Source organism: Carica papaya, chromosome 2, assembly GCF_054855325.1.
Source record: "Carica papaya isolate Zhongbai chromosome 2, ASM5485532v1, whole genome shotgun sequence".
Lineage (NCBI taxonomy): Eukaryota > Viridiplantae > Streptophyta > Magnoliopsida > Brassicales > Caricaceae > Carica > Carica papaya.
Window position 1 is genome coordinate 15,709,064 of NC_142310.1, and position 144,179 is coordinate 15,853,242.

General features: G+C 34.8%; 2 protein-coding genes and 1 long non-coding RNA gene across 3 annotated transcripts; all 3 read right to left on the minus strand.

Annotated features, from left to right (window-relative positions):
- Positions 1 to 12,666: 12,666 nt before the first annotated feature.
- ABCD2 (ABC transporter family protein) lies at positions 12,667 to 61,310 on the minus strand. Its single transcript, XM_088213402.1, has 10 exons — positions 60,816 to 61,310; positions 60,475 to 60,697; positions 60,304 to 60,371; positions 59,389 to 59,715; positions 59,118 to 59,282; positions 46,991 to 47,219; positions 32,132 to 32,373; positions 31,716 to 32,037; positions 13,686 to 13,936; positions 12,667 to 13,116 (listed from the first exon to the last, which is right to left on the minus strand). Exons 1-10 carry the CDS (start codon positions 61,074 to 61,076, stop codon positions 12,931 to 12,933), a joined length of 2,274 nt encoding a protein of 757 aa, XP_088069528.1. The 5' UTR covers positions 61,077 to 61,310; the 3' UTR covers positions 12,667 to 12,930.
- A 17,837-nt stretch (positions 61,311 to 79,147) lies between these two features.
- On the minus strand, positions 79,148 to 98,518 carry HUA1 (floral homeotic protein (HUA1)). Its single transcript, XM_022035488.2, has 12 exons — positions 98,045 to 98,518; positions 96,472 to 96,719; positions 92,561 to 92,617; positions 92,394 to 92,471; positions 92,235 to 92,291; positions 91,888 to 92,085; positions 91,406 to 91,443; positions 91,245 to 91,291; positions 91,006 to 91,130; positions 88,270 to 88,323; positions 87,946 to 88,083; positions 79,148 to 79,463 (listed from the first exon to the last, which is right to left on the minus strand). Exons 1-12 carry the CDS (start codon positions 98,403 to 98,405, stop codon positions 79,296 to 79,298), a joined length of 1,569 nt encoding a protein of 522 aa, XP_021891180.1. The 5' UTR covers positions 98,406 to 98,518; the 3' UTR covers positions 79,148 to 79,295.
- Positions 98,519 to 129,405: 30,887 nt separating this feature from the next.
- LOC148268807 (uncharacterized) lies at positions 129,406 to 131,182 on the minus strand. Its single transcript, XR_015817033.1, has 2 exons — positions 130,954 to 131,182; positions 129,406 to 129,676 (listed from the first exon to the last, which is right to left on the minus strand). It is a non-coding gene; the product is annotated as an uncharacterized LOC148268807 (long non-coding RNA).
- Positions 131,183 to 144,179: the final 12,997 nt, after the last annotated feature.

Below are 144,179 nucleotides of genomic sequence, written 5' to 3' on the forward strand. Positions count from 1 at the left end.
AGATGATATGTTAGATGAATTACATGGTGCATGTATTTTTACAAAGATTGATATGAAAAGCGAATATCACCAAATTCGCATGAAACCAGGTGATGAATGGAACATTGCATTTAAAAGTAAATATGGTTTGTATGAGTGGTTGGTTATGCCATTTGGTTTAACTAATGCACCTAGTACATTCATGAGGTTATGATTCATGTCTTGCGTGAATTTCTTAGAAAGTTTATTGTGATTTATTTTGATGATATTCTGATTTATAGAGAGTCTTTGGATGATCATTTTGTGCATGCTAGAACTATTCTAGAAGTTTTAATAAAAGAACATTTGTTTGCTAACTTACGGAAGTGTACTTTTTCCCTTGACCAAATTATGTTTTTAGGGTTTATTGTTAGTGCAAAGGAAGTTGAGGTTGATAGTAACAAAGTGAAAGCTATATAATAATGGCCAACACCTAGGAATGTGTCTGATGTAAAGAGTTTTCACGGGTTGGCTAGTTTTTACATAAGATTTATAAAAGATTTCTCAACTATTACTGCTCTTTTAACTGCAGTGGTTAAAAAGGAGTTTGGATTCAAATGGGGAGAGGAGCAAGAGCATGCATTCAAAACTTTAAAAGATAAATTGGGCACAATTGAACTATTCTACCTATGGCAAGGAGTTATGTGCTTTATTTCGTGCACTGAAAGTGTGGCAACATTAGCTACTTCCAAAGGAATTTGTGATTCATACTAATCATGAGTCCCTCAAGAATTTAAAGGGCTAAGGGAAGTTGAATAAAAGGCATGCAAAGTGACTAGAGTTCATTGAGACTTTTCCCCATGTGATTCGTTACAAGCAAGGTAAAGACAATGTGGTGGCAGATGCGTTATCTAGAAGATAGGCTTTAATTTCTACACTTAGTTCTAAGTTGTTAGGATTTGAGCAACTCAAAGATATGTATGCTAGTGATTCTGATTTTTGTAATGTTTATGCTACTTGTGAACATGCTGCATTTAATAAGTTTTACAGGTATGAGGAATTTTTATTCCATGGAAGATAATTATGTGTGCCTACATGTTCATTCTGTGAATTGCTTATTCATGAGTCTTATAGTGGGGGATTAATAGGTCATTTTGTTATGCATAAAACTCTGGACATTCTGACTGAGCATTTTTATTGGCCAAACATGCGTAGGGATGTTGAGAAACTTTGTTCATCTTGTATTGCATGTAGATAGGCTAAATCTAAGTCCAAACTACATGGTTTATACACTCTATTACCAGTTCGTACTCAACCTTGGACTGACATTTCTATGAATTTTGTGTTAGGTTTGTCTAAAACTAGAAAAGGTAAAGATACATTTCAAGGCTTCGTACAAAGATGGATACAACAAGAACTTAGCACATATGAACTATTTGAAGAATCAAAGAAGCCAAAGAAGATCATTACTTTTGTCCAAGTGTGTGGGCAGAATTTAAAATGAATGTTTAGGATCATTTGGGTCATTTCTTAGATAATTAAATTATGTTCATGTTTCCCTAGATCATTAAATGCTATGTTTCCCTTGGTCATTTAATACTACGTTCCCTTATATCATTTAATGCCATGTTTTCCTAGATCATTTAATACTATGTTTCCCTAGGTCATTTAATACTATGTTCCTCTATGCAATTTAATACCATATTTTTCTAGATCATTTAAATTATGTTTATGTTTTCCTAGGTCATTTAATTATGATCATTTTGTAGAATCTAAGTATTTTAGTCGATCAATATCTCCTTTGAAATATAATATGGCGCACTTCGATTATTGAATAAATTTCATTGCATTTGATAGTATTTTAACAAGTAAGAATTCTTATTCTTCTTGTTGCATCAAGAATTGAATTAACTTATCAAGTTATCTTATGGTGTTTATTCATTTTTGCTTCTTTCATCCTAATCACTCAAGTTCTCAATTATATGTTAGTTGTGGGTTTGGTAAGGAATATTTGTTTAGGATTCTAAGTTATCTATGCTAAATATATATGTAGGGTTCTGGATGTAATCTTTGATCCTCGGGTTCCGCATCATTGACTTCCCCCCCTTTTAACAAAATATTATCTATTATTCTTGTTTATATTGCTACCATACTCGTATAAGTTATGTTGTGCCTTGTTCTGGTAGAACTTTACTTTGTTACTCACTAGTGGGCTTTAGAAATCACAATCTGAAAAATTAATTTGTTATATTTGGCATTGTGAATTGTCCTACTTTGATATTCGTCCCTTGTGTAATTAATGAGAGGAAACATACAAGTAAAAGTTCTCTTTTTGTGTATATTAGATAATCAATCTCATGCTTTTGATGCGCAATTCATTGGTGGTTTATTTATAAAAGGTTTCTTTTCAATGAAATTGCTTTGCTCAAGAATGGATTTAAACCTAAAGTATTTTTCTTGTCATAAGCTTTTTTGTAAAATAATGAATGTCCTTTTCATTGTGAGAAATGCAATTAAAGTTCTTCAAGCTTTATTATGTTGAGGGATTCTTTCTTTGGGAGTCTTTACAACATTTTTGTGTTGGGAAAACTGGTTTGAAGAGTGTCACATACAATGTAAATACTAGGGCTATGTTTGGAAGAAAATATATCAGTTGTGGAGTTCATTACAAAATCGCACTTTGATTCATTAAGGAATAGTCAAAATCCTATTTAAATGATATAATTGACATCTACGAGAATTTTCTATGAAGTTGGAACAATGAATTTCGAATTCCATGAAAATTCATAGAATCTAGAATCTACGAGAATTGTATTAATTTCAAAATAAAAGGATCTCACTTGGCAAATGCTACAAATTTACTACTACAAATTTACTATTCCATTGTGCACATTTTTTTAACTAACGCCATAAAAGTTCATCCTTTAGGTTCATTTTGATATGAAAATTGCTTTTCACCATAACATAGGAATAGTTTATCCTACTAATGACAATTTTTTTTTTACATGTCTAAATAATAGAATTTACGGACTTCAGGAGACTTTATTTCTTTTATGCAAGTGTTGGGAGAACAAATGATGCACTCATCTTAGAAGGAAAATGTCGACATAGAATTGAAGATAGACTAGGCAGCTTACCAGAAGATCTTTGCAAGCATATTATGTGTATACTCCCTATACAATCTGCAGTAAGAACTTGCAGTTTGTTAAAAAAGTGGATATACACCTATGAGTCTCTTACTATTCTTGTATTTGATTCTTTTCAATTTGCTGCTGTTGAAATAGACTTGACCGTTTTGTGGAATTCATAGACCAGACGTTATTGCATCATGATGACTCAGATTATCAGCCATCAAATTAAAATTATGTAGAGGAAGAGCACACATCATCTTAAAGACCAAATGGATTGACTTTGCTTTAAAACATAATATTGAAGACCTTGTTGTTGAAGCTCTTTTTTTTCTGAATAAAAGGGTTTGGCTCTTGTGTCTTTTCATCTAGAACATTGAAAAATTTTTCTTTTTTTTGCAGAATGCTATATTATCATATTATGCTCATCCATTTACCTTCCCAATCTTAAAAAGTTGCATCTAGGCGGTGTCATTTTACTGGTGAGGATTTGTCAGGAGAATTATTATCATCATGTCCAGTTCTTGAATCTGTGTAATTGTAGAATTGCAGTCTGTCTTTTCTAAACGCTTTGAATGTTTCTGCTCTCGGACTCAAACTTCTTGAAATAGACTATTGTAAAACTTTAACTACTTTGTAATTATTTCTTTATATACTAGAAAGATATGTAGCTTCGTTCAACATTCTCCATGAATCAAATTATTCTCTTTTTCTGTTGAATTTCCACTCCCAAAAAAAAAGTTCGCCTTTCATTTATTTTGATCTCATCCTAACTATGGAAATGTATGTTCAAGTCATAATTTCTACATTTTGTGTTTTTATATATTTTAAAAATTTTACATTATTATTAATTATCAAAAATAGTCAAATAAACTTAACTAATAAACATAAATTTTTACTGAAACAAAAACTAAAGATTCAAAAGTTTTTATAAAATGATTTTAAAAACATATATATATATATATATATTATTTTTCACATGTTAATTATAAAATTGTAAATTCAATTTTTGAAATTGGACTCTACTTTGACTCTTGAACAATCTGACTATTTATATAAAAGACCATTAATTCAACATATAGGACATGATTGAAAAAGTTCCCAATATGATAAGCCTTCTAATCAGTCATCATTCCAAGTAGTGAATATTTAATTTTAAGCCAAAGTTGCCCATTGGTGAAGTTAGATACTAAGTAGATTGTGTATATAATAGTAAAAATATAAAAAAAAAATAACAATGAATCTGATTTGAAAGGATTCCATACTATCTGTCTCAACCCTGACTCTATTTTTTTTTTTAAAATGTCCCTTTATATTAAAGATATTTTGTTAATTACTGAATTTGTAGCTTATAAATCTTCACACACCAATATTTAAAAAAAAGTCTTTATAATTGTCATTACTTTGTGCTTGTTTTGACTTAGTTTATGTTTCTGTTTATACTGTTAAAACACAAAAGTGTTATAAAAAAACAAAATATTTTAGATAAAAACTAAATAAACTTTTTCTTGTGATAAATTTAAAATTAGAAATTTAAGATAGATACGTTCAGAAAATAGCTCGTTCCGTAGAAGTTAAATAATATTTTAAATAAGTATTTCTTTAATTTTGTGTTTGATTAATTAATGAATTTAATAATTTAATATAAAAGTATAATAGCAATACATTATCAATAAATTTATATCTATTATTTAAAAGTTAAATAATAATTTAGTTATATTAAATAAAATAAATCAAATTAAATATTTCTAAAAGTATTTTATTTATTAAAATAATTTTAAAAAATGATATTATTTAAATAACTAAAATTATTATTTTTGATTGTGATGCATTGTATTAGTCCAATATTTATTACTAATTGTATAACATAGTAACTAACATAGTCTCATATTTTACTTTCAAAAAATTTTTACAATATATTTGGTATATTTTACCAAATATTATTTTTTTTTATCTTAAATTGTTAATTTTCCATTTATTATAATTTAGTTTTTTGACAATAAAAAAGTGAACTTGCAGAAAAAGAAAATCAGTAACCATGTAAGAGGAAGAGAGTTTCTTACTCTTTAAATAAATTTTCATTTTGAGATTAATTTATCATCACAAATACCTTTTTTTTTTTTAGAAAATTAGTTGATTCATTCAATTTGTTAGACTTCCTTTAAAATCATCATAAATTTAAAAAAAAAAAGAAAAAGAAAAAGAAAAAGAAAGCTTTTACTTTGATCAAACTCAATAAACTCATCCACGTTCTTAAACCAAGCTATTAGAGTAGCTACAATATCATCTAGATGGCTCCGAAACACAGAAGAGTGGCAATAGACTTAGCCCAACAGATCTCTATGAGATCTTAAGAAATATTTTGGGTTGGGATTGAGGGTTTACCAATTAGACTAGATCAAGATCTAAATAAATTCATTTTTTAAAAGCTTGGATGGTCATACCTCGACTTCAACCTCCTTAGAGATAGTAATAATTACTAGATTACTGGCTTTATAGTTAATGTGGGCATTAATAACCTGATCTAAATATAGATTAGGAGAGCAATGGAAAGACTCTAGTTTACATAAGATTACAGTTTCTGCAGTGTTATTATTGAGCTTATCTCTTTATAACTTAATCACATTTGGAGGGTCATGTTAACAGCAGGCATAATGGCACGAGGGATGAGTCGAGGTTCTTTAGTCTAATGAGAAGATATTTGAATGCCATAGTCTCGCACATCCATTCAGACGATAATACCTGAACACTTTACATACTTGGCCAATCTAACCCCCATTGGTCTTAGTAGACTGCCTCACACACTGGGTGATGTAGCATACTTATTTCGCCTAGATAACTGTGATACTGCTTCGGCCCATCTAATGAGTGTTGTATTTAAATAAATATTTTGAACATAAAATTACTCTCCATGTCAATTCAATGAGACAAAAGAAAAAAATTAACAGAAACATACCTTGATTCATTGTGAAATTGATTGTTCTTGATTGTTAGGGTTTAATTTTTCTAATTTAAAATAATCTTTGAGTCTGTAGATTTTTCTGTTGAAAAGAGGAAAAAAAAACCTCTCGATTATTTAAATTGGAGACCATAACCCTTTAAAAAGACATATTTTTATTATTTCTAATTTGGCTTCTCATCAAATTAGAAATAATAATTTGATCTTAATACATTAAATCCATGATAATTTCATACTTTAAAGTTAATTATCAACTTTATTAGACCACCAATTAAATTAACTATATTTTAGAATAGTAATACATATAAAATCATATATGTATGCCCATATTGCATTTCTTGTTTCAAATTTTTTTTTGTGGGATCATAAAACGTGTAGTCCCTAGATCGCTCTAAGTAACCAATGAAGTAGCTGCTTATTGCTTAAGAGTCCAATTTCTTTTTATTTAGCCTATAAGGTCTAGTCTCATATGAAAATTCCCAATTATGAAGGTGCTTCAGACTAGCCTTTCGGCCTATTCAAAGCTCATAAGGTGTTTTGACACCTACTTTAGTCGACACTCTATTAAGGATATAAGCTACTATCTTTAGTGCTTCTCCCAAAAGTGACTCTAGTAAGATAGAATGAGTAATCATGGTACTTACTATATCCTTAAAAGTCATGTTTCGTCATTCAGCCACACCATTCATGTTGGGCGAACCTGGTATAGTGGACTATGGAATGATTCCACATTCCTTTAGGAAGTTAGCAAATGGCCCTGAACGTTTTTATCCTAGACCATCATATCTATCATAGTATTTATTACCACAGTCAGATCTAACACACTTTATTTTCTTATTAAGTCAATTTTTAACTTCAAATTTGAAAATGTTGAACACGTTGAGTGACTCTAACTTTTCATAAATAATATATAGATACCCATAACGTGAGTAATCATCTATGAATGATATAAAATATCATTGACCATTCTAAGAAGCCGAAAGAAATGGGCCATATATATCCATATGTATCAATTCTTAGACGCCTGAGGATATATTGACACCTAATCTATTTTGTTTAGTCTACTTTCCTTTGATACACTCAACACAAACATCTAAGTCTGTAACATCAAATGAATCTAAGATACCTTTTTATACAAGTCATTCAATTCTAGATTTGGATATGCAACCAAAACGCTTATGCCATAACTTTGTTAAATCATCATTATTTTAACTTACGTTTAGTACCACGTGAATCCACATGCAAGATTTTATTTAATGATGCAATAGTATCATGTATTTAATGAACCAGTTCTAATTGTTCTAGAATTGAATGAAAGAGAAAAATGATTATTTCCTAAGGAATAATGGTAACCAGATTTGTCTAAAAGGAAAACACAAATCAAATTCTGCCTAAACGATGCTACAACAAAAGTAGCTTTTAAATATAGATAACAACCAATTCCTAATAACAAACTAAAATGCCCTCTTGCTTCAGTTTTCACTAATTGTCATTACCCTTATAGATGTATCTTTCAATATCAATTGGCTTTTGGCAGCTCAGAAAACCCTTCATAGAAACACTTATGGGAGTAGTAGTACCAGAATCTAACCCCAAGTGTTTTTAGGTACAAAAGCTAAATTAACATAAGAACATACTAAAGTATGAAATGTACATTTCTTTGGACACTAAGTGTGATATTTGGCACAATTCTTCTTTACATGTCTAGGCTTTCCATAAAAGAAATATGTTTTTTTCTATTTTACATTTGTTTTGTCCATGACTATTAGCAGCATCACAATCTTTTTTTCTTTTTTTGCCCTTATTTTTAAAGGCGTTAGCTAGATGAGCACTTTGAGTTTTCTCTTGCTTCAATCTATTTTCCTCTTGCACATAATATGAAATGAGCTCACTGAGAGTCAAATTTTCATTTTGACAGTTATATCTGACTTTGAATTGACTGTATTGTGCATGAAGTGATATTAATATTAAATGCACGAGTAAGTCTTCGAACAACTCGAGCTTTAGTGCCTTAAATTTTGAAGCAATATGACATGTCTCCATGATGTACTCCGTAATAATTTCTTTTGCTTGTATACTTTATTAAAATCAAGCTAGTTAAACGCGTACTTGTTCAGCATTATCGTTTTTTGCAAAATGTTTCTCAATTTCAGTAAGGAACTCCCTGACATTAGTAATCTTGTCAGATACTGCCCCTCTAAAGGGTTTTAGATTAACACGTTTAATGATCATTACACTCAAATGATTAGACCGTTCCCACTTCTCACAGTATCTTCTCAAATCAAAAGCACTTTCAACAATAAGAGGAGGAGGTTACTCAGTTCTTAATACAAGGTCTAGAGCATGTAGCCTCGAATGATTAACACGTTCTCTTTCCAATCCTTAAAATTTGACACATTAAATATGAGAATATTATTTGCATTAACATACACAGTAGTAGCAGATATGATTGAATCAAATAAGCACATATGTTCACATAACAAGCCAAATAATTAATATTTAAATTTTAAATAATTAATGAATACATCTCAAGTTATCTAGCACAACATTAATATCAAGTCTTTGTACAGTAATATCAACTTGTAAGTGGTACTCTTAGTGTAGTGATCAAATGTTAATAATAAATCCTGCCAAATAATAAGTCATCACCACAAAAATTTGCAATTCGGCAAAATTTTACTCTTCTTTTGGGCCGACTAACATCTGCATGAATCAAACATCGTAACATTTTTTATAAGCTAATCTACACAAAAGAGGTTACTTTGGCAACATCTTGTTTCAATTAATTATATTAAATGTTAGACAAACTCAATATATTATAAAGATGCACCAAAAATTATTTATTCAACTTGCTCGTAGTGTTGTTGCACAAAAAATACTATTATAATACCAAAATTTGCTACATGTGTATAAACATGGCATTCCATATACAACATATACATCTGAATTATTCTTAAACGTGCAGCAATACTAAAAGTATCATGGGCATGCAATTATGTTTTAAACCAAATATAAAAAATAGTATATTAATAGGCTATATTACCATATATATATTATATATACGTTAACGGTTATATAGATATAAGTAGACCATGCCTAATTCACAACCTAGTTAATGATAAGATAGTAAAATCTGGTGGAATGACCTTGTATATTTTTCCCCTTGTATATTTTTTCCATAAGGTTTATATGCAAAAACATATTTCTTACATCAAATTGATGTAATAGTTAATCTAAGTTTATAGCAAGAGGTAGAAGTAATTTAATAATATTCAACTTCGCTAAATTGGAAACATCTCTTGGTAGTCTATACTAGATGTTTAAATAAAATTTTCACTACTAGTCTCTTCTCTGTTGACCCATATGCATTGTGTTTAATGAAAAGCATCTATCTACGTCCCACTATTTTTTTCTCTTTGGGTAGTGTTGCCATATATCGTTCTTCTATAATGTTGTTATACGTTTAATTGTACTTTGGTCCATTTAAGATCATTCAAGGCTTCCTATATTATATTTGGAATATGATTATATGATAACTTTTACTTTGGGAGATTTTGGATAATCTCTGGATTGAGATATAGTTGGCAGCTAGATACTTCATTCTTTATCTAATGATCTAGATAATATCAATTTAATAGTTCACCATGGTTATGTCTAAAACATAATTTTTAGCAAATAAAGTCATTTGTAGTACTATTAGAAATGAAGTTTAGGGTTTACACCCCAGGAGTATTCTCAAAAGAATGGTTAGTTGGTAATAAAATATGCGGGGTAGGTTGTTCTCACCACTCTTAGTCTCTGTATCATCATTTCCTATAGTTATCATCATCAAATTCATAAGAGTCACTAGTTGAATTCTAATTACATCACCTTGAGCATCATCATACACTAATGGAGTCTGTATACCAGTTATAACAAATAGTAGCAAAGTAAATTCAATCATGTTGTCATTTTATTTTCTTCCATGTTCCTATCTTTAAAGCATGGCCACTTTTTCAACTATCCACAATATTTTTGTTGATTGTTTAATAACTCTCCTATTCAAGAAAAGTGACATCCATTGTTGAATGAGGTCAATAAGTAGTTGAATTATAGCACATGGAGTGTTTCTTATGCACTACATACCTTAAGAAAACACAAGAAGCAACACATGGATAAAGTTTCATTCGTTGATTTTTGTGAAGGTGAACATGAACTACAGAATCAAATATTCATAATAGAAGCATCTAGATAGAAGATAACGATACATGATAAGAAAGAGATAGTATTCATAATTCAAAGTCCAAGACTTAAGATGACATTTAATTCAGCATGTAATCTGTAGTAATAACTTCATATGTCCAATAATGTCCAGGTGCATTTGCCTATATGTCAATTTTTTTTGCTCTACGACACCAATTTCTCATGGTGTTTAAGAACGAATGATTTATGATAAGGACCTTGTGCTTGAAAATATTCTTGTAACTCATTATTATTGTATTCTTTGCCATCAACAATATAATATGAAGTTTAACAAAAAAAATATGTCGTGATCTTATTATGAAACGAATAAACGATTTCGAGCACCTCACTTTCATTTTTCATCAAATAAAGCCAACTAATACGCGTGCAATCATATATAAACTTCATAAACGTCTTAACTTTTGAGAAATTAAAACGAAAGTAGGATACCAATATCTTAATGAACTAATATAAACAAAATCTCACATTTTTTAAACCTTATTGGGTAGGAAACATAACGACTCTTAGCTAGAATCAAGTTTAACATCTAAAATCGGATTCATTTAAACTAAAGAAAAAACTTGGAAGCACTCGCTTTAAAGAAAGGATGGATATTCTAGTTGACAATGCCATAACCAAACTAGTTGCTCTTTGTCACTAGTCCAATGCACGGTATTTGCCTCGCTTAAACTGAAATCATTCATGTCATACAACACCTTCCTTTTTTAATACCACGACAAATAATCTTCTAATGAGAATATCTTAGAATAAATAAGAACTTGGGTAAATTAGTGCGAAACAGTTTAGGTTTTTAGTAGCTTGGTTCACAGTTTATAATATACTCCAAAAGTATAGTACAAATAAAGTATTTGGTAATGAAAAATAGAGTGCAAGAGTCACTCTACCAATAATTCTAATAGGATGATCCAAAAATTTAAATATATATGATATTTTTTATATATAGATTATCAGGTCGAGTTTAGATAAATTTATCACGATCAAACCCAAAATCCGACAAGTACTGATTATGTGAGAAGTCTATCCTGCCACAGTTTAGATTAGATTCGGTTCAAGATTACAACAGACTCAAGGGATCTTAAATAGGTCATAATTTTTTTTTTCTTTTCCATCTCTAGAGTCAATAATCCAAACATGGAAAATCTCTTGTTTATAGAGAAGCTAAATACAATCATCATTACCTAAACCAGTAAGAACCACAAATTCTGTGCTTAAGAATATTATAATTATATATGATATTTTAAATACAAAATTGTATACACATTGAGGTTCAGTGCTTGAGAATATTACAATTTAATAATGTTATACACGATTCTGTGCTAGAATTATTAATATTCTATAAATAATGGAAATAAAAAACTAAAGAAAAATCCCAATAAACTATTCACAAGATCCTCTATCAATAGCTTTGATCAACATATAATATATGTATATAGTTCATACATTATATGTAGTTATATGCAATATATATAGATTTATAATCAATATATGTTATATGCATTGTATACATGCCTTGTTAGTGTTCGGTGAACAAAGTGGTACAATAAGAAATAGGATATAAGAGAGCTAAAAAGGATTAAGGAAAAAAAAGTTATTTGTTTGGTGTGCATGGAACAAAATAAGAAAAAAATATACTATACTTCATGTTTAGTAACACTACTGTATAAATATATTTGACGTTTAGTCAGGAGATGTATGTTCTTACCTTTTTTCAAGATGTTAAATGTTCTTAGTGTGTCTTCCATAGAGTAAACAGATCATAAAATTAAAAAGAAGTCATTGCATAAAACAAAATGTGGCGTAGAATTACTTTTAACATTCTTTTTGTGCTGATAAAATTTAAATATGCAAATTTCCAAATATTGTTACTCCTTAAATAAATTATAGTAATAAAAAGACTTTAGTTTAAAACTTCTTTAGATTAATTTATTTGAATAAAATAAAAGCAGTTTCAGATCATTCATTGAATTTATTGTCATTAGCTTTCGTTGGCCTCATGAATTAATGCATTGTTTATCTCTATATTTTTTTTCTTGGTGAGGTGCATATCTCTATGATTTTATAATAAATCAATTTTTATCTTCTAACAAAATTTACATCATTTCTTAATTGAATTAAATATATTTTTTTAATTTTAACATTAACTATGTCTTCATTCAAGCTCATTTAATCAAGATAAAAAATATACTTCGTTGAAATATAGTGCTAATTTATAGAGAAAATTTACAAACTATTTAATTTATTCCAAATATAGTGCTAATTTAACTACAAAATGATAAAAAAAAAATAATCACCTAAAATATTTTAACTTAAAATTAAAACCAAGTGTTCTAAATTTTATCAAAATTAATAAAATTTAAAATGTATTATATCAAGTCAATCTTTATCGTTTTAAATAAAATTTTTATTTTCTAAAAAAGCTAAACTAAATATATACTGTAAAATAAATTGTAATAATATTGTTTGATTTTTGTATTAATACATAATCCTAGAAAATAAAAGGCATTTCTTTTTTCCTTAGCTAATGCTCACGCATAGGCTGACAGTCCCTGCCTATTGTTTGATTTTTCTTTCCTGGCGATTCTAAAGGCTGGGATACTAAGCTTGGAACTGTCTGTGCAAAGAGAGGATATATAACCAGTTCCACTAATGTTGCCTTGGTAAACTATGAATATCGCGTTCAATGGCCTCAAGGCACCAATTACGTTTAGTAGTTTCAGGTTCTGCTGTAGATATACGTAGGATCTTGTTATGATAATCATATAGGGTTTCTCGGTGGCCAATGCTGATATATGTGATGCCTGCGGCTTCAATTTTCCTGTATAAATGGACCTGCAGAAAGAGAAATGACACTGATAGAAGCATGTGTAGCAGATGAAATATCAGGACGGTTGGAGAAGAGCAGATTTTGCCTTGTGCAGGAAAAATAGCAGGAAACTACATATTAACAGTTAAGATCTAAATAAATATATCATGAGAATTTTTAGATAATAAATTGAACTAATTATTTTAAAAATTTAAGTTAATGAATTCAAAAAACCATTAAGCTCGTGATATATTTCTATTTCTTTTAATTCATATTTAGAACAGCAATTACGACTTGAACTCTAGATTTTTGCTTCTACTACCATCTTAAATAACAAATTAAACTGATTATCCAAAAAACTTAAGACCAATATAAAGTGACTAGAACTTTCAAAACAAAAATCAGCAGAAAGTAGCCCTCATGACCAAAGTTTGTAAGGCCGATGTAAATAACTAGAACCTGCAGGACCAAGAAAAATATAGAACACCTAAAGAAAACCATTAGACCAAAAGAAATTTCTTGTTTGGCTCTAAATATTACAGAACTTTGCATGATAAAAAACGAGAACGACACTTTTACAGAATCCAAAAGTTACCTCATTGGCTTTGTCTAAAGCACTGGTAGATTCATCTAGTAGAGCCAGCTTGGGTCTTGCAAGCAATAAACGTGCAAAAGCAAGACGTTGTTGCTCACCAAGGGAGAGAACACTGGACCATTCACATGTCGAATCCAGACCTCCAAATCGAGGCAGTATGTAGCCAAGCCGGACATCTTCTAAAATACGTATAAGATCATCTGTTCTGGGTTTATTAGAGTTTGATGTCCTCATCAAGAAAGGCAAGGAACCTATGAAATAATTTAGTGAGACTAGTTACGTTATATCTTCATATCATACAATCGGGATTCGGATGCGCAGGAAACTAAATGTAGAGGATGTTGACAGAAATTGATTGAATGCTTTTGCTTATATTATATTTTAATACTGTAAAATTGGGAGGGAAATGCAGACAACTATTGATAAAGGATGTGGATAGACAGTAGAAGCCAGCTAATGATTCTAAGATGATCAATGTATGTAACGTCCACTGTATGTCCATAAACATACGTGAAGATAACTTCTACACACAAAATATGGTTGAAAAAAAGCAATCAATCAGGCTCAAGAATAAACACATATGTGGACAAAGATAACGTAAGAAAGTATAAGTACCATTGACATCCGACCCCTCTGGTTCAATTCCTACCAAATCTCTATCTTATTTCTTTTAGTTAGATATTGAAAACATTTTTGGGCCAAAAGCTAAATGCGTCTGTACTTTCTCAAATTATTCAATTAAACCCTTAAAGGAATTTTTGCATTCAATTGATTAAATTAACTGGCTGAACCTCATGTACCTTCCATTATCCAAACCTCCTCCAGAGAATCCTTCCTAGGGTTATCCCAGACCACTCTCCAATTTAGTTGGAGTTGCAGGGTGTTCCTTGGATCCATACCTTTTTTGCTAAGAGAACAAGTGAATCAATGCGAATGACTTTTGCAACTTATTAGCATTTGGTGGAATGAGGTTAACGTGGATGGATTTGCTAATTATGTGGGGGCTAGGAGCTAATATTAATTATTGGGTTAAAGATTGGAGTAAGGAGGTTTTAGCCAAGACATTGACAAGGGTTTGGTAACTGAATGATCTTCAAGATAGGAAGCAAGCTGACGTGGGCCTATCTGAAGCCAAGAGTGAAAGGAAGCAAGTTATCAAGGTGGATCTTGCTAATCTCTTTCTTATGGAGGTTATCAAGGAGAGCATTGTGCCTCTTTTTGCAGATTTGTTTAACAAAGGTAAACTTTGTGGCCTTACTCAGCTCTACCCTTGTCATCCTGATTCTAAAGATTAAGGAAGCATTTAATGTTAAAAACTGTCTTATTGAGATATATATATTAATTTTGATGAATGAAAACAATTAATTTTTCTAATATTTATTATATTAAGTTCTTAAAATATAAAGTGCAGCAAAGTTCAAGAAAGAACAAAGAGACATGAAGATCTCTAAGAAGAACAGTGCAAAAGAAAAGTAAAAGACTAATATGTAAAATCAATTACTCTTGTAAGTAGAAACTTCAAATTATTAGCTCAAATGGAAAAAAAAAAAAGCAACGCAATGTCATTTATCTTTGAAGTGCTTTTTTAGAAAATACGTTTTTTGTATTTTATGTGAAATTTTATTTTAAAATGATTTTATGTGAAAATAAAAGTTGGACGTAAATTTGTTGGAATTAAATTTATGAAAAAATACACTATATCATCACATAGAGAGGCGTTTAGATGATGGGATGTGATGAAGTGCGCAACCTACTAATAGGATGTGATGAAGTGCACATCCTACTAATATTGTCACATCGAAAGGTGTTCAGATGATTTGATCTGACAAATTGCATCACACACTATATCATCACATCGAGAGATGTCTAGACATTGTAATGTTACAAAGTATGTCACAATACATCATCACACCAGGAAGTGTTCAAACAATATGATGTAATGAAGCGCGTCATGCTGCCTTATCACACCAAGAGGTGTCTAGCCAATAGGATGAAATGAAACACGTCACTCAGATTTCATCATCTTGACACTTTTCCCGTAAATTTCAATATATTGAGAACATGTGATGAAATAATAAAATGCATTTCATCACATCATACCCGAATCTGTAACTTTTTAAGACACGAATTTTCTGAGAATTTAATGCTCAAATTAGGCTCTCTCTTGTGTCTAAGGACTATATTTTCATATGATCTTTAAATATCTTCCTTGTACTTTATTTTAGACAGATTATTTTGAGAAATCAAGCACAAAGCTTTCATCTCTCTTCAACTTGTATAATCACCATTCAAGAGAGAAAAATCTAAAATTTCAACTTCTATTATCAAGCGCATTGTAAAAGAGATGTGAGAAACTACTCTCGAGTGCTTTAGTGCTTATGAAAACACTTGTAAGGTGAAGCTAGGCATCTCAAACTCTAGCATTTATAACAGGCTGTTGAAGAATAGTAAAAAGTTCAAGTTGTTAACTTGAGTACAAGATGTATGCACGAATTGAGTATCCGAACTTCTATAAAATACTGTTCACAATCCTTACCTCATTTACTTTCATATTATAAACTCGTTGTGAGTATTTAAAACTCACACAATTCGTTCGTACTTATATTAGTTAAAAAATTGTTAAGATTTCAAAAATTCTGTTCATCCCTCCCTACTGAGTTGCCTAAGATATTTGGGTCAACAGGCCTATTAGTCTACTGGGCAATGTCTACAAGTTTCTTGCTAAGGTTCTCGTTGTTAGATTAAACAAAGTTATAGGCCATGTGATGGGTGAGAGTACACATGCCTTTGTGCAAGGTCGATAGATCATGCAGGCTGCCAATATATTGCCAATAAAGTTGTTGACTCCATCCATACATCTGGTACCAAGAGTGTTTCAAACTCGGAACTAGAAAAGCCTATGTCCATTTTTCTTGGTCTTTTTTACTCTACGTACTAAAGAAGATGTGTTCTGGCGATAGATGATTGGATTAAGAGTTGTATTTCTTCTGCTCCTTTTGCCATTATGGTCAGCAACAGCTCCTCTGACTTCCTTTCTATCTCCAGAGTTTTAAGACAAGGATATCCTCTTTTTCCATTTCTACTTCATGTTGGTTATCTAGGCCCTCCCCCATATAATCCAGATGGCCAGGACTGCTAACTTGCTCTAGCATTTGGAAGTGGGTAGTGGTGATCTAAGAAGGGAATTACTGATCTCCTGTTTGCTGATGATACTTTCTCTTTTGCAAACTTGAGAAAGATCATATGGTGAACTTTACATGCATCCTTATCTGTTTTGAGGCTTCCTTTGTTTTGATGGTTAATCTTGGCAAGTATGAAATGGTCTCATCAGGAGAAAATGCTTCTGCTTGAGATTTGGTCAGCCTCTTAGAATGGAAAGAGTTTAACTTCCTATCAAATATCTTGTGGTGCCCCTTGGAGCCAAATATAAGGGCGGCAATATTTGGGATCCTCTTGTATCTAAGATGAATAAAAGGCTTTCTACACAAAAGAGCATCTTTTTAACTAAGGGCAGGTAACTCACTTTGGAAAAAGGCACTCTTTTGACCTTGCTAAATCAATCTCTTGTCTTTTCTCCTCAGTCCATCTAAGGTGACCAGAAGACTTGAAGCTACCATAGCCAGTTTCTATGGAATGACTTCAAGGAGCACAAAAGATACCAACTTGTAGCTTCGAACACTGTTTAAAGGCAGATTGATAAGGTTGGGCTTGGTATCAAATCTTTGAGGTTGATGAATAGACCTCATTTGACCAAATGGCTCTAGAAATTCATGTCCTTAGAGGAGGATTTATGGAAGGGAGTCACGATTGCTAAATATGGGTGGAAGAAAGAGGGCGGCAAGCAGAAATAACCAGACAACCCCATGGTACCAGTCTCTAAAAGGGGACTAGAAAGGCTTGGAGTCAGGCAATCGATTTATTATGCTTCCGGGTTTTTCTATTAGAGTAAGCTTTTGGCATGACCATTCCTGTAGGAATGTTCCATTAAAAATTTTATTTCGAAGATTGTATAATCTAGCTAGACCTGGAGAGCCTCAATTTGTGATCATGTGCAATGGCACATTCCCTCCAATCCATCTTGGGACCTTTTCTTTTTCTTGCAATGTTAATGATTGGAAGATCGATGATTTCACCACCTTATTATCTATGCTGAATACTTGTCTCTTACTATTGAGCTGCCTCTCATTGCTGACCACAAAATGCTCCCATGACCAGAGCTCTGCATACCACACTCTTGCCATTGGGGATCTTCACTCCTCATGATGATAAATGTTTTCAATCCATATCTCCTATTTATTTGAGCTGTGAGAGATTGATATAGGGGAACCAGAAGGGTAGTAGAGATTAGAGATGGAGGCATTAGTGTAATGGGCATAATTTGGGTGAAAAGAACTCGGAGATATATTTTGAACTTTTTATAGCAGTACATTTGTTTTATTAAATGATTTCTGATATGTTCATTGGGATGCTGATAAAGTGAAGGAAAAGGGATGAATGGCTGGCTTATGTTGAATTGAATTAGAACAAGAGGGAACTGCAAACCAAAAACAAAAAGGATTACCCAACACCGGATGAAATGAAGGTTAGCAATGCAGATGAATCTGATGTGAGCCCAGACACAACAAGGACTCAAGGCGATGGCCGAGGGAATGATGAAGGAGAAGCCACAAGCAAGCTGCCATTATTTCCCGTTCCGTCTCAGAAGAGAAAGGCCACCAGTGTACGGGTTGGACTTGGGCAAATAGGAAACTAAATTCAACTGCCTCTGGAACCAATTACAAGAAGTCGGGCCAAGAAATTCCAGAACACCTTCAATCTTTTGGTTCAAGAGTGGCTGAGCAACAAGATCGCATGTGAAGCCCAAGAAAAGACCCAAGGGAAGATATACAGCAAGAAGATCCATGGACAGTATATGCCACCCATGTGACCCTCCTTTGGCACATGTGCAGGCAGCCACATGAGGGGGAAGGATCACCCGCACATGCGGGAGCATTGCCCGGATGAAGCAGCATGAGGGGCGTGCAGGACAGCAGCTGGCGCACGCCACAGAAGCGCGCACGTGCGCCCACACGCCCCATTCTGCCACACACGCAGGGGCGCACGCAGAAGAAGCTTCCGAGCCCCTGGGGTACGCAACCAGCAGGCACACCCCATCCGCATGCACGCAGACAGCCTATTCTCCCCTTTTTTGAGTCCAACGTGGACTCCCACTTCTTCTCCTATTTCCAATATGAGTTCCCTTCAGATTTCCACTCAAATTCAAAGATAATTTAGGCATAAAAGGCACTGAAGGGATCAGCTACAAGGAGAAGAATTCTGCTTCAAGAAAAATACGCATTATTTTATTAATTTATTTGAATTTTTAGATTAGGATTCTTTATTTAATTAATTTTCAGCAAGAGTCCTAGTTAAATTAGTGTTAAAATTTCAAGTAGAAATATATAATCCTACTACGAGTCTTATTAGAAAATAAATGTCTACATAAGGATCTTAATCCTTAGATTGTAATCACAATTAATTAAGTTTCAAGTTTTTACTTACTTCTTAAGATTAGCTTTGCTAATTTTGTGAGTGTTTTTAAGTTCTTCAAGTTAGAGAGTTTTCAGAAGTTTTGTTGAGTTAGGGAATCAGAATCGCTTTATCAGGTAAGCTGTAGCGTCCTTTTTTTTCTTAAATTTTTCAATTATCTTGATTATTATATTTCATATTGGTGGGTGTAGTTTCAAGTAGGAAAGGTGAATTAGGTGGTTGAAATCTTTTGATCATATGTTGGCGTGATCCCAGAAACAACGAATACTCAAGAGGACGCAAAAACAAGCCATCTGAAAATGGGAAGAATACAAGTGTTCAAGATGAACAAGGGCTAACAAGAAATCAAATCCAATTGCCCATAGGTCCGAATACAAGAGTCGGGCAAAGAAATTCCACAATATTTTTAATTTTTTGGTCCCAAAGTGGGTGAATAATGCGATCACCATTGAATTCCAAGAGAAGGCCCAAAAGAAGCTATCCGGCCCAGAAGACTGCGGACAGCACGTGCGGTGGATGTGACCTACCTTCAGCACATGAGCGGAGCATGACATGTGTGAGAAGATTCACCTGCACACGCAGGACATTTTCCAGCGTGAAGCAGCACGCGGGCCGTGCGAGCAGCAGCACCCAATAGCGCGTGCTCGCATGTGCACAGACAGCATGACACGTGTGGCCCAGGTGCATGCGCGTGGCAGCCCAGGCACATGCCCAGATCCAAGCACACGCGCGAGATCGACCCACGTGGCCAACTGATCCGACTCATACACCCAGCCTGCACGACTAGCGCAGCAACCGCACACAACTCATGCGTGCACAGCAAGCTACCTGCACGGCAACTTGTTCCTAAGTCCTTTGGTCTCCTTTTCTTACTTTTCCAAGTTCTCCAAGAATTCTAAGACTTCTACAAATTATCCCATGTATTCAAAGTACCATATTGAAAGAGGATTTCAACTCAAATTGGAAGTCCAAGAAAGACCAAGGTACTGGAAGATTTGGATAAGTAGAAAAAAATATTTTATTAATTATTTAATTATTTTAGATTATTTCAATTAAGTTAGAATAACACTTAATTATTTTAATATTTTTGTATTTGTTTTCTACTTAATTATAATTTAAGAGTTTGAATAGCAATTAGTAATTCTATTCAAATTAGAATTAATCAATAAAAGCCTAAAGGTTTAAATCTATAGGTTGTAATCACAACTTTTGAAATAAATAAAATTAAGCTTTTGCCTTCTTCAAAATTAGTTGTGGCTAATTTCTTTAGTGTTCTTCAAGTTCTTCAAATGTATGGAGTGTTCAGAAATCTTGTTGAACCAAAAAGTTGGGATTGACTCATCGAGTAAACTGTGACATCCTTTCTTCTTTTATTTTTCTCTATTATCTTGTTTTTACATGCCATATAAGTGGGTGTAAATTCAAGTAGGGAATGAGACTTAGATGGTTAAGTCTTCTGATTGCATGCGTTGTTTGAGGTTTCGGTAGTCAAAATGATCATCTCCATACCCTCCGGTGTCAGCTGGCTGAGGCTCCTAGTAAATCTACTCTTTACTGTCTTAGCATTCTTGTTTATAAATTAGCATTCAAATTCTTTTGATTGCTAGTTCGTTCTGTATCCTGCTTAAATTTATATTATCCGTTTAATTCCAGTGGCTATGTGTTTCTTTCATTAGTAAAAAAAATTTAAAAAAATAAAAAAAATCCAAAAATATCTCAATTGCACACCGTAAGGCAATTGGCATGTTGTTTGTATTCAAATCATACAAAAGAAGAGTAACCATCTTATTGTGTGACCGAAAACCTTTGAAGTGTCAAAAGAAGAGTAAATCACCTATTAGGTGTACATGAAAACTTTTGTTTTCATTCTGTTGTATATAGCAAAGAAAAATTAACTCACTCTTGTGAGTGAAAACCATTTGCTTCCCTTTTTTTTATTTTGTTTTGCATCTTGAAATTTTGGCATAACGTTGCATAAAGAAATTTGACAAGCTGTAGAGGGTAGCCATCATTGGGGTAGTATAACTAGGATACAACTTTCGGTTATATCCATCAGGATTGATCGGATCCCTTACACTTTAAATTAGTACTTGTTTCTTTGTGATCTACATTTCTATCTTTCAGGGTGCTTTTGTTATATTACATATCTAAATGATTAATTGTTTCTAGTTACTAAGCATAATAAAAACACACAATTCCTTCTTCTGTGTGCTTGTTTTTAACCTTCTATAGAAATCAAATCCCCTTATAACGCGATCGCAGTCGAAGACATACCTAAGCTGGTGGAAGAAAGGAAGAGGACTAGCACTAATGACCTCCCGAGAAATGAAATGAAGCATTTCCGAAGTGAGAGTACTCAAGCCAACTCTATTTCCGACCAAGTATCAAACAATGAGGCAAAATCCACCGGACAGAAATCCTGGCATAGGAAGAAACGACACAAGAAAATATTGAAAACTCAGAAGGTAACAAGGTTCACTGCCAAAGAACGACTCTGCCCAAAAATCCTTACCCAAGAGGATGGCTCAGATGTTGTTTGGGTATGGGTACCCGTGGGGTACACACGTGTAGCAATGCACGTCAGGATATAGGGTCGCCATATCTATTGGTATTACGAGAGCCTATGATGCTCAAACCAAAGCAACCATATTCCCCGCAAGACGACAAGTGGCAAGAAGGCTCCTTAGCATGTGTGCGGAATTTCCAACGCATAAACGAGTCCTCTCGTGCATGTGCCAAGCGTGCGAGCCAACCTGCACGTCCTGTGCGCATGCAAGCGCACACAAACATGGCCCGCAGGCCTATGCGCACAATAGTGCCCACGTGCAAGGCCTATAGGCCCCGCCTGCAGGACAAGCTGCACGAGCGTAGGCCTATCCAGCCAAACGCGCGCCTAGCGCGAAGCTGGGCCAGTCGCGCACACATCAAGCCTGAGCCCAATGCACAGGTCCAATCCGCGGGCCCGTTCCGCGCGACCCACGTGATCCTCTCAGCCCGGCCCGCACAAATCACCCGACCTGCAACCCGGCTAGCTCTTCACTTACTTGAGTGTTTCTCGGACCCCACCTCTACCTTTTCACATGTTTTAATTAATTTCCCCGCGTGTCTTACATGGAAAATACATGGGATAATTTCATCTCTTTTAAATATTTTTTATACTTATTTTAATGTAAATTAATATCCCTAAATTTATTTCATTTAAATTCTATATTATGATAGAATATTATTTTATTAATTTTCAAGTGCTTAAAACCATTTAAAACTATTTTGGGAAAAGTCTATATAAAGTTCTTTGCCTATAGGTTGTAAACACACTTGAGTTGAGAATAAAACTAAAACCTATCCGTTTTCTCAATTAGCAGTTTGCTAATTTTTTTTACCTTTTTCAAGTTCTTCAAGAAGTAGGAGTCTTCAAAAGTTTTATTGAGCCAAAGAGCAAAGATCAACTCATCAGTAAGTCCGTAACTTTTTTCCTTTTCTTATTTTTTTAATTCTCTAGTTCTTATTTATGCATGCTCATTCGGTGTTGTAGATTCAAGTAGAGGGAGGGGTTTTCTAAACGGTTAAGTTTCGATATTGCATACATTGTGTGGGTTATAAAAGTTGATTCGATCATCCCCATACCCTCTGATATAATTGAATTTTATAGATATTTTTATATTTTATTTGAGTTGATTTTGATTTTTGTCACATATGCAATTGGATTGTCTTTGATACTTTTCAGGAATGATTTTGGGACTTGAAAGCAAATTTGAGTGGATTGGAACAAGATTTAGGCGAAAAAGGGTTGATACATAAAGATGTGGGAGACATGGCCATAACACACGGCTATGTGTTACGGAGCCAGTGTTTCTGTTTCTGAGGAGTGAGACATGGACATGTTCCTAAAAGACACAGCCGTGTGCCCTATACTGGGTTAACACACGGTCATGTGTTAAGAAGACAACGTTTCTGTTTCGCTCGATGAAAGAGACACGGCTGTGTGTTGGGAGACACGACCGTGTTGTCTAAAAGCTGAAAATTAACATAATTTCGAGGAAGACACGGTCGCGTGTCAATTCAATATGGCCGTGGGACATGCCAGATCAAAATATTAAGTCTTGAATGATATAAAAAAAGGAAGAGTCCAAAAAGAAAAGGAGACCGGAGGTGGAGAAAAGACAAGACTGCTGCAGACATCAAGAGCTTCTTCCAATCGATTATTCTTAATCGTTTCATGTTTCCTTTAGATTTCATTCTTGCAATTTTCTTTAGGATGCGTAACTAAACTTTTCTGTTTGGATCTTTAATGAACCCTAAAAGGTACTTTGTGATTTCCTTATTCAATCTATGAAATATTTTTTTCCCAATCCCTATGTGTTATCTTGTACCTTAATGTATAAATAGATTAATCACCTATTTATTGATTTATGATGAATGATTGGATTGAGAAATTTATTGTTCATTAAAATATCAAATTAGCACAATAGATTAAATGTGAGTAGAAATACTTGACATGATCTATATATTTGATGATTGAATGTTAATGCACCGATTCATACTAATCTATAGAGATATGTGTGTTATTATGAAGTAGGTAGGGTAATTGATCTTGATAAAGAGATTATTAGATGATTGAATGAAATTGGGGAAAAATTCTAGTTGTAAATTAAATTAAGCAAATTCATAGTTGAGAGTGGATTCTAAGATATTAACCGTCATTATATATTGATTGTTAATTATTCTTAATTCATTGTTTTTTTTTTGTTGTTAAGTTTTAGTTCATACTCATTCTCTTAGTCATTGGCCAAATAATATCAATTAGTTGTGATTCTAATAATTGTTATATTAGTTCTCATGGGACGATATCCGATTTTATCGTTATAGTACGTGTTCGAACTAATGCACTTGTTAGGTGAGTTCACATCACAACAAGTTTTTGGCGCCGCTAATAATACTAGCAATACTAGAATTGGTTGATTATTATTAATTTGGTATTTTTACTTTATTTGTTTTGTTTTGCTAGCTATTTGCAGAGGATTCTAATGCATGACCAGAAGCAGCAAAGAGATATTGATTTTTGACCCAAAAATTGAGAGGACTTGCCATAAACTGAGAACACAACAAAGAAGTAAACGACTCCCATCTCGTGTCAGAAATTCATTTAGAAGAGGAACAACAATGATGGGTGACGAATCAGAAGGGCAAAGAGAGCGCACAATGATGGATTATACTATTCCATCTCTAACTGGAATTGAACCGAGTGTCACAAGGCAAGCTATAGTAGCTAATAACTTCGAGATTAAGCTAGCTATCATCCAGATGATTCAGCAAAGTGTACAATTTTCTGAATTCCCAGCTGAAGATCCTAATGAGCACATTGCCAATTTTTTGAAAATTTGCAACACTTCCAAGCACAATGGAGTGAGCAATGATGCAACTAGATTGAGATTTTTCCTTTTCTCATTGAAGGATAGATCTAAGATTTGGTTGAATTCGTTACTAGTTGGTTCCATGACTACTTGGGAGGATATGGCTCAACATTTTCTAGTCAAGTACTTTCCACCTTCAAAAACAACTAGGTTGATGAATGAAATCACCATTTTCGCACAAATAGATGAAGAATCATTGAATGAGTCCTGGGATTTAAGAATTTAGAATCTTCTACATCCTTTGAGTCGTGAAATTCGTTCTTTTGTCTACTTGAATAATTCTTTACAAAAATAAACATATTTTAGTATAAAATTAGATATATACGTATGCAAAAAAAAAAAAAAAAAAACTACTCCGCTGATCATTCAATTCTATACCACCAAGAGGCGTAGTTTAGCAGTTCGGCACTATGCTAGCTTAACTAGAGGTCTCACTTTTGAGCCTTGGGAACGATGTAAATCGAAAAATAAGATATTAATTATGAGTAGAGCTAGTGGCTATTCGAAAGTGTGACCAACTGAGTAACTGGGCGCTGGCATCACCAACGTCTACACTCATGTATAATGGTTGATTGACATTTCGAACAACTAATAAGGTGTTTTTTTAAAAATAAAAAATAAAAATAAAGTTGCATGTATGCTTACTTTTTTGCCAACTGAGCTTGATTATGTTTTGGATTATAAAATTTGGATATTACGAATGATTGAATAACTCATAAAATATTTTGGATACTTAATTTCTGAGAATAAGATCGGACTGGATGGGGTCTATATTCTGAAGTTATTGAATTGTCTTCTATAGATGATTTTGTCTTTGTACATATTATTTTGTGTTATCCTGAGGTAATATAGTCTTGATGAGGAGGCTTTCATTAATGGTTTTGTTGTGAAATGGATTTAAGATTGCTTGAGAACAAGCAAAAACTCAAATGTGGGGGAGTTGATATAATTTAATTTTATAGATATTTTTCTATTTTATTGAGTTGATTTTGATTGATTTTTGCCACATATGCAGTTGGATTGTCTTTGGCACTTTTCAGAAATGATTTTGGAACTTGAAAGAAAATTAGAGTGGATTGTAACAAGATTGGGACGAAAAAGGATTGAAACATGAAGATGTGGGAGACATGGCCATAACATACGACTATTTGTTACGGAGCTAGTGTTTTTGTTTCTGATGAGTGAGACACGGCCATGTTCCTGAAAGACACGGTCGTGTGCCTTGTACTGGGTTAACACACGGCCATGTGTTAAGAAGGCAGCATTTCTGTTTCGCTCGGTGAAAGAGACACGTCCGTGTCATGTCTAAAAGCTGGAAAATGAGAAAGATACGGTTATGTATCAATTCGACACGGCCGTGGGACATAGCAGATCAGAATATTAGGTCTTGAATGATATAAAAAGAAGAAGAGCCCAAAAAGAAAAGGAGACCGGAGGTGGAGAAAAGAGAAGACGACTGCAGACATCAAAAACATCTTCCAGTCGGTTATTCTTAATCGTTTCATATTTTCTTTATATTTCATTTTCTTTAGGATGTGTAACTAAACTTTTCTATTGAGATCTTTAATGAAACTCTAAGGGATATTTTGTTATTTCTTTATTTAATTAATGAAAGGCTTTTTTCCTAATCTTTATGTATTATCTTGTGCCTTAATGCATAAATAGATTGATCACATATTTATTGATTTATGATGAATGATTGAATTGAGAGATTGATTGTTCATTAAAATATCAAATTATCACAATAGATTAATTGTGAGTAGAGATCCTTAGCATGATCTATACATTTGATTATTGAATGTTAATGCACCAATTCATACTAATCCATAGAGATGTGTGTTATTATGAAGTAGGTAGGGTAATTGATCTTGAAAAAGAGATTACTACATGATTGAATAAAATTGGGGGAAAGTTCTAGTTGTAGATTGAATTAAAGAAATTCATAGTTGAACTTAGGGTGGATTCTAAGATCTTAACCGTCATTATATATTGATTGTTAATTATTCCTAATTCATTGTTTCTTTTTGTTGTTTAGTTTTAATTTATACTCATTTTCTTAGTCGTTGACAAAATAATATCAATTAATTGTGATTCTAATAATTGTTATATTAATCTTCGTAGGACGATATCCGAATTTACCGCTATAATATGTGTTCGAACTAGTGCACTTGGTAGGTGAGTTCACATCACAACACCCTCCCGCGTCATCTAGTATCAGAACTCAAGCTCCTAAAATCAAACTATCTTTATTGTTCTTCAGCATTTTTGTTCTTAAATTAACATTCAAATTTATTTTAATTGTTAATTCGTTTGCATATTACTTGAATTCATTTTATCGGTTCATTTCAAGTAATTTTATGTTTGTTCTGTTATTCAAAAAATATATATATATACAAATTACAAAAAAAGTTCTAATTGCACACCATAAGACAATTGGTACGCTGTTTCCATTTTTCATAACAAAAGCAAAATAGCCGCCTAATTGGGTGATTGGAAAAACTTTTGAGGAATTAAAGGCAGAGTACCTAATAGGTGCGAATGAAAACTTTTGTTTTCATTCCGTTTATCATTCACATTTAGTTTTTGAATTGCACTCTATAATTTTGCATCAAGATTGTATAAAAAAACTTGATCGGTCGTAGAGCGTAGATGACAAATTGTGGGCAATATAAATATATACACCTTTTGATTACATCCATCGAGATTGATCGGATCCCTAGGCATCAGTCCGATTGTCATTTTCGTAATCTAGTTTCTATCTTTTATTATATTATTGTTTAATTATTTATCTTTTATTTCAAAAAAAAATTATATTATTATTTCATTATAAAAACATTAAGTGACAAATCAATACTAGTTGCTTAACACACAAGAAGCATACTATTCCTTCTTCTGTATGTTCGTTTCTAAGTTTTAGTATAAATCAGAATCGTTTAAGGTTCTTTATTGTGTCATAACAACTAACGTGCAGACCCGAACCAAGTGAACTTATTAAAACAATATATGAGAAAGCACGACAATATAATCAGAAACAAAATGAATCTTATGTCTGACATGCTAATAAAGGCAGAAAACGGGTTGTGTTTCAACCAGAAGATTGGGTTTGGGTTCATATGAGAAAGGAGAGATTTTCTAAACAACATAAATCTAAACTGGATCTTAGGGGAGACGGATTGTTTCAAGTTTTGGAGCGTATCAATAACAATGCATACAAGATCGACCTACCAGGTGAGTATGGAGTGTCTGCTACTTTTAATGTATCTGATCTTTCTTTTTTTGATATAGGTGAAGATTCGAGAATGAATCTTTTTAAAGAAGGGAGATGATAGGAAACCAAATCCAATTGCCCCTAGGTCCGATTATAAGAAGTCGGGCCAAGAGGTTCTAGAATATTTTTCAATCTTTTGGTCCAAAAGCGGGTGAATAACGAGACCAACATTGAAGCCCAAGAGAAGACCCAAAAGAAGCTATCCAGCCCAGAAGATCTGTGGACAGTACGTGCTGCGCACGTGACCTTCCTTTGGTATATGTGCGGACCACCACATGTGGAGGGAGAATCATCCGCATACGCCATACCGTTTCCTGTGTGAAGCAGCATGCGGGGCGTGCGAACAGCAGCGCCAGCAAGTGCGTGCGAACGCATGTGCGGCCCAGGTGCATGCGCATGATAGCTTAGGCACACGTCCAGATCCCAGCGCACGTGCGAGACTGACCTGTGCGGCAACCACACGCAACCCCTACATGCACAGCAAGCTACCTATGCGGCAGCTTGTTCCTAAGTCCTTTTGGACTCCTTATCTTACTTTTCCAAGTTCTCTAAGGATTCTAAGAGATACAAATTATCCCATGTGTTTAAAGTGCTAAATTGAAGGAGGATTTCGACTCAAATTGGAAGTCCAATAAAAATCAAGCTACTTGAAGATTGGATAAGGAGAAAAGAATATTTTATTAATTATTTTAGATTATTTTAATTAAGTTAGGATAAATTTAATTATTTTAATATTTTCATATTTGTTCTCTACTTACTTATAGTGTAAGAGTTTGAATAGGAATTTGTAATCCTATTTCGATTAGAATTAGTCAATAAAAACCTATATAAATGCTTAACTCCATAGCTTGTAATCATAACTTTTGGGATTAATAAAATTAAGGTCTTGCTTCCTTTAGAAATAGTTGTGGCTAATTTCTTTAATGTTGTTCAAATTTTTCAAAGTTAAAGAGCTTTCATAAGTCTTGTTAAGCCAAGAAGTTCGAATCGATTTATCGTGTAACCCACGCTATCCTTCCTTCTTCTATTTTTTCCTATTATCTTGTTTTTATATGCCATATAGGTGAGTCTAGATTCAAGTAGGGAGGGAGAATCAGGTGGTCAAGTCTTCTGATTGCATGCATTGGTTGAGGTTCTGAGAGTCAAAACAATCATCTCCATACCCTCCCGTGTTATACGTGGTGTGAGATTACAAGAGTATTTCAATCCTTCCAAGTCCCTCCCCTACATCAAGATCAGTTTAATATTAATTAATCTTATCAGTGCTACATCATCAGAATGTGGCATTCATGTGGCTCCCACGTGAGCTTCCACTTGTATGACACGTGGAAGCCGTGTCATTCTTTTTCCCGAATTTGCTCCATATGAGCAAAAATGTGGCCATATCTCCGGCCATGCATATGGAACTAGATGGTTAATGATACCATAATTTTCTCTCATGAAATAAGTTTTGGACAAAATACCAAAGTTTTGGATTAAATTGAAAAAAAAAAATTTAAGGGCCTAATTGATCAATTTGACAAAGTATATGAGTGAATTAAGGCTTGTTATCATTTCTTGTCTATAACCATATTATAATTTTCATGTTTGAGCCAATTTCATTCTTATTTAAATTTCTTAGAGATGGATTTTTAATTTTTATTTTGACAAGCAGGAATAGAAACCTAGTTAAGAAATTTAAAGTAAGAGTATAATTAATTTAAATATAAAAAATTTAGTGATGCAGAACAACTAGATATTATTTTGCAACAAATTTTTAATTAAAGAAGTTTTGTAATAATTATGCTTTATATTTTAAAGTTATTTAAATTATTTAAGTCTATTTAGATAGTAAAATATTTTATCTTCTATCTCGTTAAATTAAGTATTATAGGCACTAGAAATTTTTAACGATTTCCTCTTTTATTAATTTTTCATATTAAATGGTAACTAATGCCTATATCAAAGCCAGTAGCCACCAACAAATAGAGTAGACGATTAGGAATCTCTTCCATGTACTTCTATCTATTTTTGTTCTTTTGATTATTGTTCCATTTAACCTATCTCATCTAGTCTATTTCTTTTTATATTTCTTTACCCTAGTCTCTAATTTCCTCTAGCATACTTATATCCTTCTGTTTCTTACCTAAATTTCCTCCATTCCTAAACTATTCACAGAACAAGTTAGTTTAATTGTCAATCCTTCTACATTAGTTAGTATCAGAGCTCAACTTTTACCCCTACACTAGTTAGTAGCAGCCTGAACCCCAAAGATGAAGAGATTATCGCCTCCTAATTCCTGTGAAGTATGAAAATAGAGATATCTGGAAATTTTATCTATTTTCTGGAAATTTTCTATGTGCCTTTGCTTGCCAGGAGCCCAAGAACACTCTCTTCTCCCACAGGATTCCAATTGGCAAGGGTCTATCTTCAAAAATCCAATGATTTCTCTCAAGCATAGAGATTTAATATTGAGTAGGAAATACACTTATACTCAAAAGTTAAGAAAGCATGGGACCATTTGCAAGATTTAAAGTCTGAGCTTAAGAATGGAATTAATATTTTCCCTATGTTAGAAGATGAAATATTTGAAGCTCTTATCGAACCACCAACTGTAGCTCAAGAGATATTGGTTCCTGTTGCAGTTGTTTCTCTTCGCACTAATAATGTTGCTTAATTTCCTTATTTCAACATTATTGTTCTACCTCTTGCTGCTATTGAAATGGTTCACTCACATGATGACTGCATTAGAGAGATTTCTTGAGACAATTTTATCTTGCCTCGTTTGTTTTATGACTCTAAGAAACTCATAATTTTGGATAATATTCGATTTTTATATGAAGATTATTAGAAGCCTTCATTTTCTGAAATTTTTGAAGAGCATAGTTTGAGCCTTTCCTATCTTGATACTTCGTCACTTCAAACCCGAGGTCAAGTTTTCACCAAGTGGGATACAATGATGCAGACCAAGAAGATATTATTTTGAAACAGATTTTCAATTGAAAAAATTATTTAGGTATTTTATTATTTTAACTTCATATTTAGGTAGTTTTAAGTATTATAGGAACTAGAACTTCTTAGATTTTCTTTTTTATAAACTACTACAATAGTTTATACCTATATAGACTATTAGCTACCGACAAAGAGAAAGGATGATGATGAATTAAGAATTTCTTTGTTAGGGGTTCATTCTTCTGATTGTTGTTCTAACTTATCTCATTTAGTCTATGCTCTGTAGATTTCTTCAGCTTGATCTCTAATTTTTTCTTTAGCTTGATCTCTAATGTTTTGGTTACTTTAGTATTTTATTTCTTATCTAAATTTCTTCTATTCCTGAATATCCACGGGACAAGTTAATTTAACTTTTACTCGTCCCACATTGTATAGTTTTATTGTATTTGTTATTTTAGTAACCAAGTAAATGAATAGAAGAGGAATTTAAAAAGAGAATAGAACCTAAAGGATTGAATTTAGTAGTTATGTTTTAACAACTAGACTTTCTCTGCATTTTTGTCATGTCTAGATATATACCTTCTTGATGATAGAGTCTAAACCAAGTGTAGAGCGCTCCCATCCAAAAACCACCTTACAAGAGGAAGGTTTAGCGCAGTACACCACTGTTGCCGATGACAAAAGGAAACCAGCAAGTCAAGTTTTGTTTATTTTCTTCCCCTTTGATCTTTGTTTTTTTAGCCCTCAGGTCTTAGATAAAGCAGGAAAAGAAAAATGGATAGACAAAATGAAGGAGGGGGGTAAAAAGGAAACCAGATAGAAAAGGTCAATTATTTGGTTTTGAGTTTAAATTATCATGGCATGTAGATACAAAAATATGAAAAAGCAAACCAGGTGGTTTAGCAGCATCTGAGGTCAGCACCACATCTTCAATCCACATAGGATAAAGCAACTGCTGCCGAAGTGTTCCAAGAACCATATATGGTCTTTGAGGAAGGAAGAATGCACTTGTAGATTTTCCATTTACATGCCTGCTAGATTCCTCATCCGTACTATGCACAGATTTTTCTTCAAGAGAAGAAATATCTAAAGTTGATGGTGGATTCTCATTTTCATCCTCAAAATAAAATGTGATTTTTCCTCTTCCAGTACTCCAAAGCCCAGCCATTGCTCTTAACAAAGAAGTTTTACCACTCCCACTGGGTCCCATCACCTGTTAGACAAGCAGATATGATTCAACATCTTCTATGCCTACAGGCTTGCACCTGACTGATAATCTCAGAATTCAAGACAATACATTCACTAACCAATAAATGCTCTTTGCAGTTAATCACCAATGACAAATCCATAAGTAATACAGCTTTGTTTATTGGCGTCTGTAGAGTCAGGTTTTCAATATGCAGTAACTTTTGACAGTGATCTGAAAGCACCGAGCCACTAGACTCCAACAAGGATGAGCTCTTGACATTGCAGTAGATAAGATTAATCTCTTCTGGGGAATCATAGAGTTGTTTAGAGCCGCTGCCATCCAGAACATCATTAAATTCCCCTGCATAAGTTGGGTGTGTCCCAATTACCATTGGTGTAGAAAAAATAAAGGACACTAGAAAGATTTTCATTTTATAATTCAACTAAGTCAAGCACTTGGTAATCGATGATAAAAAGTACAAGATTAAAATTTAAAAATAAATAAATTTTAGGAGGCAAAAGGAGAATTATCAGACCAGAAAAAAGAAACAAAATTTTCAGTTATGGGGACTGTAAAGTACAGGTGTCTCACATTGATAACATATTATCAAAAAACTCCTTTTACTTTTTAAGCTAGAGAAAAAAATATGGAAAAGGAAATAGGAAGTCACTTTGCCAAAGCCAAGATAAAATAGTAACAACATATTGCATAAATGTTTTATGCAATAAGAAAGGCTGAGTGTATAAAATAACGAAGAACTATTCATATGTTTTTAAGGTGTTTACAGAGCCTAACATAACTAGAATCTCTAAATATGAAAACAATAACAAAATAAAGCCCTAACTAAATAAGAAACAAAATTCTTAAACCAATAACAAGCCTATTCTAATGGCTCTTAATAAGCTAAAACGTCCTTAAAAATACATAATGATTATGATAACAAAAATATCTTATAAATAATAAAATGTCTGTTTCAGGATATTTCCATTTTGGTTTCATTCTCTCCCGCTACGAAAAAACTCGACCTTTGAGTTTCGAATTGTCAAAGCAACAAGAAGGTGAAAGTTTGGACATGCCATCCAAACAAGTGAAACCTGCAAAACTTCAGATCATCTGAGTAAATAAGAACATCTGCAAATGCATGTATTTCATAGGATTATTGAACAAATTAGGCATGAAAAAAATCAGAGCCAACGAAGTTTGATTATTGCTATTAGTAACCAAAAACATTGTTGGTTTAGCCTCTACAGGTAGTGCCTTGATATTCTTCATGCAGTTCAAATCATCTAGCATACATCATCACCCTCAACATGAGTGATATCATTGCCTTATTATTAAATTGAGAGATCGATTACTAGGTTATTCAATTTCTTCAGTAGAATTGACATGTATAATAATATCCTCAGTTACCCCATCTATTCACTTGATCTTATTAGTTGGGTGGCCAATGACAAGGACAACATCTTGTGCAAAGAAAGATAGCTTCTAGCTTGTGGTAGCCACTATATCACTGAATCCTGCAGGAAAGTACCTGATGATTTTATTGCTGCATCAGAGATTGCTTACACTTAGTATTCACAACTTCTAAAAACTGTCCCAACCAACACAAGCAATTTGTGACTTTTCCTTTATCTCTTTGGACATTGTATAGGAGTGGAGACAACAACTCTACCAGCAAGCAATCACATTTTCGTAAAAGCTCATAATCGTTTCGACGTGTAAGGGAACATCCTTATATTGAGGTCAAATAGAATTCAAGAATTGCTTGAAATTTTCTACAATAATCCTTCGTAATCAAGATCCACTACTACTAGATATAGTCCAGTACTACTAGATATATCAGATATTCTTTTTCATTTGATTACTTCATCCTGCAAGCAATTATTTTAAATGTTGAAGCAGTTAACTCAAAACGTTCTTCGGCAAGATATCGCTATAAGGAATATCTGGCACAAATATCCTAGTTAGCTCATAAATACAGTAGACAACTTCGATTCTCACATCAAGATCTGAGGGCGTGAGAGGTTGATCAGCTGAACTGCTTTTAATAGTGGAAAAACTGCATTGCTAAATGACATGGATGGTTATTGGTACTCTTCTGATAGACAATATTTAACTTGGTCAAGAATACCAAGAATTTCATCAGTCGAATCTAAAAGATTGTAAGAATAGGACAAATTTCCATTAGTCACTGTTCAATTCCTTTACCAAATGGAGCCATGTTAACAATGTACTTATTCTCTCTTCCACCAAGTTAATTAAAAGGTTTAACACCCAATTTGAATCAGAGAACTCTGTTTAAATGCATGAATAAACATTAACTTGCCCAAAGAGTCATCCTGCTCAAGAAGTGCACAGACATTGTGAATTTATCTACACTGACATCTAAAACTGAAAGAGCAGGCTGAAAGAAAATTTAAGATCCAGTAGCTCAATAACTGCTGGAGTTGACTAAATCCGGGTTGGGCCAACTGTATTTGATCAAGCAAATTTAAACTACCCAACTAATAAGATTTTGACAAAACCCCACTTGTAGATGACACAAGTGAGACCCACACCTTAACTTAGAGTGACCTTCAAATGTTAGCATTTTGGCTAAAGCTTCATCAAGCAACAATGATTTTGAATCAGATGTCAAATATTGTTGAGGTATCTGGGAAAAGGGAGTTTTTGGCAAGGTAGCAACAATTCAAAGGTTTGGTGGCGAGTGCTGCTAATTTTGACAGTATTTGCAGCTGCAGTTTGATGGGATGGCTCACCAGCAGCCTCTGATGCTGATGGTAGTGGCTGTATGTCCACTTCTGGTAGTGGCTGTATGTTCACTCCTGGTAGTAGCTGAATTTTGTGCGAGAAAGAAACTGTTGCAGCTCTGATGTTCAACGTCTATTTGCAATTTGAGTTCTTGGATACTTTTGAATTTCGACTTATTAAGATATTTCAAGGATCTGGAAAATTTATGAGTTCGTGATATGAAAATTTGATACCAAAAACAAGAATCTTAGCTCTATTACTACATTAACATAGAACAATAAAATAGGGTTTGAACAATAGAAAGCTTTAAAGAGAGAATAAATCTAATTCACACTCATAAGAATTGACAACCACAATCATGTTTGTAGGCATTCAATTCAACAAGAGAAAATCAATATATTTTATTCATAAGCAGTTCATGAAATAATGAAGAATCATCCATATAAGTAAGAAAAACATTTATAAGGTGTTTATATAGTCTAATACGACTAGAGTCTCTAAATAAGAAAAACAGTTTCTCTTTTGATAGAATAAATAAGGAAAATAATAAAAAAATGGGACTTCCAGAAAAATAATAAATAACATTCTTAAACCAATAATAGACCTATTTTAATAGTTCCTGTTGGAAAGTGTATAATTTGCGATTATTTGTTTCCTTGTAAAAGGAATATTTTTAAGAATAAACTTATATAACTAATTATTAGTGCTTTTTTTCTTGCTCTTAAACTTGTGTCCATATAGGATCAAATTATTCAATAATAATCATAACATTATATTCTTTTCTCAAACGCTAATCTAGTCTTCATTGGTAGAATAGAAGAAAATATCAAAGACAACCCTAATCTACAACCACCTTCATAGCCGGCCCTCCTCCCAAAACAGGCCTTCATTGCCGAACCAGGTCCCTACCACTGCCCAGTCACATACAGCTCTGTCTCCAGCCGCGCCAGAAGCTCCAGCGGCACCTGCTCTTCTGCACAACCTACCCTGTTGCACAACCTTCCTTGCAGCTCTTTCTGTCTCCAGCAGCATTGCCCCTGCCGCGCACTCTGTCTCCAACAGCTCTTCCTGCATTCTGCCCTGTTTCTAGGACTGCTTCCACTTGCACAAACTGCCTCAAGATGTGCACCAACCACTCTGCCCAGTTTTCAGCACTATTTCCAGCCCACATCTCTTAATCATCTGAAATCCATACACAATGTTCGAAATAACATCATGATACACAGGAGTGAATATTGAAGGGATAACTTCAGACCATCTGCTGGAGAGTTACAACACATTCAAGCAGCTTATTGCCTGAATGAAAAAATTTATTTGAAATGTTACCAATTGGTCTAGATGTTCCTAAAAGAAAAAGGAAAAATCAACCATCTTTTAGGAATAAATCCCAAACTAAGAGATCCGAAATTTGATTGGTAGGACGAAGAAGACTCTATAATCATTGTCTATCTCTGGAATTTAATGTTGCCAGAAATCAGTGACACTTGCATGTTTCCTCCATCTGCCAAAGACATTTGGGATGTAAACAAACATACTTCAAAGTTCCAGATATAGTGGAGATTTATGAACTAAAAGTAAAGACCACCTCTACAGAACAAGAAAGCAAGTCTCTTACAGAATATGTTAATATCCTAAAAAGCTTGAGGTTAGAGGTGGATTACTATAGACATGAAATGCAGTGAGCATGCACGTACATTCAAAACCTTTATTGAGAAAAACAGAGTTTATGATTTCCTATTAGGCCTCAATGTTGGGTTTGACCAATTCAAAGTTCAAATTTTGAGTAAAAAAGATTTGCCCTCTTTGAATAAGATAACCTCCATCATTGTAGAAGAGGAAAATTAAAGAATAACACTAGAACCTTGGCTAACTTAAGGATCAACATACTAACTAATGGGTCTAATCCCATTAGTAGGCAACTAAGGAATATGGGACCCCTAAATTATCAAAAACAATTGAGGATAACCAAGCCAACTTGTGGTGCACTTTCTGCAAGAAACTAAGGCATAATAAAGGTGTTGGAAATTAAATTGAGAGTCTTCTATCTCCAACAAGGAATAAGGATACAAAAAATGACCGCAGATCTCCACAAATATCTGAAAAAACTCAAAGGTATCGATTTATTAGCACATTCAGCTAAGTTGTCTCTTTCACATGATCTAAATTCAGATAAATCATTTGCAAGCTCATAGATTATTGACTCAAGAGCCATTAATCATCTGATATAATCCTCCCACAAATTTAGTATATATAATCCGTCTCCTATTAACAAAGAAACAGCTATTGAAAATGGTTCACAAACCATTGTACTAGGCATTCACAATATGAAGATTAGTTGCCCTTTTACTCTTAAGAATGTACATCATGTTTCAAAGCTTTTCACTAATCTTATGTTAATGAATAAGTTTTCTCATAATATGAATTGCAAGGTGACCTTTACCTCTCACTGTATATTCTATGACCAGGACTCGAAGATTATGATTGGATGTGCTAAGGAAAAGCATGTGTTGTATTTATTGGAGGCACTTGGATTACTACTTTCCCTTTCTCTAAACAACCCAACTCCACTATCGACAAAATTAGGCTCTATCACTTAAAAGCTCGAACACCCTTTTTTTTCAGTTCTTAAGATTATGTTTTCTACTTTGTTCAAAGAACTAGATTCGTGAGAATTTATGATCCAATGTATATGAAATCGCGAAATATAAGCGTATAACCTTTACAATTTGTAATAAAAGAAGCACTTCGTTTTTTCTTTAATCATATTGATGTTTGCGAACCATCAAACATTTCTAATATCTCAGGACTAGATAGTTTATTTTTCATTGATGATTGTACAAGAGTCATATGGATATTTTTGTTTAGATCCAAATCTCATGCGAATCATATCTTTCGATACTTTTATAATATGATTAAAACCCAGTTTGGTGTTCCCATTACAGATCTAGAACTGATAATGCCAACAAATTTTTCAATCAAACTTTTTTATCATATTTCAACCAAGAGATTATTCACGAATCATTAATATGTCTACACTCTACAACAAATAAAGTAGTAGAAAGAAATAGTCATTTACTTGCTAGAACTCGGATAGTTTTGTTTTAGACTTATGTCTTTAAACCCTAATGAGGGAAAGTCGTTCTTATATATGCCTATCTTATTAATCAATTACCATCAAGGGTTTTAGACTTCAAAAGCGCCATGGAAGTTGAAAATTTGTAATCTAATTTTCTGATTATTGAATTTTTATTCATGATACTTAAGTTACAACATTTGTATATATATATATAGGAGAAAATTAAAGAGAGATTTAGTAGAAAATTAAATACAAATCAATCTTAAAAGAAAAAGATCTTCTACTTATGTAAATTTACTATAATTCTTCTTTATAGGAAAATTTTCTTAAAGATACCAATCAGTGCAAGAATTGAACTTCTATAAAAAGTTAGATTTCTAACCTCCCCTAAAGCTGGTTTGAAGATATTGAGCAAAGTAAGCTTGGAACTCAATTTTTGAAAGTCTTACTAGATAATGCTTTTGTTAAAATATCTACGGTTTGATGGCAAGATCAAATGCATTACAAGAATAGTGCTTCTAAACTCACTCAATAACTTTTGTAACCACATCCCACCACATATACCATGTACTAAATCTCTAAACTCAATCTTATCATTACTCCTTGATACCACTGTCTGCTTGATGCGGAATCCAAGATCAACACATACAATTCGAAACTCCACATATAACATTAGTATGCAGAAACTTAAATCTCTCATTAAACCCTCCCTACTTAACCCGCAATCAACAGGGTAAAGGCGAACCAAGATAATTGGGAACTAAGATTTCGGAAAACGTCATGAGCTTACCTCGATAAGTAAATCCAATTCCTACCTCAACAAAATGGTTGAAGAACGACTCACAGAACACTCACAATTAGCAATAGGTAAAAGTAAACAACTAAATTTTATTGATTTTAGAGTTGAGTGAATACAACCAAGGGAGTGTAGCCTTTAAATAGGCTTTCACCGTACATATTCTACTAGAATTCAGAAAATAAAATCTTAATTAAATTCTTAATTTAACTCTATCTAGGAAAACATTAAATTAAGCAAATTTTAATTAAAATATAGCTCCTTCTCTCTTGGACGGTTGGAGGAGTTTGAATCCAACTTGAGTTTCCTTCTTCATATTTGCTTGAACTTGTAATATTTAATTAATTTTGTTTGTAGAGTACCTCTTAAAGTCTTGAAAAGTGTTCTCGTTGGAATAGAAATAACATGATGAATTCGGCTAGAATAGGAAGAACTCCTTGCTCAAATTCTTTTTGGTCTCTTCGATGTTAATTAACTAATGTTGATGAAGATAATTGATATGGAACTCAAGATTAATATTGCAATCAAAAACCTTACATATAACATTAGTATTCTGAATCATAAAACTTCTCAACAAATCCTCCCTACTTAACCTAATAATTCACTTGGAATTATGAACTAAAGTAATTGGGATAAGTTAAATTGATTAAAACACTATAAGAGTTACTTTGATTTAAAATAAATTTGAAAAGGACATTAATAAAACGCCTCAAGGGATTACCTTAATAAGTAGAATCAATCCTTCACTTAACAAAATGGTAGAAGAATCTTTTTAAAGAGTGATCACAATAGTGTAAGCTAAATTAAACTTTAATTTTATTAATTTCAAAAGTGAATTGAATTACAAACTAAGGTGAGTCCTTTATATAGACTTTCACCAGACTAATTTTGATTGAAATCAAACATTAAAAATTCTAATCAAACTCTTAAATTAACTTACTCTAAGAAATATTAAAATAATAATTAAAATAGCTAGACTTTTAATTAAACCTAAATTCTTCTCTCCTGGATCACTTGAAGTTCCCCATTCAGATTTGAGTGTCCTCATACTTCTTGTCATAAAATTCTTCTAATTAAATAATTGTTAATGAAGAGTTGAAGTAGGAAAGAGATGGATGAAATCGGCTAGAATTCTCTTGGCCGAATTCACCTTGAATTCTTCTTACTTTTTTGCTTGATGATTTGTCATCCCTTTTGAAGTAGAGTCCTTATGCATGTAATTCTTCAATTTAGCCGAAACTCTATTCAAAAAGGAATCCCAAATTAACTTTAATTCGTTCACCAAAAGGTGGAGAAGTTGGCATTCTCCCTCGGGTAGGATTCACACGCGGGTGGGAATTCTTTTCCCTCTAAAACTCTTCTCGCGAGTTCTTTTCTTTCTAGGATACGCTCTCGGTCCTCTTGTAGGACTCTTCTTTTTAGCCGCAAGTAGATTTCTCCTTAAAATGGAATTCTTCATGTAATTCACAAGAGGAATCGGTTTTGAATTTGGACTCTCCATGCGGGAGAGAGATCCCGCGGAGGCAGGACTTTTTCTTCCCTCCACCTCTCGGCCAAGTGTGTAGCTCACACATGGCCGCATGTGTGAGGCGTGCCAAGGCCACTTAAGGACGAATGAATCAAGACCCTTGACTCAAGGATGATTATGCTCATGGGCCTTATGCGTAAGCAGGTTTGGATCTAAATCACGGCCCTTCTTCTTGCTGCGGTTTCCATGAAGTTCGTGGGCTTTCATGCATGTCTCGAGCTCATACCCATGGGCCTTCTTGGGCTTTCCTTGATGATATTTAACTTTAGGAAACAAACCAGGATGGAAAACAGTTTCCTACTTAGAACGGGAATCGCAAGAGTCCTGGTGGCAGTGGGAATCCCCCTTCTTGCAAGCAATTCTCCTTTCCCGCAAATCCTGTGCGCACGCAAGGGTGTGCTGGCATGCTATGCGCTTGCCGATGCACTTGCGGGCAGGCCTGCAAGCGCATGCGTTATGTGCGCAGCATCGTCTTCCCGTGCAGCTTCAGGCACGTGAGTACCAATCCCATCGGCTCCTCCTTGCTTGCAGGATTCCTGCACCTTGTGGGAATTTTGCAGCTTGCGGGCTTTTTTACTCCCTCAGATTAGCTCTTGCTTTTAGAATACAGCTTAGATTTTCGGAGCTTCTTTTGGCCTAGCCGTGCTCACATCAACAATCTTTCTTGGATTCTTATCTCTCAATCTGCATGGGACTCCTTTTTCCCTGTGCAATTTGAACACAAAAAGGTGTCTTCTTGGCCGAACCTTGAGAGGAGAGTGGCAGGTAGGCGACTTCTTCACAGGTTAGAAATCCCATGCGGGCGAGATCGCTTTTCTTCTTGCTCGCAACTTCTTCTCCCATTAGGACTCCAAGTCTTTAATCTTTCTTGGACTCTTCTTGCCTTAGCTGCTTGCCTTAACCATGTTGAACTCAAATTCTCCAAGAACCAAGAAGAGAAATACGATGAGGAGGAGATCTCCTCAAGGGATGAGGAATCTCGCGCCGGGAGGACTCTCCTCTCTCTCTTCCTCGGCCACATGTGTGGATAATAAAATTCACACTTGGTTAAGGCCTACCTTCATTTTCTAGGTCTTTTCCTAAACTATCTTGGGCCTCTAAGACTTCCTCTTTATTAATCCAATCTTGAACAAGAAGGTTGAAGGCTTGTTGAATTTTTTGGACCGGACTCTTCTGATTAGGCTTAAAGGTATCATGATTCTTCTTGCAAGGTCCACAAATCCATTTCTTGAAAGTTCTTGGGTTGTTCTTGAACGTAAAGGGATAGGGAAGGAAAAATACTGAATAATTACATGTCTTTTATTGAAACGAGAATAGGGATATATATAGATATAAATAGATTCAGATATGGTAACCAACATAAAACACCATATTAATTATGCTAACATATTTAAAAAGATAATCATACTATCATGTACATAGAATATTCTATAATATTCTAACACTCCCCCTCAAGGTAGAGCATAAATATTAATCATACCCAACTTGTTCCGAAGATACTCAATCCGTATTCCATTCAGAGGCTTTGTGAATATATCACCAAATTGTTATTTTGTCTTCACATAACTAGTACATATAAAGTTTTCTTAAATCTTTTCTAGAATAAAATGACAACCAATCAGAATATGTTTGTTTCTCTCAAGATACACAAGATTCGATGCAATATGAAGGGCAACCTGATTATCATACAAGAGTTTCGCAGGAGATGTGAGCCTCAAACCCACTTCATATAAAAGATGATGTATTCATAAGATTTCGCATGCAGACTAGACCATAATATTCAGACTTTGCGCTCAAATGAGATACAATTGTTTGCTTCTTACTTTTCCATTATACGAGATTCCTACCAATAAAAACACAATAGTACATAGTAGACTTCGTATCAATTTTAAATCCAACCCAATCAACATCTGTAAAATATTCAATGTGAGTATGTCCATGATTTCTAAACACTATACCAAGTCCGAGAGTACTTTTTAAGCAGCACAAAATCTGTTCTAAAACCTCCCAATGTTTGACTGTAGGTGCAAACATAAACTGATTAATAACACTAACAGGGTATGCAATATCTGAACGAGGCACAATGAGATAATTCAATTTTCTAACTAGTCGCCTGTATTTTTCTGGATCATCAAAGGAATCACCATCTTTTGTAAGATATATATTTGGTACCATTAGTGTATTACATGGATTAGCTCCCAGCTTTCCTGTTTTTACCAATAGATCAACTACATATTTTCTCTGAGATAACAGAATCTCTTCCTTATTTCTTGTTATTTCCACCCCAAGAAGTATTTTAGTTGTTCCAAGACTTTCATATCAAACTTGGTATGCAAAAAATGACTTGAGAGAGGATATTCCTACATGGTCATTTCCTGTAATCACAATATCATCAACATAAATAATAAAAAATATAATATCAGCTGTTGATTGTTTATAAAAAACTGAATGATCACACTTGCTCTTCTTCAATCCAAACTCACAGAGTACCTCACTAAACTTATCAAACCACGCACGGGGATCTGTTTCAGACCACACAAAAATTTCTTTAAATGACAGAATTTTCCGTACTCTCCTTGAGCAACAAACACAGGTAGTTGCCCCATATGCACTTCTTATACGAAATCACCATGAAGAAATGCATTTTTAATGTTTAGCTGGTGTAAGGGTCAATCTCGCGAAGTTACAATAAATATGAATAAACGAACAAAGGTAAGTTTGGCCACTGTAGAGAATGTATCAAAAATAGTCCACCCCATAAATCTGACCATAACATTTCGCTATCAGTCGAGCTTTAAGTCATGTCACAGAGCTATATAAATTCGCTTTAACTGCAAATACCCATTTGCATCATACAGCCTTTTTTTCTTTGGGTAAATATATCAGATCCGATGTATGATTATTATCAAGAGTATTTATCTCCTCAAGCATCGCATTACGCCAACCAGGTTGATTCAAACTTTTCTTCTGTATAGATTATAGAAGTTGAATGTATAGAAGCAATTAAAACACTAGACGAAGGAGACAGACGGTCATATGAGATAAAATTAGCAATGGGATAAGTTGACGTAGAAATGGTGCACTAACGTTTACTTTTACGAAAACCAATGGGAAGATCAAGATCTCGTAAGGCAAAATTAGATGACGACGAACTTGGTGTAGGACATGTATCATTAGTCTATTGTTTTCTGCAATAAACATTAACAATTGGTGGTGGTACTTGGGTCAGAAGCACACTAACACTATCATCAACTTGCTCAAGTAGGGATGGAGATACATCATCTAGAGAAGTACCATTATCTATTTGCTCATTAGAGACACCTAGTGTGAAACTATAGCTGAGCCACTCATGTCCGTCTCCTGACTTGTAGATTTAGACAATGAGAACAAGAACAGTGTATTCTCTAAAAAAACCATATCAGTTGATACTAAATATTTATTGAGATCTGAAAAGTAACACCGGTATTCTTTCTGAAAGTGAGAATATCCCAAAAATACATATTTCAAGACCTATGAGTCCAATTTTGTTATAGTAAATCGCACATCTCGAACATAACAAGTGTTACCAAATATTTTAGATTACACCGAAAATAAAGACTTGTTTGGAAAAAGAAAAGTGTAAGGAGCATCTCCATCAAGTACTGTAGATGCCATACAATTAATTAAAAAACATGTCGTGGAAACAGCATCAGCCCATAACTACTTAGGAACTTGCGTTTGGAACAAGAGGACTCGAGTTGTCTAAAGTAAATGCTATTTCTCTCAGCGACTCCATTTTGAAATGGTGTATCCACACACGAGAATTGGTGAAGGATCCCGTGTTGAGTCATATAGTATCACTTCTCGATACATGCACAGAAATATTGAATTGTGTGTTGATTTCAACACAAAAAGTACAAAAGTGATAAAATACTTCAGAATGATTCTTCGTAAAATATATCAAAATCATTCGAGAAAAATCATCAACAAAAGTAACAAAATAGTTAAACCCAATTTTGTGACATGGGCCCCAAACATCATAGTGAACTAAGTCACAAACAAATTTAGCTCGTCTATTGACCCTTAGACCTAAAAAACTTCGGTGATGTTTTGCAAATCAACATGACTCACAATCCAGCGATGGTACATCATGAAACTGAGAACATAACTTTTTTAATATAGGTAGAGAAGGATATCCGAATTGACAATGTGCTTCAAATGGAGAGATAACACTAGAGCAGATAACCGATCGAGGTACCCAAGTATTAAAAATATAGAAACCATCTGATATATTTCTTTTACCAATAATCTATTTCGTCATAAAATCTTGAAGAACACAATGATTAGAAAAAAATGTAATACAACAATTCAAATTTTTAGTAAATTTACTCACAAAAATTAGATTAAAGGCAAGTTAGATAGACTTAGCACAGATGACAGGGTAATAGATGATATTGGTTTTGTGGTCCCCGATCCTACAATGTTCTAAGTCGACGCATCAGTAATAGTTATAGGAAAATGTGCTTTGTGTAGTCAAAAATTAGAAAAAAATTTATAATTACCTATCATGTGATGATCTATAGCACCAAAATCAATCACCTATCTGTTCGATGAGAAGATAAGTCACTTTTTTTCTGATTCAATAAGAATAGAAAATTTATTTAAGGATTCCTAATACTGAATAAATTTAGCATACTCGTCAACTGAAATCATAATAATTCTCTCAGAAGATGAACTAATAATAGCACCAACAATATTAGTGGTCTATGTACTCCAATTAAGATTCTGTAATTTCTTACAATACCGCTTTATATGCCCTTACTCACAGCAATAATAGCAGACAAAATTATCATCAATTTCAATTCGGAAATTATAAAAAAATGTCACTCAAAATACCCAAAACACAATAGTCAAGAATACCCAAAAACCACTGCAAATATACCAAAAAATATGAAAAAACAGAGTACCTCTTCAAGCACAGTTGTCAACAATCCTACCAAGACCTCATTGCCAACCACCGGCGTCCACGCACCGCCACCAGAGTTTACACGCCACCGCTGGAAATCACCAAAATACCTCTTTTCAACCGAAAATCACCACAGAACCCAAATGCACGCTTCAATCCAGAATGGTGTTTATAAAATCTCCTCAAATCGCGTCGGAAAACCGGAAAGAGCTTGTTGTCGCGCAATCTATTCCATTGCTGCTTTCTCCGCTCTGGTCTTCTAGTTTCTTGCTCAGACCAGGCCGGCCAAGCTTCTCTTCAGATTCTGACTTCGGGCTGAACACGACACGCATGCGAAATGGCCGAACACGACTTCACTCGACGTTTACAGACCCAAAACTGAGAGAGAAAGCTTCCTCCTCTTCTGTGTGCACCATCATACCAGTTGTGATCTGAACTAGTCGCAAGATGGTAGTCGACTTCCTCTAGCGCCGGGAATGGGTTGTTCAATGTGTATTTAGTCTGACCCCTAAAACCCTAACCCGAACCCTAACTCTAATACCATGTAAAGGGATAGGGAAAAAAAAATATTGAATATTTATATATCTTTTATTAAAATGAGAATATAGATATATATACATGTAAATGGATTCAAATATGGTAACCAACATAAAACACCCTATTAATTATGTTGACATATTTGGAAGGATAATCATATTTTTATATACGTGGATTATTCTATAATATTCTAACATTGAAGTTAGGCTGGTGTAGAAAGCTTTCTTGGGCCAATCTCCATGTGCAACTTGGAATCTTGTTAGTGGGAATCCTTGCAGGAATAGGATTTTGCCTTCCCGCGGGATAGCACGCTCCCGCGAGCACCGGAGTCTTCTTTTACGGGAACTCCGTGCGTGCGGTGTCCGTGCATACTATCTTCGTGCGCACTGTGTCCATGTGTGCTGTCTTCGTGCACGCGGGCATCACCTTCCGTGCATGCTGGGCAGGTGAACTCACACGCTTGCTCACGAGCGTCCAGGAAATGTCCCTCTTGGCCTTGGTTCACATCACTACTTTTTACTTCTCCAAGTGTGGGTGTTTTCCTGCTAAGGAAGCCTCAGCTATGAAGGTCGCATATTTGTTTAGGGTTCTTTCTTTTTGTTCCATTAATAAAGCCCAGTTTAAGGTTTGTGGAAAAAAGAGAGGATATTTTTCCTATAACTCTATACCCTGTGGAAAAATAGAATGTTAGATTTTATTAAATAATAATGTCTGTCTTTTACAACTTTAGGAACAAAAGAAAAGAAATCCTAATCTAATAATAAATCCTAATTTCAATACACTTTAGGAACTCTAATTTAATTATACCTTTGTTTAGGAGACTAATAGTATACATATAAAAGGAAACAAGTATCTATGCATCATAATACTTTCCAACAAGTGGCTTGATCTGCATACACTACACACAACCAATTCTCAACTTGCAGATGCATTTACTAAGGAAGTGAGCAATCTAGTATTTCAAACAATCATTAACAAGTTAGAAATGAACAATGTCTATTCACCAGCTTGAGGAGAGTGTTGGAAAGTGTAAAATTTGTAATTATTTGTTTTCATAGTGTAAAAATGAATATTCTTAAGAATAGGCTGATGTAATTAGTCACTAGAGTTTCATTTTCTTGCTTCTAAAGCTTTATATATAAAGGCCATATTTTTCAATGATAACCATAATGTTCTATTTTATCACAGTTCCTAAAGAAGCTCAATATCCTTAATAATAATAAAATATTATAATATAATTGCATGAATATCTCATGATAATAAAACATGTCCGCTTTCAGTATGTTTCGATTCCATCAGTTTGATCATAATGGAAAGCATAAACAAGCAACATGAGAAACATACCTAGTCGATCAATGACCGCTGAAAATGCACTGATAGCTTGAAACTGGTAGACAATGAGTGAGATGTCTCCGAGAATATGATTAAAAGCAGATACAGACTGATTAATTACACCAAACTCTATTTTCCCTGAGAAGTACATGGGAGCAACAACAGCAGCTGGAAGAATCTGAATGAGGTAGCGATATCCATTTGTAAAGAACTCTAGATTTCTAGAAGCTATCAGCAATTGCTGCAGGAGAAATAATATGCAACGAACAGACAACAAATAATGTCAGAAAGAGGAGCAGAAAAAATCACAATTACAAGATGAAAATGGCATGTAGCAGGAAAAAATATATTTTTCCAACATAATCATAAACATGTGGGAACATTTCCCAAAACTTGAGCTTTATCTCAATAACAGTTTCAAGTTAATATATTACAGAAAATATCAGATAAGTTAAAAGGTCTAGTGACATTTGTTGAAGCACTAATCAGACCAATTATTGGTTCAGGCTATATAAATAGGCAAATTTTGTCAACGCAAGGTTGAGTTGGAGCCAACCAATCATAGCAGCATTTTCAGCTAAAATAATTGCATGAAGTTTTCAAACTCCTTCAGCAGTTTGGATATGACTAGTAACATTTTGACTCATGGATTGCCTAGTGAAGAAGATACCTTTTCTCCCATTATGATAAGATCATAAATTTAGAAAATTCAAAAACTTATTGATGGAAAACAAGAATATCATAAGTGTGGGATGCCATTGGTGAAACCCACTCTAAAGTCAAGTACGTTGCACAGATTTATAAGTTGACTGTAAAGGCATGATCTACCAAGCAAAAAAATAGGTAAGTCAATGAATATTCTAACATATCAAAAAGTTAATGGCAAGAACCGTACCAGTACAACAGTCTTACCATGAATTGTAGTAGATATGTGGCCTACCTCAAGAAGTTTGTATTAAAAGACCGTGCAGATTAATTTCTGACATGATTAAATCTTGAATATTATCAAATACGAGTCTAAATCTTAGAAATGAGAAAACTTCATCACTCAATGAAGGAACTCCTATAGTATCTGCGAAAGAGAGCAAAAGAAGGGGTCATGCTAGAACCCCTCCCATTGATAGTTCAACCCTGAACTCACAAGATTCCAAACCTCGCTAGTAAACAAAGGAATTGAATTACATTAAGAACTTATCTCCAGCAGTAGATAATACGAAAATTTTTGGCATACCTTTTGCAAGAAACTCATAAACAACAAAAGAAAATTGTTTGAAATAACATGGCAAATAAAATACCTACAGCAAAGAATTGGGATATAAAACTACCCCACAGAAGATTCCCGAACAAGTTCATATGCCAACCAACAGGGAGAAGAAACATCTACTAATCTCACTATCTTAAAGTAGAGATTAAACAAGTGTGAAATCAATTGGAGGACCTTGAAAAACCCATAGGTAGAGGTGTAGTAAAACATTCAAGTACATTTTCATTTTTACATGGTTTGAATGACTCAGATAACCCTTTGAAAATTCCTAAATTGTAGACTCAGGGATCATCGACCATATGACCAATACTTCCATACATATGTTTTCTGTCCAAATAATATAAAAAATTGTCACTGCAGATAGTTTTCTTGCTAGTATTGCAAGCAACGACAATATTAAGCTTAGCCCTCCCTAATCCTAGAAAATGTGTTACATGTTTCCAAATTATGTAATAATTTTGTGTTCGTCAATAAGTTATCATAAGACTTGAATTGGAAAGTGTTAACTAGAATATTATGTTGTCTGAAGATATTTTTTCCTATATAATCTTTTCCATAATTATATAATCAATTAGAATCTCTACTACTATGTCAACTTCCTTATCTGTAGATAAAAATTCTATATATATACCGCAGTTGTAACAACATAAAGCGTATTAGAAATACAGTAAATATTATTTCTCCAAAAATTTTCATGGTATTATACCCAAATAAGGTAATTTAGGATTTTAATTTTAGGATTTTTTGCAAACTCTAAATAGCACAAAAGTTAATACTCGGCTAACAAGATCTACCACCCCAAGCAGAGCTGCTGCCTAACTGCCGGCCTTCCGCCCTGCTCCGGTAACCATATTTCCGAACGCATGACTCGCATGCACCGCCAGCAACGACCCTCTTCCAGTGTGTGAGACACACGTGCTGTCCAGTTTACCGAGTCAGACCACATTCGATCCGTCAAACCACCGCCAGACACCCTGATATGGCCTGTTTCAGCGTGCTGCACGCGTCCCCGGCCGCCATTCCACCGTTTTTTACTCTGTTTTTGAGTGGCTACTGAATGCAGACACGTTCACCGCCACACAAGGCCGTCTCGGGTCGCCATAGTGAGTCGCACAGGTCTGTGGACTCCGTTGTGCGCAGAGCCCTCACATGGACCCGTGTCTTGCACGTCAGAACCGTCCAACCTTCTCTGGTCGCGCAAATCTGTTTTTTGCTGCCGGTTCTGCCACTGCCAGCCTCCTCTTCCGGTCTTCTCTATCACTGCCACCACATTCCACTACCGGCCTCCTTTGCCGGCCTTCTCTGTCACTGGACATCGCACCTGTCACCCTTTTTCAGATATGGCACTGCCGGCTTATGGTTATTGCGGATCTGTCAAAGTAAGACCTTAAAGACGCCACTTTTTCAGCCTAGTTTTGCCTCCATTGGTGCAGGTTAGAAGGTGTCTTCTATCTTTGTGAGATAAGTTATTTGATGCTATTTTTTCTCTGTTTCTGATACTCTAAAAAAAATGACAGAAGTAAAAAAAAATAGTTGTTCCTAATTCAGATAACCCCTCATTACAAATCAGTTTTGTAAAGTTTGATAGAACTAATTACCTTACTTGGTCAAGATCTTGTTTGTTATTTATCAAAACTAGAGAATTGCAGAATTACATAACTGGTGATATGAAGCAACCAAATGTTACTATTTTGCATTGTAACAAATGGAAATCTGAAAACTCCTTAACGATGTCGTGGCTCATCAATTACATTCAAACTCATATTGCTCGAACACATTTATTACTCAATACCGCATCAAAAATATAGAATGCAACATCTCTTACATATTCATAAGTAGGTAATGATGTCCAAATCTTTGAACTCCGAAATAAGATTCATAGCATAAAATAAGAAAATATGACTATTTTTCAATATTTTTCTGAACTAAATGTCCTATGGCAGGAACCTAACTATTATCAAGATTTTCAAACAGATTGCATTGGAGATGCAATCAAATTTTATAAACTGATAAAGATTGAACGGATTTATGATTTCTTGGCAGGTCTGAACACCAAATATGATCAAATACGAATCCGGATGCTTGATAAGGATCTTTTTCCCTCATTACAACAAACTTATATTTAGTAAGAATAAAGTAGAAGAAATGTCATGATTCATGCAACACCAGTTGAAAAAGTTGGATTAGTTGCTCAATTTGACCAATCCAAATACCAACAGAATTATGAATATTGTGGCAAGCTGAGACACACTAAGAAAACTTAATGGAAACTATATGGCCGACTAACTAGAGGTTGTGGGGGAAGAAAAGGTAGACCTGCAAGAGCTAAAGCAAAGTTGGCAAATAAAACACTTGACACACAAATAGCTGCAACATTTTCAAACGAAGAGATTCAAAATCTGAAGCGTATTCTATCTCAACTCAACTCTTCATCTATTGGTGCATCAAATATGGTAAAATCAGGTATTTCTCCTATCCTTGCTAGTTCCAATTTTGATGTTTTGATTATAAACTCTAGAGCCAACTGACATATGACAAACCTTTTTAAAGATTTCCTAACCTATGTTTCTTATATTAAAAGGAAAAATGTTCATATAACTGATGGGTCATATACTCCTGTATCTGGAACAGATTTCATTAATTGTACTACGACTATTACACTATCTCCAGTTCTACATATGGCTAATTTACCTGATAATCTTTTATCTATTAATACCCTCACTAGAAATCTTAACTGTAAAATTGAATTTTTTCTTAATTATTGCATCTTTAAGGATTTTCGAACAGGAAAGAGGATTGGCACTGGTATACTGCAGGATGGTTTATATGTTTTGAACAGAAGTCAGAATATTGGGAGTCAAGCCATTATTAGGAACACAGAAATCAATCTGAAAATACTACAATGCACCGGCAATTGGGACATCCTTCTTTTTTTGTATTAGAGAAATTATATTTCAGTTTGACAATAAGTTCTTTATTTTGTGATGCATGTTAACTTATTAAACATAAACGAAGTTTTTATCCTTTGAGTAATAATATAAGTTCTACTCCTTTTATGACTTATATAAGGAGGAAGATTCTGAACTTCGAGCTTAAACTAGTCTAAGCATCGACTCTTGATCCTGGAATTGAGGTAACTTCTAGAATATTTATATAGTCTGATAATGATATACCTATTGCACTTTATAAAGGTACTAGGGAATGCACTAAATATTCTTTTTATCCTATTGCACAGTTTGTATTATTTGATAAATGTTCACATTTTCATAAAAATTTTCTTACAAGTTTGAATACTGAGTCTATTCCTAATACGATATTTGAATCATTATCTTATGAAAAATAGAAAAATGCTATAAATTTGGAAATGCACGCACTAAAAAAGAGAACTAGACATGGAGATGGTGAACCTACCAAAGTAAACAAAATCTGTGGAATGCAAGTGGATATTTACAATCAAATACAAGATAGATAGGAGAATCAGAATGTATAGAACAAGACTTGTGGCAAAGAGCCATACATAGACTTATATGATACACTACCAAGAAACATACGCACTAGTAACCAAGATGAACATAGTGCAGATTTTGTTGTTTTTAGCTGCTCACTTTAATTGGCAATTACAATAATTCGACGTAAATATATTTTCTTATATGGAGAATTGGAAATTTACATGGAGATTTGTAAGGATCCTGTCCCGATCTAGAAGAATTAGAGAAACAAGAAGAAGAAATTTTGCAGAAACATAAAGAATATAGATGGAGATGAGTCGGAATTAGGATTTAGGCGGAAGAAAGAGTAGGTAGAGAAAAGAGGAATTACTGTAGGAAGAAATTTTAAGTTTTAATCATATTTTTTTATTACAAAATTCATTCTATCGGCACACATACAAGATTTCTTATGTATTCCCACACCCCTTTAAGACCCAGCAAAATCAACAAATTCCTTTTCTTAGAAACACATACAAGATTCGTCACGACAAAAAGGATAATGATAACCCCACGATTAACTACTTTATTTATGAATTTCATAGTAACAGAAATACATGCCTTACCAAAACAGAATTTATTACTTGCTATCTTCCGCAGAAAAGATGATTCATTGTTGTAGGAAGAAATTTTAAGTTTCATTCATATTTTTCTGGTTACAAAGTTCATTCTATCAGCAACCTTTCTTAGAAGAAAACTAACCAATTGAACTAATTCCTAACTAATTAAAAAAATCTAAGTAATTGTAACAAATTCTAACTACTATTAGTTAGGGATTGACAAGATCCCACCAGCTTTTGATAAAGAAGCAAAACCAAATAAAATATGTAAACTGAAGAACACATTCTCTGAACTCAAGCAATCACCAAGAGTATGATTTGACAGATTTGCAAGTGTGATGATAAACCTGAGATTTAAGTTGACTCAAAGAAACCACATCCCATTTGTCAAGCACTCAGAGACAGGAGTAGTTATAGTTTTCCTACTATACATTGATGACATTATCGTAACAGAAGATAATGAAAAAGAAAAATTGATATTAAAATAGTGCCTGACAAGAGAATTTTAAATCAAGGAGTTTGGTAAGTTGGCGTATTTCCTTGTAATTAAAGTTGTTCGCTCCAAATCCAACATCTTCATTTCTTAGCAAAAAGACATTCATGACCTATTGAGAAATATTGGCAAGTCAGCATATAAACTAGTTGGCACTCCTATTGATCCCAATCATAAATTAGGAGCTGCACAAGAAGATACACCAGCAGATAAGAAAATTTACTAGATATTAGTTGCAAGATTGATATATCTATTCCACACAAAATCAGATACCGCTCATACAATGGGTGTTATAAATCAATTCGTGCATTGTTTGAAATAAGTGCATTTACAAGTAGCCAACAGAGTACTACATTACTTAAAAACGTCACCTCATAAACGAATTATGCTGAGAAAGAATGATAGATTGCTTCTAAAAACCTATATAAATGTACATTATACAGAATCATCCATGGACAAAAAATCTAATACAGGTTACTGTACCTTCCTTAGCAACAACCTAAGAGTAAGAAACAAAATGTAATTTCTAGGTCAAGTATAAAATAAAATTTCAAATAATGGCACAAGAGATATGTGAGCTAATATGAATAAGAAAAATTTTAGAAGACCTAAGAATCAAATGAGAAAGTCTCATGCGTGTATACTGTGGCAATAAGTCAATTATAAGCATTACACACAATTCCGGTACAACATGACAGAACCAAACATATCGACATCGATGGATCTTTTAACAAAGAAAAACTTAATGGTGACTTATTATGTAATTCATACATGTCTACCAATTTACAACTAGCAAATGTGTTAACTAAAAGTCTGAGTAATTCAGCACTCTAAACTCTCATTGGCAAAAGAGAAATGGATAACATCTCTTCCCCAACTTAAGGATGATTGATAAATAAAGTGTAAATTAGGTTAAAGAGTATAAGGGTAAAATACACCCTATGTAATTAATTTAGTTAATTGTTTATTTCCTTTTTCATTCTAAAAAATTTGCATATATAAGACTGTGATATTCAACAAAAAAACATATCAACCATTCTTGACATCTTTATATAGGCATTAGTTATAATTAACAAGTGAAAAAAAAGAACTCTAAAAGATTTTAATTCCTATACATTTAAAACCTACCCAAAAGGAAAGTAAAATATTACAATATCTCAATTAATAAAAAATTTATAAAGATGAAATTTAAAAAATTCTAATTCCTATAATATTTAAATCAATTTAAAAATACACTAAATATTTTAATTCCTAAATAACTTAAATGACCTAAATAACATAAAAATACGAAATAACAATTACAAAATATTTCTTTAATAAAAAATTTATTCTAAATTAAGATTGTTTTCTATATCAACTTCCTCAGCCATGTGTTGTTCTTGCTCTCCTTATCCTAAGAAAGATAGAAAATGGAGAATGCTTGTTGATAGTTGAGCTATTAACAAAATCATCAACTATAGGTATCCAATCCCTAGCCAAGAAGACATGTTGGATATGCTAGTAGATTCTAGTTCATATTCAAAGATAGATCTAAGTGATTACCACCAAATTAGCAGTACATTAGGAGATGAATTAAAAAAAAAAAATTGAAATAAAAGAAGACAGTATTATTAACAAAGGTACCAAGTAGGTACACCAATATACAAAGTGGTTACAGATCAATCAAAATATCAAAAACAGCTCCAAAATCCTCAAGCCCTTTAATATCATGACCCAAAAGCATAGAGCCAAAAGAATAAATCCAATGATCTCTAATAGCAGTAAACTCTTTCTCAATACCCTCAAAAGCTCTCAAGTTTCTTTTTTTCCACACCACGCAAAAGATAAAAAGTGGAATTAACCTCAACAATTTGTTCTTTATACACACCCCCCATCCCAAACCCACAATTCCTCCCTCACACTCCCAGCCACCACCCAATTTAACCCCAGTAGATTGTATACCATGGACCAATATTATAGGCAGCAGGGCACCACAGCAAGATACGGTTACAAGACTCCTCTTTTTGCACAAAAAACATCTATTAATCAGAATGTTCCCCCTCCTTCTAAGCATGTCAATAGTAAGAATACACTCTCTGACAGCTTCCCACACAAAAAAAGCCACTCTAGGTGGAGCATTCAATCTCCAGATTTATTTATGCGGAAAACAGCCAGCCTCCCCCCTCCTCTGACCGGTTACTTGTAGTACGAGGACACCGAAAAAATACCATCTTTGCTCAGTTTCCAGATTCTTTCATCCCTCCTGTCCTCCAGATTTGAAATGGATTTCATTAGTGGTTGATCATGCCATTTTAGCAATAGAATGCACCTAGTACTTGATGCATATTCTATAACCTTTGATTGGAAAATTTTTGGGACCATACTTTGAAGACATTTTAATCTACAGCAAGTCTAAAGAGGAGCGTTTAGGCCATCTCATGAAGTTTTCATAATTCTTAGGAGTCAAAAGTTGTTTCAATCCTCCTCCAAATTTAAGTGTCTTTGTTACGATTTATTCGGCTAATCCAGAAAATGTTAGAGCTACTAGCTAATGGGCTCGACCAAATTTTGAGATTCCTAGCTTTCACAAGCTAGCCACATTTTTTTTTGAAAAAAACATTGCTAGAACATTTAGTTCAATTATGGCTGCCATCACTAACTGTCTAAAGAACGGAAAAAAATTTACTTTTGTAGCTTCTAAAGCCTTTCGAGATATAAAGCAGAAATCTAGCAAGGCTCTTGTTCTAAGACATCCTGATTTTACAAAAGTCTCTGAGGTTGTTTGTGATGCTCCAGCAGTAGGTATAAGTGATTTTAAGGCAAGAAGAACATCTCATTGTGTATTTCAGTGAGAAACTCAATAAGAGTTTATAGAGATATCCACTTACAATATTTGGTTTTATCTTCCAATGCAATCCTTCATTGTCGAAGATATGTCTAGTACCTCAAGAATTTGTCATACTAATCAATCTTTAAGGTGCTTAAAACACTCAAAAGAAACTCAATTCTAGGCATGCTCAATGGAGTGAATTTCTTAATGAATGTTTCTTTATTCATATACATCAATCTGGTATAGAAAATAGAGTTGTTGACGCTCTTAGCACGAAAATTGGTCTTTTGTAAACCATTAAAACTCAGGTCATAGGGTTTCAAAGAATAAAAAATGAGCACCCTACTTTTCTTGATTTGGTATTATTTATCAAGAAATTCAAAGTGGAAATCATAGAGATAGAATATTTGTTTAAATTCACCAAATAATTCATCCTTCGCACTTCACTCAGGGATTTTCTTATTTATGAAATGCATGCTTGAGGAGTAGCAAAACATTTAAAAGGAGATAGACTATCGAGCTGCTTTAGGATATATTATGAAAAGAGATGTATCCAGAATAATATCTCAATGTTGCACGTTAGTTAGCCGAGGCTAAGAAGAAAAAAGTCGCTATGTACACTCCTCTACTTATCCTTCATGTTCCTTGGCAAGACATTATTGCTATGGATTTTTCCTTAGATTATCAAAAACTGCTAGGACATAATTACATTATTGTAATAGCGGATAGATTGTTTAAAATGGCGCATTTTACTCCTTGCAGTGGTACAACAGATTAATCTCATGTAGCTAAACTGCCCTTTAACAAAGTTATTAGGTTACATTGGTTACCAATTTATATTGTGTCCAGTAGGGACGTAAAGTTCGTAAGATAGTTTTGGAAGTTTTGAGCTTTCTATGGGGCTAGTTTAAAATTCTCTTCTGCATTTTACCCCTAACAAATGGTCAAACTGAGGTAGCTAGTAATAGTTTAGGTAATTTACCTTTTTTTAAACAATTTTAGGTAATTTACTTGCATACTTTGTAGGAGAGAAATAAGGGATATTGGACTTAGTATTGACTATACTTGAGTTTGCCTATGACAACTTAAACAATATTCTACTATAAAAGTCCCATTGAGATTGCTCTTTGTTACAAACCTCCCACACCTAGTGACCTCATTCTGGTTCCTCCTAATGTTCAAACCTCTGAGCTTGCAGAATATTTTGCCCAGCACATACATGAATTACATGTTGAGATCAAGTAGAAAATTGCTATGAGTAATGCAAATTATAAATTAATCTTTGACATTCATCATAGGGCAAAGAAATTCAACAAAGGTGATTATGTCATGGTTCGCATAGCCCAGAGAAATATCTAGAGCAGCAAATAAAAAAATTGCATGCCCGAGCCCTTCGACCATTCCCATCCTTCATAAAATAGGACCTAATGCATATAATTTGACTTACTCAAATGAGTATTAGTCCTATTTTTAATGAGAACGATTTTCTAACACATTTCGAGCCACTTTTAAGTCTCCTGTTTTGCCCTCTAGCAACCCTACAGATCAGGATATACCCATGACTTCTCAAGTTTCACAGCCCACAGACGTTATTGATAGTATACTTGATATAGAGGTCATCACTCTCACAATGAGTATCATCGATTTTTTGCTAGATGGAAAGATTTCCCTACATAATATACTAGTTATATATTTGAAGATGAAAAACAACAGATACTGGAAGAGAGGTACCTTTATTCCCACTCTTTAGCATCAAGTTATTTTCAACTGGGAAGGATGATAAAGGACCATCCCAAGCACCAAAAGACACAGTCGCAAGATGAAAAGTTAAATATCATTTGTACATTCGTTGTGCTTTCTTGTTTTCTTTTCTTTTCTTTTCTTTTCTTTCTTTCTTTCTAGAAAGATGAGATAGCATCTTTAGGTGTTATGTTTTGAATGATCGAAAGGAGTTAGTAACCAAAAAATTGCCAAGTTTTATCTTTTCATGGTCTAGAGATGAGTGCTCAATGGAAATAGCAATGACAAGTACTCAACTTGTGGGTCTAGAGATATTGGTCAAAAAGAGCCAATAGTAAACTTGGAAACTAGACAAGTCCATTGATATTGGTATCATTTTTATTCAATGAGCGGTTGGATAAGTTAGCAACTTTCAGTTGCCTGCTTCTTTGACCAATATCTCTAAACCCACAAGAGGGCACTTATTGTTTTTTGTTTTGAAAAGCGAGTGAGAATGATGATCATTATAGGAACAAAGCATTTTTCTTCTCTCCCTTTCGTCAACCCTTTTCCTTTCATTTCTTCCTATTTTTCCTCTCCCTTCTTCCCTGATATTCCTGTCTTGTCTCTTTCCCTTAATCTAATTTTATTTACCTTAAAGTTTGCTAAAACAGAGGTGTACACTACTTATTTACTGGTGATTGTGGAAATGTCAAAGTGTATTCTACATCAATGCATCAATGCCACAACTTAAAGATCAAGAATTAAGTAACAATCTTGACTGTATGAATCAAAATCTGGTAATTCACATAGTAAAAGCAATTGCAAACAAAGTTGTGATTCCTATGGATCAAGTTGGGGCATCTAGCTCTATGTCTTTTGATTTAGCAGCAAGTAACAAAATCACTCATGTTGAAACAAGGATATCTTAGTTTATCTGAGCTCCCTTAAACTGAAAGATGCCTTACTGAAATTCCTGCACCAAAAACTTTTATAGCCATCAATACTGATAATCAAAGCTTGGTGGTTTTTCCTTCTGTGAATTTTTTTCATGCATTTGTGGTTTGATATTTCTAAACTTCTACACTCTTGGCAACATTTTTATTTCCTCAAAAGGATATTTTGCAGATCTTGGCTCTTTAAAGACATGTTCAATTTTCACATTCTTTCTATTTCATCAATTAAAAACTTTTCACATATTGGGTAGAATGACACAGAAGAAGAAACTTCTGAATTAGATATATCCAAATTCTAGGAGATATTTATGTGATTATAATGTCTAAAGGTATTTAGCTTATTTAGGAACTATAACCTATAGGCTTATTTTTTGTATAAAGTTATTATTTCCTATTTACCTAAAATTCTATTTAGTTATTCTCCATAGTTAGATTCTTTAATTACTCAATCTATTTTCCTCTTTAGCTTATTTCCTAATATTTTGATTATTTTAGGTGCCTATAAATAAGGTACTGTAAGTTTTGTTCTTATTAGAAGGTAATGATTATCATACAAACAATATTAAGATATTGATTTGACTATTGAAATCTGATATCTCTATTTGTGGTTTTGTTTTCAAATTTTCTCGAAACATTGTGTTCGAGCACTTTCTCCTGAACTTTTTCCTACCACAAAGTCCATAAACTACGTAGATATAAAAACTCTTTTTCCCCCAATCAATAAGAGGAAAACGAAATGGACTGACAATATTGAAAAGGAACAGAAAATAGTTGTTAATATAAAGGCCTTTGTCTGATCCCACATGAAAATTTAAAGAAAACAAAACAACTAGAGAAACAAAAATATTCATACAGTTAAATTTTCGAAAGCACTTCTGAAGCGCTGAAGTAGAAGTTGCATCTCATTTTCCTCACCCCCATAGAAGGCAATAGATTCAGCATTTTCTCTAACACGCACAAGTCCATAACGGAAATCTGCTTCCTTCTTCTCTTGAAGAAAATTTAGAGTCACCAATCCCTAATCATGAAGGAAACATCTATAATTTGATTAAATTATATCATCCTTCAAGGCAAGAACTTCACTTCCTTTTTAAAGTAGAATCTTAACAGTATAGGAAGATTACCTTCCCGAGAAAAACGCTAACAGCCGTTCCACCAATTGAATATACGAGGAGAACAACAAAGAGTGGAGGATAAATACCATAGAGAATGTTGCTAAAAGATATTAAGTCCACAGCAGAATTAAAAAGTGTCAAAGAGAAGGACAAGGCTGTTCCTGTGAATGAACTTAGATCGTCCACAATTCGCTGATCTGGATTGTCTATTATAGACTGGGACTGAATTTTATAAAATGTCCGACCTTTTAAATACCGTTCAATGTAATATTTTGTCATCCAAGATCTCCATCTTAATGCCAGAGTTTCTTTTGCGTAGTCTCTCAAGACAAAGACCTGCAGAACAATAAAAGACTATTATAAGAGAATGAATGGACCTGTCAGCAATGCCAGGAACAAAAAATGGATCCAGTGACACAATGCAAGATACAAGGGATCAACAGTATGACACTAAACAAGCAATTAAAGTGCATCCCATAAGAAAACCAAGAAGGAATAAATACTCTAGTTTTCTTACCTCAAAATCCATTTGCTTTTGGTACCTATCTCCAAGCATGTATAAAAACAATTTTATGTATAAATACTCTAGGTTTCTTATCTCGAAATCCATTTGCTTTTGGTACCTATCTCTAAGCATGTATAAAAACAATTTCATGCTTTTAGAAACGAGATGTGCCTTAGTTTTAGGTAATGCAATCGTGTGGAACAAGCATTTGAAGTAGGACTGTGTGGACACAAATTACCTGAAAAAGGACTAAACAAATATGGGTAAACTAAATTTATTGAAGCATTTGACTTTCCCACATTGAGTTATTGTTAAATTTATCACAAAGAGAATATAAGGATCATAATAAGATATTAGTATGGATGGAAAGAAACCTAGCTATGACAGGGGGATACCTAAGACAATGTGTGTGTTCTCACCGGGATTCCGCCTGCAAATGCGCCAAGGTAGTAGAGCAACTGCTTGGTGAACTGTTCTTGGTCCTTGTCTAAAAACACATGGGCATACGAGAATTCGGACTTGATTAGTTATAAGCACAAACCTGATGGAAACCCATAAAATCACAGTATGATAGAAATTCAGGAACTGACTAGCAAGGGCATTGTAGAAGTCACGCCCCAGGAAATTGAAGCCCACGCTGATGCCGGTGGTGCCTAAAGTGAGGGCAAAGACAGCCGCGAGCTGCAACCTGGCTTGGACCTTATCTTCAGAGAACCAATAGGGAGCTGCCACTTTCAAGAATCTCCTGAACAAGGTCTGCAAATCAGCGACCTCTCTCCGCCCGTTACCACCATTATCGCCATCCTCCTCCCCCTAGTATTTTAAGTAGATACATTGGATTCAGTCAAGAAGAAGAAGAAAAAAAAAGGAGGAAAACGTTTAAAGAACAGAAAGAAATGAACATTTCACGTTGAAACACAAAAATACCTACAGCATCTCGTGTAGGTGGTGGCGGGAACGAGAAGGAAGAGTTCGAGGAAGATTTGGTGGTGTTATTGTTCGAATTACAAATGAAAGAATTCCAACCCCATTCCTTACGGCGCGTCCTTGCCCGATGTTGGAACGAAAGGGAAGAAGAATTGCAGGTTTCAACAACACCGATGAAGCAATGACGATGAAGATGACGAGTACGAGTAGGAGTAGGAGTTGGAGGAAGGTAACTGCTGAGGAAAAGAGAATAAGTTTTAACCATTTTTACTTCTTTTAATTGAAACTCTTCCTTTATCACTGCTCTCTGATGCTGCTGCTAATTTCCGGGTTCACTCCATTGCTGATTGCACTGTTTTCTCTCTTTCATATTTTCTTCAAACTCAAATTCAAAGTCTGCGTAATAATGGAAATAAATTATCCACATTCAGCAGCCAGAAAGGCATTTGCGATGCCAATTTCGCCACGCTCGCTTTCTGGTTCCAGAATATAATCATCCTCTCCCTGTTAGTTGACAGCAAATTTAGGCTTATTTACAAAATTGGTGCTGATTTTTATTTTTCCTTAATTTTTAAGATTAAGGACGTTAACTTGTCTTTTCTTGTAAATTTAATTAGTTTTGAATTAGATTATATATTTTTAACATACTAGTACCAAATGATAGTCATATCATAATGTTATGGCGACAGCATTTTTCATATAAATCAAGTTTTTCTGTGTTTATAAATTCGATAAATTATGTGAAATCTTAAATTAAAACTCATATTAATATCTATTCCATAAGAAATAAACTACAAGTTTGATTTTGTAATGTAAACCCCTATTTATTCAGGGTTTAAGGCCATTTAAACTTTTTAAATTCTATATTTTAATTTCTGGATAAATTTAACATTTGAAGCTCCGTATTTATTTAGTCTTAATAATTATTAAAATTTATTTTATTTTGACAAATTGTTAAGAATTTATTTTCCAATTTATTTAAAAAAAGATTTTAGAGAAAAACATAGGAGAAACAGCAGAAAATCCTACGGAAACACCCACGGAATGACCCCACTTGCATGGGCTCCGTGTGTGGCTAGCACAAGATGTGGCCTGGTCGCACATCCCATCCGCACAAGGCGCAAGGCATAGTTTGCGCGCGCAACCCATCGTGCGCAGATGTGCGTGCACCGTCCACACTGTAGGTCAGTGCGAAGGAGGCCTGCACACAGTAGGCCGACGCTCAGTAGGCCTGCGCGTGCGCAATAGGCTAGGGCAGCGAGCACTACCTCGAGCAGAGTGTGCCGCCCCCTTAGGTGTCAAGCACCGCCTTCAGGCGGCGCACTGCTGTCGTTTAGGTGGTATGCCTCCGGTTTTTATGTCGTCGCATTGTCTATCCATCAATCACATCCATCAGTCGTCACATCGCATCAATTCACTTTGATTTTCTCTTTTTTCATAAGATTTCACCACTTAATACAAATCTAATAGTCCCCATTTTCTATAAATAAGGACCCCCACTTCACAATTTTCTCACCACTTCCATTTCATTCTTCTATCCACCAAAGAGTTTTAGAGAGAGAATGAGAGCAAAAAAGAAGAATGAAAGACATAAAAAACACCAAGAGTTCCTTAAGGAATTTAGTATTTACTTTCAACATGTTAAGGAGTATTTTTAAATTAAATCAACGAAGTTTTAATTAAATGGTTGCATGCTTAGTTTTATATGCTTAAATAGAATCATTACATCATAATATTTGTTTGTATGAACGTATATGAATCGATTCATTTGCATGATTAATTAAATAATTAATTTACATATAATAAATGTTAATGCATGATATATTGAACGATGATAAAGTAACAAGCATGATGTCATATTTTAAGCATGAGAAAATGTATCAATATTGGCATTCATGGTTTATAAAATATTTTTTTTAAGCTTTTTATCTCTAAAGAATTTCTGTTTTTTTCCCATCTAGTCTGAAAAGACGTGAGAATACCGCTTTCTATGGATGACGACGTACCTTATGACGAAAGTAGTAACGTGATATGATTGTAGGGGTCACCTTTTGCGAAATACAGCTGTGACCATAGTTTACATGTAATACCACTGTGGTTGGCAAGGTTGTAGTCTTAAATCATATCATGATTTGGCAAGCTGTAAATGTGTTGTTGGTTTGGCAAGCCGCAAATTACTAATATAATATGAAATGAATTAGTAATTCCATATAGGTAGTCAAAAATCTGTATTGCTCTCAGTACATGGAAGTCGGAACAACTTCGCACGAAGAATAAAATAAAATAAAGAGCATGTTATGATTTGTTTGATTTTTTTTTATTTTCAGCATGATTGACTTGATTGATATGATATGATTATGACATGATAAATTTGATGTTTTCTTCAATAAAATAAATTATTTTTTTATAATTAGTAAAGAACTCCTGACATGACTCCTAATGGTAAGTAATGATGGTACTTTATTTCAGTTTTTAATTACTTTTAAAATCTTAGTGATATTATTTAAATACTGTTTTCCTTATTGAGTATATAGAACTTACCAATTTCTATGCCCCCTTTAGTTGAGGAAGATAGTGAGGAACCGATTGTTGATATATCCCTTGAAGCCTTTGAGGATCATGTGGATCCGTGAACTGTTATGAGTGCATAGTAATTCCGCACTATGATGAGTCCATCTTTTATAGAGGCTTGTAAATAAATTTTGTTTTCTACCTCAGTGTTGTATGAAACTCTATTATTATTTTTGTAAGGGATTATAATTATCTATTCCACTGCATACATTTATCTTTATGCACTCGTAATCTATTTCTATATCTTGCACTCTTATGCTTTGATTAGCATTTGGGATATCACAAACTAAAAATTTAATCTTGTGGAAATTATATCCAATAAATACGTTAATTGTTTTATTCTTTTTTTTTTAATTTTGAGAATACATTTCAAAGAATAAATCAATTTCATTTTAAAATAATTTCTGAAGCTTTTCCTCATATCTTTTAAGAAAATTGGATTTTATAAAAATTTAATTTTATAGAAAATATACGATCTAAACTGTTTATACGCTAATAAGTATTAACATTTTTAGAAATGTTGATTAGGTTTAGTTTAAATGTCTTTTCTTTAAAAACATGAAAATAATGATGTCAAGTGATACAAAATTTTCAATTATCAGTACCAATAACTAATAAGAACTATTGAGCTTGTGGTTGAAAGTGACTTAGTTATGGATATATCTTTAGTTATAGAAAGTACAGTCTCGTGGTGTTGGAGACATATGGCAAATACTAATAGGGAAAGAAATTGTGTTGTTGATTTCCTAGCTAGATTTGGGGTGATGAAAGAATTTGAAATGGTTGGATAGTTGTAGCATTGATTCTAAAAATGTTTAGGAACTTTATATAACTCATGGTTTGTTTGTTTATTGTAGTTTTGTTTCTCATGCTAGTACAAATTATCCTTTTGAATTGCATCAACAATTTTAACTTTTTTTGCATGCTCCTATGCTCCCTATCACATTAGGTTTACTTGTGATGCCAACTAGTGTAGTATGTTAAAGTCAGTATTGAGGTTAGTGAAGAGCTTATGCGACTGTGCTTATAAAATCTGTGAAGGTTTGCTGCTTAGGAAATATATCCAGCTCGCTTTAATGTGGTGTCTATATGGGGTTATGGATTTTCTACAATGCTTGATTTCATGGAGCCTCATTGTGGTTATAGGACTATTTTGCTTGTTTATACTATAGTAAAAGAGTAAGTGTTTTGATATATACATAATTTATATAATTATTTTTTATGTAATTTTAAGTTTAACAAAATTAATTTGATTAGCTTGTTTATCTCCCTCTGTTCCTAGTCTTGTTTATACTTGGACTACAACAAATATTGATTTCTTATACATATATAGTTAAGATACTCATGGGTATGATTGCAAAAAGTAAAGATACCCATTACAACAACTATCAAGTTGTTATAAAGCTAGTGAATCGAAATCCCATCCCATTAGGCATTCCAAAAAAGAAACAAAAAGTAAATCAATTTGATTTTTTTTTTGTTTTTGTTAAAATTTCCTAGTAGAACAATTAAGCAATGATTAATAGCTGTTATTAACACAAATTCCTTATATTTCTAAAATATTTCAAAATTTGATACATTCAATTTGTTTTTACTACATAAAACAAACTTCACCGTGATAGATATAATTTTATAATAAATAAATAAGCATTTCAAGGTTATAACATATACTTATTTTGGGAATAATATATTGTTATTTTGGTAAGTGAACCTTAAAGGAAAAAATCTTGGTATTTTATTTAAGATATTAATTATTACATCATAGTTTTGCAATTTGGTGATCATTGAGCAACAACTATATCATTATTTTCTTTCCAATTTATTATATGTCATGGAAGCGATAACTTGTATCTTAGTTAATTACATTTACGAATGTCTATGGTTGTATCTTAGTTAACAATAGATAAAAGACTTACATGCATATACTTTAAATTGAATTTTAATTTCTCCTACAAATTAAGGCATACAAAATTTGTAAAAATATTATAACCCCTTATATGGATATTTATTAATATTCTCGATTCAAAATACCCAATAGTCTAAAATGGCTGCGAAAGCATACAAAAACTAAATATAACTAAACACTTCATGTGCTCATAATCACCACAAGGCAATTGTTTAAAACTAAAAATCTCCTAACAATGTCAATATTGGCTTGAAAATTTTTTTGTAAATAGGATTATGATCATCAATGTTCTAAAGACGTACAAGATAATCATCATAAACACATTTCCTATTAAATTCTTCCATGACCAAACCTAGCTTCTCTTTTCTTAGGGCGAATGATATATTCCATTGATTTCTTTTCATCTTCTTCACCAAATCTCCACGTATCTTAGCTTCTCAATTGATAGTGAGTGAGGTAATGCAATGGTTGACTGTACCTGTCCATCATTGCTTCTGCGAGTTCTCGCCAACTCTTGAATGGAAGTCCTACTATACTTTGTTTAGGTAATGGAAGTTGCTTCATTTTGATAACTTTTTAAATCTCTAATCACTACAATTACATATTCATAATGTAAATATATAAATAAATATATTAATTTATATGATACTCTACATATATGCAAAAAATAAAGTAGTTAGATCATTTAAATGTACAGGTGAAAATTTTGAATATATATAAATTAATTTGATCTATCTTTTGATCTTCTAAAGCCTTCACTATTTTTACCCTCAATGAGTTTCCTTTTTCTATATTGTTGGTTTTCGTCTCCTCTTTGAAGTTCTACATTTTTGTTCATCATCTCCTTTTGAACCACATGTTCTTTAAAGCATTGAGGGCTTTGATCTTTGGAGGCTCAACCAAAATTTGTTATTACAATTGCCTTCTTTTTTTCTTTTTGACTTGAAGCTTCATAGAGTTTATCATCTGATTATGTATCTAGCTCTAAATCTAATATCATCATGTTATGTATCTATGGACTTCTTTTTTATTAGTCTTATAGAGAAGTGTAATGCAAGACAATAGCTATAGAAATTAGATATAAGATGATATGATGTGATGTAGACCTAAGATAGTACTTATATATACCTTACAAAGTTTATAGCTAATTTAGATTACTTAAATTTGTGTGCCTAGACATAATATTTATAGATTTGAAAATCTATTAATTTTAAATATGAAATTAAATATTTAATACTTTTCTATTTTTAGTAGTTGTTTTGAAATAATTATAAATCAATAACAAATGAAGGAAAAAGAACAATTTTCATATATCAAAATTAATCTATATCTATAGAATACATGTCCAAATTAATTTTTTCACACACACACACACACACGTAAATATACATATTTATATTTATTTATTAATCATCAATGTGTACTTGTACTCTCTATATTAACTAGCCAAGTTCAGTATTTGTAGGTAGTATTTTGAAAGATTAATTTTTTTAAAAATAAGGTTATTTTTATTAATGAATGTTATGTAAAACATTGCCACAAAATTAACAATGAGAAATATTAAGAAAGACACCACCTCTTACAATGATAACAAGACATATAATAAATACATCAACAATCTGTGTATATCATAATTATGTCGCTTTGGAGAAGCCATAAGTCACGCTTTAGAAGAAAACTCTTAAGTGCACTTTGTTGTTGTTAAATGCACTTTCTTAATGTGATAAATGTATTTCTTAGTGAGTGTGAAACTAAATTTACATTTTTGTCTAAAAAAATTAGTCAAAAAATAGTTATTATAGAAAATGTGATAATAGAATTTCAGATTTTTACCATATTTTAGTAAAATAATCAACTTTTTCCTAAAAAAAAAGATAATAATAATCTTTTAAAAAAATATATATGTTATTTTTTGATGATTTTATCACCTTTTTCGCCAGCTTTCATTAGCTAACATCAATTGCATTGCTTTACTTTTGTTATGATGTTCATAACTTTATAATACATTTTTTATATAATAATGTACAACACGAATTTTTAACTTATATAAATAATATTAAAAACTGTATAAAAAGAGATTCTTGATAAATAAGATAACTTTCATTAATGAGAGATATATATAAAATATTGTCGCATAAACTTAACAATGAGATATAAGAAGAAAGACACAACTTGTTGTAATGATAAAAAACTCATAATAAATACATCAACAATGAAAAAATAATAATAGCTCATCTAAGAAGAGATATACACCAAAATTATATTGCTTTGAAGAAGGCATCAGTCGCATTTCAAAATAAAATTTTTAGATGCACTTTATTGATGTAAAGAAGTGTGTTTCTTGACGAGTTCAAAAGTAATTTACTTTTGATTTATGAAAATTAGTAAACAAGCAATAATAAAAAAAATATGGTAATAAATTTCACATTCTTATAGATATATATAGCTGACCATATATTAGAAAATTAATAAATTTTTTTCATGAAAAAAGAATAAATAATCCTCTCATTTTTTGAGGATTTTGTCACCTTTTTTGTTAACCTTTTTGTTAGTAATATCAATTACATAATTTCACTTTTATTATACATGTTCATCAGTTTATATTACATCTTTATATAATAATGAACATTACAAATTTTGAACTTCACAAAACAACCAAATTGTATAAAACAATATCAAAAATCACAGAAAATGAGACATATAATGGTTTTTTTAAAAAAAAAAAACTAAGAAGTTTAAATTACAAGAAAAATTTGTTGACTCGACATTAATACAGCTAAATCAATCAATATACCAGATGGAAGGAAATGATGAAAGTTAAAAGATTTAAAAGAGTAAACATTTAATATTAATCTTTTTAGAATTTGGATTTTTTTTTTAATTTCATTATTTGAGTGGCTAAAGGTCTCTGTATATGTATATATATATATATGTAACACCTATAAATTTAATAAATTCGAAAACAGAATTTATAAATTTAAATTAAACTCAGATTTATATAAATTAAGGTTTTGGGGGCTTACATGAAGAAAAATTAAAATTTTAGGGCCTTTTTATAATTAAGAAGTGCTAAAATGAATAAAATATTAAAAAAGGGGGCTACAACATAAATTATGAAATTTTTGGCACCTCAAGATGTGATGTGTCAAAATGGGCCAAACCAGGGAGGCCATTTCAGGCCACACGGATTGTTTAGGTGGGCATAGATGAATAGCCTAGATTGCGCAAGACTGACGACCTAGATGGAGAGGTACAATGAATGACTTAGATCATCTAAAAGAAGATTGGAAGGCTAGGAAGAGGGGTATTTAAATAAACTTTTATCCAATCTTCTTTCAAGATCTTAGAGGAGTTGTGGCTAAGGGAGGAGAGAGAGAGAGAGCGATTATCGTAGAGTGGGTAAACGACGAGGGGCTTAGGCCGCATGAGGAATAAAAAAAAGAGGGGCAACAACGAGTGTGAGAAGATGAAGGAAAGCATCACGGAGACTAAAGGCCAGAGGAGGAGAGAGAGAGAGGCTTGCATGCTAGGAGAAGAGAGAGATGGAGAGAAGCGAGCACCGCGAGAGAGAGAGAGAGAGAGAGAGAGAGAGAGAGAGAGAGAAGTGTGCGACAAGAGAAAAGAAAGAGGGAAAAAGGCACGCGCAGTGAGAGAAAAGAGAAAGGGAGAGAAGTATATGGTGGGATAAGAGAGAGAAGGAGAAAGACGCGATGACTCAAGAAAAATATAGGGAAGAGGGAAGTGTGCCGACCATGGCACGTGCGACGGAAGAAAGAGGAGGACCACCGCAAGAAAAAGGATGAAGAAGACGATAATAAGAAGGAGAATAAGAAAAAGAAGAAGAAAGAAGAAAAAAAAAATAAGAAAAGTGCAGTGCAAGGTGGAAGGCTTGATCTGTCGTCAACTAACAGGCAACGCTCGTCAGTTCTACACACGAGAGGGAAAGGGTGACTGGGTCACAGAGGAGGGTCAAATTTTTGGCATTCTTCCAACCATGTGTGTGAAGACGAAGATCCATGTGTCGCGACACATGGTAAGTCCGATAGTGGCGCGTGTAGTGGCACATGCTGATTCCAATGGTGGTGTGTGCGACAGCATATGGCAATTCCAGTAACACGCATATGGTTGCGAGTGTGGCGGCACATGGTGGCTCAATTGATCGAGGATCGTGTGTCTATGGTAAAATTAGTTTCCCCTTTCGTGTTGTATTGTTTTCGAAATTATTCGTTGATTAATACCATTTAATACATGTGTTTTCTCTTTATAAACGAGAAAAGTATTTAAATGGTAGTCGAGATTAAGAGAGGACCGCAGGTCAAGCCAGTAAGAATTCTGACACCCTTTCGATCAGACTGTAGTAAGATTTAGGTTAATTTCTTTATGAGAGACGTATTATTATTGTGTATGTATACATATGTGCAAATAAAATATATAATTTATGTATGTATATATATATATATATTGTATGTACGTCATTTTGTGACCTACGTGTGTAATATGTATCAGGTGTGCTTGAGTATATGTGTGCCTCTGGAGATGTATATAAATGCATGTATTGAAGATCTCTATAGTGTATATATATGTATATACGTATATACGAATGTGTATGTGTGTTGTATTTATATATATATATATGCAATGTTTATATGTGTGTAGTTGTATGAATACGTATATATGTAGTATGGGTAAATTGTGTGAGTACCTTGTGTGTGTGTGTGTGGATATATTAGTATTTAGATGTATTTGTTGTTATATGTGTGCATTATATGTATGTAAGAATGTGTGTAAACGTTTATTATTTCGTGTGTAAGTGTGTATATATATGTGTATGTATGTGTAAAATATGTGTGGATGTGTATATAAATATATAAGCAGTGTATGGTATATGTGTGGGTATATATTAGCAAATTATATATATGTGTGTACATATGTATATACGTTGTTATATGAGTGTGTAAGATGTGTGTGTGCATGGTTCGGGACATATGTTTTAGGTACCTTGTACTTGCTATATGATCTGGTATAGGGTGGTTTAAGAAATAATTTTGAAAATGTGTGCCATTGTGTGTGTGATGATGTTATTTATTGGTTGTATATTTATATGTTATTTCATAATGCATGTGTATGTATATGTATTTGTGTTTAATTTTGTGAGTATGAAGTACGATCTTAGGTTAATATAGATTTAAGTTTAGAAATAGGAATTGAATAATTTGAAATATCTAGAAATCAAACATCAAAGAAAATTCGAAAACAGTAATAAGACATTTAATTTGTTTAATCGTGAATCGAAGAGGGGAGGGTGTGTGTAGCAGAAATTTAGCGGGTTTCACGGTGAACCCACTCATGAATAGATCATGTGAAACCTAATCCAAAGATGGATAGATATGCATATTATATGTTTCAGGTCACCTAGCGAATGCACTGTTATAGCCACTTTCGATATCTGATTTATGTGTGCTATCCATTTAGTGAGCGGATCGTTTTCACCTCTTCTTGATAGCAATATAAATAGCATCGTGTAAGGAAAACCCAAATAAGTTATAAAAGACTTAAAATGTATATGTGTGTGTATAAGAACTCTGTTATGTAAGAATTTCGTTTGTGAATTAGGCAACTATGAATATGATGTGTAACATTCTATGTTTTGAAAAATATGTGAATTCGATAAGATATGTGTATGTGAATTTGATAAGATGTGTGCAAATGTGAATTTTTGTGTAGGTGTATTTAGGAATAAGATTTAGAATAGAATAAAGGACATCATGATAAGTTTCATATGTTGATGTTTTGTTGTGTATTTTCTGTGTTGATGTTTTGATTTATATTTTTTTAAATTAAAATTTGCATTATATTTATATATTTATGCGTGAATATGTGTAAGTCTCCATTATATAATCCTCCTTATTAAGCTTGTGAGGCTCACCTCAATTCACCCCCCATTTCATATCAAGATTCCAGAAGCTATTTCAGATTCAGTAGAGAATTGAAGAGAGCCTTCTAATTTTTTATCTTAAATTCGTACGATAAATAGAAATTACTTTACAATAGCTTTTGTATATTGTTTTGATGCCTCATGTATTTTGGTTATAATTTTTTTGTTACAAAGGATGTATATAAATATGTAGTACTGTTGCATATGTAATATTTTCGTTGGTTTCATTAAGTGAAATGGTGTGTAAACGTCAATACTCATCGACATTGGGGGGTTGGGATGTGATATATATGTATGCATATGATTATGTCATTTATTACCAATAACTTTCTATTATTCTTAGTTTTTCTTCTCTAAACTTGAGACTCATTCGTAATGTCTGGTCTAGAGTTCTTAAAGTGCTTTTTTGTGATTTTATATCTTTCTTTTTATTCAATAAGAGTTTTAAAGAGAGAATTTTCTCACTGAAAGTTATTATTTTCTCATATCTTGTAATACATATATACTTGAGAGTTGTTCAACCAACCTTAAATTGGTATACATACAATGTTCAAACAATATCTCATCTTTCATTAATGATATGTATAAAGTTACAAAGAAAAGTCTAAAATTCTCACCTAATATATTATTAATTCAAATATTAACTCTAATATATATACATGTATATATTTATATAAATATATATATCTCTGGATCTATTTTTTCAAGTTTATAATCTCAAAAACAAAACAAGATGTACACAAGTTATTCCCTCCAAAACGTTAAGTTATTAGATACATGTTAAACGACTTGCCAATTTACTGTTACTGTGATAGAAGAAGTAAATTGTATTAATTAATTATGATAGATATATAATATGTGTATATAGACATATACACATGTTGGTAGTATTAAACTTGTATATTAAAATTTAAATATGCATATATACCTACTCGTCCCTATCATCAATGAGAATCATTCTAGCTCGATCCCAAGCATACATTATATCGTACCTATTATGGAACATTCTCGCATTTGGATCGTAATAATGCTGCATTAATTAACATAAAGAAACTTATTTTATAAAATTTTCAATAGTTATTCCAAAATTAACATAGTTTTTCTAACTTACCAAAAAATATATATAATAACTATTAGTACGAAAGAGCTTAGATGGTATACATGAGTTAATTCTCATAATATCAAATTATAGACTAATAGAGATATATTAGTTTAATAATCCTTATATTTCCTTCTTTCTAAGGCTTCTTATAGGTTTAGGTTTGAAGCAATTTGGCACTTTAACCCAAAGTTCTCTTGTTGTAGCCCCAATTTATAAACAAAACAAAAGATTTTTTTTTTTGGATTTATAGTGTTATAACCCAAAATGGCTCACTGCAGTGCTAACTTCAAGGTACAAGTCCTTTTCTAGCTCATTTATTCACTACAAAGCAAATTTCTAGAGCTATTGCTCTAAAGTTCATGTCTCTTACCTTATTTTCATCTTTTTTGTTTTCCTTTTTTTCATGATTAACGGCCTCTAGAAGGAAAATAACCTTAAAAAACAAAATATACAAAATAAATGCTATTTGAGATGAAAACTAACATAATTCAAGAGGGAATTATATGAATAAAAACATTATATAATATCCCCCAACTTGAATTTTAGTAATACTTTAATAAAAAAATATCAAAACTGAAGTAGAAAATAACATAAAAGAAATCATGAGTATAAAACAAAAAATCAATTTAAATTTCTAACCTTATCTCATATATTAGCACTTTTAATAACTAAAAGCAATCATTAGACATCATAGCAATTTATGATTTTAACATGGATAATTTCATCATGTCTCGAGTTCTGTTAGTGTGTGTAATTAGTCATTCTCACTCAATGGATTGTGTAAATGAACGAATTTCACCTAAATTTTCATTATCCATTTCTATTTTACTCTCTCGCTTTCGTTTTCTTCTCCATCTTATCCAATTTTTCTATCTTTGGGTCTCACCTTTGTTTTTTCCTTTCTTTTCTTCCTCTTCCCTATCTACTCTCTCTGTCTCTTCCTAATAAAATGATGTGTAAGAAGCAAAATAGATGAGAAATTAACATCATTTGACAAGCTTGGAGAAAGGAAGAACTCAAGTAGAGTCGCAACGGTTCGAACATAGAGAAAGAAACTTAAAGAAGAAGAGAAACAACAACAAGCAACATGTTTAGGGTTTCAATCTTATATATATTATTTTATTATTTTTTGAAGTGAAAACTATGGCATCATTCATTCACAAGTACCAAACAGGTGTCAAACTCATGTATAAAAATATTTATATGTAATCAAACTATCAATAAGGTTCCTAAAATTTTTTATTGAAGAAAAAGAATGATCCATTACCAAAAAATTAAGGGTCTGAAACAATTTATCTCTAACTCTATCAGAGTCATCTTCTTCTCCTCAAAAGCTCTCTTGATTTTCTTTCTACACCACCAGAAAAAAAATAAGAAAAGGGAATTAACATGTTTATTCCCTCCACTAAAACTCTTTCACGCCCAAATATCTTCCCTCCTCGAACCAATCATCACCTAACTGATGCCTAATAACTCGTAAGCCAAAGTCCATAATTTATACATATGGGGCACTAAAGAAGGATTTGATTACATAACTCTACCTCGTTTTGCATTAAAAAACAATTATTCAACAATAGTTTTCCCCTCCTAATAACCTTGTTAATAATAAGGGTGCTCCATCGACTTATTTCCCACCGAAGAATGCAACTTTGGATTAAGTAATAACTTTTAAGATTTGCCAAAAATAAAACTTGGTGTTTGTGTGTAATAACCTAAATTACCCCCGAATTTATTTTTTCATATTTTGTATGATTATTTTGGACATAAATATGTATATAGAGAAATGTTATAAGGATAGAAACTTACTTTTTGCAGAAAAGAAAGGAAAAATAAGAAAATTAGAGTTAGAAAAAATTTTCCTCGAGTGGGAATTTTCCTCAAAGAGAAATCAATTATTTCCAACCAAGAAATTTTTTCAAGGCCAAAACATTGTCCTAATAAGTTGAAAGACATCTTTAAGAAGTGAGAAAAATGTTAGAAATGAAATTAGGAAGAGTAAAGGAAAGAAAGGTTAAGCACGAATAACACCTTTCCTGAATAATAGGAGAAAATCACCTTTCAGGACAAAAATGCTTCTCGAGTTGAAAATTGGTGAAAATTAAGGGTGAAATTCAAGGAGACACTAGTTAACACATGAGAAAAGAAAATTGCAAAGTGAAAACTTTTGTAGAATAAACATTGGGAGATAAATGCACAAAATTGATAGCTTGAAAAATGTTTCCCCGAGAAGCTTCTAAATGACCTTTAAGGATAAAGTTTCTTCACGGGGCCAAAATTGATGGAACTTGAGGCTTAAATTCAATGGAGTGCAAGTTAACATGTGAGAAAAGAGAAATTTGCAATGAGACAAATTTTTGTAGAAGGAAAATTTGGAGAGAAAAATAAAAACCCGAGAGGGAAATAAAATTTTCCCGAGATGCCTTTTTTCGATTTCTGTGGAGAAAAACCCTAAATAAATAACAAAAGGCCATTGGTTGGGACTTGATAACATTAAGGGGGTGCAACAAAGAGCTACATGGCAGAATTTGAAAGGATTGAAAGCAAAAAAAACTAGCTTAAAATGGTGGAAGAGGCAGCAAGCTTGTGAAATGTGACCCAATTAAGTCCAAACATGAACCAATCGAAAGTTACCAGGTTGAGGAATATGTGAAGCATGAGGTAGCAGAAAGCCATGCTAAAATAAGCAGCTAAATGGCACCATAAGAGGAAGAGGTGAAGAGGAAGCAAGATGTGGCAGATGAGGCAGTTTTGAGGGAGCTGTCGGCATGCCATGTGTCTAACCTTTATCGATTTTAATTTCCCTCCTTTATAAATAAGGGGCTGGGGAAGAGGAGAAAGCACACCAAGTCGAGAAGGCAAGTGAGGAACATAAAGAGAAAGGGAGAGACCCGGGCCAGTAAAGGAAAGAAAGGAATAAGAACAATCGTGAGGTTTATGAGAAAAAATCAAGGAATCTTGGGGGAAAATTCTAGAGAAATTTTGAGATAAATTTAGAAGGAATAGGTAGAAAAAGCAAGAGAGGAGGAAAAAAATTGGAAGCCAACCAGTAGGCAAGGAAGGTCAAATATAAGAAAACAAGGTAAGTAATTACCTTTGATTTTGAGTTCGATTTTCCTTTAATGTTTGGGATACATTTTGGGTAATAAAGGTGGTGATTTTTAAGGTAAGAAAAAGACTAAAATAATCACGGGACTTTACTGAAATTTCAAAAGAAAAAGCTTAAAACTCATCCTGGATTTATGCTAGAATTTTTAGAGAAAAAAAAAAAGAAATGTCCAAAGAGGTATGTTGTTTCGGATTTCTTTTCCTTAGAAATAATTTCCTATTTGGTTGTTGATCTTTTTGAGTTCAAAGTGATGATGATTCTAAGGGGAGATAATGCTGAAATTTCATTAAGAAATTGAAGAAATTATAAGGGGAGAATCTACCGAATTAAATGGAGAAATTAAAAAAAAAAAAATCATAAGGGGAGACTCTGTCCAAATAAATAGATGAGCTGGAAAAAAAAAAGAGAAGGTTTGAATAAGTTTGCTTAAGACCTATAGTAAGTGGATTTTATGACACCACTAGCACATGTATATTTTTGAAGTATTTTAGTTAACATATATATATATATATATGTATATAAATATGAATTTTTTATTCTTATGTCTTGAGAAATTGAGCTTCAGTTAAATGTTATTATGACAATGTGTTTTCAAAAATGAATTTTGATTTGTGTTCATCATTCATTATGGAGGACGTCTGGTCATATTAACATTCCGTTCTCACCTACATTATGCTAGGAATCCGTATTGGGTCCTACCATTTTCATGTTTTGGGAGAGTCAGTTGTGCTCATACATGTTGTTTTTGTGTTTTGGGTGTTTGGGAATCAAATATGTGATGCTGAATCCAGAATCAACAATACAATCAAAACCTCAAATATAATATTAGCATGCAAAAATCTTAAATTCGTAAAAAATACTCCCTATTTAGCCCAATAACTCACATGCAATTATGAACTAAGGTAATTGGGAATAAAAGAGAATAGAAAGGACATTATAACTTATTCGATAAGTCGATTCGATTTGTTGGTTGAACAAGATAGTTGAAGTAACCTCACTTGATTGAACATTAACTCAGAATTAATAAAGGCTAAAAAGAAATAATATGAATTTTTATCGATATTAAAATTTTTGAATGAATACAAGCTAAGGGTGAGAGCCTTTATATAGGCTTTCACGAGTTTAATTCTACTTGAACTCGAAAATGAAAATCCTAATTAAACTCTTACATTAACTTAATTTAAAATTAAATTAAAATAATGATTAAAAGAAACAAATATGATTAGGATAGTGCTTCTCATCTCTTAGCCAAAACTTTGAATCCAAATCGGCTAAGAGTCTTGGATTCTTGGTCGATTTCCCCATGTAATCTTTATCCCTTTCTTTTTTTGATAATTTGTCTTTAACTTGAATTTGTTCTTTCAATCCATGTAGGACTATTCTTAATGAATTCCACATGAAATAAACATAAATAAAACAAGAAAAACATGTGAGAAAAAAAAGGGAAGTTAAGTCCCTCTTGGTTTGGACTTCCTGCGCAAGCGGGGAGTCTTTTCCCTGCAGGTTTGCTTTCCTATGAACTCTTATCGCTTTAGGATTCTTCTTCTTCTTCTTCTCGCACTTTTTAGTTGAAAAAGAATCTTGTAATCGGGTTTGAGAAGAAGAGAGGCATGTGAGGATTCTTCTCATGGGCAGGAGGATCCCGCATGTGCAGGTTCTCCTTTTCCCACATGCCCTTACCCTCACATGTGAGATATATTGCTCACATGTTCAGCATGTTTTGTCTACGAGTCCCCTTTGGTTCTTAGACCCATCTTTGTCTTTTCGTGGGACTCCAAAAATCGTCTTTTCTCTAGCTAACCATTGGGCAATTGACTTAGGCCTTTTTGGGAAGTCTTAGGTCTATTTCTTGGGTTTAGGATTAAGGGCCATTGAATCTTCCTTCCAAAATCTTTGGAGCAGATTTTCTGAACTTTCTTGGATGGGCTTTGGTGTTGGACCATTGTTGGACCTCGTTTTGGGCCGAGAATCTTGGCCTTTTCAAGAATTGACATATGGGAGTCCTTGCGGGAGGAGTCATTTCCGTGGAAAAATCCTCCATTTCATGGACGCATGGGCTCTCCTGGTGTGCTTGTGTCTGCGCATGGTTATGTCTATGTTTTGGCGCACATGTGCGCGGCTCGCGTGCTGCATGCATGCATGTTCTATACCTTTTCGTGTGGGAGAATGCTAGCAAGCTACATCTCTACGGGATCCCAGTTGTCATTGGGAATCCTACTAATTGTAGGACTCTTGTGTCTTCAATATTAGTTTTCCTTAGATACCCAAGTTCACATCATTATGTGTGTGCCTAAGATAATGTAGTTAGATGATTATGTGTCCCCTTCATAATTATGATGAATTTGTGGCTTATTATACAATATAGCATTTCCGATTTCATAATATTATATGATATATGTGATTTTTAATGTGTGTGAAATACTATAATACCTATATTACATAATTTCTGCATAGTAATATTGTAAATCTTACTCTTATCACCGTTTTTAAATATTGTCGATACCACTGTAAAATAATGAATAATACGAAAACGAATTTTGAAGTTAGGCATTAGAATTAGGATTACTATTTTGTTATTTTGTATTGTGACAAAAAGAAAAATTTTAAAGTCTTGTATTATATACAAATATTGTACATATTCAAAAGATATAAATACTTACATATTCTTTTATATTAATAAAATTATGTTATTAAATTAAATATGTGCTCTAATCATACCTCTTTTAAGAGAGAGTTGTAACATTATGATATCATTTTTAAGGAAATAATTATAGAAAAACACGAGCTAAAAAGACCTTCTAGCATTGACTCTCTAAATTGGTCGATTGTTGCTCCCATTGATTGTGACAGTAAAAAATATTTAAAAGAGTCTCATAATTATTTATTTTCCAATCATTAAGATTTTTCTCATATATATATATATATATATAAATTATTTTGAATTAAATTTATCATATGTATTAGTTTATATGTGTACAATATTGTTAGCTTTAGACAAATTTTTCGCTATTAAGCTCAAACATGACTCAGGTTAGTTAAAGAAGCGAAGCAAACAGATCTAATTCATTTCGAGTTTGGTTAAAATCCCCAATGGGCTTGAAGAATTCTGAAGGGATTTGATGGGTGATGGGTTCTTCTGCCACCACTAAAAGTGAGAGCCTTCTGATCTCTCCCAATAATAACCAGTCATTGTCATGAATCATGAAAAGAGGCTAGAGGAAGATGGAAATAATAGAGAAAAAGAAAATTTAGCATCAATAAATAATAGAAAAGATGTATATATCCTTTTAAAGCTATAAAAGAAAATGAAACTCAATGTAATAATAATAGGCAAAACATGACATGGGTTTAAAAAGGACTTCCTTTTTCTTTTAAATTCGTGCTACATAATCATTATCATTTTTAAAAAAAAATTAAAAGAATAATAATAGCTATCGAAAATGTCATTTTGCAAAATAAAAAGTTTTATATTTTTAAGAAGTTTGGAGTAAAATTCCAAGGAGAAATTTAAAATTTGCCAGAAAAAGTAAAGCGAGCAAATCAAAGACATCCAAGAACAACAACAGAGCCAGATGATTTGCAGAAAACTCACATTTGCTAACTAAAGACATTTTGCAAAATAAAATGTTTTATGTTTTTCAAAAGTAGGGAGCAAAATTCTAAGGAGAAATCTAAAATTTACCAAACAGTAAAGCAAGCAAATCAAAGACAATCAATAACAACAATAGGGCAAGATGATTTGCAGAAACCTCACATTTGCTAAATATAGATGCTGAGACATTTCTGTTAGAAGAGTAAATTTCACAAACACATAATCAAGTAACCAAGAAAATAATCACCCTTACAGAGGCTTTGTCTTCATAGCTACTGATTTTGAACACCTTCAATCTCTTTCCCGCCATCATTTGCTTCTTCGCCACAATGTGATGATGCAATAGCCATTGCTTCACCTGGAGGGGGGTGGTCAAATTTGCATGTTGAACCGTACTTGCACGTTCCAGTCTTCATATAATACGGACAATGAACAGCGCCCTGTCAAGTATATGCCACAACAAATTAGTACTCATCCTATGCCTACAGTGCACAGGCAAAATAGTTGGGAAAAACAAGTTCCTGGAAGAATAGAGAATATTGGAAAAGAATCAAACTTCATTCGATTCATGTTAAATTATGTTATAGTTTTTATTTTTTAAATTCATATTTTCGAGCATAAAAGCATATAAGGGTGATTAACAAATAAACCAATATTTCAAAAATAATAAGTAAAAGAGAAGATGAAAGCAAAAAAGGATTACTGTAAGTACTTTCTACAAAAACTTTTAATATTTAGCGTTATCACACCATAAAGACAATACAATGCAGTTTTCACAACTATAATTATCTATGAATTTAAGAAATTGAAAAAAATATAAATGCTTTCATGCATTAAATAAAGTTTAATTGTTTATTCTAAATTCATCCTGCATTTTTGAAATTATCTTTTTAACGTTATTTTTATTTTCAACAACCTCAGATCTTTCCCTCTAAGCATATATAAATTTAGAAAACAAAATCTATAGAATGTTCACGTGTATTGCAACAAAACCAATGGATTAAGCTTAAATTTCTTAAATAGATTACAAATATCATTTTCTAAAACAAAAAAATTACACAATCTAGAAGTTTATTATTATAATTTAGTTACTTTAAGATTTTACTCTTTTCAGTACTTAGTTTTCCTGTTCTTATCAAAATTATTTTTTTAATTTAATCTTATTTAAGAAAGATTATTTATCAAGCATTATAAATATTCTTGTAATCCACTTTTTGAGTCACTTTAATTCAATTATTCAAAATAAATACTTAGAGAAATTTTTCAGGTTGTATGATGCAATTAAACTTCAAGCGACTTCTTAGATCTTATGTCCAAGAAACTCTAAGATACCTAATTTTTTATCTACAAGTTCCTAAGTAAATTAACCCTAATTTAACCTACATCAAACATTATATATAACTGAGTTTTCTTTCAAATAACCAAATAAGTTCTTACATCACTAAAAAGAAATAAGCTATCGCCACACTCTTATTGTTTTGAAGAAATCTTTTAGAAATATTTCTAACTTTCACAACCTTATATACCCTGGTGTTTACCAAATAACAAAGCATCTCCCTGTTGTATGTTTTTTGACAGCCAAGTACAATGTGGTTCAAAGATTACAAACAAAGCACTAAAATCAAATAACATCAATTAACTACTAATATGATCAAAATACCAACATACCCCCCACACCCCACACAAATTATGAATGAAGATTGAAAAAGCAAAGAGCCAAAGGTTCCTAAATTGCAATTTTTAACTTTAGACAGGAAATAATTACTTTTCAGTGAAATAAAGATTTGAGAGGACGAGAAGTGAAAATATATTATAAGATAAATTATATTGAAGTCTCTAAAAAATTATGAATAACTACAACTAGGTCTGCAGTTTTTGAAAATAATAATTTAATCATTGTATAAAAATATAAGACAAATTACCAATTTAATCCCTAAACTTTATAATTTAGTCTTAAATATCTTCCTTTCAAAATAATTTCACAGCTTTCCAATTTTTTCAAAAAATTAACACCATCAACCAAAGACAAAAAAACCAAAAAAAAATGGTTGAGTGTTGTTCGGTTCTCTCTTTCCTCCTCCATCATTTTCTAAAAATGGAATAAAAAAAAAAGAAACCTAATGATCTCGGTCTGATCAAGAAACTCATCAGATTATCAAAACTCACCCAAAGAAATATCCCTCCTTTCTCCCTCATTAAACTCGCCTGGAACGTTCTTCAAATCAGCCATTCAAAATAACCAAAACCCTTTTTCTAATTTATTTGGAGTAAAATTATTAATTTCTCTGCTTTAGAGTCATTCTTCTTCCTCAAATCTATTTTAGAATGATTCTTCTCCTTCTAAAATCACCGTTCAAAAATAATCCAAACCCATTTCAATTTTACTTTTATGTCTCTAATATTTCTTATATTTGGGTGTTAGAAAGCGTGAAGAGAGAAATAAAAGTCCTCAAATCACCCATTCAAAAGCTTCAAGTCCTAGTTAGTTAATAGCAAGAGGTGATTCCAGTAATTGGCAGATGATGTTTGCTAGCGAGAACAGGGGGAAAAGAAAAGGAAAAGTCAGAGCTATAATGTCAAGTATGGAGAGTTTGCAAACGACATGCTGGAGCCAGAAGAGCCTTTGACCATCCATCACAAGACTCCTCCACCCTCGATTCTCCAGAGCAAGTCTACATCTCATCTCTCACACTCATCAAAATGCTTTTCTACTCTTTCATTCTTCTCCGCATTTGGGCTGTTATCAGAGAGTTTTTTTTCTGGATTAGGATCCGCCTAAGTCAGATACAAAAGATATAGATGGCCGATAGGGAAAGAAAAGAGTGAGAGAAAGAGAGAGAGACTTGAAGAAACCTGTTTCCGAGAGATGAGACTGGAACTTTTCTGCTTCATGAAATTTTGCACTAACCTGATTTTCGTTGTTTAGTTGGTGAGAAAATGTGGGGAGGAAAATGAAACCAAATACGGAGAAGAAGGACACGTTCCTTGCCCTAATTTCAAAGATTTTTCCTTTTCTCATTTCTTTTAGTTTTTTTAACCAATCAACACTTAGTGTAGTGCACTTTTGTTTTTGGTGTTAAAAATTGGACGAAGTTCATGCCTTGAAAAAAATCAGAAAGTCCATGAACTATTTTCTAACAGAAAAAATATTTAAGATTAAATAAAAAAATGAGTCGAAACTTAGGGACTAAATTGGTAATGTACATACAAATATATTTATTAAGTTCGACCTCTTAATAATCCTTGAATGATAATTTAATATCTATCATGTGACAGTCATGTAATTAAATGATAAGAAAATTAACAGCATGACAAACAATTTAGAGATCGAAAAAAAAATTATGATTTCGGCTAATATGATTAAAATCTAGAAATTAAGAAAAGAATATAACAGACTTGAACTAAATGCATTTGTTATGTGATTTTTCTCAAAATATGTGCATACCAAAAGAATAAAAGAACTAAGTTATTCTTTTTCAAAAAACTGTGGACTCAATTATAATTATACTCAAATTTTAAGGACTTCTGCGTAATTTACCCTATACTATAAAAACAATTGACAAATTATTGAATGTGCAGAAAGTTAATTTAGTAGGAAATTAATTTACTATTTAGAGTCTGTAATTTGTAGGAAGTTAATTTACTGTTTACAGTCTCTAATTGAGAAAGATTTTTTCTAAGAATATTCCTTTTTTTGTTAGAATTACAGGTAGTGAGGCGTGCCACCACTTCTGCTGTAGGCATCATTTTTCTCAGAATTCTGTTACAGAAATCTCTATAAATAAACACATTATTGTGCTTGAATAATCAAGGAAGAAGAAAGTTTTTTTCCCTTCATTTTTTTAGGTTTACCTTCATGGTATCAGAGCAACCATTCTAATCCTTGCCCATTGTTTTGGGTTAGCCAAAATCGCAAATGGCTTCCGGTGAAACGTCGTCTTCTCCACCCGAGGTCTCTTCGGGGCCTTTCTTCCCTTCATCACTCAACCAAGGCGTGGTTGAGCAGTCTTCATCTCTGATTCCAGGCCACAAACTAAACGGCAACAATTATTTGCAATGGTCATCTTTAGTGTTGCTTTTCATCTGGGCCAAAAGCCGTGAGGAGTTTCTCACCAGTGAAGCAAAGCCGCTCCCGGCAACCGACCCCAATGCGCGAACATGGAAGATGGAGAATAACCTTGTGATGTCGTGGCAGGTAAATTCTATGTTGCTGGAAATTGAGAGAAAATTTTCTCCTTTACGAAACAGCTCACGAAATCTGGGTGTCTGCAAGAGAGTTCTGCTCAACAAAGAACAATACTTTAACCATTTTTTAGATTGAGTCTGCCCTCCATAAGCTCCGACAATGTGAGTATATTGTGACTCAATACTATAACATCCTAACTCATAGTTGACAGCAACTTGATATGTTTGAGGAGCATCAATGGAGTTGTGCGGACGATGCAAAAGCCTTAACAAGTAATTACAGAACACAAGCGGATTTTCAAGTTCTTGTTGGGTTTGAACTCTTATCTCGATGACGTGCGCGGCCGAATATTGGGCTTGAAGCCGCTGCCCAATATTCGTGAAGTTTTTTTGAGGTCCGGCGAGAGGAGTCGGAAGAAAGTCATGAGGGGAGAAGGATAAACTGCGACGACTGTAGCTGAGAACACATCTGCCCTCACGACGCGTCTGGACAGTCGAGGCAAGAAAGGTCGGCCCTTCTGTGATTATTGTAAGAAGCCCAGCCATGGGTGCGACCGGTGCTGGAAACTCCATGGAAAGCCGACTGACCGAAAGCCTTCAAGACTAGAAAATGCGACCGAGCTTCAGGGAAATTTGGTGGACGGCAGCCGGTGAAGAAGCTCCCTCAACAGCAGCGGAAAAGTGTCTTTTTACTCCTAAGCAGCTTGAGATGCTCCAGAAATTATTCTCTAGGAGTTCTACTAATGTGATTGTTGCTCATAAAGATAAGAATTTTCATAGTCTCAGTTTTACAGTTTGTTCAATAAGTGGACAGACCTAAATCCGGGACATTCGATCATATGACTGGTAATGCTTCCTTATTTTAAGATTATAGACAGTGCACTTAGTGTTTTACAATTAAAATTGTTGATGGGTCTATCTTGAAAGTGTTTGGAATCGGATCTGTTATTATATCACCAGATATGACTCTATATTCTGTTCTCTTTGTACCTAATTTGGACTGTAACTTGCTATCAGTAAGCTATATAGGAAACTTAACTGTGTTGCTAAATTAGGTTCAACGTTGTGTGAATTTTAGGACTTGGACTCGGGAAAAACAATTGGCAGTGCTATGATGAAATCTTGTCTCTACCTACTTCAAGCTGCCCTCTTTAGTGGACAAACTCAAAAAGTAGTATGTGCTAATTCAGTTTCTGTAAGTAGCCCTAGTAGTGATAATGAAATTATGTTATGACATTTTCGTCTAAAACATCCAAATTTCTTATATTTAAAAAGGATGTTTCCTTCATTGTTCACGAATAAAAATCCACTTTCATTTCAATGCGAAATTTGTCAGTTCTCTAAACATATTCGAAGTTCATTTCCTGATCTAAAATATAAATCCTCAAAACCCTTTTTATTAATTCATAGTGATGTCTAGGGTCCTTCCATAATTACTAACATATCCGGAAGTAAGTGGCTTGTATCATTTATTGATGACCATACTAGAATCACTTGGGTGTTCTTTATGAAAAAAAAAAACCAAAAGTAGGTGCAATTTTTAAAAAATTCAGTACCATGATCAAAACCCAGTTCAGTACTACCATACAAGTATTGAGATTCGATAATGCATGTGAGTATTTTGAGTCAACCCTTAAAAATTACTTTGTAGAAAATGGGATACTTCACCAAAGTTTTTGTGCCTATACTCCTCGACAAAACGGCGTAACCAAGAGGAAAAACAGGCACATCCTTGAAGTTGCCCGATCTATTATGTTCATCTCACATGTTCCAAAACAGTTTTGGGGGAAAGCCTTACTTACTGCCACCTATTTAATAAACATAATGTATTCCCGTATACTAAAATTTTAAACACCCTATCAGCTTCTTTCACAATCTTTTCCAGACTCTCACATTCTAAATTCTTTACCACTTAAAGTCTTTGGGTGCTTTACCTATGTTCATATTCATTCTCATTTACGGGGCAAACTTGATCCTAAAGCTCTCAAGTGTATTTTTGTTGGGTATTCCTTCAATCAAAAGGGATACAAATGTTTTTTTCTGGATACTCGTCGATTTGCAACACCATGGATGTAACCTTTTACGAAAATCAACCATTTTATACCTAAAGTGATATTCAGGGAGAGAAAGTTACTCAGGAATATCACCTTTGGGATGTCATCATATCTTCACTTATTCCAGTCCACACTAAATGAGCCTGAATCAGAATCTATGGTAGGAATTAGAAACACATTTCCTGTAGTAAATGAGTTATGTGTCTACACTAAGAGGAACAAGGCTCAGAAAGGGAAAGTACCAGAAGAGACCAAACTCTGTCATGACTCAACCTTGTTTCCAACTGTCCAGCCTTCACTAGGTAATAATGCTTCAAACCCTATTACTGATAATGATCTGCCTATTGTATTGAGAAAATGTACCAGATCTTGCACTAATCATCTTATACAAGATTATGTGTCATTTGACAATTTGTCTTAAGAATATACGCATTTGTGAGTAAACTAGATAAAATCTCTCCAAAATCGAAAACTGTTCATGAAGCCCTTCAAATACCAAAATGGAGAGCAGTTATTCAAGAAGAGATGAGAGCTCTTGAGAAGAATGAGACATAAGAGCTGACTGAACTGCCCCCAGGAAAACACCAGGTAGGATGTAAATGGATTTTTACAACCAAATATAATCCTGATGGTAGTATAAACAGATACAAAGCTCGCCTTATTGCAAAAAGATTCACACAGTTATATGGGATTGATTATCAAAAGACTTCTACCCCTGTTGCCAAACATAATACGATACGGATACTGTTTTCTCTTGCATCAAATCTTGACTGACCCTTGTTTCAACTAGATGTGAAGAATGCATTTTTTAATGGTGATTTGGAAGAAGAGGTTTATATGGATATTCCGCCAAGATTTGAAATATCTAAGAGCCCTCATAAAGTTTATAGACTTAAGAAATCACTCTATGGACTCAAACAATCACCAAGAACATGGTTCGAGAGGTTCACAAGAGTAGTAAAGCAAGTTAGGTATGAGCAGTGTCAGTCTGACCACACTCTTTCATCAAGCATGGTGATTCAAGTAAAAAGTCAATTTTGATTGTATATGTTGATGACATCATTATTACAGGAGATCACTGTGAGGAGATCTAAAGACTGAAAGAATATCTGGCAAAAGAATTTGAAATTAAAGACCTTGAAGAACTCAAATACTTCCTAGGTATGAAAGTTGCACGATCAAAGAAAGGAATCTCTATACCACAACGGAAATATGTACTTGATTTTCTAAAGAAAACAGGGATGCTTGGTTGTAAGCCAGCTGACACACCTATGTATTCTACTATAAAACTTGATTATGAAGATTGTGACATACTTGTTGATAGAGAGAGGTACCAAAAATTGGTTGGGAAACTCATATATCTAGTACACACAAGACCAGACATCAGCTTTGCAGTTAGTATAGTGAGCCAATTTATAAACCAACCGACTGAGATACACATGAGAGCAGTGTACAGAATTCTGAGATACCTCAAAAAGACACCAGGACAGGGCTTATTCTTCCAGAAGAAAGTAACTAAAGAAGTTGAAGTCTTTACAAATGTTGATTGGACAGGTTCAAAAACAGATAAAAGGTCTACATCTGGCTATTGTACATATGTTCGAGGAAACTTGGTCACTTGGCATAACAAGAAACAATCAGTTGTCTCTCGCAGTAGTACAGAATTAGAATTTCATGCTCTCACCCACGGAATATGTGAAGGAATATGGATAAGATGTGTGCTCCAATAACTAAAAATACCTACTGACACTACTATGAAAATTTGGTGTGACAATCAATCAATTATTAACATGGTCAAGAACCCAGTTCATCATGATAGGACCAAACATTTGGAGATCAATAGACATTTCATCAAAGAGAAGATAGAAGATGGAACCATAGTCCTTATACACATTCCAACAAATCAACAAGTTGCTAATATCCTCATAAAAATGCTACCGAGACCAATATTTGAGAACATCATATCCAATCTAGGTTTACTTAACATATATGTAAACTAGATTAAGGGAGAGTGTAGGAAGTAAATTTAGTAGGAAATTAATTTACTATTTATAGTCTATAATTTGTAGGAAGTTAATTTGCTGTTTACAGTCTGTAATTGGCAAATATTTTTTCTAAAAATATTCCCTTTTTTGTTAGAATTGCAGCTAGTGGGACGTGCCACCACTTTTGCTGTAGGCATCTTTTTTCCCAGAATTCTATTACAGAATTCTCTATAAATAAGCACATTATTGTGCTTGAATAATCAAGGAAGAAGAAGGTTTTTTTCCCTTCATTTTTTTAGGTTTACCTTCAGAATGCATCATTCTAAACATACTAGAGACGGTCAATATAATAACCCTAGCCTCTATTGCATCATTCTGGACTCAAACTTCTAATACATATGATATTTTGTCATTCTAGTATTTAACTCTTATATGATTTGGTGCTTGTCGAAAGTGTAAGAAAAAAACATGAAGGATATAACTTTCTTAAAAGGAAACCACAACGCACTCAAGTATTACCCAAGAAAACAATGAAAAAAATAAAACAAAAGACAGCTAACTAAAGGGAAAACCTCAAAGCCTCCGATATGAAAAGCAGAAAACTCAATATTCATTTTACCATAACTTGTCTGTGTCCTATCACTAAGCAACGAGAGCACTCAATTTCTTGGAATCACAAGGCTTGATAAAATTCATACCTCTCTCCTCGGTAATCCTGCGAGAGTGAGCTTAATACTGAGCTGACAAGCTTGCTTACTCAGTGAGAGTGTTCGATCAATGGGGTGATCAAACTTGCATCTTTCTCCAAACTTGCACTCCCCAGTCTTCATATAGTACTATGATATAAACACAAGTTATCAGATGGGGTGAGGATGATTTATGGGTAAATGTGTCTAGACAAGCAAAGGAAAAACTTCTAGTTAAAATTGTTTTGATAACAACAATGATTATAATAGCAGCAACAATAAAGGAAAATAAAAATGATAACATTAATAATAGAATGTGTTACTGTAGATGCGCACATCACATTCCGCCTGTCCAGGTCGTTGAGGATAAATAGCCGGAGCCACTCCCAACTGCAAAAGGCAAATAAACAACCAGCTAAGCAATAGTGACTTAATTGACAAGCACATTTAACAGTATCAAAGCACTAAGAAAACATATAGTACTATATGCAGAACCCAAGCTTAGTCATCCAAATTTAAAAAGGAGCTGGAGGACAGATACAACCTCAGAAAACCTCTTCAGCATAAAAATAAAAGGTCATAATTCTCTGTAACTGAATAAAAATGATTTAGCATAATACAGAGAGATTTCTTTTCTTTAACAAAAAAAAGCAGAATGGTGTAAAACAACTAATAAACTTAATATTTAAAAAAACTCATAAATTTGTTATAAAGTGCATCTATGAACAGGGTTCTTTATTATGTTATAAATTTGTTATAAAAAAGCAAAGTTTTTAAACTGTGTTCATAGAAGCACATTTAACAGGGTTTTTTTTTTTGAGGAAACATGTGGGTTCCTTCTAATATATACAAAAGTAATAATATTTCTCCATCAGAGGCAGGGCATATAAAAGAAAAACATAACAGAATGTCAGAAACTCCAGGAGAGATTTCATCATGTTCTTCCACCAACAAGCATTTATCCAATAGTTTTTCCTAATCTACAACCAATTTGAGATTGGGATCTATGAGAGTATCAATTAGTTTAGATCTTGACATTCCTGTCATAGAATGACTCCGTTTTAGCTTCTCGAATATATACCACATCTGGTTTCACATAGATAAACATTTCCGATTGTTGCCTGATTCTTTGCATCATTCGAACCCCTTATGTTCCAATAAATAATTTTACGTAACATGATAAATTAATAGTTCTCCCCCCCTTTTCTTCCATTCTCCAATTTGAAGTTCTTACCATAATTAATAGCTATGTGGAGTGTCGTCAATTCCTTATCCATGTCATTTTCTTCAATAATGATTTTATTTGTCCTGTTGTTGTTTTGCTCCCTTCTTCTTCCCTCAATGGCTCTAAACAGTTCAAAATTTGATCTCCATAGCGTTTAGAACTCCTGACCAGCATCTTGCTTATTCTTTGGATGTTGTTCAAGACTCATCCTGACAATTAACACCTGATCACCTCCTCCTTCTCTACCCTACACATCGCCATCTGATTTGCACTTTTCCAATCCTCTATCTCCTTTTTCTTGAAAATTCACAATTGCTATGGGCAGTATCTCCTCATTCCCCCATCCTTCACTGCTCGATAGCAACAAACCCACCCTAAAATCCCCCAAAACCAGTCACAATGTCTAGCATGGTCAAAAGATAGAGTCAGTTTTTCTCCCAAAATTTTTGTCATCGCCAAACTACATTCCCCCCACTTCCCCCTCTCCCCCCTCTTTGTTAAAACTGGTGCTACACTAAATAACTCCTCCCTCCTTCACCTGATCGATTATCGTCCCACCCCTTGATTGTTTGCTCGAGCGCCCCCCGATCATGGAATGAGATTTTTCTCCATCCCACCAGGTCCTGGGTTTTAACTGAGTGACTCACTTCCTTCTTTTAGCAACAGAGGCTCTGTTTGAGGTTGGATTTGAGCTTTTCCAAAAAGGCATAGAGGGCCTTTTAACCGAGAAACCTAGTTTTGGCCTTGACAGATTTTTGTCCTCTATGGGTTTGGAATTCGAAATTTGAAATTGACCTGAGACAATCTTGATTTGGGTTCTTTCTTCTCCACCTGCTTCTCTGTCGACTTTACCGCATCTGTGTAGGATCTCGCCACTATCCCCTGTGATGCCAATTTGAGACAACCTACTTCATCTCCAAGTCCTCTCCTTACCTCTGCCCTAGGGCTCCAAGGTGATCTGAAGACACCTCCAACAATCCCACATACTGCCTCTGTCATCAAACACCAAGTCACCTCCATATCCTCGGGTATGCAGATCCTTTTTCATCTCTCCCTTGCTATCTCCATTATAGCTGAAAATCAGCCTTCCCATTCACACCTAACGCCACTCGAGAATGTGGTTCCTTCCAACCATGCTTCTCACCCATGATCCTTTATCCTTCTCCCAGAAGAACTGGTCTAGAGTTTTAGTAAGTCACTCAACTTCCTCTCCAAAAACACAATGGTCGATCTGAAGCCCTTTCTGTTCTCACTTTGAGTGACATTGTCGAGTTCCCTTCCAACCAACATGATGTGATATGATTTCTTTTTTGTGGTCAGCAATCTCCTTCTAGGAGAACCCAACATGAGAGGTCAACAAGAATTTGCTCCTACCAACTAACATAAGTCAGGAGCCAAGGGATAGCCCATCATAGAGATGAAGAAGAAAAAGATCAGCACTTAGTGGCTCTAGAGGAGAAAACCTCGCCAAGGAATATTCTTATAAAGGTTAATTTCCTATTCATAGTTTTTTCTTTTCTTCACATAAAGATTCCTATTGATAGCTATGTATATCTTCTTTCTAATGAAGTCACAATATTTCTAATAATGATTACAGAATTTCATAGCTACAGACGTAAACCCACCAATCCAATGAAAAGAAAAAACAACATGAGAACCCCTCCATTTGTCCACATACATGAGCACCTAAATTTACACAAACCCATCCATGCTCAGACTTGAAAGTTGGAGGAAGAAAATGAATCGAATATTTTTAGAAAACAATGACTTGAATAAATTAAGTCACAACTCTTTTTATTGAACAAACACGAACCAAAGAGAAAAGGCACAAATAATCTCCAACCTACCATTGGCTGGGCCAATCTGGGGTCAATAGTCTGATATATAGAGGTAGCTGGACTGACAACTCCAATATTCAGATTAGTAGCTGATGATGCTACCATGGCACCTATTGCAGCTGGAGGAATGAATGCTGCAGGAAACCAGAAAATTGTAATTCTGACGCACATTAATGATATTCAAAGAAAGAAATTCAGGACATTTAAGCTTCAAAAGTTGGATTCCAACACTAAAGTTGTATGCCTACCATTTCTGTCCGGATGATTGTAGCGGCAAGTAGCACCATACTTGCAACTAATATATATTTAAAAAAAAAAAAGGAAAATGTAAGTATTTTTGTTTGAGAAAAAAAAAAGTTTATTATTTTCTTCAATTTAAAAAAAATAGCATGAAAAGAAAAGTATACACCTTCCAGTTTTCAGATAGAATGGACAATCCACCTCACCCTGCAAGAAGCAAAATTCATATGATCAACAGATGCACATAATCTGAATAAACAAAGGAGCTGACTAACAATTCAGCCAACAACATTTCACCCAATTGAAAATTTCAACTAATCTGATCTCATTATTTTCCAATTTATCATATCAATAATATATATATATATATATCATAGAGATCCAGTCAAACTGCTTGTAAAAAAACAGTGATGGTATAACCAAAACAACAGCAACTCCATATAATTACTAACCAATAAACAAATAACACACAATGGGAAAAGGAATAAGGCGTGGGGGATACCATAAGACAGAATCTGTAACTGTAAGAAATTGATAACAACATGAAAATTAAGAAGTTCAACTGCATGTCAAATATAAATGATGCAAGAAAACCAGAAAAAAAAAAAAATCAGCAACTACTACTGATAACGTAATAATGAAGGAACATGCCGGTCTTATAGGAAGTCCTTTGGTGTTCTGATACAGTGCTGGAGAGAATGTGACTGCATTAGCTCCCTCGCTCTTGAATGCTGACCCAGTCTGCTCACCATTCCCATTCTCTTGCCCAGCTGCCAGTATTTGGATATCTTTTGGGTGATGGAATTTGCACGTTGGGCCAAATTTACATTGTCCAGTCTTCATGTAAAACTGTTTTAAGAATTATAACAAGGATGAACAAATTAACATAACTAGACAGTAGCAATCTGAGAGGAGAAGCCAGATGATACCATTCACAAAGGAAAGAGAAATAATTAGATGGTAGCATTTCCAGTGTAGAAAAAACATAAGTATCTTACAGCACATTGGGGCTCAAAGGGCCTTTCTGGCAATGCACCAGGATTTTCAGTAGCACCCTGAACCATAATAAGAAAGTGTAGTATTAAAATCAAGAAGGAAACAGAAACAAACATAGGAAAAAAAGCAGATGTGCCAAATCTCATGCAAGTGGAACCTACCACCGTTTCCAATTTATCTCTTGGATGATTAAATCTGCACTTGAAACCAAACTTGCATCTTTGCGTCTTCATAAAATACTGCATCAAGTTCAATGGGGATGAGATAATAAAATCCAAGTGCTCAAACAGATATTAGAAAACCTATAAGAGCGCCAAGAACCGCTTACGGGACAATCCGGTTGCCCTGGTCTCTCAGGTAACTCACTGCCAGAAGGAAGGGGAACCTACATTTGAAAGGATGTCAATATGCTGTCTTAATAACAAATGGAATGAAGAGTGTAAACAACATACGGCCACCTCTCTATATAAAAGGACAACTATTTAGAACTTACCCTACAGCAGGCTAGACACCAGCAATGCCAATATTCAAAATAAAGCTTACCAATTTAAGATGTCAATGAAACATGACTCACAAACAAAGCAAACCCGAGGATAATTAGGTATATTATACAAAAGAATCAATAAAAAATACAATCACAAGAATATCGTAATCGTCTTTTTTGTCATTTTGATACAACTGACACTTTATAAGTTATATTTTCACCAAACGTATGATTACTGAATACAGTTTATAAGCTTGTGGTATCCAAATACTTTAAGAGCTTAATTTAAAAGAAAACAAAACATCTTACCTTATAGTCTCCTATAAAATAGGGTGAACAAAGCACCTCTAAATAGGGCATTGACTATATCAAAACCTACCTATATCGGATATTAACTATGTAGGAAAAGATTATACCAAAAATACCCTATTATTCTCTAAAAAGCTATGTTGGAAATATTCTTATTCCCTAACACCTCCTTTCTAGATGAAGTTTACATCAGCTTAAGCTTGTTAAAAATAAACTACAAGTAAATAAAACTGAATAGAAAAATTGTAGCCAGTGACTTCCAGAAATTGCCAAGATTGACGAATTCCACAAACTGCTTCAAACAAGATTTGTAACTTCTACAAAACAAAAGTTCTAAACAAGCTCAAAACAGCATGTACATTTACAACTGTAAACCTTATATAAACAACAACCATAAAATTCCGCAACAACTTGTCACCAACTTCAAAAGTTATCGAGAAACTACATCAAGGCAACAAGTGTCTGCTCCCATTGAGCAACAGCAGTATTAGTTCATAAATTTTCCTCTTTTCAGGACTTGGAATAAAGGTGAAGCAATTGCAAACAGAAACTTTTGCAACCTCTATCAAAAAAGTAACATTAATAGGGTTGAACATGAAGTTACCATCCACCTTGGACATGTGAACAAAATAAGTTGTAGACCAACTAGAATACAATCAATAACTACCAAAAGGATGTTTAGGACACGTGACTTTCACAATACTGCTTTCTAGCAATCATATGCCCTTGCGACTACTTTATTAGTAAGGGAAACCGATCATAAATCCAGAACAGCTTCTTAACATAGAGACTTTCTCCTAATCTCCTCAAACCCAGTAAGGTAGAATTACCATAGCATCAACAAGATGATCTCAAAGTTTGCTCAAACAAAGGATTATTACTGTACCCACGCCACAAAACTCCAAAAGAGAACCAATCACCAACTCAAACCATGTCAAATTCATGAACTGAAAAATACAAACTGGAGGAGCATGAGAGCCATGCTCCAATGGCCAACAGCAAGTGAAACACTTTTTGTGGCCAGGAATTTGGCAAATAGGTTGCTCAATCCCAACAACTTGAATCTAGAGTGGAAGTGCCAGAATAAGACATCTAAAGATGTGTCTCTTAGATTTTGAACAAATGTTTCAACCATTCTATGATTTTTTTAACAACTTAAAGGATAAAGGGGGTTCAAAAAACAACTAAGATAATAAAGGATTTTCTTCTAAGGAAGAGCTCAAATAAAAGAAACAGAGAATTACGGCCAAGAGATTCTTCTTATAACTGAAGAGAAATAAAGGGAGACAAAAGAGAAGTAAATTTTTCCAGTGGAGAGAGGAAGTTCTAGTTGTTGTTTTTTTCAATTGTCCGAATAGACATGAAAAGTAGTGTTACAAAAACAGAAGAACAAAGATAAGAGGAACTTATTAGATCCTAGAACCTGCTGCTCTGACACCATGCTAAAGAATACACTGAAACATTATTCTTGTTATTATGTTAAAGAAATAGGGCACGTATTTTTAGAGATGCCTATGAATAAGAAAGAAGACTCCAATTAGAATCGAAGTAGGACATTGACTATAGTATAACCTGCCTATATAGGACATTGACTATACTGGAAAAGACTATAAAGAAAATACCCTATTATTCTTCATAGGATTATATAGGAAATTCTTATCCTCTAACAGCTACAAATAGAAACCAGCCCTTAAGTTCACATACAGTTGTTACTTGGATGCATAAAAACCTTGAAGCTATGTGGAAAAAGTGAGCTTGTTTGGCCACACTTATAATTTGTGCTTCTGCTGCAAAAAGAAAAGCAGAAGCTTAACCAAACAAAAGAAAGCAATCTGAATTTAAAAAGCAACAACTAGTGGCTTTCAATAAAGTGAAGCAAATGCTAAAATAGGCACTTTTAGATACGATTTTTGCTTAAACAAAATACTTATATATATTGTTGCAAAATCAATAAATTTATTAGTTTTTTATTTCATCGATATTATTATTATTATTTTTTAAAAAATGTATAATAGTAGTTTACTGTTAATAATTTAATATTCATCCTAACTATTTAAATACTTTTAAATTTAAAAATAAAAAATTTGAAGAATGAAAATAGATATTTAAATAAAATAAAATGTTTAGAAACTAAATTAAGATGTTTTAAATAATTAAAGATATAAGAGAGGTTTTAAAAAAATGCTTCACAATAACAAATAAGTCATTTATAATAGCTATCTTTTATTCTTGTAATCTTTTTTATCGTTTCAAAATTTGTTACTCATTTTGCATCATGAGTCTTAAACAATAACAAACCAATTTCCACCAAATGTTATACGGCTTTTACATCAAAAGCATTTTTATTAAAAGCTATTCTCTCACTGGTTCTATCTGTCCACAGCACAAGCACCAGTTTGGTTAAATAGGCTCCAAAACTACTTAGTGTTTACCACCCCTACCATGAACAATATTCTATGCAAATAGCACCACTATTCAAATGTGATCCTAAGTATCTGGACCAAAGAACAATTGAAATTTACTAAGCCAAGGGGGGTCGAAGTCTGTCTGTCCCTGCAATAGAATACTTTTTCTGACAATACATGCACCCAAAAGCATTTAATATCAAACCTTCTTGATTTTTTCCAACTCTCAAGAAACAGAATATTCAATAAGGAAATTTATCTACATGTTCGAACCTAATTATATAATTTTCCAAATGAAAAAGCCAACAATGGAATCAATGCATGCCAAGTTATCAACAGCCATGAAGTATAAAGAACAAAAAAGTCAAAAGTACTTTGTTGCTACCTGAACACATTGAAAGAATCGTACTAAACCTTAACACTGAACGCAGAATTCAAAAGAATAGACCCAAAAAAAAAAAAGAAATAAAAGCATTTTTTTTAAATAAAAGTGTGGAAAAATGTATTAATGTCAGCGCCAAGGGGGTGCCACCCATATACAAAATGAAATTTACATGTTTATTAGCATATCTATAATGTCTAAAAACATTTTTTAGTATATCATTGAGCCTGTCAATTGTATGGATTCCGTTGAAGAATTCTGTTCACCAAGAACATTTCTTCTGGTTTCTAAAGCCTAGTTCCTGGACCATTCCCACATAATGTACTTCTCAACTCATGGTCATCCAACATTACCAACGGTAATTTGATCAGGTGCAAAATGGGAAGTGCACTGAAAATACATATGTAAAACGTAGAGGCTTTTGTTATAATACATGTGGAAAGCACAAAGTTAGATAATAAATGTTTCAAGACCATAGGTAAATCTTAATGTGTAAGCTGATTTGGTCTTAAAAGTATTTGTCCCTGCAGTCAATTATAAATCAGAAAACTTAGTGGTAACATATAGCTCATTGGTTGTAACAATTTACTCATAAATATAAAGCATATATTAATTTGTAAGTGTAACTATCGTACTTAAAAGTAGCAATAAACGGTCACCTCTTTCCAATCTGGGATTCCACCCTCAGGAACCCAAATAGGATGGTCAAACTTGCAGCTATCTCCAAATTTACAGGTTCTTGTTTGCATATAGTGGGCACAATCTTTCTCTCCTGGTCTCTGTGGATATATAGGCAAATGGCTTGTACTCTCCAATCTATACCGCTTGGCAAAAGAGGTGGTAGTATACCAAGCTTCACTTTGCCCAATTGTGTCATGGGCGCCCAAAAGAGTCGGATGGTACAGCACTATAGTATGTAGTGGAGAAGTTTATACAAGAAAACACGAAAAATATATGTTACTCTTATAAGTATAGCCTTGAAAATAATTTTGGACTAAGAACTTATATTTAATAGAAACCAATACATAAGACTAAATACCATAACACTGTTGTAAAGAAATAAATAGAGATAAGAAAGTATATACACTAGTATTTGAAAATAATTTGATAGTAAACAATGTCTTGCAAATAAAAAATCTAGGCTCTTTATTATACAGGGGAAGCTCATCTACATGCAAAGGCAAACGCTTGAAGATGCGAGACCTATGTAGTACTGATAGTCTAGGTTCTAGAATAAAGCAGGGCAAATTAGCCAAACAAGATAGCATGCCACCACCCCATAACATTTCGCAATCAGTTGTTTCACAACCAAGGAACCAAGCAGGGCAATAACTTGTAGACAAGAAGTAGCTTATCTTGGTAAGCATGCCCTAGGGAGAAGTGCCACCAGACAAACAGATAAGTAAATATATTAAAGGAAAATGCACTTTAATATTTGTGTAAACCTAAGAGGCACTGGTAGAAGAGATGTAAACCTTGCTACAAAATGTAGTACCAAATCAAGGAGACACTCTTCATCACTCTAACATCAACTGGTACCGTTGCCCAAGTTGGGCACAAGAGGCGGAGTCTATATACTGATAATTCACTAATGAACATGAACAGATATATGATTAATGCTATGGACAATCCTGTTTGATGGCAATTACATTTTGAGGGAAATTTTCCAAAATATCAAGATATTTCTTCCTTGTCCTCCATGAATAAGTTCGAGATACCAACTATTGCACTCAAAATTGCAAAAATGTTACCTTTACCAAATTCAAAAAACTTAACAATTGGCAAGTTTGCAAAAAATATGAAGCAAACTCTTGCAATAACATCCATGGATCAACTAAGAGCTTAATAATGCACAACAGTAATGCATCAACTGAACGCATAAGATTGAGTAAAAGCAATAAGAGCTATACGCCCAACTTCAAATCATCAACCCCATAATGCAATAGTATGAACATTCAATCCTACAAATAGACATTAGCATCCATTAATCAAGAGTAGTAACACAGTAGAACTCAATCAAATAAGCTTAACTCAAGAATTCATTTGATGGGCAAGTATAAGAACATATTGAATCAAAATTTCGCACTTTATGCATAACATAATCAACATAAATAACTAAATGAGACAATCCCCATTTCCTTGTTCTCGGCAAGCAAATAGAAACCGGTAGGGAGAAATTCCAAAAAAAAAAAAAAAAAAAAACCTAAAAGAAAACGAGAAATGAAGCCTAACCGTCGGAAGAGCGTTTGACGCCGGGAGGCAGAAGGGGTTCAACGCCAGGAGCGGGAGGAACATCGACTCCTGGAGGCCACGTGGCCTGATGCTGCTGAGAAGAAGCCAAAAGCGAAGCCGTTTGCGCTAGATGGTGATACATGGTGGAGGAGGTTCCTATAGAGGAGTACTTGCTGGTAAGGTCCGATACAAGAGAATCCGACCCGGCGCTCAGGTATCGGAGAGTCGTATCAGATAAATATGTCTCCGAGCGAGACCTGGTGGTGCCGAAGAGAGAAGAGAGAGTCGACTTTGCCTTGGCCGCCGCTGCTGCTGCTGATTTAGTCGTGGCCGATTCGTAGCCGTACAGCTGATTCGCCATTAAAACTAAACCCTAACCAAATTGTACATGTTCCAAATTTCGGGTGCAGTTTACACTTGTTATACTCTTCCACAGTGGAGCAACAAGCCAACAACGAGTTGCAGGCATATAATGTATTAATAATCACAACATTAATTCTCCTAATTATTGACTCCACTTTGGACATTTATAGTTTGTTTGTAAATGTATTTAAAATTTTATTTTAATTTTTTTTTTTTAAATCTATAAAATTAATCTCACAAGATATATGTTACTCGGTGTTTGTAGCGACAACGTATTGTGTTATACATTATATAGATATATTTTATATATATATATATATATATATATATATTTTTTTTTTTCTGAAATAAAAAAGAGCATATGCATTCACATAAACAACAAGGGGGGGCGGGGCCACCCATTTACAGCATTTATAAATTTATTAACATATCACCGCAAAATTCTTCATAATAATTAGAGGATAAGCACATAACAAAAAATTAAGAATTCATAACCATCTATTTTTTAAAATGTCAAAAATCATCAACCTCCTCAAAAACTCTATTTACTCCCGCCTCTCATTCCCTTCCATGCCTAAAAGATATATTTTATATAATGGAATACGTAATTTTAAGATTCCTAATCTCATGAAAATATATATATATATATATTTATATATAATTGTGTCAATTCGAATTTTATATATAAAAAAAAAATTACTGACATTATTAATACGAAAAATAATTTCTTCAATTACTCTAAGATTTTTACTATAATTATTTCCAAAAATGAGTTAAGTTTCAAAAGATGTAATGTAAAATTACACTTCAAAATTTTGGTATACATTTAGGTAAAGATTAAATTGTACATATAAGATCTTTTTGTGGCATAAAAATTAATTAAAAAATAAAAATATTAATACCAAACATAAAAAATATATACGATACTAAGAAGAATTAAAACTAATGCATATAAGATATTCTAATTAATAATTCATTTATGATCTTATTGAGAATAGATTTAAATAATCTTCAATAAATAACATATTAAAAAAAAAAAAAGTTTATTATCTTTTGTATTTTGAGGCATTCAAATTGTAAGTAATGATATATGATATTTAACCTATTTTATAATTAAATTTCATATTTTCAAATATACATTTTGAATATATATTCTCTTATGTAAAAGTCACGTAACTTATAAGATTATTAATAGTAATTATTATTTTAGGCATTATTATTATATAATTTAATACTGTCATTTACAATATCTATTATCAGTCATAATTTTAAATAGATATTTTTAGATAAATAAATAATAGTAAAATATAATTTTAAATACACATTCTTTCACATACGTAAGGACAACATAAATTAAAAAAAATATTAATTACAATAATTTATTTTAGTCATTATTAAATATCTTATAATTAATATTATCATATCTAATTTATTTTAGTGATAATAAATTTGAATTCATGCTCTTCTATGTAAATATATAAAAATATTAAATAAATTTAAAATAATATATTTAAACACATGTTTTTTATGCAAATAAGTAGAAGTTAGATAAATTAGAATATTGTTAATGGCAATGATTTATTTTAACTATTATCAACCTATAATCGAATACATCGTGTATTTACTAATGTTCATAAATTTAAATAAACATTATTCATATAAACAAATATATCGAATAACTTTACAATATATACTTAAAATATCTTCTATTAAAAATTATTGTATGTAATGTACATACTAATGATAATATTTTTTATATATGTTCTTCCATATAAATAGGTAAAAAATCACATGTTAATTACAATAATTATTTTCATTATTATTGAATATCATAATATTTAATATTATTATATACGCAAAAGTTTGAATACCCCTTTTTATATAAATAAATGAGATTATTAAATAAACTAAAAAATAAATTTGAATACGCACTCTCCCATATAAATAAGTATTTAAAATATTATATGCGATGACTTAGTTACTATTAGTACAATAACTCATTTCCCCATTAAGTGTGCACTTTTATAAGAAACATATTATTCTTGAAAATTTTACAAAAAGATAAGATATATAAGATCTAAGGAAAAAAATTTAAAGAGAAAGCAAATAAGAGTAAGAGTTGTCAAAAGAAATAGCAGAAGTCATGCAACTAGACTGCCTAACGCGGGAGGGTATAGGGAGAATCAAATCTACTCTTAAAACCCACTCAACATATGTAATACCGAAACAATAGCCGCTAGAATAATTCTTCCCTCTAATTGAATTCACAATCCTAAAAGAAAAATAAAAACAAATACTAGGAAAATAAAATAAGAAAAAAATACCAAGAACTTATTAATAAGTTGATCCCCACTCCTTAGCTCAACAAGACTTATGAAAACTTCTGCTTCCTGAAGAACTTGAAGAAGTTAATTTTAGCAAAATGTTAAAAGAAAGAAAAATCGAATCTCTCAAGAATTCTCTCAAATTTATTCTCAAATATGTGTTTTACATTCTAAGTGCAAAAGTCTATTTATAGTTTTTCCTAAGCAATCTAGATGACTACAAAATTTTTGAGATAATTAATAAAATAATATCATAGATAAAATTCTATCATAATATATGATAAATACATAATAAAATAATTATTCTATCTCAAATAAATTAATTAAATAATCATAAGAGATAGAGTTATAATTAAAATAATACTTAATTTAAATTCATATTTATCCCATGTAAAATTCATTAAAAAAATATGAAAATTAATTTTAACACATGAGTATTTAAAACGTGGGTCACGCGAGTTGTGCGAGAAAAGGCCGGTGAGAGTCGCGGGTTGGGCTTGTAACGGCCCCGGAAATAAAAATATGAAATGTATGTATTAAAAAGTTTTAAGTGCGGAAGCGAAATAAAAATTCTGATTTACATCCCTTACACAATAACCATAAACGTATTCAACACATGAAAGAATAAGCTAATTAAAGGAAATACTCGAAATAAAAACTATAAATAGAACTATAAAATCTTTAGGGATCTAACTCGCCGTCTTCCTGCGGAACAGGCTCGAGAACCACGTCTTCCTAATCTGAAATGGTTAAGTAAGGAATGAGCTACACTAGTCAGTAAAGACATCACACTATCTCACTGCCACGGAAGTAAAGGTTGGTAGAAAACAAAAACGACCAATGGAGCATAATTTATAACAAACTCATTTATTAATAATAAAAACCTTTACTGTCCAGTTACCTCGGTGAGATTCATGAAAATAACATATGAAAACAATAACATTATAACCATCATAAAATCATATACACTTTGTAACATAACACATGTTATACTTTTGTACTTCAATAATCAGACAACAAATTTTCTCTTTTACCAGTCTACTAGTATCCATGGAGATCCATAGTGGGTTCTCGCTACACGTGAACCATTAACATTCATAACTTAATTCCAGGGCCGTCCTCATACCCCGTCCGATATGGGCGCCTAAAAACCATAAACCGCAATACCCCGTCCGGTATGAGGGTGAAACGGGCCGTCCCCATACCCCGTCCGGTATGGGCGCCAAAACATAAACCTCAATACCCAGTCCGATATGAGGGTGAAACGAGCCGTCCCCATACCCCGTCCGATATGAGCGCCAAAAACACATAAGGTCTCCATACCTCGTCCGATATGAGAGACCACGTTCCCGGTAGGGTTCTCTACGGACCCGGTCCGTCCACCATCTCCCAGGATATCTAGTCAGACTGTCCACATTATCCATTTATCAATTCACATAACTTTTTTCCATTTTCTTTGGTCTCAGTTATCAAATCAAACATAAACACGTAAACCAATAATGAACACCAAACAACCAACACAACACCGGGTTCACCATAATCCAAACTATAATAAATAAAACTATAATTCATGCATACGAAACCATAAAATAAACACATCAGATACCATACTGCATTTAAAACTATAAAATAGATCAAACAATAACTGACCGACAAATACACCAGATTCGGACTCCATTAGCAACCTTAAGCAATTATACACATCCATTAATTCACGAAAATACTGTTTTATCATTTATTGAACTTAAATACCGTGATAGAAAAATAGGGTGAGAAATCCTTACTTGTTTCAGCGTCTGAAATCGGGTTCATACTGCGCCTACGGTCAGTCCCTAGATTCCCTGAATTTTTTTCTTGGGAACTGAAACACACTTCCAGTACTTGCACGTGTGGCAAAAAAAACCCCAAATCAGACCCAGGGCCCTTTCGACCAATATCAGAATTCCGGCACGGCGGCTCTGCCGTACTCCGGCGATGACACCGCCGCCTGCGGTGGCGATTCACCTCGGGTTGGCCGTTTTCGACCGAATTCGGCCAAAGTTGCATTGGTTCCTACGATAAAACAACCCTAGGGCCCTCGGTGGGCCAAAAATTTACGAAAAACTGAGACTTACCGGCGGCGAAGCTCTCGAGTGCGGTGGCTTCTCCGGCGCGAGTCGTGATTTGATGTTTTTCTCTGATCAACCTGTAGAGAAAAGGACGGTGACCACAGTGGTGTAAAAATTGCATCGAACGGGAACCGAGAAAGGCCTCATCAGAGGTAAAAATTGAGGGAAGCCGCGGCGACGTCGCTGGACTTCGGCGGTATTTTTTAGCCGATTGACGGGTAGTTTGGCTCCGATTTGGCCATAGGCGGATTCAACATAAAAAAACGAGCCAATGGGAGAAAATTTACCTCGTTTGGCAGTCAGAAAATTCTCTGGTGCTGCGGCCGGCTCCTCTGGTGATTGGTTCTTCTTCTCCGGCGAGGGTACTGGCGGCTAGGGTTTGGAGTTGGGTGTGGGTGAGGTTATTTATAACCTTCCCCTTTTAATCTCAGCCGTCCATCACGATTTAATCTGGACCGTTCGATCGCGATTAAAATGGGAATAAATCTGAGCCGTCCATCGCGATGCGATCTGAACCGTCCACACGCGTGAGATCTGGCTCGTCCGTGCACGTGAGATCTGGGCCGTCCGCACACTTGAGATCTGGAACGTTCGATCGCGTGCACGCGGATCGCCCATGTGGCTCTATCCCGCGTGGCCTCCTGCGTCAGCGTCCTTGCCACGCGGTGTGTTCTGGTTGGCCGGGACTGCTGACTAGGCTGCTGACGTAGCTTCTGACGTGGCACAACTTTTTTAAATTACGTTTTGACCTCCGATTTTCGATTTTTTTCAAAAACACCCCCATAATCTAAAATTTCACCATTTTTTTCCAAAATCAATTTCAATTAAATCCCAAAAATAGTTTTACCCTAATTTATTATTATCATTATTTTTATTTCTATTAAATTAAATTAAATTAAATTAAAATCTTATAAATTAAATATTAAAATAGAATAAAATTAAACAAAATTTCTATTAAAAATTAAAATAAATTATAAAATAAAAATACAAATTTTGGGTGTACAACTCTCTCCCCCTTAAAGAAATTTGGTCCCCCAAATTTGTCTCTTACTCTTGGTCAAACAAATGGAGATACTGGGCTTTAAAATCTGATTCTAGCTCCCAGGTAGCCTCCCTTGGTGAGTGGTTCTGCTACATTACTTTTACAAATGATATTTTCCAGTTGCGGAGTATTATGCTCTTTCGGTCCGTGATATCGACAGGGACTTCCTCATAAAATAAATCCCCTTATAGTGGGAGTGTTCCATGAGCCAAGACATGAGAGGGGTCTGAGTTGTACTTATGTAGCATGGATACATGGAACATATTGTGGACCTTGGAGAGCTTTAGAGGCAGTGCTAGTTTGTAGGCAGCAGTACCAATCCTGTCTAAGATTTTAAAAGGTCCAATAAATCGGGGGTTCAGTTTTCCCTTCCTGCCGAACCTACTAATTCCCTTGAAAGGAATGACCTTAAGGAACACCCGGTCGCCTTTCTCAAATGCTAGATCTCTCCTTCGGGTGTCCGCATAACTTTTCTGCCTACTCTAAGCCGTCTGAATGTTCTTTCTGATTTTAACTATTTTAGACGTGGTCTCTTTTACCAATTCTGGGCTGAACAATCTTCTATCGCCCACCTCTTCCCAACAAATCGATGATCTGCATGGGCACCCATATAACGCCTCATACGAAGCCATGCCAATGCTCGCTTGGTAACTATTGTTGTAGGAAAACTCTATCATGGGTAGATAGTCGTCCCAATGGCTCCTAGAGTCAAGGATACAAGCTCAGAGTATATCCTCAAGTGTACAGATTGTCCTTTCTAATTGTCCATCAGTTTGAGGATGGAAGGCAGTACTAAGAGATAGTTTTGTTCCCATGGCTTGCTGAAAGTTACTCCAAAATCGAGAAGTGAACCTGAGGTCCCTGTTGGATACCACTGTCACTGGAACTCCATGCAACATGAATATTTCCTGGATATACATTCTTGCCAACTTGTCCAAGGGGTCGGTCATCCTAATGGCCAAAAAATGGGAAGACTTGGTAAGTCGGTCAACAATTACCCAGATGGCGTCATGTTCTGAACGTGCCTTGGGTAGTCCCGATACGAAGTCCATGGTGATGTGTTCTCACTTCTACTCCGGGATCGGTAAAGGCTGAAGTAGCCCACCCGGGCGTTGATGCTCTGCCTTGACCTGCTGACATACCAAGCATTTAGATACAAAGTCGGCTATGTCTTTCTTCATCCCATTCCACCAAAATCGGGGTCGCATGCTTTGGTACATTTTGATGCTTCCAAGATGCATGGCAAACTTCGAGCTGTGGGACTCTGTCATGATGTCTCTCTTTAACTCACTGTCATTTGGAACACACACTCTGTCTTGGAACCGGAGTAACCCATTGGTAGATACTCAAAATTCTGAGCTCACTCCCTGTTTTGTATCAATCTTGCGGGCTATTAGGGCGAGGTCGACTGACTGGGCTTCTCTTATTCTCTGGATTAACTCGGGCTAGACTGTCAGGCGGCCGAAACATATGACTCTCTTCAGGTCCTAAAGTCGAACCTGTTGTGCGGCCCCAATTTGTTTGCATTCTGAAACCATCAAATGGGCTAAGATACCTGCACTTTTCCTGTTGAGAGCATCTGCTACCACGTTGCCCTTATCTGGATGGTATAAGATCTCATAATCATAGTCTTTAAGGAGTTTCATCCACCTTCTCTGACGCATGTTAAGATCCTTCTAAGTGAATATGTGTTTCAAACTCTTATGATCGGTATAGATTTGAAAGGTCTCTCCGTATAAGTAGTGGCGCTAGGTTTTCAAGGCGTGTATGATTGCGGCAAGTTCCAAGTCATGGGTGGGATAATTCTTCTCATGATTCTTTAACTGTCTGGACCCATATGCTATGACCTTTCCATGCTGTATCAGGACACAACCTAGGCCTAGATAGGAGCATCACTATAAACTATATATCCCCCCGATCCACTCGGTAAAGCCAGTACGGGTGCAGTAGTCAGCCCATTCTTTAATTCTGAAAAACTTCTTTTGCAGTTCTCATTCCACTCAAACTTGGCATTCTTCTTTGTGAGTCGGGTTAGAGGAGCTGCTAGGCTGGAGAATCCTTCAACGAACCTGCGGTAATAACCTACTATTCCCAAAAAGCTCCAGATTTCCTTAACTGATGTCAACTTCTCCTAGCCAAGTACCGCTTCAACCTTCTTGGGATTCACTGATACTCCTTCCTTCGATATGATGTGTCCTAGGAAGGTTGTCTGCTCAAGTCAGAATCCACACTTACTCAACTTTGCATATAACTTCTTGTTTATGAGGACTTGCAAAACTTGGGCAAGATGGTGAGCATGTTCTTCTCTGCTTTTTGAGTAGAGTAAGATGTCATCGATGAACACGATAACAAATTGATCCAAAAACTCTCTGAAGACCCTGTTCATCAGATCCATAAAGATTGCCGGAGCGTTGGTTAGCCCAAATGGCATGACTAGGAACTCATAATGTTGTACTTAGTTCAAAAGACCGTCTTGGAGATGTCTTGTGTCCTTATCTTCACCTGATGGTAACCTTATCGCATGTCTATTTTGGAGAAGACCTGCGCACACTGCAGCTGATCGAAGAGGTCATCAATTTTATGAAGGGGATATTTGTTCTTGATTGTAACCTTGTTCAATCCTTTGTAATCAATACACAGTCTCAATGTTCCATCTTCCTTCTTTGCAAAAGTGACTCCGGCAGCCCAAGGGGACACACTGTGTCTAATAAAACTACTGTATTGCAATTCAGTGATCTGTTTCGTCAGCTCTTCTATCTCAATGTAGCTCATGCGGTAAGGAGCAACCGAAATGGGCTGGGTGCCTGGCTGTAGGTCTATAGTGAACTCGACTTCCTTGTCCACTAGTAGTCCGGGTAGTTCGTCCAAAAACACATTTGGAAAGTCTCAGACTACCGGAATCTCTTGGATACAAATTTCCTTCTTGGGCTTGCCTAGTTAAAGAAAATAGCAAGATTAAGGTACTAGAAAATTAAGGAAACTTGCCATCAAGGAATAAGTACTAAATGATTTTATTAATTTGTAAATGGCTTCTCATTGGGAGGATTAAATACAACCTTTTTGTTAAAGTAATCTATGGTGGCGTGATACGCCGCTAGCCAATCCATTCCTAAGATTACATCAAAATCCCCCGTGTCTAAACCTATCAGGTCTACACTCAATTTCTTATTTGTTATCTCAACGGCATGAGTCCTGTAGACAACTTCCCCTAATAGTGTTTCACCCCTAGTAGTAGACACAAACAACATTGAATCAAGTTTATCAGGTGATACATTAAGTTTGGATGCAAAAACATGTGAAACAAATGAATGCGATGCACCAGTGTCAAATAAAACATGAACAATATGGTCACAGATAGTGTACATACCCTGTACTACGTTCGGGTCGGCGTCGGCATCCTACTGGGTGAGGTTGTAAATTCTGCCCTAAAAAGGAGGTCTTCCTTGGTTCTGGTTTCTCGGACACTCTCTCACATAGTGCTGGGCACTACCACATATGCGACAGGTATTGTTGAGGCGGTAGCATGGTCGGTCTCTGTGATCCCTGCCACAATGCTGGCAGATCTTTCCACGTGCTGCCCCTAAAGCCTAAGGAGGGGCCTGGATCACTGGTATGGGCCTCTTATTTGGTTGGACTGGCGTAGTAGGTGCTGGTCTGCGGGGTGGAGCTGAGGGTCGGTGAGTCCCTATTGACTGAGGACGGGTGTTGAAACTCCTCTCCACAATCTGTGCATTTGCTAGAACAGCTGAGTATGTCTTGAGCTTCAGTACCAATAAGTGTTGCTTGATCTCTTGACGGAGGCCCCACTGGATTCTCCTGGCCTTCCTGCCCTCATCCATCAATGTCTCCGGGGAGTATTGGCCCAGCTCTAGGAACTTACTAGCATAATCCGATACCGTCATGTTTCCCTGGACCAGCTGAACAAACTTCATCTCCTTCAGGTGTCGGATGTGCTAAGGGAGATACTCCACATGGAAGTCCGCTAAGAAATGCTCCCAAGTGGCTGGTGTAGGCAGGGTGGTCTCCTTGAGCTCCCACCAACGACTTGTTTCCCCTACCAGCATGTAGGAAGCAAGGGCAGCTCTCTACTCGGGAACCACTCCCAAGGTTTTGAAAGCTCTCTCAGTCTCCGCCAACCAGTACTGGGCATCTTCGAAAGAGGATCCCCCTGAAAAAGTGGAAGGGTTCAGTCTCCTGTACCTCTCTATGTAGCTTGGGTCGATCAAGGAAGGAGCTGGGTCCTGTAGAAGAGGGACTAGGCCCGACTAGGGATAGACTGGGGGGCTCTGTGGTGGCACTTGCTGATATGGTGGGGGCACCGGATTGTACTGTGGCGGTGCCGGGCAGTATGGTGGTTGGGGCACCGGTTCATACTGCAGCGGTGGTGCTGGGTGGTACTGTGGTGGAGCAAGCTCGTGCTGGGGTGGCTCGGGATCCGTTTGCTATAGCGGTGGCTCAACCCGTGGTAGTGCGGGAGGTTCGGGTAATTCCCTTCTCTCCTCTCGACCTTACTAGACGGCCATGATCCTTTATAACATCTCAAATATTATGTCCACATCTTCCCGAAGTGAATCATCCTGGGCTGCTCGATTTAGTGGGGGTCTTCCTCTCCTCATTTCTCTGCACCTGCATTTCACAAGGAAGAGTCTGAGGAACCTGGCTCTGATACCAACTGTAACGGCCCCGGAAATAAAAATATGAAATGTATGTATTAAAAAGTTCTAAGTGCGGAAGCAAAATAAAAATTCTGATTTACATCCCTTACACAATAATCATAAACGTATTCAACGCATGAAAGAATAAGCTAATTAAAGGAAATACTCGAAATGAAAACTATAAATAGAACTATAAAATCTTTAGGCGTCTAATTCACCGTCTTCCTGTGGAATAGACTCGGGAACCACGTCTTCCTGATCTGAAATAGTTAAGTAAGGAATGAGATACACTAGTCCAGTAAAGATATCACACTATCTCACTGCCACGGAAGTAAAGGTTGGTAGAAAATAAAAATGACCAATGGAGCATAATTTATAACAAACTCATTTATTAATAATAAAAACCTTTACTGTCCAGTTACCTCGGTGAGATTCATAAAAATAACATATGAAAACAATAACATTATAACCATCATAAAATCATATACAATTTGTAACATAACACATGTTATACTTTTGTACTTCAATAATCAGGCAACAAATTTTCTCTTTTACCAGCCTACTAGTATCCATGGGGATCCATAGAGAGTCCCCGCTACACAGGAACCATTAACATTCATAACTTAATTTCAGGGCCGTCCCCATACCCCGTTCGGTATGGGCGCCTAAAAACTATAAACTGCAATACCCCGTCCGGTATGAGGGTGAAACGAGCCGTCCCCATACCCCGTCCGGTATGGGCGCCAAAACATAAACCTCAATACCCCGTCCGGTATGAGGGTAAAACGGGTCGTCCCGATATCCCGTCCAGTATGGGCGCTAAAAACACATAAGGTCTTCATACCCCGTTCGATATGAGAGACCATGTTTCAGGTAGGGTTCCCTACGAACCCGGTCCGTCCACCATCTCCCAGGATATCTAGTCAGGTTGTCCACATTATCCATTTATCAATTCACATAACTTTTTTTCATTTTCTTTGGCCTCAATTATCAAATCAAACATAAACACGTAAACTAGTAATGAACACCAAACAACCAACACAACATCGGGTTCACCATAATTCAAACCATAATTCATGCATATGAAACCATAAAATAAACACATCAGATACCATACTGCATTTAAAACTATAAAATAGATCAAACAACAACTGACCGACAAATACATCAGATTTGGGCTCCATTAGCAACCTTAAGCAATTATACACATCCATTAATTCACGAAAATACTGTTTTATCATTTATTGAACTTTAATACCGTGATAGGAAAATAGGGTGAGAAATCCTTACTTGTTTCGGCGTCTGAAATCGGGTTCACACTGCGCCTACGGGCAGTCCCTAGATTCCCTGAATTTTTTTCCCGGAAACTGAAACATGCTTCCAGTACCTGCACGTGTCCCCCAAAAAATCCCAAATCAGACCCGGGGCCCTTTCGGCCAATATCGAAATTCCGGCACGGCGACTCCGCCGTACTCTAGCGAAGGCACCGCCGCCCACGGTAGAGATCCACCTCGGGTTGGTCGTTTTCGACCGAATTCGGCCAAACTTGCATTAGTTCCTGCAATAAAACAACCCTAGGGCCCTCGGTGGGCCAAAAATTCACGAAAAACTGAGAGTTACCGGCGACGGAGCTCTCGGGTGCGGTGACTTCTCCGGTGCGAGTCGGAATTTGATGTTTTGCTTCGATCAACCTATAGAAAAAAGGACGGTGATCTCAGCGATGTAAAAATTACATCGAACGGGAATCGGGAAGGGCCTCATCGGAGGCAAAAACTGAGGGAAGCTGCGGCAGTGCCGCTGGACTTCGGCGGTGTTTTTCGGCCGATTGGCCGGTGGTTTGGCTCCGATTTGGCCATAGACGGATTTAGTATCGAAAAATGAGCAAAGGGGAGAAAATTTATCTCGTTTGACGGTCGGAAAATCCTTCGGTGCGGCGGCGAGTTGCGGTGACCGGCTCCTTAGGTGACTGGTTGTTCTTCTTCTCCGGCGAGGGTATTGGCGGCTAGGGTTTGGGGTTGGGTGTGGGTGAGTTTATTTATAACCTTCCCCTTTTAATCTCAGCCGTCCATCACGATTTAATCTAGGCCGTCTGATCGCGATTAAAATGAGAATAAATCTGTGTCGTCCATCGCAAACTCATGACCAGGAGTTGGCAGCCATTATCTTTGCCTTAAAGATATGGCCTCATTATTTATTTGGTCATACCTTTAAAATTTACACTGATTATAAAAGTTTAAAGTACATCTTTTCGCAGAGGGAGTTGAACATGAGACAGTGACTGCAAGATCATCTACCATCCCAGTAGAATGAATGTAGTCGTTGATGCACTGAGCCAAAAAGAGTCTGCAGTGTTGGCCCAAATCATGACCTCCAGTTGGAAGTTAGTAGATGCTATGCAGGCACTCCATCTCAACTACTATGGCAACGGTACCTATCTCGCTTATATATGAGATTTGCTTGATCTTTTCATGAAAATTTGAGATGCTCAATTCATAGACTAAGAAATCACTAAAAATTTTAGTAAGTTCTCTTCTAACGAGTTTCTTTATTTTAGACTCTCAGATGATGGGTTATGTAGATTTTAGGACCGGATTTAGGTCCCTATCACTGTCAGGACAGATGTTATCAAGGCTGTCCGTGCCTCTAATCTGTCCATCCACCCCGGGAGTACCGAGATATACCGGGACTTGAAGCATCAATACTGGTGGCCGAAAATGAAAAAGGACATTGTTGACTATGTCTCTCATTGCCTTACTTGCCAGTGAGTTAAAACAAAACACCAGAGACCCGACAGTTTGTTACAGGGCCTCCCGATTTCATAATTGAAATGGGAGCATGTAACCATGGATTTTATCACCGAACTACCCAAGACCTATTCTGGTTGTAATGCTATTTAGGTCATCATTGACAGATTAACCAAAACTGTTCATTTCCTGCCCATCAGGATCACTTACTCCACCAGCAAATTAATCTGCCTTTATGTCGATGAAATTGTTCAAATTCATGATGTTCTCTCATCCATTGTGTCTCATCGAGACCATCGATTACTTTTGGGATAGCTTTCAGGAAGTACTTAGGTCTAGATTGTACTAAAAAACTGATTATCATCCCAAAACTAATAATTAGTTTGAATACATTATCCATGACATTAGAAGATATGTTGCGTGCTTGCGTACTCGACTTTGGTGATAACTGGTATAAGTATCTTTCCCTGTGTGAATTTGCTTATAATAATAGTTATCATTTTAGTATTGGCATGACTCCATATGAAGCCTTGTATGGTAGGCCCTGCCATTCTCCCACTTGTTAGAGCGAAGTTGAAAACTAGTGTCATTTGGGACCAGACTTTATCCAAGAGACTATTGAGAAGGTTGCGATCATCCGTAGGAATTTGGCTACTACCTAGAGTCTCTAGAAGAGTTACGTTACTAATCCTAGAAGACTCCTGGAATTCGCCATTGAAGACCAAGTCTTCCTTAAATTTTTCTCCTACGAGGAAAAAAATACGGTTCGAGAAAAGAGAAAAGTTGAGCTCCCATTAGATAGGACCTTTCCAGATCGTGGAGCATATTGGACCCGTGGCATACCGCCTTCCTCTAACTTGAAAGTTTGTGGGTCTACATGATGTTTTCTACATCTCTATGCTTAAATGGTACCACACTGACCCTTCTCATATCATTCATCACTATGAGACGCAAGTACAAGCCGATATGACTTATAAGGAATGCACGTCCCATTCGCACCAGGCACAGGGTCGGTCTACGCGCGCGTCTTATCGTGCGCAGGTATGCAAGTTCGCACACATCACATCGCACACGGCCAAGGCCAAGCACTGCGCACCTGTGCGCGTGTCATTTGCGTAGTAGGTCTACACAGATAGGCCTGCTCGCAGCGCCCTGTGCACTGTAGGCCCTGTACGCAGCAGGGTAAGCCGACACCTGCAGTGCACAGTCGGCCTGGTAAGGCACACTACTACCTCGGGTAGTGTGACATCGCCCCATTGGGCACCGTGCGCTACCTTCAATGTGCTGCCGTCATCTATGGAGGATTCTTTCTCCGTTTTTCATGTCTCCGTCGCATTGCGTCGTGTCAAATCGCTCATCTTCCACTCAACTCTCTCTCTCCTTACCGAATTTTGCCACTTTGTGCAAATCCAACAATCTCCATTTGCTAAAAATAGGCACCCATTTATTCCATTTCCTCATCACTTCCATTTCATTCTTTCATGCTCCAAGAGCTTAGAGAGAGAGAGGGAGTGATCTATAGAGAGAAGGAGAAAAGAAGAAGAAAAATGTGTAGAAAAGCTTTGAGGTTTCGGTAAGGAATTTAGTATTTCCTTAAACATCTTAAGGAGCATTTCTAGAAAAATAAAAAATTATAAAGTTTGTGTTTTGTGCTCGTATGTTTATGTTATATAGTTCCAATAAAGTGATTTATTCTTGATTTCAAGCATGTTATGTGATTTATAGGCATTTGATTATTTACATGTAAATTAAATTAATATGGTGATATTTGTCTGAAAAAATATTTAAAAGAAAAAAGAGAAAAGAAAAGGGGAATAAGCCTGAATGGTCCGAAAAATATATGTAGATATATTGACATGCATAATGCATCAAGTGTCTCATTATACTTTTTATCTATGAGGGACTTTTGTTTATCCCACCCCCATCTGCTCTGGAAAGACATGAGAGAATGCTCCCTGTGGATGATGGCGTACCCTCTGACGAGAGTGGCGATGTGAATATCTATTAGAGCTTATCTTGACTAAATACTATCGTGGCTATAAAATATCTGATAAGACCACTGTAGTTGGTACGACTGTGATCATAGATCATACCATGATTTGGCAAGACAAAAATGTATTTGAGCAAATTACAGTTATATATCTGATCTGATCATTCCACATGGGTAGTTGGAAATCCATATTTGCCCTCAGAGATGGAAGTCAGAACGACTTTGCGAAGTATGACACGAAAATCTGAGCATTTCATGATTTGTTTGATTTTCTCTATTGTTGAATATGATTTTTATTTAATTATTGTGACTATAATATGATGTTTCTTAAAATTATTTTCATAAAGGAAGATAAGACCCCAACGTGCCCTGATGATAAGCAGTAATGACATTATTATTTACTTTTAAAATCTTATGATGTTATTTAAATACTATTTTTTTTACTGAGTATATGAAACTCACCCGTTTCATGCCTCCCCCTCCCCTAGATGAGGAAGATAGTGGGAACCAACCGCTGACCTACCCCTTGAAGTATATGAGGATCCTATGGATCCACAAACCTTGAGTTCATGACTTGTTCTGCACTCTGATGAGTCCAATCGCATAGTGAAAGAAGTGGTCCTTTTGTATTTTGATATTTTATATTTTGTTACTTCTAGACTTAGTTATGTATGTGTAATTGGAACTCATATATTTTAATAAATGATTTGAAATAATTTACTCTGTTGCATACAAATTTTATCATGCACTCGTAATATGTTTCTATATCTGGCACCCTTATGCTTTAATCTACATTGGGGATATCACACACTGTATACGTACACACAGTATATGTTTATAGATAATACATATATTTTTATTCATATATAAGGTATATATAAATATGTATATTACTTATACCATGTATATATATAAGGCATATAAATATTGTAATTAATTTGGGGGATCAAATTTTTTTTGAAGCAGGGAAGATATTGTAACACCCTGTTGCCTAAATTAAATAAATCTTTAGTTTATACTTTGGAGAATTTATTTATGCATTAAGGATATTTTAAAATTTAAAAGGGACCTTAAGAATATTAAAAATTAAGAAGGAACCATAAAAATTAATAAAGTTTTGAAAAGGGACTAAACTAAAAAAAAATTAAAATTTTTGTCATTTTGTGATTAAACAAGAATCCTAATAAATAAAACTATGAGATTTAGGGCCATTCTGAAGTTTCAAAACTAGGGCCACATCACATACTGATGCATCTGCAGGCCAATTAGGCAAGTACGTGTGTCGACCACACAAGCAGGGACCAAACAAGTGTTAGGTCACGCCTTGCAACGGTATTCTGATTGAATGACTTTGATTGAAGCTGTTGATTGGATAGTTCTTGTGGAAGGGTTGTCGAACAACTGAAATCAAAGATATTAATCGCACAGTCACCAAGGGATATGGAAGCGAATGATCATGATGTTAGGTTAAGAAGATCCAATGACTAGCGTGATGAATGGCTTATATATGCATAGAAGAAATGATCTGACGGTCAGGACTCAATATAGAGGGGAAAAGCCCATTTTGCTAAAAATGAACCCCGATCCAACTGCCCTCATATTATCAAGCACGCATTTATCAAATAGTCCAGGACTTTTTTATGGATAAACATGAAAAAATTTCTCCTCCCTTGTCGAACCCATTTCTCAACAGAGAAGAGAGAGAGAGAGAGAGAGAGAGGGAAACTATCAAGAAAGAGAGTGGAAGCTGCACAAGGTTGTGTCGCCTGCTAGAAAAGAAAAACTGACGCTTGTAATCGTTTTCTTCATCCTTTATTCGTCACCTATGCTATTTTAACCATTTTTAATCTCTAAATTCTTACTCTCTAAAGGTTAAACCAAGAAAGACCCATCCTTTGAAACACCGTGAAGCCCAACCATTTTCCCGTTTAGGATAAGCTAAGGGTACCATCTACTAATTATTTTTAATCAGTTTATCGAAGTAAATACTTAATAAACTAACTTTGTGCGTAGTTTTCAAATTAAGATATCATGCAGGTTCACCGACAAGGCCTATTACTCGATTTTAATTTCTTTTTATTTAAATTTTTTTTGTGATTCTTTTGTATAGTAAATTACAGTAGCTTAGTGTTATAAGACTAAATACTGAGAGGGAAATGGTGATGATATAACTGAAATATAATTATGAAATTAATAAATTATTCCCTATTTGACATCCCGGTACCCAATGGGGCAATGGTGTCCGATAACATAATAGATATGAGTGCATAAAAGAATGATACAGCGGAAGAAAAGTCATTCCTTACAAAAATTTGGTCTTCAAATATATCTTAGGCCAACAAGTTGGCTGACAAAATATACACAACGCTTGTTCTAGCTACTTCTTTCATTATAAAACAATTGTTCATCATAGTACAATCATTATATGTACTCAAGTGTCTACTACAGATCTGCGAATGGATCCAAACAATCTTTAACAACTGCTCAGGGAGTGATTCTTTACTTTCCTCATCGTCTGGGAAAACGAATTTGGGTGAGTTCCATAAAACTCAATAAGGGAAATAATATTTAAACTATGCAGCTAAAGTTTCAAAGGTTATTTATTTTTAAAATGTGTCATTACCTTTACAATCAATGAACTTACCGTTGGGGATCGTCTCATAATAGGTTCATTTAAAATATCATAAAAAACATTCACTTTTAATTAATTAAAATACATTTTGAATATTAGCTTCAAACATAAGTAATAAAACATAACAGTGAGAAACGTAGCAGAAACCAGTAGAACCAATAATAACATGGCATGACATAACAGAACAATGAAAAACATATTCAAATTTATAAACAATCTAAGCATGGATAACAAATCAATAGTCTTAGCTCAACAATCAAATGGTTTGATTTAATTATGCATCTAAAGTTTCAAAGGTTATTTATTTTTAAAACGTGTCGTTACCTTTACAATCAATGAACTTACTGTTTGGGTCGTCTCACAATAGGTTCATTTAAAATATTGTCAAAAACGTTCACTTTTAATTAATTAAAATACATTTTGAACATTAGTTTCAAACATAAGTAATAAAACATAACAGTGAGAAACATAGCAGAAACCAGTAGAACCAACAATAACATGGCATGACATAACGGAACAATGAAAAACATATTCAAATTTATAACCAATCTAAGCATGGATAACAAATCAATAGTCTTAGCTCGATAGTCAAATGGTTTGATTTAATTATGGATTTTACAGATCTTCCTGCAAAATCATTTTAACTACCGCTATGAATGGGAACAGTTCAGTTCGATATAGTAAAGTAGTTGAAAATTATGATCATGGCGGTACTTCATCACTGTGGCCCCTACAACCAGTTGCGATCCACTCTCCTCAAAGAGAATGTTAATTCCATTCACAGGGAGTAGTTCACCAACAATCAGTAGCAATTATATTCGGTCACTCCTCAATGATAATGGTTAAGTAGATTTCAATCTTTCCACTTTTTCTATCGGTTCAAAATCACAGTCAAATTTATAATCCAAATCATTCATTTTAACCCATAAGGCCCGTCCTTGAATCCTAATACCTACCTATTTCCTAACCATTTTGAATTACTAAAATCCTACCATTGAGTTGGTACCAAACCAAGGTCCACTAAACAACCCAGACCCTGTGAGGTCCACTGGCTAACCTGGGCCAACAAAGTCCAACACCTAATCCATATCTATGGGGGGTCCAATAACCAAACTCGGCGTATTTAGGCCCACCAACCCATATTGGCTATCAGGCTACCTTATCAAGCCAAGACCCAATTAGGTAACCCTCTCGACCATCACCCAAAGGTGAGGTAGAAGGCCCAGCTCGCATACACAACGTACTATTCAAAAAAATTTCTTCCATTTCCAAGACTCAATTTAAGCATGCACTTTCATGTCCACACAAACGTTAAAGACAAAACACTCAAAATCCATCAAACACTCGACAAAATACTTGTTGACTACAAGGAAGTGAGTTGATTTGGTCACTTTGACAATGAAGACCCAAATAACATTGTGATATGAACTAGTCCTTAGTAGTCCCATGACAAACTCCATAGTCACATGCTCCTATGTCCACTCCAGAATGGGGAGATACAGCAGGAGACCATTGGGTATCTAATGTTCTGTCTTGACCTGTTGGCAAGTGAGACATATGAAGATAAAATCAACTATATCCTTTTTCATACCTGGCTACCAAAAATGATGCTTCAAATCCTGATACATCTTCGTGCTTCTTAGAAGAATAGCCAACTTAGATGCATGAGCTTCCTTCAGAACATCCAACCTAAACTCGAGGCCATTAGGTACCCATAATTAATCTCGAAATCTGAAGGTTCCACAGTGGAACATTCTGAAGTCATGAGATTCCTCTGATGCAAACTTATTTGCTTATTTCGAAATCTTGGGATCCGTAGACCTAGCTTCCTAGATTCTCTAGATGAGAGTGGGATGGATCCAAATTTGGGAATGGTATGCTCCCTCACCATAATGGTTCAATCGGAAACATTAAATCGTTTAAAGCATTCTTTAGTTAGAAACCATCATCTATGTCAACATTTTTTCTGTTAAAGGCATCCCCGAACACATTACCCTTACCTAGGTCATATAAATTCTTGCAGTCGTAGTCCTCTAAAAGGTCCATCCAAAGCTTATGTCTCATGTTTAGTTCATTTTGAGAGAATAAGTACTTCAAAATTTTATAATTGGTGTAGATCTCAAAAGTTTGATCATACAAATAATGACGTCATATCTTGAGAGTGAAGATTATGGCGGCTAGCTCAAGGTCGTGAGTGGAGTTGCTCCGTTCATGCGGCTTCAGTTGCTTCAAACCATAAGCTACTACTCGACCATATTGTATGAGCATACATCCCAGACCAATGTGAGATGCATCATAATAAACCTGAAATTGACCAATATTGTCAAGAAGAATCAACACTGGGACGGTGGTAAGTCGACGCTTGAGTTTGACAAACTTTCTTCAAAACTGGGGTCCTTGTAGCGAACAACATTCTTCCTGATAAGGTGGGTCAAAGGAGCTGTAATGCAAAAAAAAAAAAAAAACCAATGAAGCGACGATAATATCCTGCTAAGCACAAAAAGCTATGGACTTCAATGACATTGATTAACAAACTCTAATTAATCATTACCTTGACCTTTGAGGGATCCATAAACACACCATCATTAGAAACAACATGACCAAGAAAAGAGATCTAATCCAACTAGAGAGTACTTACTGAACTTAGCATATAACTTGTACCATCTATGTAATACCCAAATTAATTTTAATGTAATTTAAATTAATTTATGAATATAATTTTTTTAATTTTTGAATTTTAATTTAACGTAAAAATGAAGAAAAAAGGGTAAAAATTTGGGTTATAGGGATATTTTTGAAAAAAAAAATCAGAAAATAGGGGTTAAAACGTAATTTAAAAAAGTTGTACTGCGTAGGATGCCCAATTAGCAGCCTCGACGAACCAGAACATGCTATGTGGCAAGGGACGCTGACGTAGTGCCATGTGGGAGGCCGTGCAGGCGATCCATACGAAATTCTTCCACCATTGTAATCATCATTTCCTTCTCTACAGGTTGATCGAAGTAAAACACTCAACCGCAAAGGTGAGCCGGTAGAGCCGCCGTATGTGTGTTTCATTTTTTTATTTTTTTTGGCCAATTGAGGCCCTTCAACATGTTTTCTCGTAGAAATTGATGCAAAATCAGCTAAAAATAGCCGACCCGAGGCAAACCGCCGTCGCCCGTTGCTGGAGCACGGTAGAGCCGCCATGCCAAAATTTCAGAATTGGCCGCAAAGGGGTGCTGACATTGATTTTGGATTTTTTTGGATATTTGTAGGTACTTGTAGCACATTTTAATCCCCGAAAAAAAATTCAGAAAACCTGGGAACCGTCAGTAGGTGTAGTCAACAAGTTTAGCATTTCGGGCATCAATTTGAGTAAGAATCCGTCACCTTATTCTCTATTATGGAATTGAAGTTAAATTAACAATAATACGGTCTTTTTTGAAATTTAAAAAATATCCATAATTAATTACAGGTTACTAATTGAGCCAGAACCGGAAATTCTTCACTATTGATTAATTTTACAGTTTGAATGCATGATAATATATGATTGATCGATTTTATAGTTTTGAATGCATGTATTATTTATTTTATGTGATTATGATTGAATTGAGAAACTAGAGATTAAAGGTAAATGGAAAACTGTGTGATTAAGTGAATGGATGAAACGACAGCCTTATTTGATATCTTGGGAGATGGCAGACGAATCGGGTGCATAGAAAATCCTACCGTGAACGTTGCCTCATATCGGATGGGGTATCGAGACTTAGTAATTTAGCGCTCATACAGGACGTGGTATAGAAACGGTCCGTTTTACCCTCATACCGAACGGGGTATTGAGCTTTAGTAATTTGACACTCATATTATGCGGGGTATGGGGACGATCTGTTAATTAGAAATGTTAAAAGGAAGGGTTCACACATTGTGGGGACATCCCTATAAACCTCCATAGATACCAGTAGGCTGATAAAAGAGAAAATTGTTGTTCCAACCAATTGCATATGAAATCATGAGATGTGTTATATTTTTGTCTATATAAGCTATTTTGTAAATCTTGTTACGGTAAGTAGACGGTAAATAATTTTATTTATGATAAACAATTTTAGTAAATTAAGAGCTCCATTAGTTTTTTTATTATTTTTACCAATTTTCATTTGTGTTGGTAAGTAGTGTGATATTCTTGTTGGGCTAGTGTAGCTCATTTCTTTATTAACTATTTCAGATTAAGAGGACTAGGATCCAGAGCTCGATCGACAAGAGGGTTGCAAGTAGGATGTCAATTTTATTTATTTTCTAATTTTTTCTTTAATTTCTCGTATTTCTCTCAAAATAGTCATTCCTGTAGCCCTACTTGGTACTTTAAATCATTGTGTAAGGAATGTAAATCCTAACTATTTATTTTGCTTCCGCGCTAAATTTATAATTTATTTCCTTTAGAATTTTCAGGGCCATTTTTTTTTGGAACCATTCCTTACACAAAATTCTTAGGAACTACAAAAATAATGAATTATTACTCAACCGTTCCTTGTGAAATGTAGGTACAGATTGATGAGGAGAGGAAGGACCCCACTAAATCGAGCAGCCTGGGAGGGTTTACTTCGAGAGGATGTTGACCAGTTATTTGAGATACTAGAGAGACTCATCGCTTCCCAGCAGGCCTGGGAGAAAATGAGGGAGCTACCTGACCCTCCCCCCGGCCATAGGTTGAGCCATCCTTGTAGCGAGAGGATCCCGAGCTACCCCTGTACGACCCTGCTCCTCCATAGTACCACCCAGCATCACCACAGTATGATACGGTGCTCCAGCTACAGTACCATCCGACACCACCACAGTATGGCCTGATGCCCCAACCGCATCACCTGGCACCACCACAATACAATCTAGTGCCTCTACCGTATTATCTAGTGCCACTGCAGGGCTATACAGTCAATCCTCAGAACAGTCTAGTCCCTCTTCCACAGGACCCAGCTCCTCCCATGATGGACCCAGACTACATCGAAAGGTATAAAAGATTAAACTCATCTACTTTTATAGGGGGATCCTCCTTTAAAGAGGCCAAGTACTGGTTAGCTGAGACAAAGAAGGCCTTCACGACTATTGGGGTGATTCCCGAACAGAAAGTCATTCTTGCTACCTACATACTGGTCGGAGAGGCAGGCCACTGGTGGCAATTCAAGCAAGCCACCCTGTCCTTTCCAATCACTTGAAAATAGTTCCTGATAGCCTTTCATCCAAAGTACCTTTCGGAGTATCTCTGACATCTGAAGTAGATGGAGTTTGCACACTTGATTCAGGGGGACATGACTTTATCAGAATATCCTCGAAAGTTTCTAGAATTGGGGCAGTATTCCCCTGAGAGCATGATGGATGAAGGCAGGAAGACAAGAAAGTTCGAGTGGGGTCTCTATCCTGAGATCAGACAGCAATTATATGTGTTCGAACTCCATACCTACACGGTTGTTCTGGCAAAGGCAAAGTTAGTAGAGAGGAACCTTCGCACTTTCCCTCCAGCAGTAGGGAACCTCAGGCCCTCAGCTCCACACTGCAGACCAGTACCTACTGCACATGTTCAACAGAACAAGAGACCCAGGCTGATGACTCAAGTTCCCCCTCAAATTTCTGCGGCAGGACGCGGTACGACCTATCAGTACTGTGGCAAGGATCATGGAGACCGACCCTGTTATTGCCTCAACAACACATGCCGCATATGTGGTAGCGTCCAACATTATATAAGCGAGTGCCCAAGGAACCAGACCAAACCTCCTATTCAGGGTAGGGCTTACAACCTCACTCAACAGGATACAGAAGCCAACTCAGACATGGTACAGGGTACGTACACTATCTGTAACCATCGTGCTCATGTTTTGATTGATACAGGTGCATCGCATTCATTTGTTTCACATATTTTTGCATCAAATTTAAATATATTACCTGAAAAACTTGATTCTGTATTGTTTGTGTCTACTCTTGGGAGTATGATACTATTGGGGGGAGGTCCCATACAGAGCTGTGTCATAGATATAGCAGATAGAAAATTGAGTGTGGACCTAATAAAAATTGACACGGGGGACTTTGATATAATTTTAGGAATGAACTGACTAGTAGTGTATTACACCACCGTAGATTGTTTTTGCAAAAAAAGTTGTATTCAACCCTCCTAATGAGGAGTCATTTACAAATTAATAAAATTCTTTAACATTTGTTTCCCTCATGGAAAATTATCTTATTATCAAGTACTTTAATCTGGCTATTTTCTCTAACTAGGCAAACTCAAGAAAAAAATTTGTATTCAAGAGATTTCAGTAGTTCGAGACTTTCTATATGTGGTCCCAGATGAACTACCTGGACTGCTAGTGGATAGAGAAGTTGAATTCACCATAAACCTTCATCCAGGCACCCAACCTATTTCGGTTGCTCCTTACTGCATGAGTCGTGTTGAGATAGAGGAAATAAGGAAACAGATCACTGAATTGCATGACAGTATTTTCATCTGACACAGTGTGTCCCCTTGGGGTGCTGGAGTCACATTTGCAAGAGAGAGAGATGGGATGTTGAGGTTATGTATTGACTATAGAGGTCTGAACAGGATCACGATCAAGAACAAGTACCCTTTCCCTAAGATCAATGACATTTTTTATCAGTTGTAGGGTGTCCAGGTCTTCTCCAAGATAGACCTACATTTAGGTTATCATTAGGTAAAGATCAGGGCAGAAGACATTATCAAAACAACCTTTTGAACCAAGTACGGACACTATAAGTTTCCAGCCATGCCATTTAGACTAACCAACGCATCAGCCATCTTCATGGACTTGATGAACAGAATTTTTCGACAATTCCTATATCAGTTTGTCATTGTGTTCATCGATGATATCTTGGTCTATTCAAAAAGCTGAAAGGAACACGCTCATCATCTGACTTAAGTGTTTCTATTTCTTAGAGAGAAGAAACTGTATGCAAAGTTGATAAGTTTAGGTTCTGACTTGAGCAGACTACCTTCCTGGGGCACATCATACCAAAAGATGGACTGTTAGTGGACCCTGAAAAAGTTGAAGCATTGCTCGGCTGGAAAAAATTGACCCTGGTTAAGGAGATCCATAACTTTCTAAGGATGGTAGATTATTATTGCAGATTTGTGGAAGAGTTTTCTAGCATACCTGTTCCTCTGACTCAGCTCACAAAGAAGAACGCCAAGTTTGAGTGGAACGAGGACTGTAAAAGAAGTTTTTTAGAACTAAAGAAACAGTTGACTACTGCACTTGTGTCAGCCTTGCCAGGCGGATCGAGTGGATATACAGTTTATAGTGATGTCTCCTACCTACGGTTGGGTTGTATTTTCATGCAGCATAGGAAGGTCATAGCCTATGGATCCAGATAGTAGAAGTCATGAGAAAAACTACCTCACCCATGACTTAGAACTTGCCGCAATTATCCACGCCTTGAAGACTTTGCGCAATTAGTTGTATGGGGAGACCTTTAAGATCTATACCGATCATAAGAGCTTGAAATACATATTCACTCAAAAGGATCTCAACATGCGTCAAAGAATGTGGATAGAACTCCTAAAGGATTATGATTGCAATATTTTATATCACCCGAGTAAGGGTAATGTGGTAGCCGACGCACTCAGCAGGAAAAGTGCAAGTATATTAGCTCACTTGATGGTTTCAAAATGCAGGGTAATAGGGGCCACACAACAGGTACGACTTCAGGACCTAAATAGAGTCACATGTTTGGACCACCTGATTGTTCAACCTGAATTGATCCAAAGAATAAAAGAAGCTCAGTCCGTCGGTTCCACCTTAGCAGCCCTCAAGAAAAATGTAGAACAATGAGTTAATTCAGAATTTTGAGTCTCTACCGATGGGTTGCTTAGATTTTAGGATAGGGTGTATGTTTCAGGTGACAGTGAGTTGAAAAGGAACATCATGACAGAGGCCCATGGCTCAAATTTTGCCATGCATCCCAGAAGTACCAAGATGTATCAAAGTATGCAACTCCGATTTTAGTGGAACGGGATGAAAGAGATGTCGCTGACTTTGTTTCTAAGTGTTTGGTATATTAGTAGGTCAAGGCAGAGTATCAACACCTATGTGGGCTACTTCAACCATTACCAATTTCAGAGTGAAAGTAGAAACATATCACCATGGATTTCATGATAGGATTGCCTAGGGCACGCTCAGAACATAATGTCATCTGGATAATTGTTGACCAGCTTACCAAGTCTTTCCACTTCTTGGTCATCAGAATGACCGACCCCTTGGACAAGTTAGCAAGAATGTATATCCGGGAGATAGTCAGATTACATGGAGTGCCAGTGACAATAGTATTCGACAAGGACCCCAGGTTCACTTCTTGGTTCTGATCTAGCTTTCAGCAAGCCATGGGAACGAAACTGTCCCTTAGTACTGCATTCCACCCTTAGACCGATGGACAGTCAGAAAGGATGATCCACACTCTCAAAGATATGCTCTAAGCTTATGTTATTGACTTCAGGGACCATTGGGATGACCATCTACTCCTGATAGATTTCGACTACAACAATAGCTATGAAACAAGTATTGGTATGGGTCCGTATGAGGCGTTGTATGACTGCCAATGCAGATCGTTGATATGTTAGAAAGAAGTGAGTGATAGGAAACTGTTCGACTCAGATCTCGTATAAGAGACTATAGCCAAAATAGTTAAGATAAGGAAGAACAATTAGATGACTTAGAGTAGGCAGAAGAGTTATGCGGACACCCAAAAGAGCGATTTATAATTTGAGAAAGGCGATCAGGTGTTCCTTAAGGTCACTCTTTTTAAAAGAATCTGTAGGTTTGCCAAGAGGGAAAAGCTAAATCCCCGGTTTATTGCACCATTCGAAATCTAGACAGAATTGGCACCGCTGCCTACAGACTGGCATTGCCTCCAGAACTTTTCAGGGCCCATAATGTGTTTTATGTGTCCATGCTACGCAATTAAAACTCGGACCCCTCTCACGTCTTAGCCCACAAACATCTTCTCCTCCAAGAGGATCTGTCCTACGAGGTAGTACTAGTCGACATCATGGACTGAAAGAGCAGAATACTCCGCAACCAAAAAATTTTATTTGTTAAGGTCCTATGGCAAAGTCATACACTAGGAGAGGCCACATGGAAGCTAGAATCAGACTTCAGAGCTAAATATCTCCAACTCTTTGATTGAGTGAGAGAGAGATAAATTTGAGGGATCAAATTTCTTTTAAGTGAGGGGAGAGTTGTAATACCCAAATTAATTTAAATTAATTTATTAATATAACTTTTTTAATTTTTAAATTTTAATTTAATGTAAAAATAAAGAAAAATCAGTGAAAGATGAAATTAAAAAAAAATTGAAAAAAAAAGGGTGTAAATTTGGGTTCTGGTGGTATTTTTAAAAGAAAAATTAGAAATTGGAGGTGAAAACACAATTTAAAAAAGTTGTATCACGTAGGATGTCCGATCAGCAGCCTCGACGAATCCGCGTGGCAAGGGACGCTGATGCGGTGCCATGCCGGAGGCCACGAGGGCGATCCGTATGCCCGTGATCAGATGGCCTAGATTCACTCCCATGCGCACGGACGGCCCAGATTCACTCCCACGCGCACGGACGGCCCCAGATGCGTTCCCACCCCAAACGCGATCGGACAGTTAGATTTAAATGCGATCAACGTTCCAGATTCACTCCCTATTTAATCGCAATCGGACGGTCCAGATCAAAAGTGATGGAGTGTACAGATTATAAGGAAACGCATATAAATAACCCTCTTCACACCAAACCCTAATCCTAGCCGCCAGACACCCTTACCGGAGAAGAAGACCCAGCCGTCAGGAAGGGAAGCTGCCGTCACCCGCCATCGCGCTGGAGGCAATTCCGACCGCCAAAAGAGATAAAACATTTCTCCTTTGCTCGGAATTTAATTTTAAACACCTCCATGACCAAATCGGAGTAAAAGGACCAGCGGATTGGCTGGAAACTAGTAGGCTGATAAAAGAGAAAATTATTGTTCCAACCAATTGCATATGAAATCATGAGATATGTTATGTTCTTGTCTCTATAAATTATTTTATAAATCTCGTTACTGTAAGTAGACGGTAAATGATTTTATTTATGATAAAAGATTTTACTAAATTAAGAGCTCCATTAATTATTTTTATTATTTCTACCAACCTTCATTTCTGTGTTTGTGAGTAGCGTAATATTCTTGTTGGGCTAGTGTAGCTCATTCCTTTATTAACCATTTCAGATCAATAGGACTAGAATCCAAAGCCTGATCCACAAGAGGGTTGTGAGTAGGATGACAATTTTATTTATTTTCTAGTTTTTTTTTAATTTCTCATATTTCTCTCAAAATAGTCATTTCCGTATCCCTACTTGGTACTTTAAGTCATTATGTAAGGAAAGTAAACCATAATTATTTATTTCACTTCTTTACTAAATTTATAATTTATTTTTTTAGAATTTCTAGGGTCGTTACAATCTAAGGGTTCTCAAAACTTGAATCAGGCGGACAACATATGCTTTATGTTCCTTGGAATAACTAGTATGTCATCGATAAAAATAATGACGTATTGATCTACTGTAGGCTTGAAAATTCAATTCATAAGATTCATAAATACCGTAGGAGCATTAGTTAACTCGAACGGCATGATCCTGAATTCAAAATTGCCATACCTATAGGGAAACACCATCTTAGAAAATGTCTTCAACTCTAACCCATGACTAGTGATAACCCGACTTGATATCAATCTTGGAGAAGACCAGTGCACCCTGTACTTAGTCAAACAAGTCATCAATGCAGGGCAATGGATACTTGTTTTTGATTGTCACCTTGTTGAACTCCCTGTAATCAATACATAACCGGAGGGTCCTATCTTTATTCTTAGCAAACAACACTTGAGCACCTCATGGAGAATTACTTGGTCTGATAAACCTCTTTACCTTCAGTGCTGCAATTTGATAACCCAACTCCGAAAGTTTTGTTTGGCCCATCTAATAAGTGGCTTTAGAGATGGACTATGTCCCTAGAACTAGGTCGATGGAGAATTCAATCTCCCACCTGGGTGGCAGAGGAAGCTCCTTAGAAAAAACATATGAGAAGTCACAGATGATTGGATTTGTCTCTATTGAGTTTTCAGAATCCATTTGTTGATGCATCATAGGAGTTAGGTAAAGGCAAGCAATTTACTTAAAAAGATCTTTCTCATGCATTTCATATAAAATGTTAAATGCATTCAAAATTTAAAACATTCAAGACTTTATTCATAAAACATTCATTTATATAAAAAAAATTTGTTTGTCTTGGTTATAAGATTATTTCTTTTTAAGGGGACGGAGGGTTATTGTTTTATCATAGCAGTCAATAATTGCGCGATAGGCCTGTAGAGTCTTCATATCTAAAATCACATTAAAACTAGAAAAATCTATGAGTATAAGGTCTACGGTTAATTCTCTACCTGAGGCCTTCACCCCATAGGCTCTACAGACAACATAAGCTTCTAGAAGTCCCTTAGACGGTGTTTCTATAGCCAAGATTTATCCTAAGAGTTCAAGCCCAACTGTCAAATTCCTTACAAATTCACAAGATACAAAGGAATGGGTGGCACCAGTATCAATCAAAGCACGAGCAGTAGAATTATGAATAGAAAGCGTGCCCTGAATGATACCTGACATCACCACAGCACCAGGTTCATCAAGGTGGAAGATCTTTCCTCTAGCAACGGGTCTTACAGTATCCCTAGGTTTATGGGGACAGTCGTTCACAAAATGTTGTGTACTCTTGCACTTATTGCAGGTGTTGTTCAACTTATAGAAAGGTCGGTCACTATGGTTTCGATCATAGTGCTGACATGTTTGAACAGGCTGAGAATGATTATCGGGAGTTAGAGGTGAGGTAGAACCTATGGTAGGAGTCGTTCTAGGTCGCTTACCAGTACAACCCTAGTCGATCTATTTCCTCTTCTATTGGTATTGTGCTATGACATTACGAATGTGCTGGTAACGGGTAATTTTCTCAGCCAACTAACATGTTTGAGGACTTCAGCATAGGTGTTTGGCCTCATTATGGCTACTCAATCGAAAATGTCAACCCTTAGTCCCTTAAGAAACTTTCAGACTTTCTTATTTTTTATAGCTATGATCTCTGGGGCAAATTTAAACAATTAAATAAACTTGGAGGCAAACTAGCTCATAGTCATACTTCCTAGTCGTAGGTCTTGAAAGTTTTCTTCTTTCTTCTCTCGAACAGAAATTGAAAATAAACTCTTGAGGAATGCATCAATAAATTGGTCTCAAATAGTTGGAGTAGACATGGTGTCCTTCTTAAGATGCCATCAGTGTTTGCCCTCTTTAGTAAACATGTAGGCAGCAAGGGGAACCTTCTGCTCTTTGATGAGCTCAAGAACAGAGAAAATCTTCTCTATTCACATGAGCCATGCTTTTGCGACCCTGGGATCCAATCCACCATCAAAGTGATGAGGGTTCATTTTTTAAAACTCCAAGATATTGTACGAAATAGCACGATCATTGTGGCGGTGGTTGTTTGTAGGACGAGGTAAGCCAGGGTTATGGAAAAGTTGTGGCCCACAACAGCGGTCAAACCCTGAATTATTCGAAATAACTTAATGAACTTTGTCCAGGTTGGGGCATTCTAGTCATTAGACCTTTCTACAGACGATCTCCCTCAAGTCATATTTGCTTACAAAAGGGAGACAAGAGTTTAGTATAGTTTTTAATTACTAAGGACTTTCTACAAACAGTCCGGCAGTCAAGATTCAACGCAAAGGGGAAAGCCCAGTTTGTTATTAATAAATCCTGATCCAACGACCCTCTTACTATCATACACGCATTAATCAAATGGTTTAAAAAAATTTTGGGGGATGAATATAAAAAACTTTCTCCTCCTTTATCGAACCCATTTCTAAATAGAGAAGAAAACAGAGAGAGAGAAAAAAAAATTATTGAGAAAGATAGTGAAGGCTGCATAGGGTTGCGTCGCACTACCGGAAAAGAAAAACTGACACTAGTAATTGTTTTCTTCATCCTTTTTGTGTCACCTCTACTATTTTTCAATTTTTAATCTCTAAATGTTCACTCTGTAGACGTTAAACCGAGAGTAAAAAAGACACATCCTTTGAAACTCCGTGAAGCCTGACCATTTTTCCATTCAAGATAAGCGAAGGGTACTAATTATTTTGAACAAATTTATCAAAGTGCTTGATTAATAAACTAACTTTATGCATTGTTTTCAAATTAAGATATCATGCAGGTTCACTGACGAGGCCTATTACTTGATTTTAATTTCTTTTTCTTTAAATTTCATTTTTGTGACTCTTCATGCTTGATTTTTATTTTATATAGTAAATTACAGTAGCTTAGCGTTATGAGACTAAATACTGAGAGGGAAATTGTGAGGACAACTAAAAAATAGTTATGAAATTAACAAACTATCGCATATGTGACATCCTAGTTCTTGGTGGGCCAACAGTGTCCGATAGAAAAAACATATATGAGTGCATAAAAGAATTATACAGCAGAAGAAAAGTCATCCCTTATAAAAATTTGGTATTCAAATACATCTAAGGTTAAGAAGTTGGTTAACAAAATATATACAACGTTCTAACCACTTCTTTCATTACAAAATAATTGTTCATCAAAGTACAATCATTCACATGTACTCAAATATCTACTACAGATCCGCAAACGGATCTAAACAAGCTTCAAAGGGCAGCTGGAGGAGCGATTCTTCACTTTCCTCATTGTTTGAAGGTAATGGATTCGGGTGAGCTTCATAAACCTCAATAAGAAAAATAATATTTAAACTACGCTACTAAAGTTTCTAAGGTTATTTATTTTAAAAACTCATCGTTACCTTTACAATCAATGAACTTACCATTGGAGACCATCTCAGAATAGGTTCATTTAAAATACCATTGAAAATGTTTACTTTTAATTAATCAGAATACATTTTTTAATGCTAGTTCTATAACAAAATAATAAAACAAAACAGTGAGAAACATAGCAGAAACCAATAGAACAAACAATAGCATGGTTTGACATAATGGAACTGTGATAAACATACTCAAATTTATAAATAGTCTAAGCATGGATAACCAATCAACAGTCCTAGTTAGACAGTTAAACATTTTGATTCAATTACGGATTTTATAGATCTTCGTATGAATCCATTTTAAATTATATCAGCAGATGGCAGAAGGGATCCATAACTATTACTATGAATGGGAAACAGTTCAATTCAATATATCGTAAAGCAGTTAAAAATTATGATCATGATCGTACTTCACCACTGTGGCCCCTACAATCAGTCACAATCCGCTCTCATCATAGGGAACGTCAGTACTATTCACAAGGAGCATTTCATCAACAATTGGTGAAAGTCATATTCGATCGCCTCTTAGTGATAACAGTTAAGTATATTGTAGTTTTTCCACTTTTCTTACCAGTTTAAAATCACAATCAAATTTACAATCCAAATCATTCATTTCGACCCATAAGGCTCATCCTCGAATCTTAATACCTACCCGTTTCTCCACCATTCTGAATTACTAAAATACTGCCATTGAGCCGATGCCAACTCTGGGTCAACTAAACATCCCAAACCTGTTGAGGACCATTGGCTAACCTGACCTGATAAAGTCCAACACCCAATCCAAACCCTGTGGGGGTCTAATAACTAAACCTAACCAATTTGGGACCATCAACCCAGATTGGGCCATCGAGTTACCTTCTCGAGCCAAGGCCCAATTGCGTAACCCTCCAGGCCATCCCCCAAAGATAAGGCAGAAGGCCCAACCCGCACACACAACGTACCGTTCAAAAAATAAATTTTTATTTTCATGACTCAACTTAAACATGCACTTTCATATACACACAAAATTCAAAGACAAAACACTCAAATTTCATCATACACTCGACAAAATACGATCATTAAACAATGTTCATCACATGAACAAAAATAAACCAAACAATTATGAAATTTAATTACCTTTTAAATATTTTTAAAGTCGAGAAATCACACTTAGGAGGGTAAGAGAAAGTACCAAAAACCCTTACCTAAACTTTCAAGCTTTCAGGTTCCAAAAATGAGGTTGCTTATGGCTTGAAAAGGAAAGAAGGTTATTCGGCAACCTGTGGATCTTTAGAAGTTTTCTAAAAATTTAAGGAAAAGAATAGCTTAAGTGTAAGCTCTTGAAAATTGTAGTCAAAAAAGGAATTCAAGAAGTAGATAAAAAGTTTACCGTGTGAGGAGAGAGAGGAAGAATTGGCTATAAATAGCCAAAAGAAGGTGCATGTGATCCAACAGATCAAATGTATGACTCTTGGCTACTGATCGGCAAAGTGGCTGACTGGCCATCACCTCACGGTGTGCATACAAGCCATGTGGCAGCCGAGCAGCAGGGCATGCAGCGGATGGGACAGACCGTCCATGAGGTGGCATGCGTGGCAAGTGAATGTGACCGTCCGTGATAGGACGCAAGGCTGCAACGGGCGTACAACAGACGTATGGCAGGCAAACAACATGATGATGTTACAACGATGGGACGTGCACACTATTACTACATGTGCACTGCAGGGGCGCAGACATGCGAGCATAAGGGCTCGTAGGCTCGTGGGTGTTTCCCACGGGTTATTTTCCCCCACAGGTCCCTTCTCTTTTTTTTTGTTTCTTTTAAAATTTTCTAATGCTTTTGGCAAAAATAAAATTTTAATCACTCTTAAAAATATTTTAAATGCAAAATTAAAAATTGAAACACAATAAAATACCATATCCAAAAATAAAAGGCTCAGGGTGTCGCACCCTATATATATATAAACTTACATATGATTATATATATAAGATTACACGTAAGTGTATATACTGGGGGGGTGTTCTGTATGACTTCATGTTTGTACAAATATTTATATATGCGTGTGTACTAGATTTTATAACTCTTATGCTGCATTAACATGCAACCCAACCCCTAAAAGGATGCATCACTGTAGATAGCATATCCTCTTGTTCCATTAGGCAATGTCAACACAAGTGCAGTGGTCAATCGGTTCTTGAGTTATATGAAGCTTTTCTCACAAGCCTTATCTCATTCAAATTTGACATCTTTCCTTATGAGTCTCGTCAAAGGAGCTATGATGCTTGAGAATCTTTCAATAAACCTATGACAATTTTTTGCTAAACTCAAGAAAATTCTTACCTCTTATACTATAGTAGGTTGTTTCTAATTCATCACGGCCTCAATATTGAAAAAATCCACTGATACATCATTCTTTGATATTACATGGCTAAATAGGATATCTGCTCAAGTCAGAAATCACACTTACTTAAATTGGCATACAACTTTTTCTCTTTGAGGATCTATAGAACCTGAATCAGATGTTGTGTATGCTCATCTCTATTGTTGGAGTATATCAGTATATCATCAAAGAAGGTTATGACGAACTGATCCAAGAATAGCTTGAAGATTCTATTCATAAGGTGCATGAAAACTGTATGAGCATTTTTTAGTCCAAATTGCATGAGTAAATTCTCATCTTCAACTTTCACCTTCAATTAGTTGTACCCAGGGAACAAGTTAATCTTAAAACATATTTGTGCACCCTATAACTTATCAGAGAGATCATCAATTCTTGAAAGAAGGTACTTGTTCTTGATTGTTACTCTATTTAGCTCCCTGTAATCAATACACAATCTCATCAACCCATCCTTCTTTTTTTGCCAACAGACTTGAGGCGTCCCACAGGGACACATTAGGCTGAATGAATCTTTTATCTAGAAATTCTTGAATCTATTTCTTCAATTCATCCATCCCTGCTTGACCCATTTTATACAGAGCTATTGGTATAGGCTGAATTTCTGGGTGAAGATCAATAGCAAATTGCACTTCTCGATCCACTAATTGCCCTAGTAAGTCTTCAGGGAAGACATCTGGCAAATTTCTGACTTTTAAGATTTCTCGAGTATCAATCACTAGATTTAGTTTGCCTAATCACATAGTAAACCTCATTGAAATTTTAAATTATAACATTTAGAAGATCATATATAGAAAAAGAAAATTATTCTCCGATACACTGACTACAAAAGAATTACTACCTTGAAAAATGTTTTTTATTAGGTATATTGCATACAACTTTCTTGTAGTAGTAGTCGACACCAACGTGATAGGCTATTAAGCAATTCATGTATAATATTACATAAAAATGCATAATATGTAGTAATATCAAATCTATTTCGAATTCTCTACCTGCTATTTCTACAACACAAGATTCATATACTATATTTATTGTTAAAGTTCCATTTGCAGGCATACATATTACTAAAATCCAATCAAGATACACAAGAGAAATTGTTTAGGCATCGAGAAAATCCATGTGAAATAAAAGAATGGGTAGATCAAGGGTCAATTAAGACATTTGCAACATGCTTAGAAATGATATACTTACCTTGAATAACATATGGAGTAGCTTATTTATCTTGAGCGGTAATGGCATAAACTCTACCTTGTATCGTTGGTCTACCTTGTTCCTTTGCCACAGGGTAATCTCGTACAAATATTAGGTACTTCTACAATTGTAAGATGCACTAGTGAAGTGGTAGTAAAGTTTTGTCCCATGATTCTAACCGCATTACTGACAAGTCTTGGTCTGCCCCATTACTAGACCTCTTATCCTGCTAGCTTTGTACTAGAGATGGCCTCTTATAGGCTACAGGAGTTATAGAGCTACCTATTGTTGAGGTTGGGCCCTTAACCTAGCCCTCAATAATCTATGCCTTGGTCAGGACTTCTTGGTATTTGTGGAGTTCTTACAGGGCTATCTACTTTTTTATCTTCAGGCGAAGTCCCTACTGAAACTTCCTCACTCTTTTACCCTCGTCAGCCATGACCTCTAGGGCATAACAACTCAACTTGATAAATCTCCAAGTGTAATCGGCCACTAATAGGCTTCTTTAACTCAGCTGCATGAACTCCATCTCCTTATTATGACAAATATGAAACATGAAAATATTCAACAATGAATGCCTCTAAAAATTGCTTCTAAGTGATGGGAATGGCCAGCGTAGTCTGCATGAGCTCCCATTAGTGCTCTTCCTCTCCTTCAATCATATAAGTGGCAAGAACTACCTTTTGCTTAGAAGTCATGCTCAAAACTCTGAAGCTCTTCTCTATTATCTTCAAGCAATTCTCTGCTACTATGAAGTCAATTGTATTAAAACAAAACTGGGGGATTCAATCTCTTAAACCTCTCAATACAATTGGGATCCATGACTAGTGTTTCTAGATCATGCTAGAGTGGCCCTTAGGGAGGATCAAATGGATCTCCTCTATCTTCTCTTGGTTGATTGGCATTAGTAATTCTCTTAACTGTACTGTAAAACGATCAAATTTTTCTCGAGTGGGTCAATATTGGAGGTCTCCCACATCTTATTTTCCCCACATCACAAAATAACTCTTTAGGAATCAAGTCTTTTAAATTTCATAATTATTTTTGGCTTTATCCTAAGCCTCATATACAAGGGATGGTCCTAGGAGTGTGTACTCTGACCACCTATAACATCCCGAATCTACATAAAGTCTTAAACATATGCCCAACAATGCTTACTAGTGGAACCAACAAAGATAGTAAACACACGCAACATTTAGATTAAAGACTTTGTATTTGCATCTCTTGCACACGTATTCAAAATATATAATTATTATGAGGCATAACTATTTACAAAGTTATGATGCCAAAAAAATTAAAAACCTTAACCTTAAAACTCTTTACAACACAAGCAACATCCACTTGATATAACTTTTACTGTCTAGGAGCTTATTCTTAGTTGCCCTAATCTAAAAATATCACAGTGAATTTGGATGAGCTTCACTTGCTCACAGTGAAAATAAGTATCATCGTGCTCTAAAACAATTTGTCTAAAGTTTTCTAGAAATATTAAAACTACCGACAGAAATAAGAATTTTATGAAAACAATTTAATTTCAAAAACTTATTAAGTGATTTCTCCTATTTTAAGTTTTTTTCTGTATGATTAATAATGTCTTATCTTCTTTAATGATATGTTATCTTCTTTAATGATATTTATCATTTAGCATATTCTTGGTTTTACCTAAAACTAGATATTATTGTCACATCTTTTCTTGCATCTTTAACATTTCTTAGCTAATACCAATAGTTTTATTCACATTGATTGTTTCCTATTTTAATTCTTCTTTTAGTTTACAATTCTATTTTTTATCACATATTCCAATTTCACATTCGAATAGTACTTATTGATATACAAACACAATTCACATATCACAAATATTATTCACATATGCACAATTATTTTTCTTTACAATATTCACAATTCATTTTAATTTTTTCGAATATTGTTACTTATTTTTAGTGTTTCATCGTGCGATGTCATTTCACCGATACCATTAAGGACAATAAGGATACCCTCTACTATATGGACATTCAAATCCTATAGTTAATAATCAAATACAAATCAAATCCCTATTCTACATAGGATAATGGGTACAAATGAACAAATTCTCGATCATGCTTCCAGTAGGACATCCCAATCACGTCTCATTGAAGTTATATCTACACTAGGATTCACCACAATCATGAGCGAAAACTGACAACACACACACACTCCATCTCTAATACCTACTAAACGAATTTGCTCAACTTTTAGAGGTCCTTTTATTTATATTAGTTGTTATTCTGAATTTTCCTATTTTATTTATTTAACTTGTTTTTTGATGGTTTATTTTAATCTTATTTCCTTAAAGTTTATTATTTTTATTCTTAAAATTATTTTTATTTAGTAATGAATAATTATATGAATTATTCAAAAACTTAATTTATTATTTTTGTTTAGTTATACATTATTATACATCCTTCTCAAATTACTTCACTTATTATTCAAATACCATTATTTTTTATTTTCCTTTTTATTTATGGTTCTCTTGTTAAACTTTTTCTCTTTCCTATACTTATCATTCTTTTTATAAATAAATTAACTAAACGATATATACATATTTTTTTTCTATTTTGTTAATTTTTTTAATTTTGTTATTATTAATATTTTCAAGGCTTCCTTTAATTATTAACTTATTTCATTATTTTGTTTAAATTAATTTTTCTATCCTAGTACCATACTCAAGTATAATTATTTTGATTCATTATTTATTTCATATCAAAATTTATTTTGGAAATTCTTTCTTCTTATTATTTTAATTTACATTACCTATTATCTATTCCAAATCACAATCAATTTTCAATTAAACCACTAGTGTTTAATTTATTTATTTATTCTTGCCCATATATATAAAATATTCTTCTTTATGAACATAGCTTGTATTTTCAACATCTAAATTCATAGGTATCATATTACACACACATATATGTATATTTACAAAACATATATATATATAGGTATTTAGTACTGTACATATATATTTTATACATTTATTATACATATAGTAACACACTCTATATACATATATTTAGTACTTTACATACATATTTTTATACACATAGTAACACGCTCATGCAAAATTTATCCACAAAGTTATAGCTTAAGTATTTTTACATAATATAGGCATACATATATTGTAATACCCAGGCCCAAAATTTGGCCCGGGATCAATTTCGGTATCTTAAAAATAAATAAAAAATTAATTATAAATTAATTTCTATTCAATTTTATTAAATTATTGAAAAAAAAGGTATGGATGTAATTGAAAGTAATTTTGGAAAAAAAAAGATAAAAATTTGGGTTCGGAGAGTTATTTTAAAAGAAAAATTAGAAACGGGAGGTCAAAATAAAAACAAAAAAAGTTCGACCATGTAGGACCACCCAGTCAGCAGCCCCGACAAACCGAAGTACACTGCGTAGCAAGGCACGCTAACATCTGTGCCACACGAGTGATCCACATGCCTCGTGATCGGATGAACTAGATTCATTTTTCCTTTAAACACGATCAGACAGCCGAGATCAAATCGCTATGGATGGCCCATATTTGTTTCCTCCTTAGGCGCGATCGGACGGACGAGATCAATCACGATGAACAATCCAGATCAACATGGGATGGTATAAATACTTTGCATCGCATAGGAGCCCAAACCCTAACTGTTAGCCCCCGTTGGAGAAGAAAAATCAAGCACTGGCAAAGGAGGCCGATCGCCGATCGCTGTCGCACCAGAGCCACCGCCGGCCGCCAAAAAAAGAAAACATTCCCTTTACCCACTCAGAATTCGATTCTGACCATCCTTGTGGCAAATCAGAGCAAGAGGGATGGTGAGTGAGCCAGAAATTACGGGCAAAGCCCCGCGAAGCTGTCGCGGCCAAAACCCAAAAATCCCTCTGATGAGCCCCTTCCCATTTTCTGTTTCACGTGATTTTTTGATCATTGTGTTCACCGTCCTTTTCTGTATAGGTTAGCTGAAGAAGGAACCTCAGCCACGAGGAAAGACTGGCAGAGCCGCCGCACCCGGTGATCCCTCCGCGACCCCCTCCCTACAGGTAGGTTCGATGTTTTTGGTAATTTTTTGGCCAACCAAGGCTCTTAATGTGTATATGTAAAATCAACCAAAATCGGCCAAAACTTGCCAAGCCGAGGCGAACCACCGCTGTGCCAGAACCTTAAAATCGGCCTAAAAAATTTTTGGGTGTCAATTTTGAATTTTTTGGGTATTTTTAAGTACGTGACGAATGTTTTAGATTCTGCAGAAAAAATTCAGAAAACCCAATACCTGTTAGGAAGTGTAACAAATAGTACGATGTCTCAACATACCAATCTGGGTAAGGATCCCTCACCCTATTCCTCGTTACTGTAAATTGAGTCTTAATGTTGCATAATTTCGTATTTTTATGAAAAATTAGAGAACCCTAAAAATAATTACAGGTCACTAGTGGAGTCGGAACCGGTTAGTTCATGATTATCCTGATTTCTTGTTTATTTTCTTGTACTACTCTATTTACTTGTTATTATATGGTACATGTTCTAAATTTATATTTCTTATAGCCTTATCGATTTATCTGGTTTATTTGTCTATATACTATCAACATGAATGTAGTTTAATTTATCTGTAAACGTAATATGAGATAGTGGTTTATGTGGTTCGTTGTTTTATTTATGGGAATCTCTATGTGAAAGACTTACTGGGTATCTAGGAAAAAGACAGACGGACCCGGTACATAGGGAACCCAACCATGAACGTCACCTTAGTTGGACAAGGCTGAGAAGTCCCATACCGGAAAGGTTTGAAAGATATGGTTCACTTTTATACCGGATAGGGTATCGAGACTATAGAATGTTTGGTACCCATTACTGGATGGGGTATGGGGACGACTGATTAATTATTAAAATTGAATATTGGGTTCACAAGTATGGGGATATCCATATGGACTCCTAGGGGTACCAATAACCAAGCAAGAAAGGAAAATTATCGTCACTTATTCTCTTATATGTGAAAATAAAAAGTGGTATGGATATGGATCTTCATAGGTTGCTTTTTGGAAAAACTCATTACGTAAGTACGAAATAAACGGCTTTCTTTATATTAAATGAATTTACATCAAATCAAGGGCTCCATTAGTTTTTTTTTTTTACCAATTTTCAGTTTTTCGTATCTGTGATTAGTGTGATATTCTTACTAGACTAGTGTAACTCACCCGTTAATTAACTATTTCAGATCACGAAAATCAAGATCTAGATCCCGATCAGCAAGAGAGTTATGAGTAGTTCACTACCTAGACTCCCTTCAAGTACTAGTGAAGGTTGTTTTAGGATATTTATTTATTTTTTTCTTTAATTACCGTTTTTTTTTAGAATGGACAATTCCGTAGCCTTATTGGGCATTCTAGACTATTGTGTAAGGAATGTAAACTCTAATCTCTATTATTTGCTTCCGCATTTTAAATTATAAATTTATTTCCTTTAAGCTTCTGGGACTTTACAGTTGGTATCAGAGCAGCATTCCTCAGAACCATTCCCTACATAAAGACTTAAAAACACCAAATACAAACTATCACTCAACCCTTCCTTATAAAATATAAGTACAGAGAGATGAGGAGAGGAAGGCCCCGCTAAACCAAGTAACCCATGATGGTTTGCTTTGAGATGAAGTTGATCGAATCTTTGAGATGCTAGAGAGACTCATCTTTGTCCAGTAGGCCCGGAAGGAAAGGAGGGAGCTACCTGACCCTCCCACACTACCACAATTTGAGCCACCCTTGCAGTAAGAAGATCCAGAGCCACCCCAGTACAACTTTGCTTCTCCATCGTACCATCTAGCACCACCACAGTACAATCCGGTGCCTCCACCACATCATCCAATACTGGCACAATATAATCTGGTGCCTCCACCATATCATTCGACACCACTACAAGGCCATCCGATCACTCTACAACACAATCCAATCCCTCTTCTACTGGATCCAGTTCCAACCATAATTGACCTAGGCTACATTGAAAGGTACAAAAGACTAAACACATCTACCTTTACAAGGGAATCCTCTTTTGAAGAGGCCAAATGTTGGTTAGCTGAGATAGAGAAGACCTTTGTGGCTTTTGGGGTGGTTCCCACATAAAAGTTGTACTTGTCACCTATATGCTTGTGGGAGAAGCAGGTCACTGGTGGTAGCTCAAACAGGCTACCATGACCATTCCAGTCACTTGATAATAGTTCATGATGGCCTTTAATGCAAAGTACCTCCTAGAGCACCTTCGATATTTGAAGGAAATAAAGTTTGCACACATAGTCCAGGGTGATATGACTGTGTCAAAGTATACTCAAAGATTCTTAGAGCTAGGCTGGTATTCCCCTGAGAGCATGATAGATGAAGGCATGAAGGCAATGAAGTTTGAGTGGGGCTTCCGTCCTGAGATTAAATAGCAGCTGTACGTATTTGACCTCAGTACTTACTCAGCCATTATGGCCAAGGCACAGCTAGTGAAGAGAAATCTTCGCATCTTTCCTCCAGCAGTGGGGAATCCCAGACCCTCGATTTTACACTGCAAACCAGCACCCATCAGTTCAGCAGAACAAGAGACCTAGGCTAGTGACTTAAGCTCTTCCTCAGGCTCTGATAACAGGACGCGGTAGGACTTGCCAACACTATGGTAAAGATCATGGGGACCGATCCTGCTATCGCCTCAACAATACTTGTCGCATATGTGGAAATGCCTAACACTACGTGAAAGAGGCCCGCAAAATCAAAACCAAGCCAAACCTCCTATTTAGGGTAGAGCTTACAACCTTATTTAGTAAAATGCTGAAGCTAACCCAAACGTGATATAGGGTATATACACTATCTGTAATTACTTTGCACATGTTTTGATTGATACTTGTATTTCACATTCATTTGTCTCACATGTTTTTACACCAAACTTGAATGTATTACCTGAAAGACTTGATTCTGTGTTGTTTGTGTCTACTCTTGGGAATACTACACTACTAGGGGAGGTTATATACAAAGCTTGTATCATAGACATAGTAGATAGGAAATTGAGTGTGGACCTAATAGAGATTGACACGGGAGACTTTGATGTAATCCTAGGAATGAACTAGTTAGCAGTGTATCATGCCACCATAGATTATTTTCATAAAAAGCTTGTATTCAACCCTCCTAATGAAGAGTCATTTACAGTTAATAAAAATATTAAATATTATTCCCTCATGGCAATTTTCTTATTACAAAACGCTTTAACTTGGTTGTTTTCTCTACATTAGGTAAACCTAAGAAAGAAATTTGCATTCAAGAGATCCTGATAGTTCGAGACTTTCTGGATGAATTTTCTGATGAACTACCCGGATTGCCAGTGGATAGAAAAGTTGAGTTCATCATAGATCTTCAACCGGACACCCAGCCTATCTCGGTTGTCCCTTACCGCATGAGTCGTGTTGAGATAGAAGAGTTGAGAAAATAGATCAATAAATTGCAGGATAGTGAGTTCATCCAACATAGTGTGTCCCATTGGGGTGCTAGAATCACATTTCTAAAGAAATGGGATAAGAGGTTAACGTTACGTATTGACTATAGATAATTGAACAGGGTCACGATCAAGAACAAGTACTCCCTCCCCAAGATCGATGACCTTTTTGACTAGTTATAGGGTGCCTAAGTCTTTTTTAAAATAGATTTGCATTCAGGTTACCATCAGATAAAGATTAGGGCAAAGGATAATCCCAAGACAGCCTTCAGAACCAAGTACAGATATTATAAGTTCCTGGTCATGCCATTTAGACTCACCAATGCACCAGCCATTTTCATGGACTTAATGAACAGGATTTTTATACAATTTCTAGATCAATTCGTCATTGTATTTATCGATGATATCCTGATCTATTCAAAAAGCAAAGAGGGAACACGTTCACCATCTGACTCAGGTTTTGCAGGTTCTCAGGAAAAAGAAGTTGTATGCAAAATTGAGTAAGTGTGGGTTCTGGTTCGAGCAGATTACCTTCCTATGGCACATCATATCAAGGGATAGAGTGTTAGTAAACCCTGAAAAATTGAAACAGTGCTTGGTTGAGAGAAATTAACCTCGGTCAAGAAGATTTATAACCTGTGACATATTTGTTTTGAATAGAGTAGATAATATAAGAAAATAATTTGAGGTAATAGGAAAGAAGTATTTTATAACTGATTTTTGAAAATTGAATAAATAGTAGATAAGATAGTTGAAGAAAAAATTAATGTAGATAAGATAAGAAAAGAAATAGAAATAATAAAAAAAAAACCCAAGTAGCTGTAATAAAAATTAATATACAATAATAAAATAGAGAATGAATAAAAAAAAACCTAAACAATTATCTTAACTAGAATAACAAAATAAATAATTAATTGAGTAAAATTAAAAGAAAACAAGAATAATAATTAGGGATGTAGAAGAGAAATCAATAAGCCATACAAAATTGGATTATTTTAGAGAATTAATGAAGTAAGAACATGTGCATCAAGAAGGATATTTCTAATAGTCAACTTACTTGAGGATTTCTTCAATTTAATGGTTAAAGCTTCAAACAACATTTTTATAGGACAACTCTTATTAATCCTTATAGCGGTATGCCTTTGGGATACACCATTTAAGGGAAACAAAAACTTGTAAAGAGAAATGAGAAAACCATGAGTATGTCTAAGGATATGCAAAAAGTGGAGAACATTGCGGTGATGGAGCATCAATAATATGCGCGAATGTGAAAAAGGGATTTGTTATAATTTTTTAGATAAGAAAAAAAAATGGAAGATAGAAATAGTGAGAAAAAGAAAAATGTTAAACTCAATGGGTATAATTTTTGTGAGAGATCGAGAAGGCACAAACATTATGTTATGGTGGTTTTAAGACTTTAGTGGTATGAAATTTAGTGTTTATTTAGAAGTGTTTTAAAAGGATGACAACAAGTAGGCTCTGAGAGAGTTTTGTGAAACTGATGCGGAACTGAGGATCAATGCTTGCAATCCAAAACTTTACATATAATATTAGTATGTAGAAACTTAAATCCCTAAATAAACCCTCTCTGTTTAACCTATATTTAATTTGTAAATACAAACTAAGGTAATTGGGATAAACTGAATTGAGTAGAATGCTATAAGAAATATTTTGATTAAAATTAACTCAAGAAAGAAATTGATGAAAACGTCACAAGTTATTTTCATAAGTAGACACAAATTTCCTACTCAATACGAAAGTTAAAGACACCTCTCTAAGAGCAACTTAGCTAACGGCTAACCCAAACGAAAAGCTTAATTTTATTAATCTTAAACTTTATTTCTAAGTGTCTAATATGTCACAGGTTAAAGCAGAGCATCAACGTCCAGGCGGGCTACTTCAGCCATTACCGATCCCGGAGTGGAAATAGGAACATATCACAATGGATTTTGTGACAAAGTTGCCTAGGGCACGCTCAAGACATGATGCCATTTGGGTAATCGTCGACTGGCTCACCAAGTCTTCTCACTTATTGGCTATCAAGATGACTGACTCCTTAAACAAACTAGTAAGAATATATATCCGAGAGATAGTCAGGTTATATAAAGTGTCAGTGACAGTAGTATCTGATAAAGACCCTAGGTTCACTTCTTGATTATGATTTAGTTTTCAGCAAGCCATTGGAACGAAACTGTCCCTTAGTACCGTATTCCACCCTCAGACCGATGGACAATAAAAAAAGACAATTTGCACACTGAAAGATATGCTCTGAGCTTGTGTTCTAGACTTTGGTGGCCATTGGGATGATCACCTACCTTTAAAAGAATTCGTCTACAATAATAATTACCAGAAAAATATCAGCATGGCTCCGTACGAGGCATTGTATGGCAGCCCATGCAGATCGATGATCAGTTGGAAAGAGGTGGGTGATAGAAAATTATTCAGTCCAGATCTTGTGGAGGAGAATACAGTCAAGATAGTTAAGATCAAGAAGAATATCCAAAAAGCTCAGAGCAGGCAAAAGAGTTATGCGGACATCCGGATGAGGGATTTGGAATTTGAGAAAGGTGAGTATTCCTCAAGGTCACCCCTTTTAAGGGAATCAGTAGAATTTGTAAGAGGAGAAAATTAAATCCCTAGTTCATTCGGCAGTTTGAGATCTTAGACAGGATTGGTACAGCTGCCTACAAACTGACACTACTTCCAGAGCTATCCATAGTTCATAATGTGTTTCATATGTCCATGCTACGCAAGTACAAATCGGACCCCTCACACATCTTGTCTCACGAGCCCCCTTCACTCTAGAAGGATCTATCCTATAAGGAGGTACTAATGGGTATTGTAAACCGAAAAAGTATAGTACTCCGCAACAGAGAAATTTCATTCGTCAAGGTCATATGAAAGAATCATACACAAAAATATGCTACATGGGAGATAGAATCAGACTTTAGAGCCCAGTATCCCCAACTATTTGATGAAGTGAGAGGGTGACAAATTTGAGGGACCAAATTTCTTTTTAAGGAGGGGATAGTTGTAATACCCAGGCCCGAAATTTGGCATGGAATCAATTTCAGTATCTTAAAAATAAATAAAAAATTAATTATAAATTAATTTATATTCAATTTTATTAAATTATTGAAAAAAAATAGGTAAGGATGTAATTGAAAGCAATTTTAGGAAAAATGGCTAAAACTTTAGGTTCGGGTGTATTTTTGAAAGAAAAATTAGAAACAGGGAGTTAAAGTGCAAATAAAAAAAGTTTAGCCACGTAGGACCACCCAGTCAGCAGCCCCGACGAACTGGAGCATGTCGCGTGGCAAGGCACACTGACATCTATGCCACGCAGAGGCCACGTGGGTGATTC

What these genes read in the sequence shown, in the direction of transcription:
- ABCD2 (XM_088213402.1), bottom strand. Translation starts at nt 61,076, where the DNA reads ATGGTTAAAACTTATTCTCTTTTCCTCAGCAGTTACCTTCCTCCAACT. An exon ending in CATTTGCAGGCGGAATCCCG is followed by an intron (nt 59,716 to 60,303) that starts GTGAGAACACAC and finishes ATTGTTCTGCAG; the next exon opens with GTCTTTGTCTTGAGAGACTA. An exon ending in ACTGCAAAGAGCATTTATTG is followed by an intron (nt 32,038 to 32,131) that starts GTTAGTGAATGT and finishes CTTGTCTAACAG; the next exon opens with GTGATGGGACCCAGTGGGAG.
- HUA1 (XM_022035488.2), bottom strand. Translation starts at nt 98,405, where the DNA reads ATGGCGAATCAGCTGTACGGCTACGAATCGGCCACGACTAAATCAGCA. An exon ending in CGTCAAACGCTCTTCCGACG is followed by an intron (nt 96,720 to 98,044) that starts GTTAGGCTTCAT and finishes TACATACTATAG; the next exon opens with TGCTGTACCATCCGACTCTT. An exon ending in GAATCCCAGATTGGAAAGAG is followed by an intron (nt 92,618 to 96,471) that starts GTGACCGTTTAT and finishes TTTCAAATGTAG; the next exon opens with GTTCCCCTTCCTTCTGGCAG.